Below are 144,179 nucleotides of genomic sequence, written 5' to 3'. Positions count from 1 at the left end.
AAATAGACAGTTTTTTTTTTTTGCAAAATTCACTTTTATATAAAGCCCTATTATACACAGGACCGAGTAGTAAAAGAAATAGAAATATTTCCTATTTTAAAATAAAAAATGTTAAATGATTATAAAGCCTTGGGAGGAGGCATGTTGTCTCAGGAGCGCTTTCTAATTTTCTGGTGATGGACATAGGGGTGTTACGATATACCGGTATTGACGATAACCATGATATTTAAAAATGAAATATTGATATAATGTTAATAATACACCTATGAATATTGTGTAAATAATCCAGAGTCACTTAAATCATTTTATATATACAGTTATGTTTACAGATTCTCTCTCCATCTCCCTACATCTCCCTTGACTCTAATCTTTTTGCAATAAAAAGAGACAAAACGCACAATAAACAAAGTTTTTTTCTCAAATTTTCTATAGATATCACAATAATATCGTCCAGTATTCTGGTGGCCACAATAATCATGTAGTGAAAATCTGATATTGTGACAGCCCTAGTTTAATACAGAATTGTATAGCATATATTATCCTACTGTTGTCTACATGCTGTTGTACATTGTCTGACATTATCTATAGTCTGTTTGTTCACATTGGTTGTTAAAGTGATCTAAAGTTGTCTGTCTATTGAGGTTGTCTATTATATCCGTTTATCTGTTTTGTCTGATAACTTTGTCTTATTAATATTGTTTGCCAATCTAACATTATCAATCACATAATCACACTTTTTTTTGTTGTTTTTTAAATTTTTAAATGAGCAACCGTTGTATCATCTGCTGATTGAAGATTGGCCTACCCCTACATGTGTTTCACTGATTTGAATGTCCCTGTTCTCTGTTTCGTTTGAACTTCCCCTTGGTGGATTTTGGACAGTAGACTATAACGGTCGGGTACACATGACAGGTGTCTTTCACGGTCAACTGTGCATATTTAAAGGCGCTCAAGATCACTCTCACAAAAAACTCTGGACCACCACAAGCTGTTTGGTCTTGAGTTTTATGTATAGAGTCATTTTGAATACATTTCTCACCAAGCATATACAGCCTTGACATATTCATGTAAAATGATGCACATTTGCACAGCTGCTGTAATTCCACATATATTCCCCCCATGCCCATTTTTATAGTATTCCTAACAAAATACTCTACATCCATAATGGCATTTATATTTTAGAATGCACAAAGGGAAGCAAACAGCTCCACCATCATCACTCAGTGTTGCCACTGGTTTGATGGGGTTCAGCTGACAGGGTGGGGGCAGAGCCTTAAGTTGATAGGTGCACAGCACACACAAAATAACGATGACTACATCACAATAGGAGATCTGCTGGCTGCCACGAAAATAATAGAGGTCTGTCAAAGCATGAAATCATGACATCTAGTGGCAAAGAGTAGACTTACATCTTAAAATAATGAATGGAGATTTTTAATGGCTGATTCACCCAGGCTGAAAACTGTTTGCATAAGGAGTATTTCTTCAGTGAGTATTATGTGCAGGTAATAGTGAGGTCTTCTGTGGATAAGCCAGAGAACTCACAACATTGTCTCATGAAAGAGATGTCGGGGGACCTGATTTTTTTATCAACAGTGAGTAACTTGTTTAGGGCTGCAACAAATGATTGTTTGCAGTATTTAATAATCTATCGAAAATGTTTTCAGTGAATTGATTAACTTATAAAATAGTGAAAAATGCCCATCACAAGTTCACAGAGCCCCACCTATCATCTTCAACCTGCTTCTGTTTGACCAAATATATAAAACCAAAAAGTATTACATTTACAATGATTAAAAACAATAACAAAGTAAAGCAATAAATACTCATATTTGTGAAGCTGGAATTAGTGAATGCTTTGTATTTTCAAGTGACTTTAAAGATTCATCAATTATCAAAATTGTAAGTTACTCAATCTTTAGTCAATTTATGATCTTTATGATCAATCTGATCTTTTACATTTTTGTATTTTTATAAATCAAACAAACCCTAACTCATGTTAGGATTGATTTTCATCTCATTAATCTGACAATAATTTTTTTTATTGGTTAAAAGACACTGAGATGAAAGAATTTACATCACATTATCCAGGAAACAGCTGCTGCAGAATGGTATTCAACATCTGCTTCCCAAAAACATCTTTAATAGAAGAGCTCATACTGTTGTCGGTATGATAGAGGAGAATGAGAGTGAGTGACACAGTCCTGTTATCATCATAAACAATGTACACATGACAGTATATGTAAGTGTGTGTGAGTGATGGATTAGGTTGGGGTGAACTCGGGGAATAAATCCAAAAAAATGCATAGCCTGCCAACACATTTTTTAAAGTTCATGTGGGCTCAAATGTGCATTTAGACTATGCATGATTCACCCTCTCCAGAGCGACGTAGAAACTTTTCTTGTCATCCAAACAGTGCCAGCCGATTGGTCCGATCTCACAATCTGCACAGATGAGATACTTGATTCTGCCCACGTCCTTAGTGAACCCCACATTCTCAAAAGTGTACATGTCATCCACAAACCAGTGGGCGGTCAGAGTGTCCCCGTCCACTGAGCCCTCTGTGGTGCTGAGGCCGCTCTTTTTCCGCATGGATGGTAGGAACAGCTGGTGGGTGAAAACACAGCCTCAGATGACACGAAAATACTTCTGAAGAACTCAAAATCAGTAATGCAATAGGAGTTTTGGACTTATATACATGAACAGGTTGCCATGTATTCATGTCTTTCTTTTTACATAGTTAGACCTAGCTGGACCAAAGATATATAAAAATCAGACTACATCACTCTGGTCCCCAGAAACCTCCACTGGCTGGCTACCTGTTGCTTTTCAACATCCTCATCCTGGTACACAAAGCTGTAAATGGCCGAAGTATATATTGTGCTCTCAGTGTATAAACCCTGCAGATCTCTCAAGGCACCAATCTCCTTCATATTCCTTCAATGTTTTTAAAAGTCTGTTGCGAGTATATGTAGCATTTACACACTTAAATAATTGAACAGTCTGCCTGCTGATCTTAGATTATATTATGATCATTTAAAAGCCTCAAGACCTTTTTATTTGGATTAGCATTCTCCTAGCAATTTGCTGGTGTCTTAGCATTGTTGCCTTTGTATATATATATATATATATATATATAAATATATATATATATATATATATTTATATATATATTTATATATATATGTACGTACGTGGAGGTGCAACAATTAATCGACTAGTTGTCAACTATTAAAGCATTTTCTGACAATTTATAGACCAAATAACTAATCGATTAATTGAGAAAATAATCAACAGATTAATCAAAAATGAAAATAATCATTAGTTGCAGCCCTATAAAAAGTCATCCATTTAAAATGTAACTTAAATAAAAGAACTCTTGTGTTATAAGCAAAATGTATTTAAAATATCAAAAGTACTCAATGCATAGTTAGTATATGTTAGTGTTATACTATCAAATATTATCCCACTAGATTATTATTGCTGATGCATTAATATGCAAGTAATATTTTTCAGTTGTAGTTGGTCGAGGTGAAGTTATTAAGTACTTTATAATATATTGGGTAGTTTAATCTATAACACTGCATCATATATTAGAAATATACCATATGTTTTGAATGTAGCATCTTTGTTTGTAAATGTATTAGTAAATCCAGCCATCTAATGAATCTAGTGGAGTGAAACTACATTATTTCCTCTATGGACAGTATTGGAGTACATGTAAAGTAGCATAAAATAGACATAGCCTACTCAAGTTATGTACCTAAAAACAACATCGAGGCCAACACCGTGGCCAACACCGACAACACCGAGGCCGTCTAGAGGAAGGGACAGAGCAAACTGTTCTTCCTGAGGAGGCTCAGGTCCTACAACGTCTGCAAGACGGGTGCTGCAGATGTTTTACCAGTCTGTAGTAGCCAGCGTCCTCTTTTTTGCTGTGGCCTGCTGGGGGGATAACACCAACTCAAGGGATGCCAACAAACTAAACAGGCTGGTGAGGAAGGCTAGCTCTGTAGTTGGATCCGAACTGGATGATCTGGAGGTGGTGGCAGAGGGGAGGATGAGGAGGAAGCTGGACGCTATCCTGGTGAACCCCTCCCACCCCCTCCATGATGAGCTAGTCAAGATGAGGAGCACCTTCAGTCACAGACTCATCCTCCCTCGGCACAACACAAAGCGCCTGGGTCAGTCCTTCTTGCTGGTAGCCATCAGGCTCCAAAACCAAGGCTGACCCCCACACGAAAACTATGAGGACCTTAAACTTAAAACACGCACTATCTGGACTATCTGCATCTACAGTATCTGCACTACTTGCAACTTACTTACACTACATCCCACATACCATTTTATAGACTGTACATATTACATATATTTATTGTACACTAAATTTTTTTTATTGACGGACGATACACGCTATGTTCATTCACTATGTATATTCTGTATCTCTATTTATTGTTTTTATAATTTTTTTGTACTTCTCCTGCACCTTTGCTGCTTTGACACCTGAATTCCCCCCCTGGGATTAATAAAGGTTCATCTATCTATCTAAAATGTGCACTAAGTTAAAGTACTTGAGTAAATAGATTGTTCCCCTGGTTTTATGATCATGTAAAGCACCTTGGATGAAATGGTGCTGTACAAAAACTATGCAGTTGATTTATATTACAGGACAGACAGATTAAATATCAGCCCTCTGATGTGAGCCCATCGCCCTTATGTCAGACACCATACCTCTTTCTCTGCTAACACAGCCATCCCCGGGCACAGCACCTTGGATCCGCAGCGTTGACACACCACAGTCTTGCTGTTCTTGCCGTCCTCAGAAACCAGGTCGGACCGGTCCGGGGTTTCTTTGGGCTCTTCACTGTTGTCCATCTCGATAACCTGACAAGCAAACAGCAGGATTCACTGTGATCTACATGCACTAAAGGCTAAAGGACGCACAGTTATCTACCTCCAGGACTGAACCAAAGGACTAACTGATGGGCTGACAGTTAATACAGAGTGTTATCTTATGAAAAGAAAGATGGGGCGCACACACACACAGAGAGAGAGAGAGAGAGAGAGAGAGAGAGAGAGAGAGAGAGAGAGAGAGAGAGAGAGAGAGAGAGAGAGAGGACCAGAACTACAAATCATCAGAACATTTGTAGTCCGGAAGTGCTCATAAAAGATATTCACTAATGTTTACATGTTTATATTAATATCTACTAAATATTAATTATGGCAATATTATTCTGGGATATTACTTAAAGTGCAACCAGATGAACGTTAGTTTTAAACCGATAATACTCAAACTAACGTTAAACCACACCTCTTATTATGCTAACATCTGAGCTAACATGAATATAAACCGACTAAAGCTACATTGACGTCACACATCCATAAACATTACATACACAACTGAGTAAAGTCAAAGAAGACGTACCTAAATGTTGAAGTAAAACAATGCTGTCAGTTAAATCGTAAGACAGACAGGTTAGCTAAAGGCTAGCATAGCATACTAGCTGGTCTTGAATTGTACCAGCCGCTAAATGCTCCCGGTCAGAAACAACGTGGTTGCGCTGTTTGGTTCCGACTTGAAAATAAATGAAATGTAGAAACTGATGATAAATTAATTTTAATTGGTCTTTTATGGTCTTCAAAATAATTGCAACTAACTATTTGAAATAGGAGGAGTTTTACAATATATTATGCTATATCTAGATATGAATGAACAAAAGAATTAATAAAAACAGATACAAAATAATAACAAACAAAACAAGAGTAATAGTGTCCGAAAAGGAGTAGGTAGAAGTAAAACTTATATTTCCCTACCCCTTTCTCACTTCTCCTCTATTAACTCATATTATATAATATAATATAATATAATGATATATATAAACTATCCCAGATTTATCTACATCCCAAATTAAATGTTAATATGAACAGCATCCCAAGTTTATTTACAACCCACATATCCATCCTGAGTTAAAAAGTAGATATAAACCAACCCTTATCACAACTCTTCCTCATCCATATACTGGACCTCTCAAAAATATATTTTTTGGATAGCTTTTTAAATTGATTTATATTTGTGCTTCGATTCAAAAGATATCTTCAAAACACTTTTTTTATGATGGTCTGTGAAGATAGAATTGGGTTAAGCAATGGTGGCAGAAATATCCAGATGTTATACCTCAATATAAAATAGTCAACAAGTAAAACCCCTTCATTAAAATATTAAACGTTACCTAGGTAAAAGTATGGAAGTATTACCAGCAAAGTGTACCTAAAGAGTACAAAATGTAAAAGCACCTATTATGCAGAATGACCCTTGTCAGTGTTAGCTGCTTTTTTAATTTCTGGTGCATTTTTTCTGTAAGCACAAGCATCATTTTAATGTAACTATAGCTGTCAAATAGATGTAACTGAGTAAAACGTACAATGTATACCATATCCCACTATAATGTAGTGAAGTAGAAGTATAAAATAGCATAAAATTGTGCCCCGATGTTCTAACAAACCGTAGCAGAAGTGCCCTCTTGGATATGGTGACCAGACGTCCCGGTTTGTCCAGGACTGTCCCGGTCTCAAGCTGGGTGTCCTGAGTCCCGACAAATATCTGTAAACTACTAAAATGTCCTGGTTGTCAACATTCACTAGCAAATCGTCCCGGTATTTCACTTTTTCACAATTAAAATAATAATATTTACTATATAATACATGTTTTCAGCACTTATATAGACATTATCAAGTTTTGTCCCACTCATCATGTAGTAACTAACAGTTAAGTCCTAACCAAATATGTGTATAAATTATATATATATATATATATATATATATAATATGTCTACGATCTTATTCGAAATTCTACGATGAGCGTTTTACATGCGCTAATATACTAAGTGCTGAAATAATTGCCCAACATCCTGATGAGCCTGTGGTGTGTGCATAAGCGCAAACATGTGTGGTACACTTACGGTTCCCGTTTTGGGAGTTTGAAAATATGGTCACCCTACTCTTGGATATCCCTGCTGTAGATAAAACATGATAAAATGCCCTACGGCGCTCTTTCAGTGGAGAAACGCAATGAAGTACCCTTTAGAGTGGCCTTAAAACTGAGAAAACATGATGCAGTGGCATATAGGCATCCCTACATGCTAGAAAACTTTCTGTGCGCTGGTGCCCTTTTTTATTTTTTCGCCCTTCAGATAGCCCGAGTCCGCCACTGCTTCCTGACGCCACAGGGACTTTTGCCCTGGCAAAACACAGTCATTAGGAGAGGCTCTTTAAACTAGTGATGTATAATTTGTGAATACGGATGCAGAGTCTACACATTCAATGCAAGAGGCGCGATGACGTCACTGTTGACCACCTCACAAAAATGACCTATCAGACAATGTTTTGATTGATTGAATACAGCGAAAAAATGTCCATCAACAGACTATGAGATGAATTTATAGGAGTTAGTGTAGTGCAATGCATGATCCATATAAGATTTTTTTTTTTTTGCATAATTCACTAGCTCTATTATACATAGGTCCGAGTAATTAAAAAAATATTAAATATTTCCTATTTTAAAATAAAAATTGTTAAGTGGTTGTGAGGCCTTCAAGGGGTATGTTATCTTTCGAGTGCTTTCTAATTATGTCTGATTTATAGTCCTGATAGTCTGGCATTTTAATACAATTATGTTATGGATTAATTTACTTCAGCAAGAGAACATCATGTGAGGGAACATTTTCTGGTGATGGGACATTATTACAGCTGTGGTCCCATCCCACACATCTGTCTGCCACTGTTCCTGATTTAAGTAATCTCCAACCAGCAGCTAATCCCAGGAGATGAGGGAAATGATGACGAGCTGTTGTGTTGCCTCATTTATGTGTTCAAAACACGGTAACTGTTGATGTCTACCATTCATTAAAACGGTTTTAAAGATAGAACATTATTTTAAATACTTAAATATTATGTAAACACAATTTTGTACGGTGATAAGACCATGAATTGTGAGAAACGACTGACACCATGTTTGTACATGTGGAAAAAAATTTATTACAATAATTTTCCAAGTTTACCATTAATAAATATTTATGTTTACATTTCAGTGAAATGTATGATTTATCACTTTCTACACAGGACATTACACAAAGTCAAGAATACACATTGTTTTAGTCTTTGTAATAAAGCTCGAATAAGTTGATCTAGAAAAAGGAGTCTTAAACAGCAGTTGATACAACCTATCCATGGAGTTGTAAGTTCAATAATGATTCGATTGTATATAATATGGCAAGGAAAACAAGAAAAGTCAACATCTGGAAATCCTTGAAGCTCCTTTGACTGTTAAGATAGGCCGTTTTATTTAAAAACATTTCCGTTGGCCTAAGGCACAGGAATACTAAAAGTTTATATCAATCATACATAACACATTTTAAACCCCATACGGTGATTTAAAGTTTTGAATTTAATAGTATACACTAAGGTGCATTTGATATTTACACCTCTCATTGCATCTGAAATCTAGCACAAAAGAAATATCTCTAGCAGACAAAAACACAATTTGACCCATCCAGATCTGTACATTGTGCGTCGCCCAGGAACTATTACAAATTAATCAATGATGTGTTTTCTGACTGAAACACGATGGCAGGGGAGTTCTTTTAACTTCTACATGTTCAGCATTTTAGTCTAACCTCAACTGAGCAGCTGTATTTTTACACAGCTGCATCTTTTCTGTGCCATTATGCAATTTGAAAATCATTTGCTTGGGACTTTTGTCAATCAAAATGCAAAGGAACTCCAAAAATGTTGGTTTTAAGTTCAAAGAAAAACTGAGAAATCAGTTTGTTTTAGTATCCAGCCTATTGATTTTTGATAGTTTTGGTAAGAATTCTGATGTGCATTACGCCTTTTGTTACTCAGACACATTTATAGATCATAATTATAGGATTTAAGCTCAATGTTCCTTTCATAATAATGTTTTTTATTTTGTTTCAATGTGATTTTAGATTGATTGACTGGGCCTTAAGAGTACAGTTCATGATTTATTGCAGAGCGGGCATGGGGTGGGTTCGTAGTGGTCCTCCAGGTTTCAGCACAAAGCTGCACAATCAGTGTCAGCAGTTAGAAAACATCTGGTGACATTTATACACACTTTATGTGTACACTTTCATCCTCCTAATACAAATGTGTGTGCAGGCCCTCAAGCACCTAAATGATCCTGGACTTCTCTGCATCTCACTCCTGGTGGACAGTACATTCATCCTCTAACCTGCATGGAAACTGGGAGGGAGGATAGGAATGGTTTACAGTATGTGCCCCCTGCTACAGCACAAATAATACTCTCCGTGCCCTTTGTGCAATGGTAACAGACTATATGAAGAGGTCGGGGTGCTAGTGAGCTTCTAAGAGGTGACCATCAGTTACAGGAATATACGATTTTGGTTAAAATCCCATTTTGACCTTACTTGAAAATGTAGACTTCAAGTTTCATAATTATTGAAGAAGTAGTGCCTGTTGAAGATTCCCTCCGTAGTTCAATGGCTAGTTAATGCTACTTTATTGGAGCAAAAAAGAGCCAAACAGAAAGACCACCAAAACCCAAACAAGATGTTAGCAAATCAGAATTACAGAAGGAGCAATAAGTGACTATATTGAATTCCAGCAGCATTTTAAGTGATTGTGTGTGCGTGTGTGTGTATCTGTAGGTGTGTGTGGTGTGGAACTATAAAGAAAAGTATGAGTAAGTCACAGTCAGGCCTCTCAGAGTAGAGTGTCATCTGTGCACCCTCCCTCCAGGCCGTAGCGGAACTCCTGCAGGTTGGAAACCCCGTAGAAATGGATGAATGCCGCTGCCACGACCAGAACATGAAAAATCTGATGAGAGTGGAACTAGAAGGAGAGAAAGAGATGTTTATGTATCAGTTTCATTCATTATCATTTTGCCTGTGTTTGATCAAACAAAGAAAAATACATCAATTGTCTACAGCTGTGTCTGAAACTGCTCCTTTGTTTGTTGTCAGAAATATTCACATTTGTTATCTAAAGGCCACTCAAAGCGTTTTTGATGTCCCTTACTCGCGCATCTCACAGAACAGATACACTTCTGTGAACTCAACCTTTCAGTCTGTCTACTATTATATTTTATATTCTAGATTTAGTTTTTTAATATTTACTTATTTATTATAGCTTTATTGTTTACTTACTTATTTATTATATCTTGTTTTGATTTTACTGATGCTTTGTTGTTTGCAGTCTCCTTTGCTGCTGTAACATTGCAAATTTCCCAGCTGTGGGACTAATAAAGGATTATATTTATCTTATTTTATATATATATCAGTCCACACTGACTCTATGAGATGCGCATTGGACGGAGACCCCCAGCGTTTTTGACGCTTTATGTCTATTTTTTCTTATTAAACTTATTTATATTGACGGATCTAATGCTCCCAGTCTGTCTGTGAGCTCGCCTGTTTCACTACAGGCAGATTCCCCTCACTCGCTGCGGTGGGCGGGGAAATAAAACCAATTAATCAATACATAGGCCTACAAACACTGTTGATTTCTTCCCATGGAGCTAACATGTAAACTATTTTGGTTCAGTAAATGTCTGCTGTCAGGGCAGAATGGTGAGCCGCTGTCCACCCAGCTCCCCAACAGCTGCTGCTGACAGACGGGCAGAGACGCTTGCGGAAGACAATCAGTGTGGATTGGATGACAGAACGCTTACGCACCGTTCACCTCTTGCTTACGTCTTGCTTCCAGTGGGGAAGTAAGAGTGATAAACTGCACTGTGTTCATCATGTAAAAATGTCTAAACATGGCATCTTTTCCCCTCCATTATGGTGATTGAAGTATAATATAATTATTAGTCAATTTTTCTTATTTTTTGGGGGGAAACTAAACTGTTTGCACAACTAATCACCTGTTATGTAATGTAAACACATGAAATACTAACCCAGATGTCACACTTTCCAGGAAAATAGCGTTCAGGGATCCTGGCTGCATACAGACCAGCACCAGTGATATACATGGCACCCATCAGGTAGAACCAACCCATCTGGCCGACTGTGGTGGCCTTAACAAAGCCCTCCTCGATGGTGAAATGCATGGTGGGGACAATGCCGCTTAATCCAAGACCCATGAACACACCTAAGAGAAGCATGGACTTCAGTTACTTTGTTCACTTTTGAAAAAGTCAACATCTACATTACAATTATAACCCAAAGCAAACATTACAGAGAAAACAGTGTATCTAAAAAGTGCACAATATCCTCGACTGGTCAGCACCTGCTCTTGTAGGTCTGTGACGAGGTGTAGAGAACCGGTCCCACTGGGCCACTATGATGGCGGCAATGCCGAGGACACATACAATGGTGAGGTAGATAAGTCGAGGCTGAGGGGAACAATAGAACGAGTAGTACAGCCAGGGCACGAAGGAGCCCATGATCAGGAGGGCAATGCCCGAGTAGTCAAGTCTGAAGAGAAGGGGGTGACACACAGACAACAGTTGAAGATCTGCTGGATGCAAAACAGCTGATGTTTTCTCATGTTTCTAAACACAAGTATATTTCTAAAAATGGTCAACAACTCTCCTGTGGATTTTTGATTAGTGACATTCTCACATGAACATCGATATGGTCCTTATGGTAATAGCTGGTAAATTTCAAGTCTATTCAAATCTGATAAATTGCAAATGCACGTATCTAGCAGCTTTAACTACAGATCATAATAAAGCGCACTGAACTACCATTTTGACCTGAATAATGATTGTGGGTGTATCCCTCATTAATCTTACTCAACTCTAGTAGTAGTATGAAGAAACATATGGATGCCTGATATTAAAAACCTGGCTACTCCAAGAGCAGTAAGTCTAAAATAGTAAAATACTTTGACAATTACTAACGATTCCTTTAAGACATACAAGGCCAGTGTGTGAGAAGCAGTGTGAGGCCTTACTTGGAGAAGGTGCGAGACACTTTCTCAGAGTGGCAGTAGACGGTATGAAAAAGCCAGGAGAAGCTGAGGCAGAGCACAGCTCCCAGGAAGAACATCCCGAACACCACTTTCTCTTGCAGCGGGGCCATAAAATACATGTTGGGCCGCAGCATAGTTAACGTGCCCAGACAGATGAATAAGATCAGCCCTGAGGAGAAAAACAAGCCAGTTTTATTATTAGCCAACAACAGAAGAGACCAGAGCTATCCAGTTCAAAAACATGTTATCCAACTAACTGGTTGTAAACCAGTAAAAGTTCAGAGTCTGCTGCTAAAACCTTATCTTCAACAATTTTAGGAATGTTATGTAAGGCGTTTTACTCTCACCTAACAGGTGAGTCCAGATGTTTCCTGTCTCAGTGTGAATTCTGAAGATGCTTCCAAAACAGGCCCGGAAGGAGGGCATCGGAGGCCGATGTCCATGCAGGAGGTAATCGTTGTCCTTAAGCCACTCGGGCAGGACATGGAAAGGGATGACCCTCCAGCGCCCCTCCCAAACCTAAAAAGCAAACATACATTTACAATTACTATATGGCTCCCACACTGAAAGTCGATGCAGTGATGATGCAGAGACTAATATTTTAATTTCAATTATCAGAGCTCAACAATAAGGATTGCCCGCTTGCCAGGGTCAAGTAAAATGCCACGTCAGGCTAGTAAATCTAGCGACTCATTTGCCCCGACAGAATTGTATTTTTCTGTAGCCGATGATGGAAGTAGCTAAAGAGTGAGCCATCTTATATATTATATTGCTGTTTTTACCACTGTACAGCACTTTGGTCAACTTTTGTTGTTTTTAAATTGTTCTCTATAAATAAACTAAACTTGAAACTTGAGCCATCTTGCTTCCTTCTCATCTCTGTTGAGAGTTGCACATGCACAGTGCCGATCGGGCACTCACAAGAAAATTGCGGCGAGTAAAGACAAGGTTTATGAGCTGAAGTGCAAGCGAGCATTTCAATTATCCTGGAAACAGAAGTTAAGTCGGGTGGCGTCAGAGGATATGGGCGAAACTCTATGCATTGCGCAATTGGCCACCCGAGTTTAAGCGCTGATAATCGAATGAAATTTAAGTAGAATAGACACAACGTATTTTGTGTTATGAGTAGTTGTAAAAGTTCCAAAATAATTTCATATTTTTCAAGTTCTTCAGTGGCAGTAAAATCAACACCCTGCAATTTTAAAATATAATAAATAGGAATATATGTGAATTAAGGAATGTCTGTTTGATTTATTGTAAACTACCTTGCTCTTGTTCACTCTAAATAGCCACGTATAGCAGACAAAATAATGTATAATTATTTTACCCCTGAAGCTAGCATCATCTCTCCGTCTTAAGCATAAAGTAAGTTGGCCGGATCTTTTTTATCAGGTTTCTTCTGAATATCTAGATGCGGTTTGACACTATTTTACTGACCAATAAAGTCTTTGTTGTAAGCGGACACTTGTCTCCCATGGTGACTTGTGTGTGTCTTATACAACACACAACATGTGTCTGAACAGCATGTTGAGTTTCAGCTCATTTTACCGATGCAATATTTATGCTGGGTGCCAAATTGTGTAATGTCATAACATCTTTTACTCTCCTTATTCTGCCACATTTGAATTTTTACCAACCAACATTTAACAATCACAATCAACTTTGTCAGATTGAGCTGAATATATTCATACCAGTAGTAACTATATCAATACTCGTCATTGTAGAAATCTGCATTCATTGTTTCACGCTAAAGCTGAGGTTGGGTGCAAGGAAGTGAAGCCAGATTGGATAACATGTTCCTACCAACCTCAAACGTGTATATTTTAGGTCCCTGCATCAACCTGAAAGTTTATTGAATTGAGAAGACATTTTTACCTTGTGTACAAACTCCTCCATCTTCTCCATGGCATGGTGAGCCTGAAGTGGTAAGGTCAGGACCTCTCCCACCTCATCATCCTCCTCGTCCTCGTCAGCAAGCATCGCGGCACCCTTTAAAAGGGATCACAAGAGAATACTGAAGAGACTGAGCTATATAAACTTTTTTCTGGGAGTTCTTTGAAACAGCCCTACCTCTGAATGGATGCCTTTAGACGTTGTCGGTCGCCCCCCTGCCTCCTCCAACAGTGGCCCCAGCTCCATCAGCTCAACATCTGGGACACGACAGTCCTCAGAGATCCGGCAGTCTGCATCACTTGCAGACCCGTTTCTGCCTGACATAGGGAGACTGCCTGATGACCCACTCACAGCCTCTGTATTCTGCTTCAAAAGGTACACTTCAGTTTCCTCCTGAAAAACCAGAATCACAATCAACTTTACTGGTTAAGCAGGTTGACATATACTGTTCAAGAAATGTGACTCCAGTTCTCAGTAGCTCTCAATATCCTCTGCACTGCAGAGAACGAATTAACAGAAAGATACAAATATAGACAGAGTTAAACAAAGACGATACAATACATAAAGATCGGCAAACATAATCGCTATTATATACAGGGCGCAAATGGTCGAAAAAAAAAAAAAAATCTGGAATAGGTATTAGATAATAAGTAGATATGCATGATATATATGTGGCTGATATATTATTGAGAATTAATAAATGTAATTATTGATATTGTTACAATAATGGAATTGCAGCTGATATTTATGTCCAATAATGTGAAGCCTGTTTACAAAAGCTGCAGACGGGATTTCACCTGAGATGGGATCAGTAAGTGGAAACTGTTTTAGTATTTTTTAAGGTCAATTCTTCTTATGTTTTTTTTAATATAGCCTATAGATGCTTGTCAATAAGGTCTGACATTACTTAGCCTGCATGTTCAGGGTTATATTGTCACTAAGGGTGTATATCACAGGTTTCACCACCATACGAGATTATAGCAATTCTTTGGACAACGATATATTTGCTGCTATCACAAAGTTTTCCAAGATAAGATTTCAATTTGATTCAATTCAGGGGCCTACAATCGATATGAGACGATATCATATGCTTATTTAACACAATCAGTTACATTTATATTAACTCACACAAAGCCACTTAATTTCAGAAAAACAACCTATTCTTTTTAGTAGAAACAATGAATATAAATTTCACAATAAAGGTTTATCTTAAAGATTATGATCGATTGATGCAAGATATGTATCGATATTTTCACTTTGCATCGAAGATATTGGATCGTTGATCATTAAATTCGACACCCCTAATTATCACACACAATTTTGCAACATTTAAATTTATTCTTTACTCTATGAACAATGAAGGTGCTCTAATATAGCAATCAAAAAATGTTTTTTTAAATAAACAAAACGGTCCTGAAATTACATATTGGTGCATTATTGATATTAAGTTGCTCTATATACAGAGATGGCTTTATGTGCGTGTATTGAAGGATACAGTACATACAGTCTGCATACGTATAACAATGAAAGGATATTATGTCATGCTATTGTACAATGTGTATAATACACTATAATATATAGTGCAGTAAGGCTATTGCAGGGTTATTGCAGATCAATAACTAACATTTTTAAGTGATAAACATGTATCTAACTCTGAGACGATATCATTTGCTTATTTAACACAATCAGTTACATTTATATTAACTCACACTAAGCCACTTAATTTCAGGCATTTAAATGAAAAACAATCTATTATTTTTAGTAAAAAATAATAAATATAAAGTGGGAATTTCACAAATTCCCACTTTATATAGCAATCAAAAATGTCTTTATCTTCCTTTTTTTATTTTTAAATAAACAGGAAATCCTGAAATTACATATTGGTGCATTATTGATAGTAAGTTACTCTATATACAGAGATGTATTGATGGATACAGTACATACAGTCTGCATAGTCTTACATGTAACAATGAAAGGATATTATGTCATGCTATTGTACAATGTGTATATTACACTACAATATATAGTACAGTAAGGCTATTGCAGGGTTATTGCAGATCAGTAACTAACATTTTTAAGTGATAAACATGTATCTAACTCTGAGACGATATACAAAGCCACTTAATTTCAGGCATTTAAATGAAAAATAATCTATTATTTTTAGTGAAAATAACAAATTACATATTGGTGCATTATTGATAATAAGTTGCTCTATATACAGAGATGTATTGAAGCATACAGTACATACAGTCTGCATAGTCTTACATGTAACAATGAAAGGATATTATGTCATGCTATTGTACAATGTGTATAATACACTATAATATATAGTGCAGTAAGGCTATTGCAGGGTTATTGCAGATCAATAACTAACATTTTTAGGTGATAAACATGTATCTAACTCTGAGACGATATCATTTGCTTATTTAACACAATCAGTTACATTTATATTAACTCACACTAAGCCACTTAATTTCAGGCATTTAAATGAAAAACAATCTATTATTTTTAGTAAAAAATAATAAATATAAAGTGGGAATTTCACAAATTCCCACTTTATATAGCAATCAAAAATGTCTTTATCTTCCTTTTTTTATTTTTAAATAAACAGGAAATCCTGAAATTACATATTGGTGCATTATTGATAGTAAGTTGCTCTATATACAGAGATGTATTGATGGATACAGTACATACAGTCTGCATAGTCTTACATGTAACAATGAAAGGATATTATGTCATGCTATGGTACAATGTGTATAATACACTATAATATATAGTAGAGTAGGGAGATTGCAGGGTTATATTGCAGATCAATATGCATGCATATAATGTATCTAACTCCTGATTTAAAATGGCTGGTGATTAATCTGGGTCTCATGTTGAAAAACCTGTTTCATCGATCAGACCAGACATCAGTAGCTACATAACAAGAGAACAAAGGAGCCGCTTCACTTATTTAGATTTATGTCACCACACACAATGATTGCTCGACAAAAAAATAGTAGCGACAAATACTCCAGATATAACCCATATTATATCTGACATTTGATACACGGAGGCTGAAACAACACAAACACTACGTTTTAACCGAGCAGAGCTGCTCAGAGCAGAGCAGAGCTACAGCAGAGCAGAGCTGCTGCTGCTGCCGGACGGATGTTGATTAGCACAGCAGCAGCGGAGGGAACATAGAGTACAAAATGTAAACAACCGCAGGATACCGACGACTTAACGTGAATCCGTAACATCTGTACGGTTAGGTACATCAAGGAGACTAATGACCTTGTAATGAAGAAGCACTGATACCTGTGTAAGTTAGTAGGTCGCGGATGTCTCGTCTATCATGTTGCTAACGTTACCGTGTAGCTAGCAGCGAGCTGTGTCGCGAACCAGTCGAGCTGGTTCACTGGTCACTAAACTAACTCTCCAGCAGCGGGGTTAAAACTCTTCTACGACGACACCGACGTGTAGTGTTATCTAGGTAAACTACTATACTAACATCTGCCACGGTTATTTTAGTTAAATGGGTACAGGAGTTACCTGACAAGGTAGTCTTCTTCAAACCAGGAAGGTGAATTATTTATCGATATGCGAAACACAATCCTTTCCGGAAGTTGAGTTGAGAGCACTTCCGCAAACCTAAATCCCTATCCTCCTTTTTCAAAATAAAAGCACGTAGAAAAACAAATATCTTTACATAGTTTTAATCAGCAAAAGCCTTAATTTTTTTTTTACATTTACAATGATTTACAACATGTACATACGGGAATAATATTTTTTTAAAAAATTGTAATCTTATATAATGCATCTACTATTGTAAGTCTTAGGGAAGACTAATCTTCCCTAAGACTTACAAATGTTATAATTATAACAATATTGCAGTCAAGTATCTTGCATTTAAAATATATATACACGCACACACACAGTTAAGCATTTTTTTTCTATTTAGAAGGTATGTCAGACCATATAAAATGTATATAATGCATCTACTATTGTAAGTCTTAGGGAAGATTATAACAATATTGCAGTCAAGTATCTTGCATTTAAAATATATATACACGCACACACACACAGTTAAGCATTTTTTTCTATTTAGAAGGTATGTCAGACCATATAAAATGTATATAATGCATCTACTACTGTAAGTCTTAGTGAAGATTATAACAATATTGCAGTCAAGTATCTTGCATTTAAAATATATATATACACGCACACACACACAGTTAAGCATATTTTTTTCTATTTAGAAGGTATGTCAGACCATATAAAATGTATATAATGCATCTACTATTGTAAGTCTTTGGGAAGATTATAACAATATCGCCAAATGCATTCAAGTATCTTGCATTTAAAGGTCCCATATTATGCTCATTTTCAGGTCCATACTTGTATTTTGTGTTTCTACTAGAACTTGTTTACATGCTATAATGCTACAAAAAACCTTTATTTTCTTCATACTGTCAGTCTGAATATACCTGTATTTACCCTCTTTCTGAAACGCTCCGTTTTAGCGCATTTCAACGGAATTGCGTTGCTAAGCAACAATTTGGGTCCATGTTTACTTCCTGTAAGCTGATGTCATTCGCATAGTTTTAATCAGCAAAATTCTTCATTTTGTTTACATTTACAACGATTTACAACATGTAAATACGGAAATAATGTAAAAAAAAATTGGACAGAAATCGAACGGCTTGTTTCAAACGCACAATTTATGAATATGGGCTGTGTGTATTTCTCCGTATATTGAGTGTTTTGATAGTTTAACAGTATTTATAAAGCACTTAAACCTGCTTTATAATATAAAAGACATGAAAATCTCACTTTTTACAATATGGGACCTTTAAAATATATATATACACACACACACGTTAAGCATTTTTTTTTTCATTTAGAAGTTATGTTAGACCATATAAAATGAAGTCTATCTAATACATTTCAGAGACAGGAAGCACAGTATGACAATGTTTCACACATCAGATGTATTTGAAAAGCACAATAACCAGAAATACTGTATGTGTTAACTTCAGACTATCTTGGGGATATAATTCACAGGGAACAAAGCAAAGAGTGAGAAAAAACATACATGGTTGGATAAAAGCCTCTGATGTTCAGATGGCTTCTACTACTCTGACAATAAACTTACACTTGTGTATTGTGTATGGTACACAGTACAAATACATAAATAATTTCCTCAATCAAGCAAATAACAGTCGGCAGTTAAAAAAGCTTCCCAAAAAACTCCTTGCATACCTAATTGCCTTATTTTCATAAAGTATTTTCTTAATGACCACCTTATTTACATACACACCTCTCAGGTGTGCACACATTGCAAAACCAGGTAGATGTCAATATAAAAATTGAGCCGAAACAATAGGCGATTTTAACAGCAGACATTTTGACTTGACATTGTAGAAAAAATGAGTTGCTAAATACTACCAATGGATCTGTTCTATACAAGTGTGTCAGTAAGACATGACAGTGTGACAGTGAGCCAGTATGGACAATACCAGGACCCAAAAACTGAAGCAGCTAAATGGTATTCAGCCATCATTCATTGTATTATTTTTACCTGTGCTTCTCCTACTGTGGCATGTCAAAAATGTGAAAAAAACATATATAAGGGTATAAATGAAACTCAACAATGCAAACATTACTCTTTATTTTCTTCCACAGGGTTAACACTTTCACAGATTTATCAACAGCAACATAACACATTATTATTAGGTCCGCTTAAACTAATTTAACTGATAAATAATAAAAAAAAAAAGAGTAAAAAAAGAGGCACACAAGGTAACATGATTGTGGTCTGTATATACAACTAGACACAGTCTTTACTGCTGCTGGATTTTTTCAAACTCAGGTCCATGTCTTCTTTTATTTCAAGTCTGACTTTCCATGGGTCCAATGGTGCACATCACAATAAATAAAGACATAAATAGATCACTGTGAGAGACCAGTCATTGTGTAACTGTTTTCTGAATTTGCAGTAATTTGCTCTCATTCTAAAATGATCTACCATCAAATGCTTGTTTGAATAGAAGACTTGATTGTGAATCACATATTGGCAGTGTTTTGGATACAGTTCACCTCACAGATGAAATTGTACCGAGGTTAGTGTCATCTGCGGTCTCAAACACATGTGCACTGACACTGATAAAGATTCTACTCAGTATATTTAAATTTCAATTGAACACGTTAATAGCTGCCAAGCATCAAGACTCTGCTTTTGTTAAATTTGCTACTTTATAACTAATGTGAGTAAGTTAATATCTAGTTTCAACTAGTTGATTTAGTCCATTAGTAATTCAAGTTAACTGGCAGAGCCACAGACACGTGTTAAGTATAAAAACAAGACAAAAGTACATGATAAAGAGGACAAAAGTGGGATCTTAAATTCAAGCAGCTCAAGTTCATCAACATGGTGACACAATCAAGGCACCATTATACACAAAATATAGTTAAAAAAGGATATGTTGCTAATTTACATTATTTTACAATGAATTGATTTCCTTCATACAGCTAGGTGAAAAGGAGCACTTTATTCCTCATCTATCAAACTGCAAAAAGTTACCTTCTCTGTCTTGAGCACATCCTCACACTAATATTATACTAATATAATATTAGTAATTTAGCAGTGTTTTTGGCTAAAGATCTAATGCAGCACTATGTTGTATGATTAAGTACCTAAAGCAGTTTACTTGACGGCTTTACATGTGACCAATATGAAATAAATCATAATTCATTTGAGATTAACTTCAACAATGACATAAATGTTAGTTACATGTGAGAAGTTTCTTTAAAAGCATTCACATTTCTCACAATCTGAGAACAATGTGCAATTCTGTGTTAGAACTCCTGCTACTGTATCTCCACCCTGTATGTAATGACGCAGAAACTCTGTGCTGATTAGAGCTGGGTATCGGTACTTAATGCCTGGTATCGACCGAAATAACCCAGTACCAAGTAGTATCGAAACTTCTCCAGTCAAAAGATACCTGCATTCGATCCTTTTTGTACCCAGATCTAGAAAAAAAATGTGGTGTGTGATTTGCCCACTACCGCAGCAGCTACACCACATACAGTCTGTGATGTGGTGAAGTGGAGCGTGGTGTATTTGATGGAGTTGGCAGTTCAGTGTGCTAATATATCACCAAAACATTTGAAATTATGGCTATACTACACGCCTGTGGTGTCTGATAAAAATAAATGCGGTGGTTGTGGCATTTTTACGCAACTGAATACTTCCATTCAAATGATGGGTATCGAATGAAGTAGAAGAAGAGGTAGTACTTTTTTTTTTTTTTTTTTTAAAGTTATTTTTTTGGGGGCATTTTTCCATTTTTATGACAGGACAGTGGATAGAGTCTTGAAAGGGGGGAGAGAGAGAGTGGATGCGGAAAGGGCCACAGGCCGGATTCGAACCCGGGCCGCCGCGGTCAGGACCAAGCCTTAATACATGGACGCCCGCTCTACCAACTGACCTAACCCAGGCGCCGGTAGTACTCTTTTGGTATCGGTATCATTTTAAGGGTACTGTTACTGGTAAATTTATCATCATTTTGTAAACAATATCCAGCCCTAATGCTGATGATATCTGTTTTTTGAGAAACCGAATGACCAGTTTTGAGCTGGCAGATTTACAGCTCTTTATACACCTTGTTCACAAACAACAGTCACAGGTAAAAACAGCGCTCTGTAACATTTACAGTAACTAGCATTCAGTTCAATTTGTAACTGTTAGTAACAAACAACATACAGAGAGTGGACAAAAACAACGGGTAACCTTTACAGATGTGCCATTTTGTGACCAATTTTGCTGTGACTGTCAGAGAGGTGTTTGATTCAACTTTGGCCACCAAAGTGTTATCATTGTACTAGATTGCAGTAAGACATTCCAGTTTTTTCATCCTCCCTTTATATGCCCACATACAGGCAGGCAGACAGGGAAACAGGAATCATGAAAAAAAGTGTTTTTTTATGGGCATAAACAGTTCATTTGACTTGATTTTCTGTCCACTTCTTCTCTTTGGTTTATTGGGAATGAATGCAGTTGCAGCCTGACTTGACATGTTCAGTTTGCGGTCCAAGGTGGTCTTTGGTTTACACTTGACTTACAAAGTGAGCGCCATCATCTACCCAGTGACCTTGGGTGTCATCTCCAACTCTTAAAGCCTTTCTTTGGATAACCTGAATGTTGGCGAAAGAAAAAGGAAACAATACGTTTAGAACCATGATTAAGATACATACATTTAATTTGGTAGCATGCAAATTTATCTGCAGCTTATTCTCATTCTTACAATAAAGGCTGACGATTTGGTGTTTGGTTTTATATACACTGTCTTCTGTAGCATCCTGAGTTTGTCATTCATATTCTGCTGTGGGTACTAACTGTTCAGGACTCCAGGTCTAAATTCTACATGATTTACACTTTATGTAAGTGAATAACAATGACCAACACAACTCCTCACTTTCACTGGTATATTCAACAGTTTGCCATTATTGTAAAAAAACTAAAAAACTAAAAACACAAACTAACAACAAAAATCTTCTGCATCCAGCTGGACTTAAACAGAAATATATATACATATATATTAATATTATTATATTTTAATACAAGATAACCTGAGCAGAGATGTAGAGGTGCTGCCTCAATGTGAAATATGTCCTTTTGTTTCAGTGTCTTCTGGCGTGATATCAAAATATATATTATAAACAAAAATCAATAAAAAAACAAAACACCCATTTATCAGGTCAATCAAGAAATCAAAAATAGCAGGTTTCTGGTCAAACAGGCCAATTTCCAAAATAGTACTTAATCCTAAATTTCTTTTCTTTTCCAGCAGCTTTGGCATGTAACAAGCTGTGATTTCCAAGTATTATTCATTCATTAAAATGTCAGGTACACTGTGAAAATGTGATGAAAAAAATCGATCACGTATTGTAGGTGTATCGTCGGTGGATGAGCAAAAATAACTTCCTGGCCTTAACTACTAAGTAAGTAAGTCAATTACTTGCTTAACACCACTTGTTGCAGTAATGATGACTGACAGATTGTTAAACATGTGCCAAAATACTTTTGTCTGCTTACCTGTTCGTGGTACTTCTGATTTTGGTGGAAGGTTGCCTCCCGAGCGGATATGTTTTTAACTCTGACTGCTCCCTGTCTGTCAAGCGAGCGGGACCTGGGGGATTTGAGCTGACTGCGCCGGTGCCATGACTTGAGCTGTTCGTTCACTACTTGTTGTGGGAGGCCACTGGGGCGGTAGTGTGGATGGTCCCATTGAGCCGGGGAGGGGGAGAGTCTGATATCAGGAGGTAAAGGCCTCTGTGCTCTCTGGTGGGGCACAGCAGCGTCTTTGTAGTAATACTCATATCTGTTGGGAGGACAGGGAGCCTGCTGGACGTAATAGCTCCGTGCCAAGTCCAGCTCAGGTTGGTACACCACTTCTTCATTGTAATAGGCTTTGGGAAAACTGGGGCTGGACTGGTTCCTGGGATTATGGTAAAAGCCAGTGCGTGGGAAGGCTTGAGGTCCATAGCTGCCAACTGGGCTAGAGTGCTGGAATGCAGACGGATATTGTTTGGGCGAATCACAGGGAAACTCCTGACAGGGTGAGCTGTTGTAAGATGTAAACGAGTGTTCAGAGTTGCTATCCTCAGAGTTAATATGGTTTCCATAGTTCACCACGGGGGGAGGTGTCGCTGGTAAAGTTATCGCATATTCTGTCAGTCGCCTCCTTGGACCTCTGGGGCGACCACGGTCCTTTTCATATGAAGATTCAGGGTTGGATACCCTGTACAAATAGCAAGTGCATTAGTATGGCTACTCAGCAAACAAGCTCAACTTTTAAATGTTCATCTCACAGTCACTGACTTAAAGGGATAGGTCGGGTGTTTTGAAGTGGGGTTGTATGAGGTACTTATCCATAGCCAGTGTATTGTCCCGTTTAAAAAAAATTATGTCACTGCAGTTTGCAGTTAATCACAGGTTCACTATAGGTGTGCTGCAGACATACAGTACAGTAGATGTATTTGAGGTGTGACTACCTGAGAGAGAGTTGTCTGTGCACTCGCATCTCTGGCGTGGAAGGCGTGCTGTTTGACTGGGAGCGTCCGAGCTTCAGATGGGCAGCAAAGCAAGCCTCCAACGGTGGCAACAATTCACTTTTGGCTGGACTACCGAACACAAAAAAATGACAGCATAAGAAATACATTATGTTTTGTTTCTCAGTTTGTGCTTTTATGCATCAAAAATCTTTAAGGGTTTTAACATTTTCCCAAAATTATTCCTGTATTGCCTCTGACATACTGTGGCTGAGATGATCATTAGCAATTATATGTAAATGTGCACAACATTAATCCATTACACTGAAAAAAGATGAATAGACTTATGTAATAAATAGTTTTTATTACAGCAATCGACTACTGGACAATAAAGCCTGAATTCTACCTCTGCGCCAAAGTGCCATTATAAATCAGAAGGATTCATAGTTCTGTGTTCGTTATAGCACCAGAGCAAAAGCAGATGGCAGTGTTGCACATTCATGAACATCATTGACATCTACTTTGCAATACAAGGGGGTTTGCATGATAAATTACTTTGCTAAATGGGTTTTTGTCCAGCATTATTGAAAAGAAAAACTGTCTTCATCCTGCTGCATGTCGTCTACACTCTCAACAAACACAACCAACAAGGAAATGCAAAGCAGCCCAAGTACACAAATCAATCAGTAGCAGTGTCTACAAAGCCTAGACGTATAATAACATTCTTGAAAGGGTGCACAATGTTTTGTTAAAGGCAGAAGTGGAGCATTAAGTATTCACATCAATCAACTTCTTCTTTCCCAAAGCAAGTCCATTTCACTAACAGGGATAATAATGTCTCTCTCTTTGTACTGTATGTTTGTCTGTCACCTTTCTGTGTGAATGATGTGCTTGAGATTGCTTCTTGTGTGTTTGTGTAGTCTGTCCACTTTCTAGGTCGCATGGTGGACAGGAGGTCGTGTTCTACCTGTTTGGCGACACCTGGAAGATACTCGACATCCTCCTGGATCCAATTTTTTCATATATGCTCACATTATATGTATCAATTTTGTCATATGGAGCGTCTATGTTGTATTTTCATTATGTTGTTACTCTGTACACACATCTATTGCACGTCTGTTCGTCCTGGGAGACGGGATCCCTGCTCTTCCTGAGGTTTCTTCCTTTTTTCCCCCTTTTATATTGGGCTATATGAATAAAACTGACTCGACAAGCTTGTTAATGCTGCCAGTTGCCACACAATCTGAATTTCACACAGCTTACTACAATCCAAGTAACATGAACCACACTTTGTTTCCCCCCCCAGTACTAAAAAGGTGATGAACAGGAAAACAGTCCTGATGGATGGTCTGTGTTACCTTGTCTTGCTGGAGGAGCGCGACTTCTTGCTCTTCTGGTAAGGTTTGTCGAGACTGGATTCCGACCACGGGGAGTGCTGGATGGGAGGAAGGTCACATATGGGGCTCGAGCTAAAACTCGAGTCAAGGCTCGGATGGGGAGACTGGATTGGAGTCAGCGGCAGGTTCCGTGGATCCACAGATGGAGACAAGTAGGAGCCGTTCGAGAAGGACTGTGAGGACAGAGGAGGACGCTGGGGAGAATCGGTCTCTCCTGGATCGGGGAGTCCTGAGGACAGCTGTGAAGACTGACTTGTCACTTCTAGGGAAAAAAAAAAGAAATTATGTAGTTTATGCTACCTGCAGAAGGTTATTTAGTGTTGATCTTTATGTATTCTTTGAGGGAACATCTTTTATTAAGAGAAACAATGAGCACTGCAGTATTCAAGATCAATGTTTACTGGACTCTGCTCACATTTCCACATGTCTCATGGTTAACGGTTGTGTAATGGTTGTGGTTGTGCAAACTTTTTTTTAGCTTTTAAACTGCATAAAGTACGTCTTGCTCTAACTTTTAACACTAGAATTTCAGGTAAGTCTTACCTTCATCTTGAACTACAGAATCAGACAGAGAGCTGTCGTCAGATGTACCCAGATCTGAAAAACAGAAAAAAGACAAAAGACTTTGACTCACATGTGAAGTATCAAATGATGCATTTCTACAAATCTATGAAAATCCAAGGACTGTTAAATTAAGAATTATTAATTTATGACGTGAGTATCTATTAACTCCCTGCACAGGTGATTATGAAAGGGATTTGATGGCAATCTATCTTCTGGTCTGGCCAGGCGCCTCTCACCGTGTTGTGCAATATTAAAAGCAGGGAGTGGTGATGATCGACCGTGCTCCAGTCGTAGCTGAAAGGCCGACTCTTGCAGCCGTTTGACTTTCTTCTCCTCTCTCTTGCACTGCTGTATCCGGCTCTTTCTGACAGCCTTACTCAGGTGATCCTCCTCACAGAGCCTGCGTGCTGCCTCATATATCTTCATCTGAAGTGACAATTCGGCATCCACCAAACTCAGTTCTGACTCCTGTAAAATGGTGGGGTGACGAGAGAGAGAGAGAACAGTTTGACCCTTGAAACATTGTATGTCCTTTAAAAATTACATTATTCAGTCTTGTGGTCTCTAAATGCTGCTTTTACCTCTGCTCCTCGAGGGAAGCTTTGATCGTCGAATTTAAACGCAGCTCCAATACGTCTGCGAATCTGCGGAGGCTTCTCTCCTGGCATCAGAGGGTAATCATCTGGCAGTCGGCCTGTCAACTCCTAAACCACACAGAAAAATATTACAAATCCAAATGTCCCCAAAGCAACACTTAAACATGACCAAAAGTTTATTTTTTTGAAGACAGATTCTGGCTTTGTGAAATAGTTAATCAAAATAAAGACATCTTTTATCGTTTATTTGAAGAAATAAACAGAAAGGAATAAGTAGCGTTTGAAAAGATGCTAATAAATGCTAATTAATCCTTTCAGCTTAGTTGTTCAAATAAAGACACACACACACACACATCTTCGGAGTTATTCAATCATGACTGTGGCATTTTTAAATGATGTACAAGCATCTCATTCCCCTCTCTTCACATGTTGAGGCATATAGGTTCAAGGAATCTGTTGCACAATTCTGCATTTGCAGAGATTTGCTTTCACAACACATTCTTTGGGTGTCATTTTCTCACTGTATCGAGTAACCGTGTCCAAACCAAACCCAGAGCACGACAACACGCTGTTAGTGATTTAATTAAAGGAGAGTGATTAAAACTGTTACTTTGAGTCACTCCTAACCAGCCAGCTTTGCAGACAGACAAACACGTAAGCACTGTCAATGAGCTTACATGTTCTTTTGTCACTAAGAGAAGGGAGAGGCATCATGTCTCCCATTAGTTCACCTGAGCATGTCCCAACAGGAGTGCCCAGCCCGAGTGTCAACAGGAAAGAATGATCAGTCCTGGGATTTTACCCCGGAGCACCGACGCATGGCAGAAAAACTCCCAGAGGAATATGTGTCCAGTAAATCGAAATGACTCAATGTGGCAATCTTTATTTGATAATTCACAGTGGGGTGACGTGACAAAAGTTCCATGCGTGATGCAAATCCAGGCTGTCATGGGAACATTGAAATTGCTTTGGCCAACTGAACCACCAGGATACCTCTTCAAAGGCTATGATGCATCTCATTGCAGCCACATTGCGTGGTCTAATTTCACTACACAATGTATCTGAAAGAAAAGGGATGATGTTTGTATTCTGCTCGTTGGTAAGACCTAAAATAATAACGTCACAAAAGGACAGGAGGATGGATTAAAAGATCTTTTGTTTCCTCTCAGTAGACTGTGACTGGAGATCACCACTGTGACATTAAAGCTAGAGTCGGTAATCTTGAGAAATCAGCAAGAGTACGCTAGATATATAAAATGATCCAACCAAAAAACCTGAGCCCAGTGTTGCCAACTCTTTTCTAATGAAAGTAGCTAGCAGCCATAGCTCCAAAAGTCCTTAAATCTAGAGAGAAAGTCAGACAGTCGGCAACACTGACAGTCCGTCTGTTCAGGCCTCCCTCCAAAGCCACCCGCCCCAAATTATCATTATGAACGTGAACAACAAACATGGCTACTGTTAGTATGCACAGCTGTCAAGCCAGCAACTTGTGGAAGACTCCAGTGACGCGCAATGGGTGCGGGCCGAATGAAAGGTAGGATGGGTTTATTACAGTCCTGCGACAGCCACAGATACTGGATTTTTTTCTTTATTTGGTCAGAGCATTTGATTTATTGATTGCTGTCGGGATGTAAGAATTTCAACAAATATAACTACCAACCCCAGCTTTAAGGCCATTTTGAAGCTAATGCAGACAAATTTGAAAATGCATCTATTTGTTTGACACCCAAGTCAGTGTTTTTGAACCACTGAAATTCGAAATCTGTTCAAATCTGCTAAAAAAAAACAACAACCTCAAAGCAAAAAGTATGGACACAAAACTTTGACCCAAACGGCATTTTCTAATTCATCCACATTAGTGCAGAATGTACCCACTTGCAGGTTACTTTGTTGACCTGCAGTAAAGTGCGTCATCAAACATCCTGCACTAAACTACTCCACCTATTTTATAAAAGCCACTGAATCACGTGCAATATGGCAAGTTCACTTTGTAACAGCTTGCCTCATTGCGTAACGATTTTTGTCTAGGTCTGGGTTACTAAAAACCTAAGATTTTAATGAGCTTAGATTCTCATGAATATGTGACTCATTTGTTCTGAGTGTAAACTGTTGGCCTGCTGACTTGTAGATTACTTTTACTTACAGCTTCTCGGATGCAGAGTTTCTTCAGCTCCAGTACGCAGAGCTCCAGTCGCTCTTGTAGAGCCTGGTGTTTGAGCTTCATGGCCCGTGTGTGCGTGGTCACATCCTTCGTATGTGTCATTGGGCTGTCAGAGCCTGCGTAATGCAACAGGAAAGAAGCATATGGACTTATCAAACATTATGTGACTCAAGACATGAGACCATAAGTATGTGGAAATCAAAGTTAGAAATGGGTAAAGACTGAACGTGAAGCAGTGGCATATTTAAATCCAAAGGGAAATACATCAAAATCAGTAAAAACAAATTCAACTTCAACTGATGATTACTTTCAATATCATTTAGTCTATAAACGTAAAATATTGTATAAATATTTAACAGATATTGATTGATTAATTAATCGACCAAATGTTTGGACAAAAGCATATATACATACACAGTTCAAATACACAGAGTTTACAGTTTAATAGTTACAACTACAGTAGCTGCATCCTGTGCAATCCAATTCAGGAGCCATGCAGTAAATGCTCCCTTTTATGAAGCTCATCATGTTCAGTTTTTGTTGACATTGTCACAGAGATGTTGACTCACATCTGTCGTCATTTTGGAGACTGTCGGTTTTGGTGCGGTTGAATTACATTGTATTCTACTGAAAGGCGTTTTAGTATCAATTGGCAGCTCAGCGAACATATGTGCATAATGCATGTAAACAAATACTTATGTTTAACCCCAATGAAAACAAATCAAATGTGCAGGATAAAAGGGTCTAAGTCCATGAAAGTGATATCTCAGCTAATGTTGCTAATTTATCAGTCATACATGTCATGTTTGAGAAATAACACAAAGTTAAAAGAAAAAATTAATTCCCTAATATTCAATGTCCTTCATGTTGATGGTGATCTTTGCCATTAGCCAACTCTTGTCTGTTCTATTTTAATTTAATTTATATGTTTTACTTTGTTTTCTGTTGCCTGGTAACTATTCTGGCATGCTCATATCATGGTGCCCTTACCATTATCATACTGCTTCAGATTAAATCTCGAGGTCACTACGAACAGCACAATGGTTACATTCAACTGAACGTACCTTTTGTTTTGATCGTTGTTTTCTTTAGTGGCATGCAGAATGACTGGCAGGAGCTTCGTAACTATAAACAAGGTGCAAGTGTTCGACCGGTGCTGTCTGAAGCCTTGGTGACTAATGACATTAAGATTAGTCTCAGGACTTTGGGAGTGGCTTCAGGCAAAGTGCATTGAGAGTCACATACCTTCAGAGATTATTAACAGAATCCCTGCAGGTACTGACAAACATCTGAAGTGCGACAGGAAAGAAGTGTGACAGCACTACAATAGGGCAGAGAATTCCTCCTCGTAGAGTGACAATCCCCCTATTCTTTGCATGTTGACACTTTTTCATTGTATAGGCTAGACATCACGTGGCTCAATTAAGGCGCAAGGAATGTCAGAAAGGCCAGAACTAATCAGTGCACACTGCCGGGCATAGCAAAACAGGACTGCCAGAGTTTGGTGTTAATTCTATGGTATTGTTACCATGATGGGACTGAGGGAATAATGTAGACGACCAAATTTTGTGATGAAGTCGACTGTGGCAACCCCCAAAATATGGATCGATTTACAAAATACAAAGAGTGAAAAATTCTGTTTTTCTGTACAATAATGAAATGAATTTGTATAAATGAAGTAGGATCAAGCTTTTCTTTATTTTCTCTCTTCACAAAATTTAATTTATTTATTTTTTTCTTCTTCTGATTTATTATATCTTTAATGTTTTGTTATTTATCTAAATTGTTACGCATGCTGATAAAAGTTGTGTGTTTTGTGTTTATCACAACGCATCGGTTTGATTTGGTGTTTTGTTTTGTGTTCAATGTTTTGTTTGTGGGAAATGAAAGATGCCAGGTTTTGACAGCAGAGAAGAATGAACGGAATAAAAAAATAACTGTCCCTCGGTATAGACAATTATTCAGTGCAATGCTAAATTGGTGAAGTGCTCTTTTAATCTGGATCATTTGTGTTGCGTCCTCCATGTTTTGCAGGGGGATACAGGGAATAATTAGGCAGCAAGTCACAATGGACCACATGCATTTTAGTCCCTGCCTGAGTTTTCACTGACAACTTGTTTTCTTTATCAAAGTAGATGTGGTGTGTGCTGAACTGGGGAGTTGTTTTAAGAGTGTAGATCATTTCAATGAGAACATGATTAAGATCTCTGCTGCCAAGAGAATTATAGCAGTAGTTGTTAACTCCATGTAATCTGCTATAACTGTGTTATTCTCTGAAAGGATGTCATCTTGCTAAATAATGGGTGAAGCACAAGCGTGACAGATTTAATAAATGATCTTGCAATAAAAGAGGTGAACTGTGTCAGAAGAAGATTTATGTTACAAACAGGGTTTTAATTTAACAGCGGTGAAGTAGAGAATGAGTAGGTAGACGTAAATTATGTCTTTTTACAGAAAGACATCAACATCAAAAGGTAGTAGGTATTTTTTTTTTATTTGTCTTCTGTATGAGGTCATTTGAAAGCAGGTGCTGTGATAAGATTACCACAGGCTGGACTAAGGTGTGTACTGTACCAGCAAGTGTCTACCGGCTGAAAGAACTTGATGCTTTGCTTTTTAAATCAATGTGTGTAAATCAAGGGTGCAAGTAGTCTCACACAACAGTATTAATTTCAAGTCTTGAATACTCAAAGAACATTTTGATAAGAAATTGTTCAAACTTCTGAAACAAAGCAATCTTCAATTAAATCCACTTTCTGTTTTCACATTAGTTAATGCAATTCAATAAAGCTGCCCATAGTCCGTCAGACACGTTTGGACAACCAGCCGAAGACAATCTGCAGTGCAGTTTGTTTTTACTAATTTCAGGTCTCATGATGCCGGCCATCGTCACTGATGTAGATTTCTAAGAAAGAAGATTTAATACAGCCAAACACCAAACCTTGCTGCAGTGAAATGCACTGACCGTAAATGATCACATATATCATGTGTACTATTGCAAGTTGTTTTATTCTGAGACTAAATGTATGGAGAAATATTTTTAAATGTAGCCTTGATGATCAAATGTAGTTATGTTATGTTGCAGTGGCGTTAGTTTTTTCTACATGGCTGAGAGACTTTAGAGGCTGATATATACTGCATGAAGGTGCATTCCTTCATTTAAAACAAAAATGTTTGTGACTTTGACAGTTGTGCGCTACTCCATATTTCAAGTTTGTGATACACAAAATGTCTTACCTGAATGAAGGATGATTCCGCTGTCAGTGTCACTGATCTCTCCGGTGCCCTCCATGTCAGTGGATCGACTTCCTGTTGCTGTTCTTCAGTGGATAATGTTGACACTCACCATTTCCTGTAAAGTATTATTTCAGCTTTAGCATCAATCACAGTTTTCAAGCTTTTAAAGTCTACATCAACCCTAAATTTCACAAAAGTCAGCAATTATTTATGGCAAGATCTTAAAAATGTTCACACCTGAACGGTTGTTTGAATATGTTTTGGGTGTAGTATGAGGGCAAACACAAAAGGCAAATTCCATCAAGAAAACTAACATATTAATGAGTAAACAATACTTAATAGTCCACAATAATACCTTCATGAAATGACAGAAAAACAGTGTCTTCTGTACAGCTTCAAAAGACCAAAGCAGATCAGATTCAAACTGTGACAATACAGCCCAGAAAGCAACAGTGATCAAGCCTACAGCATCTGGGAGTCAAAACACCTGAATATAAAACAGGATTACAAGCAATTATCATTAGGCTACAAAGATGAGCCACAGATGTACTAGTCAAAGTCTAAAACCAAATCTAAAGCCAAACGGAAGCTTTCCAAAGACTACACATTACTTAATCTAGTGACCCATTGATGGAGTGATTCAGGTGTGACTTGCCTTCTTGACCCTACAGTCAGGTGTAGTCATAGTCTCCCACAGCGTGAATACACATGCACGCTGCCAGGTCTAGGGCGTTTCCTGTTTGTTACTCTCTGATGTCATATGATCGCCATCAACTCATTCCTTCAGATAACAGGCTCAGGACGTATGAGCCATATTTTCGGCTGGTGTCCAATAAAAACTGTGAAACTTTTTGGTTAGATTATTATCTAAGAGAATACGGGAATGTGGCACTGGTTGCATACCAACACAGAGGGAACGTTCGCTTCAGCTAGGGATAGGACGCTTCCCAGCAGTCACTGTTTTGAGGAACAACTAATTGTGGTGACGTCATGAGCAACATACAAGAGTTGTTTCTATTACATGTTGGTCCATCCTCATGGTGACGTTAAGGGATCCATAAAATGTATCCCATTATCATCGTGAACATGACACATCCTCCAAACAGCTCGCATGATTGTGAGTGACTCGAGTTTTCACTCCACCAAATCACAGATAATTGTCTGCTGTGTTTGCTTAATTAAGGTGGAACAGCTTGTGTACAGGACACTTGAATAACAACACAACCTTCAGTGCTGTTTCAGTTTGAAAAGTAACTGTAAACATCTGCTAGGTTTTGCAGAAATGTTCTGTACAATCTTTGATATCCACTGGTCCTTTTGGACAAACAACTGTTAATTACTACAGAAAAATACTTAACCATGTTATCAAACTTGGTAGGTATTGATTTGCATGCTGGTAAATGGGTCAACACACAATCCTACTTGAGCACAGGATGTCTTACTGTATATCTGCACACTATAAAACTACAAGCAGCAGTTGGTGTTCAACAATCACATCGCTGATCAATTTGATAACAAAAAAAATCTAAAAGCTACGGAAATAAACCCACTAGGGATGTAACTACTGAAAATCATTCATCCATTATCTGTAACCGCTGATCCTATTCAGGGTCGCGGGGGAGGGGGTCCCAGCTGACATTGGGCGAAGGCGGGGTACACCCTGGACAGGTTGCCAGCCTATCACAGGGCTGACACATAGAGTCAGACGACCATTCACGCTCACATTCACACCTACAGGCAATGTAGAGTCAACTACTGATAATTTCCATTATTTATCAATAAATAATTTTCAGTAAAAGTCTAGAAAACGTCTGAAAATACTGAAAAGTACTCATCACATGTTCCCAGAGCCCACAGTGACAACTTCAAATAACTTTTTTTTATCTGTTAAACAGTCCAAAATCCAAAGATATTTCATTTACAGTGATATACACAGAGAAAAGCAGCAAATCTTCACATCTGAAAGACTGGAATCATCACATATTTGCCATTTTTGCTAATTGTAAATTATTTTCAATTAACAAAATAGCTCAGGTTTTCAGAGTTCTGTTCTTGTTTTCAACTAATTGATCAATCAACTAATTGTTTCAGAACTGAAACCCCAAAAATATGACAGTACGTTACATAACAAGTAGGTAATTGCATCCAACAATTGTACTTTAAATGCTGTCCAGTCATACTTCTTGGGGTTTTTGAGCTTTCAGATTCAGTTCAAGGTGTGTTAATCACTGAAATCCCCTGAAAGACTCTCATCCCTCCACCGCACAACAATGGAACCGAAACTACTGAAGTAGTTTGATGCACTATAGATGTGCGGTATCTTGCCGTCAAAATATACAATATGAACTGTTGACATGCATAGCAATCTGTAACATTTTTTCTAATCAAATGTTGGACACACATACATACATACATATATGTTGGACATATTTTATCTGTGTCAAACATTTCTGTTGTGTGTTCTTTTACATTTTTTATATCTGAATACACAAGTACACAAACTAGGCATTTCTTTGGGAAATCAAACACACACATACAAAACACAGGTAAGGAGTTGTCACTACCCTGAAGGTGCTAAGACACTGCACTGATCTACAAAACAGTAGCTGAAGGCATTTTCATCCCCAATTATTTCAAGTCAAGTGTCAGTCTAAGTACCACAGACAGAACAGTCACACCACACACTGAAAGTTTGTGTAAAAGCATGAATGTCTCAATATGAGATATTAACTCAACAATTCTATTAACCTGTTATTTAATCCAAATTAATTCACCCAGAGGACTCTAGATGAATTAAGTACATGAAACACTGCTAAATACACAACATATTAAAAATCTACTTACTTTGTGAGAAATTTAGAAAAACTGTCAAAATCCAAAGAGTGAAAACTTTCCCTCAGAATTCCCAAACCTGAACGGAAATGCAGAAAACCGAAGCTGTGTAGAGTCTGGACAGGAATGAGAGACTCGCCCACTAAAACGCTGCCTGCCTGCTGAAGAGGAGTGGCCACATTCAGACAGAGGGCTGAACACTTGAGTCAGTATCAGATAACTCAGCGCTCCCGTCTGAGCTTGAAACTGTGTCAACAACAATGACAAAGCTACTGAGAAATTACACTTTACTTCACCCTCTTATCAGTGCACTAAAAGATGGGTGGTGGCGACCTGACCGAAACGTACCTGTGTCCCATGACAAAAGCACTGCTATAAATTTACTCTAAAATGTAGACAGACAGATTATGACAAAGCTTGAGGGCCAGGAGAAACGTATGAGCAACAGCACTTCATACAATGTCAGTTTTAGAGCTGAAATGATTTGTCAATGAATCGATTAGTTGATTGTCAGAAAAATAATCGGCAATAACTTTGGTAATTGATTAACTGTGCAAAAACTTGCTGGTTTCAGCTTCTCAAATACATATTCTCAAATTGAATATCTTTGGGTTGTAAACATCAGCTTCCAATCTGGATATTTGTGATCGTCATTTTTTTTTTTTTACTATGTTCTGACATTTTATGGACTAAACGATCGATTCATTTTACAAAGTATTCGACAGATTTAGAGTTGCAATGATTAATCGACTAGTTGTCAACTATTGAATTAATCACAGACTATTTTGATAATCAGTTTGAGTAATTTCTAAAGAAAGAGAAATCAAAATTCTCTGATTCCAGCTTCTTTAAATGTGAATATTGTCTGGTTTCTTTACTCCTCTATGACAGTAAATTGAATATATTTGAGTTGTGGACAAAACAAGACATTTGAGGACGTCATCTTGGGCTTTGGGAAACACTGATCAACATTTTTCACCATTTTCTGACATTTTATTGACCAAACAACTAATCGATTAATCAAGAAAATATAGATTAATCGACAATGAAAATAATCGTTAGTTGCAGTGACACCAATTTGCTGGTTCCAGCTTCTCAAATGTAACGATTTTCCGCGTTTCTCTATGTTGTATGATAGTAAATTATATATATTTTTCTATCTCCAATCTGGATATTTGTGATTGTAATTTTTCACCAAGTTCTGGCATTTTATGGACCAAACAATTAATCGATTAATTGACAAAATATCCGACAGATTAACCAATAATGGAAATATTCATTAGTTGCAGCACTAGTCAGTTTATCCACATGATGTTAGTAACAAACAGCAGTCAAAGAGTCTTGATCAACTCTTAAACTTTAATAATTTCTGGGTCCAGGTTTGTGGGACAACATGCAAGCTGTCTAGCCAAAAGTCATGCTTTCATCACAGGTAATAGATGACTGTATGACTGGATAACTGACTGTCTATGACTCTCTCTGACTCGTCACCTTGTCTGTTTTCTTACACTAGACTGTCAGTGTCACATGCAGTTCAGCATACCTGGTCAATGCATTTCTACTGCCATCTCCTGGATGTTCAAAGGGCCAGTAAAAATGGATAACCAATTATGAACAACACATTTACTATCTTATATTTGCAGATAGCCTTCTAAACTGCGCCACTTCTCTTCTTACTTCCAGGCTATCAATGGAGAGGCCCCTTTGTGGCCTGCCATTTTTGCTTTGCTAAAAAGAGGGAAACACATGGTGGTGGTGGGATAGTCTGCATGATTTACAGAGACCCAGAGGCCGCACCTGCTCTCTAACTGCATGGCTGACATTCATTCTGAATCTCAATATTCATTTTGGCTTTCCAGGAATGTTGGTTCTCAGACACGCTGAGAAAAGGTCCAGCAATTCACAGACACTCAAGAATCAGATCTCAGATGACATGGCACCGAGGAGGCAGCAGATATTTGGTTAAGTAACTTCTACATTTAGGTTTCACAGTCTGAACACAACCGGGTGCATTTCACAGATGCCTTCACGTTTGGCATTGACAATGTAGTGAAATATTAAATCAGATTACTTGCATTATGCCGTATTCATTTGGCTATTTTAGCTGGCCGATATTATGTGCTGATATTGGCTTAACACAGATCAATGACAAGTTGACAACATATGTAGGCACTAGGGCTGCCCCTTCTTAGTCGATTAGTCGACTAATCGGTCATTTTGGTCTTAGTCAACTAAGATTTCTTTAGTTGGTTAGTTGATATTTATGCTTTTTTCATGCAGAATGACTTTTTCCTAAGAAACTTATGAGCACATCTCTGGTAAACACAAGATTTAAAGTGGTCCTTTTGTGTGATTCTTTGTGGAGAAACTCAACTAATCAATTAGTCGACAAAGTCGTTTGAGTGTTAGTCGACTAGGAATTAATTTGGTCAAGGACAGCCTTAGTAGGTACCAGCAATTCAAGGGAACCGTATCAAAAATAAAGTAAAGGAAATTAATATTGGCCAATTTATCATTATCAGACTTTTAATACTCTCAAATATCAATATTGGTAGCGATATTGGTAAAAACAATTTTGTTTCTGTCAGCCTATAACCTCTATATTAATATAGCCTATATATATTAATCTATAACAAATATTAATAATTGGAAAAGTTTCTACAACCAGTCATGACATGCTGCAAGCTAATGCATTAAGGGACCTTCAAACACTGAGGGGTCATATGTTTCTGAAGTGTTTTCCTCGATGGCTGCAGAGATCACACTATAAACTGGTTTCTCTTTAGGAACAACACAAGATACAAGTTAACATATCAATACTCTTTTAAATGATGATTACTAGTGATGGCGAGATGAAGTTTCATGAAGCACTGAAGCTCTCCAGCAAATTAGTTTGTAAAAGGGTTCATTTCACAAGGCTTCATCTGGGCTTCATGTGCACACGAAACCACCTATCGGCCAAATAGTGTAAAACAGGTACATATATTCCAGATATGTGGCAGTGGTTTAACCGGGCACAGGGCAGTGAATGTGCATGTGTAAGTATAGGAAAATGATAGATGAGACATTATTCGTTTTTAATTCAGGAATAATAAGTTCTCAACTGTATTTCGGCTTTGGGCATCTTTAATGGCGTCATTTGTCTAAAACGATACAAGCCTCGATACGCGCTTCACAGAAAACTTCCTGGATTACTCGACACACCCTTCGAAGCCTCGGCACATCACGTAACATGACTAATGAATACAATGCTACTCAAATGAAAGTACAACAATAACAAAAGGTGCTGCACAACAAGTTTAAGTTACTTAAAGCCAAGATTATTCACTAACCTGTCCAAACCCTTCATGGGTATAGCATTTAATTTACTACTTTACCATCACCTTCAATAAAATACTGGACAGAATCATTCAAAGGACAAAATACACTCAGCTGCCAGTTTATTGGGTTTAGTAGCTAAAACTAATACAGTCTAACAGTCTTCAACTGAATGGTAATTTTGGAGGATGTAGTTTGTGGTGCTGTTGAATTGTACTGACAAGTGTTTCTAATATTTTGTCTACTCCATGTATATCAATGACAGTAGGCTAAATAACAGAAATACCTCTAAGTATATCGCAACACAGTTCAACAGCTCTACAAACTACATCCTCTGAAATGACCAAAAAACAAACATTATAACCTTCATGAAGGTAGAATTTATTGTAGGATTGTTGTATAAGACTGCATTTGTTTTTGCTAGATGTACATAAAAAACTGCCAAATGTATAGTAGGTGTAAGGAAAGGCTGAAGGGAGGGATATCACCTACAACAAGCTACCAGCGACTGTATGGTTAACAGAATAAAAGAGCAGCAGCAGCAGCAGCGTCTTGTGTAAACAGGCAGCATACCAAGCAGTTTGATAACCTAAAATCAGATATAAGGGAAGTGAAGTCATGCAAATGAATAATCATCTCTTCTGTTCATGGGAAACTATAGTTAAAGAGGTAATACCATCACTAATACCAACAGTAATGTATTTGTGACACTTCAGAGTTAGAAGGAAATCAGTTTTATCACAATTTTCCAATTTTACAGCACCTGTCCATCAAGTCAAGTCCATCATGCTTGATGTGAAGACTAGTTAAACAACTTCCCTCGATCCTGCTGTACAACACAGACACTCGTCCTGTGTTTAAGTAGCCAGTTGGTGGATGTCATGGGTAGTTTATATAAACCAAAAGGCCCCCAAGAGACAGAGAGAGAGCTTTGTGTAGGCACCACAGCAGCTGGCATAACAAATTCTTTAAATATTCTTGAGTCCTTTTATAAGTGTACGGCTAGACTACCCTTGCCAGCGTGCAGAGCCACACATTTTCCCCTCAGTATTTTGCAGCTTGGCTCTTCCACCAGGTGCTAATAGATCATTGTTATGCTTAAATCAAGGTGGTGTCATAAAAAAAAGGTGCTATAAAGTTACACTAATGCACCACAAATCCTAACTCTTTGAAAAGGCACACAAAGCAACTCTTGGAGCTGCTAGGTTCCTCCCCCACCTCTCTCTCTCTCTCTGCCTGCAGCCAGCTTTAGGTTTTTATGTTGCCTAAAGGCTCTAATTGACTATAATAAAGATGTGAAAAAAATACCGCACGTATCTCAAATGAGCAAGCGTGCAGAAGTGGTGCGTCTGATGTGGATTGCTGAATTAGAAGTTTGTGCACCACCATGCAAATCAAGGTCTATTCTAAACTGCAGCCGAGCCCTAGATTGTGGCTGAGAGTCAACACGCTGAAACACATCAACACCATTACAGAGACAGACATTTATACCTAAAGCCAAGTAGCTTTTAAATTGGAAAAATCTGATCTAATGCTGTCTGTCTGATGTTTAAACTCCAAAGTCCAAAGTTTAATCTGACATATTTCGTATCTCTGGAAACTTTAGGCTCTCCACTAGAATTTAAAATAAAATGATAGTGGGTTTAAACAAAGTTTGGCTGCCCAGCTTGAGTTTGTAATGACTGTCCCACCTACAGGTCACTGAGGTTTTGGGGGGGTTAAGCCACTTCTGTCCTCTTGCCCCCTGGTCAAAGCTCAGGAATGTGTAGACAGCGGAAATGTTTCAATGCACAGAAATCACAAACTAACTAATGGGACTACTGGGTCAGTGTATCTTTTGGTCATTGGATTTTCCTTTCACAAATGGATATTAAAAAACAATTTGTGGTTATTTGATTTTCGTTTTAAAAAACAAAAATTAATATTGAAATACAAGACGTTTTTCTTTATCGGGGTCAAAAAGGGATGAACTAAACTTAAAAAACGGGTTGATTTTCATTTTCTATTTCTAAAAATAAAAAATAAAATCACAAAAAACACCCCATTTTTCATATTCTGCGACCGGAAGTAACCATTTACAAAGTAAGAGCAGGTATGAGGACCGTGCTGTGTATGAGAGAAAAATAAGTACTGTGCTGCTGTGTAACTGAGGGTGATGGACACGGGTCGGTACGTAGTTTTTTGAAACAATAAAAGAGTGTGTCTCAGGGAAGAAGACAGTCATGTTACAGCGCCGTCCTCATACGCGCTTTTACTTTGTAAATGGCAACTTCCGGTTGCAGAATATGAAAAAACAGGGCATTTTTTCGTTTCTGTCTTCTTGTAATTTTATTTTTTGTTTTAGAAATAGAAAATCAACCCGTTTTTTTAAGTTTAGTTCATCCCTTTTTGACCCCTATAATGAAAAATGCCTTGTATTTCAATATAAATTTTTGTATTTTAAGACGAAAATCAAATGACCACAATATATTTTTTTTTAATATCCATTTGTGAAAGGAAAATCCAATGACCAAAAGATACACTGACCCTACTGCTCTATAGAAAACTGTTAAAGACATTAAAGTAAAACAATATAATTAGGTTTCCAATATGTCTCCTATTAGGTAAAAACTACTATCATATAATTATAATACTGAGCATACAAGACAGCATCAAATCCCCCTGTAACTTGAATGCCATTGTTCCTCCCAGTCTTTATAATGCTTTGTTGAAAGAGGATGTTACTAATGTATAACTTCTCTGCTGGTCAGAGCAGTCAGATAACTTTATACAGTTTGGTTCTCCTTTACACAGAACTGACACATCAATAAAAAAAGATCATATACATATATATGTATATATATATATATACATATATATATATATATATATATATTGTCCTAATTGTTTGTTATCACTATTATGTAGTCATATTTTTCTTTATATTAATCTTGTCCTAATTGTTTGTTATCACTATTATGTAGTCATATTATTTCTTTATATGAATCTTGTCTCTAGGTGGAGGCTTCAGATAAGCCCAGTGGTTTTTTTGCCTCTTCCTGCATTTTATATTATTCATTTATTTATTTTTTATGTTATATAGTCTTAAATTGTGCAAAAAAAAGAAAGAAAGTAAGCTACAGCTGTGTATATGCAAGTAGATTTACACAATAAAGTCAAGTGGTACAACAAGTTTGACAAAAGTCTGGAGAGTTAAAGTGTCAGGTAAAGTTATAGAAAACTCTCTGGAGTAAAAACACAAAGATGTCTTGTTGTGGTATTTATTCATCCTGCTAACTCATCTTCATAAAGCTGGAGGGCCTCAGCTCTGAAGAGTAAACTTAAATCAAAGTTCAGCTCAGTTGTGAGCTTTTCCCCAAACATTCAACTATTTACTCCCACATACTTACTTTTAAAAGGACCAATGACTTCAGCAGCGTTAATAAATAACATATAACACAAAGTCTGTGAAACAAAACTTAACAACTTCATCACTTTTTGCTCTTACCTTAGTAGCTAGCTGGTTAGCATCGTGCCTCATCTGTATCCATACAAACTGCTCTCCATCGGCTCTCCCAGATTTCAGCTGGATGTTTATTTCTATTAACACTTACTGACAAAAAGAGCAGAATAAACCAACACTCAAGTCCTCAAGTTAGGTCTCTGTGGTCTAAACGAGAGGAAACATTAAAATAACGCTTTAACTCCACCAGCCGTTACTTTAGTTGGAGAGAAGCTGAAACTTCTTTGAGCTCAGTAAAGTAGTGATGTGTTGGTCGCGAACGAGCCGGTTCAAAGAGCCGGCTCTTTTAAGCGAACGATAAGAGCCGGCTCCCGTCCGAGAACCGTTTTTTGTTTTGTTTTTAATTAACGTGTCCACAGGGGCGTTTTTTATCGCGAGGGTACTCGACGCTTCCCAACATTGGACGCTTAGTGGGCTGTCACTAGACACAAGGCTGTCCCCACCTGATTGGACGAAGGTTTTCCCGCCGTTGGCTGCTGCTCCCAGCTTTCAAACCGGAACCAGTATGGAGGATCGTTTGGAAACTTTCTTCTCTTATTTCACGAAAATAATTCACCGAAATGTGTTTCTGAAAACATTTGAGGCGAGAAATAAGCCATGCAGTTGCTAAATCTGTCTTTATTTTGGATCAACAACGTTTATTTTAAAAGATTCTCGTTTTCCCCGCCTCTCGAAACTAGACATGAGGCGGGGAAAACGAGAATCTTTTAAAATAAACGTTGTTGATCCAAAATAAAGACAAATTTAGCAACTGCATGGCTTATTTCTCGTGTCGGACGCCCGTGATTTACATAAAGTAGACTAGCCCTCAACTTTATGCAAATGAGGATCGGGCGTTGCGACGCTCCGTTTCTCGAATCGCGACGCCACGCTACCACAATGCATTGCGCGGCTGCTTACATAGACAATGAATGGGAAGCGTGGAAAGCACGGAGGCTGTGGACACGTACCATGACTGTGACTGAATGTGGTTTAATTGACGTCCGTGCGACCAATCAGGTGATGACAGACAAGGATCATACCATCAAGCAGGTAGGGGCGGGGGTGTCCGGCGCGCTGACAGTCTACAGGTACACAGCAGGAGGGAGAGGAGGAGAGAAAGAGAGAGAGGAGTGCGGTGCGCGAATAGCAGACAAGATGAGTGACAGTCAGAAACGAAGCCAAATGTCAAATTATGATATTCTGGAAAATTATAAGGTTTAGTATAATTACATTTAATAATTTAAGTGATATATGTGCATGCATACTAATCATAGGTCAAAACAGTGCGACATTTTGTTGAATTATAAAAAGGCAGAAGTGGTAAAATGAAGAGCCGTTTGGGAGCCGAAAGAGCCGGCTCTTCTTGGTGAGCTGAGCCAAATGATCTGACTCACTAAAAAGAGCCCAAATTCCCATCACTAGAGCGCAGTAAAGTAAAGCAATGCTGCCTTCACGTGCCGTCGAAAACAGCAACAACCCTAACAACATCAAGTATTTACCATGGTAACCGCGTTTCCCACACTCCACGTATAAACAGGCAAGCAAGTTAAGTTATCAGAATGAATAATAGCATGGATGAAAGTGGGCAATACAACTCAATATGGCTATTTAATTTAATTCATTAAAGGTGTTATTAGGGGATCGTGTTGTTGTTTTATTCCTCCACTTTGTTGGGGAATTCTGCCAAATGTGTCACCTGATTGCTAAAATAAAACAATAGCCACTATGTGAAGTTATCTCTCAATGGGTTAAGTTGCTATTATTGCTATTTAGTATACCTCGAAAGGGCTTTAAGTTATATTCATAACAACAGTGTTACAATTCACGAGTTTTAAAATGGGCTCATGAACGCAGCATGGGGGTCATCCACTTATCCACTATGGTGTGGGCGGTTTACCGGCAGAAACCCTCTATTTTATGGTTATTTAGCGGATTTGACGTCAAAAAGCCACTTAATTATTTCTCCGCCATGGCCATTATTTATTTCATAACCGAGGAGAACGATGTGTGTTGAAATAACCTCATATTAGTGTTATATTATGTATGTTTGAGCCACCAGAGGGAAGCAGTGCGTCACCTTTAATCCTTTAAACCACGTGGTCATCAGTCAGGGACTAACAACACATCTGAGCATCCTATTTAATGCACCTCTTCTGATACAGTTATCTTATATTAAATGTTTCAGTATAGGTAAAGAAAATGAAAGAATGAACAATAATAATAATAAAATCCACTGTTAGTTAAATGCATACATATGAAAAACAGTTGCTCACTTTGACTATTTTAAATAAATATTGTTAAATAATTTCTGAATAATATGAATAAATTGAAGCTTACTTGTCCACTAACATAACATTGGATCCAACTGTATAATATCACCACCAAAACCAAAACTTTTCAGAGTTCAAACTGAGATAATATTCCTTTATAACCACAATAATCATATGAATTAATTAGAAAAAGTATAGGAAATTTAGTTGGGCTGCTTGTTATTTACTATTTATATATACGTAGTAGTATATATATATATATATACTACTGTATATATAGTAGTATATATATAGTATTATATATATATAGTAGTATATATGTATATACTACTATATATATATCACTCTATTTCCCCATTCACAATATCTCTTACTAAAAGGCAGGAAAAGGGTATTCAATATAGGCTCTATTTACCTACACAAAAAAACTGAACTGTGCTTATCTTTGACCTGATAAAATCTATTATTGCTTGGTAATTTTTCCTCAGTCACCCACCATATAGAGAGCATGCTGTATATATGTATATATATATATACTGTATATATTACAGCATGTGTCTGAAAAGTGAATGACCTTCACTAGACATTCACTCATCCAGTGGGTCACGTTAACAGACCTGATATAGACATTTACCCTATAACATGACTTTAAAAACATACTGCGTTCATTATTAAAATTAAATTACTCACATCTGTTGTGCATTACAAACCAAAAACCTAAAGCCATTCACTCAAATTGACACTTCAGTATTTGGCACTCAATTTTTCATGACAAATTTAATGAGCGATAGTGGCAAAATGTGTCTTTGTTCATGGAAAAGAAAGAAACTCATCGTCACTGTTTTAAATTCACAATAAAAGTATTTCCTCTGGTTTGTCAACACATACTTTTTGCTGGTAAACCAGATTTTATTACTTTTTATTACATTTCACATAAATTTACTCAAGATTCTACTTTTTATTTATAGCACATCCAGAAATTATTCTATACTTTTATTACAGTGTCAATGTTTCAACTTGTGTAAAGCAATGCATTTGAGTATTTTTTCTGAAAAAGTAAAACACACTGGCCTGATTTAGTGATACTGACACGATACATGTGCAATGTTATATGTGAAACTGTTCATATCAAAATCCCATGAACTTATCTCATTTTAAATATCCTTCAAGTGCTGATTAACAGAGTCCTCATCTAAAGATAAACACAGTCTGTTTCGTTTCTTCTCGTCAGAAGCAACAACATTAAACCACATCTGTCTCAGTGGTTTGTATTATTTTCCTGTTGTGTTAGGTGTGAATAAAGTTGAAACCATGGTTCTCTGAGACATTTTAATGGCTGTTTTAATTTGAGGAAGAATTGTTCTTTGGAAAAACAATGCATATTATTGAAAACACGGTTCACCTGTGAATGACATTTATGTCCAGACGGGGAAGTTTCAGTACAACCAAAAATCTCTTTTGTCTCAATATTTTAAATTCTGCACAAGAAATTCTGTTATAGAGACAATGAAACCGTTGGGGTCATCAGAAGTCAGGTTTGTTCACAGGACAGAAATTAAAAGTTTCTTTTAAATATATGACTATGAGCTTTTCTCAGTAAACTGTGTGCAAGATCAAGTGTATAGCTCATATAGAGTTGAGCTGACTTTTTAAGGAACAAGGAAACCGCAGTCAATCACCTGACCTGAGAGCTGCAGCGTTGGCACGATCTCTGTGTGAACGTTGCTCTGCATGTTGGTGGTTAAACAGCGAAAAGTTAAAATGCAACACTGTTGTGCCGTGCTTCTGCACTTTGGGCATACGAATCCTCACATCTCACTAATGTAACAGTGTTTTGTGTGTGCCCTTTTTCAGACTGTTTATAAACTTTAGGTAAGTTATATTTGTACTGAGAAAAAAGATTAATACTATGATTATGGTTGCTATGCAGGGAAAATCTCTCAACATTACTTTTTTACTGTAGGTTAAAAATACTATTACCTATAGCTGTTATTCAATCTTACAATAAAACTCTGAACAACAAAATGAGTGACAATTACAGGATAATAATAAATGCTAAAACATAATGTAACAGTAGCACAAATAGAGAAGAGTCATTAAATCATACAACAATATCTATCTAAAGTTAACCTTATCCACCATTACATGGTCATACCAGTGAAAGCATTACGCCTGTAGCAGCAAAAAAAAAACAGTATGTTAAATTGAGTTTGTAAAAGGAACAATGTGTTATTTCTTGTTCTTATAGAAGATACATATTTTGGCTAAAGACTAAAATATTGTCAAGATCAAAATCCTAGACCAAAAAATTGTCTGATGTCAGTATATCAATGAAATATCAATATATCTGCCAGCTCCATATGATCCTACTTTTATCAAATCAAATCAAATCAATTTATTTTTGTATAGCGTCAAATCACAACAGAAGTTATCTCAAGACGCTTTATATATAGAGCAGGTCTATGACCGTACACCATAGTTTAGAGACCCAACAGGATCCACCAAGCGCACTGTGGCCAGGAAAAACTCCCCGACTTTTATTGTTATTTAATTATCATTTAAGTTGATTGTAACATTTTACAGTGATTTAATTTTCCCCCGAACAGTTAGAATACTCATTTGACAAGTTGAAGACGAGTTCAAGTATCGAGGAGGATGATGACTGATTTAGTTTTTGAAAATATGAGTTTTGACTGACAGGCTGACAACCACAGAGCTGCAACAGCGCTGTGAGAACATCACTAGCTCACAGACTACAAACAGTACCAGTAAAAGACGCTGACTGACTGCTCGCCCACTGGAAACGACTGATAAGATTGAGGGGCAAGGTCACACCTTTCACTTTGTGTGTACCAGACTGGCACAATAAGTCAGTCAGTTCATTAAAGGGTTTCTAGTTTCTGTTTCGTAACAACTGACATTTCTTATGAAATTCGATATACATATAGGAAGTATAATTAAAGTACCTTTATTTAAAATTAAAAGAATAAAACATATTCAATAAAATACGAAAGAAGAAGGTATTCTTCATCTTTTGCAAACAACTACATCAACATATTTGTTTTTCAATTGCTTGTTTTAATCCGCTTGACCTTTAACGTTACAATCACATCTACATTGAAAAAAATATTTGCCACAGGACACTCGGGTCACAACGGTTAACTTCTGAACTCACTGATTAAAACCTATCAATTATTATATATAAATCAATTAAAAATAAAAATTAATCGGTGTCTATTAATATAACTGTATTTCATCTTTGTGAAACATGAACCATGTGTTTGAACCTCGGCCCCTCGTCGATGTGTGTGTGTGCGTGTGTGAATGTGAAGGTTGTGAAACGGCTCTGTTTTCATGTTAAAGGTGCATCCATTAACATTAACATGAAAACAGCTTTCTTCAGGATGAAGAAATGTTGAAAGCTGAAATAAATCCATCACAGTTCTGAGTGTGTAGCGGCATCTCACTGAACATGGTGCGTGTTTCCCCTCAATTTTTTTAAAATAAAAAAAATAACAAACACCAAAATGTAAAGCATTGACAAATAATATTGTATATATGTAACCACTATACTATCATTTTACCTACTTTACTTACTATTTTACTAACTGTTTACATATGTATATATTTATTATTAATCATTATACACTTATACATTCACTTCATTCCTGTTTACATTCAGTTTATACATTTTGCAATTACTGTACACCTCTCTTCCACAAATGTGTATTTTATTTTATATATGCATATATTTTATCACTGTATTTTAACTTCTGCACTATTTCATGTCTTTCATGTGTAGATTCTAATTGTTTGCATGTGTGATTTTCTTTTTATACATATTTAATGAGCATTGTTGGAGGGAGCCTGAGATCTGAGATCTTCATTGCCTGCTTCTCTGTAATTGTTGTGCACAAGACAATAAAAGAAAAACTTAAAATTGTCTCATTTACCCACTATGCTATAAAAGATCCTGTTGTTTCTGTTCATGTATGTACAGTATGAGCATTCTTTAGACACAACTACTGTTTATCTGAGACACATCGGGGTTATTTGTGATAGTGTTGAAACAGCGTTGTGAGAAAAGTCAATGTGTCTCTGAAACAATTTTTTTCAAGCAGGAAAGGGGAAATTCCTGACCCCTGCACCCACCGCCTGGCACCTTTCACATATTTGAAACTACACGTATACGACTGAAAGAGAAGTGGGCACACATGAACATTTGAACTTTCATATACCAGTCACTCTCCGTAACGCTCAAGTGAATACCTTTGATTTCTCAGAAGATACATTTAGCGGTATGCCTCATGTCTGAGTGGCTCCACTTTGTTGTCAGACAGTTCAAGAGACCTGTAAAAAGTTTGTGCACATACAAACATACAAATGTTTTGCATTCTTCGTCTCAGGAGACGTCACAGATGTCTGATCTGTTGTTTTCATATTTGTCTCGCTGTAAGAGGCAAGTTGTGGCCTGGGAGCTTTTGTGAAATGTTTTAGATAAACCTGATATAGACGTACTGCCAGGGAGCTCCTGTTCTTGTTTGAAGCACTGTGAGAATTTCTACCCTGTTCCAGTCTATCAGCTTTTGTTTCCTGTTGCAGTCAAATGCATCAGCTGTTTTTAGGTTTAGTGTTTCCCCGTCTGAATAAGTGTGATAAGTGTGTTTCTCACTGCCCTGTTTCTGTTTCTTTTGTAAAACTCACGCGTGAACGTGGGAAAACATATTTGACATCTCTCTTGGAGTTTTAGTCTACACAATGTGTGTTTTTTATTTATTGTCTGTTGTTTGCACTCTGTGATGCCAAGAACATGATGATCAACATCAATCAAATCACACACAAAGTGCACAGAGTGAAACAGTTACTGAGATAAAACATGAGCTCAAATGAGATCTGAGAAGTTTTGTCATTCAGAGTTACAGTAAGCAGAGACTGTATATACAGTTAGTACTGCCACTGTGATGTTCATAAAAGAAATAAGCTACAAAGAACCAACATATAAATCTCTTTAACACAGATATCCACAATAACCTTATTACTGTTATCTTACTATCTTACTTATTGCCAATTATTATTTTGGTGCATTATCACATCAAACACTGCATATTATTGTGTTAATGTTGAGCATTTGTGCATAAACTTAATGCTTTAAAACTTACAATTGCTGGATAGACACTTCTACATCAACATTGGGCAGTGCTACATTGGGGAACTGCATGACATGTTTCAAGTCTTTGCATTGTATTATTTGAAATTGCACAAATACAACCTAACAGCTAATTGTCTTCAAAAATAGACAAAATAGAAAATTATTTCAATTGCTTTGAGCCCCGGGAATGTCAGTCTCAAGCAACTACAACTGAGCGGTAATGACGACATTGAATTTAATAATGGTGCAAAGCTCCAAACATCTTTATAGCAAACAATAGTAATAATTAAAAATCAAAATCTCCCTAGAATTGACTAAAATGACCTGAACGTCAAGATTCAAATTGGATCTTTTAGCTAAAAACATAATTGTCTTGGCTGCACATGTCATGATTTAGAGCTGCTGCTCTAATGGGAGACTAACGGTAGATATTGTGTCTGTAGCAGGATTTTATGAATGCAGTGAAACATAACTATTGGCACATTTTGTGTCTGTGCAATAACTCAGATGTGATTTATTATTGCAAGTCTTTGGTTTCTGTATTTTAATTAAGGAAATGCTTGTTATAAACCTTTGAGGTAAAAATGTCTCTTATATTATAATACAATTAAATCATGTTTCTAAACTCTGCAGTGTTTTGGTAGATTTTTTTCTCATTTGATTCAATATCTTATTATAATAATTTATCAATTTTATTAATTTATTTTAGTGAAATCACCAGTAAAACTACAAAACATCATGTTGTCCTCAGTTAATAATACATACAAATGTTTGTTCTTTTCAGCTTTTATTTTTTAAATGCAACTTTATCACAACAATATAAATACATTTCATAAAAAATATTCATGTGCCAAACATTTTACAATAACATAATGAAATCTTGCCTTCAATACACACAAAAATTACAAAAAAGCAACTTATCAGTTAGGTTACAATTTTTTCTTACACCTCTAAATTGATACAGTTGCACTACTAATGCAGTAAAACATGTTAAGGGTTTTCATACAAACAAAAGATATCAGTGGATACTCACTCATATATCAACACTACTGTAGGCTACTATATGGTACGCTATAAGCAGTATAAACAGCATGTTCAATATTTGTAGAAAATTAGAATAAAGGAAATACATGACAAAGGAAAATCCCATTATTGTACAACTGAAAATTCTTTGTTGCTGTGTATCTGGTTTTACTCAACATTTAAACTATGCCCATCTATCACTTTCAAGACGAGCATGACAGGTTTTCACATAGTAATAATAATAAATCAATAAACTTTCTCCATTCAAAGTGAAAGGAATGAGTTATGCGTTCTCCTCCTACTCACATATCTGCATCTGAGTTCTCCCACCAGTTGTCCCAAAGCTCTCTGAGGTGCCAACATTGGTGACTGAGGCTGAAGAGTTGTGACTATGCAGTGCCTTCGGCTTCCCTATGCAGGTCATGCACAGGACCTCGGCCCGTCGTCTGAAGTGATGGTCCAGGAAAAAGTAAATGGCAGGATTCACACAGCTGTTGAGGAAGGCCAGGCAGCACGAGATCAGGAGGCCGTTTCTTTGCCACGACTGAGCATCACAACTCAGATCAGCGTCTGAGAGCTGCGAGCCGATGATGATGACTTTGAAGATGTTGAAGGGCAGCCAGGACACCACGAAGGCCACTATGATGGAGAGGACCATCTTCAGGGAGTGTCTGCGGCGGGCTTCAGCCCGGGGATTTGAAGCACAGTGGCGGTTGAGATGCACCACGATGGTGCCATAGCAGAGCACGATGATCAACACTGGGAGGACAAAGGTGAGTAACGCCATGGTCAGGCTCAGGCCAAGAAAAAATGTTGAGTTGTTGTCTTCCACGCAGGAGAGTCCGTCACCGGATGGCTCCACTCTGCGATACACCAGGGACGGAATGCCGAGCACCAGGGAGCTCAACCACACTGCGGCACAGGTGGCACGGATGCACCTGCTGCTCCTCAGGTACCTGGAGTCCATCAGCTTCACCACGGCCAGGTAGCGATCCACACTCATGCAGGTGAGAAAGAAGATGTTGGAGAAGCGGTTCACGGCTATAATGTAGCTGCTCAGTTTACACAGCATGTCCCCAGCCAGCCCAAAGTCCCAGTAGCCACCCTGGCTGGCAGAGATGGCCCACAGCGGCAGCGTGAGGACGAAGACGAGGTCAGCCAGGGCCAGGTTGACTACAAACGTGTCCACCAGACGTCCACCTCTCCTACTTTTGCTGCCAACCACCAAGATCACAAAGAGGTTGCCCAGAAAGCCTGTGAAAAATATGAGGTAATACAGTACGGGCAGGAAGATGTTGGAGCCATGCAGGTGTGAGCCTGGGCAGTCCACTGTGGCATTTAAGTCATATAACCCGTCGTCAGTTAAGTTCTCAATGTCATCGTAGTAATCATAAGGATAGTTAGTGTAGACATCCATCCTGAGAGATCACAGAGACGCTCTGCTGTGCAGCTGTTGTATTGTGGCAGGGTGGTTAGTCTAACCATGTCAGCATGCTGATACCTGAGAAAAAACCACAGAGAAAAATAGATCCTATGTTCCTCTCAGACGTCAGAGCTGAATCCCTTTGACTGTCTGTGATAACTTCCTCTCAGTCTCCTCTCACTGTAATGTTTATGTGGGCCAAAAAGACTGAATGTTTGATTTAATGTCACAGTTTGAAGCTCGATGAGCAAAAAGAAACTCTGATATGATACGCAGCAGGGCAAAGGGAGCCGATACAATCTTTTACACAACTTCATAAAAGCTTGTAAGTTTATAGATGAGTTTACAATTGCAGCTGTTCGACCTGCTCATAAATTCCCTTTTGCAAAATAATTTAAATACTAAAATATTTCTCAAGACATACCGTGTGTGTGTGTGTGTGTGTGTGTGTGTGTGTGCGTGTGTATGTATTACTCACGTGTGGGGACATTAATCAGTTTACGCAGTCACATTGTGGGGACTCGCCTTCCTTTGGGGACAAAATGCAAGTCCTTATTATGTAAATCATTATAGCTGATTTATAAGGGTGAAGACTTGGTTTAAGGTTAGGGTAAGGTTAGGTTTCGGTCAAGGTTAGGACAGTACGTGGAACTGGCCAGTATTCACCAGCACTGAGTACACCTGACCAACAGATATCATAATTGAAGTTGGTCTCATTGTAGCATATATGCAATATTATATTTGTGTACAATTAGATTTGTATCAATAGCTATATAAATGTATATACTTATATGCAAACTGTACAAATGTATGTCGTATGTAGGCCTAATATGTAATGAAATGCATACAAAAATACATTTGAAGTAGGATATATTGTATAAATATATCCAAGACGTGCGATGATGATGTCATGCAACTGTTGAATTAGGGCATCGGCACCTTTTTTAGTCCAATTCAGGCACTGGTTAGGGTATAGGTTAGGATTAGGCAAGTAGTGGTTAGCCTTATAAATAAAGAAGACATCCTGTGTATGATCCACCACAGAAAGTCTTTTTCTTCAATCGTAATGTATTAGATGTGTGTGGCCAGTAGGGGGCAGGTAAGATTTACTTGTGTTTTTAGAAGTCTTGACCTCCTGCCTGAATGCAGGCTGACTGTGGTTCTGGAGCAAAATGTCACTGATCTTCTGCAAAAGAAAATGTTTTGCTTCACTGTGAATCTCATTAGTGAAAACATGCTTCCGGCTCAAGACGGGACAGAGCAGGCAGAGTTATGAGTTATGAGAGTTATATTTCCTCCACCTATCCATTATTTCTCTATCCAAAATCACAGTTTTTGAAGAACTTTGTATCCATATATTCAACACGTACTGTAATGTTCAGTCTCTGTCCACTGACAGTTCTTATAGCACCTTACTTTTGTATCACGAACATTAGCATTTGTTTAGTTTTGTAAGCTGCCGTATTTACTGAGAAAGTGATTCATTCATTCTTGTGTTAGGATTTAAAAGATTGTAGATCAATAATATAATCAATTCGGACTTCATTAAAGGTACATTCATCATGAAAAGGTTGTACTGATGAAAGTTTATATTATATACTGTATGTCCATGTACAAAATAAACATATATCATTTGCTGTTTTGTACCAGAGTTAGTTTAAAGCCAATTTTAATCTCATGGCAGCTCACAATTAAAACAAACACAGCGACTGAACATCACTAAACAAACAGGACACTTAATACAAAAGTACACACGGCAATAATTGTTTTCACTTAAAAAAATATTTAAAATATGTTAAAAACAGCAACATTTACTTGTCATTGACCACATGAGAGCTGATCATGGACATTATTGAAACAGACTGGATGTAAACTGTTTTGTCCTTGTATTTACTCACTTTCAGTTTCTTGATTTGAACTGGTTTGTTTACACATCCACTTTATTACTGACTCTGTGTCGAGGCTAATGCATTGTCTCAGCAGTATATCATTGAATAGAGAAAGTGTGATTGTAGCCAATAATCAGATAGCGTACTGCTTCACGTTGTGCATAATGAGTCAGGGGTTATTTGTCTACCTAATATGGTCATTGTGTTCCTCCATAGTGTAATTTTACTGTTGTTATTTTAGCCTATTCTGTACATACAACATGTGTTGCTTTTCCTGAGGTTTCTTCCTTTTCTCCCTGTTAAGTTTTTTCTTACTGTATCTGAAATCAGGGTAATATGCTGCACAGATTATAAAGCCCTTTGGGGCAAATTTATGATTTGTGACTTTGGGCCTTAAAACTGACTTGATTTGACCGACAACTCAAGGCAAGAAAACCGTGTTTCATGCACAATAGAGATGCTGAAGCTTGAATATCTTGTGTGCTGAGGCAGCAGATGATGTTATTGATAATGTGAAGTACAAATTAAGCTGTTTTTTCTTAATCAGCTGCCAGGGGACGTACTGTGAAAACCACCACGGAAACCAAGACGAGGCAACCTGAAACTGCTCGACGCTGCATTGTGCATCAGCAGCTCATCTTTTACCAAATACTGTACTGGTGTCAGTCACCCTGATGAAAGATAACAAGAGATTGACAGGACAGAGAAGGACACTGTCATTACGACTAGCTCCTCAAGACAGAATAGACCTCAGGAGAAATGAACTTCCAGCTTGCAGCTATTGTGCAGTGGCCGGGAGGAGTGAGGTTGGAGGACAGGCCACATCTTACAACAGGCCGGAGAACGCTTCATTGTTCTGCGGGGAGAGTTTCAGTTAAGAAAGCACGGCGAATGAATGACCTCCTTATAGGATCCCTGCTCCACTTTCTGGCATTGTGCGTTATTCAAACACTCCTTTTACTTTGTAGTGTCAAGGTGATGTGTGGATATACTCATCACGGCAGAAAATCCTGTCAGTCCCGCATTGTTCGGTTTGACGTCGTTCTCCCTCATGCTCAGCTGTACCTTTTTTTTTTTCCTTTAAAAAGTTTTAATTATTTCTTCTGCATTCTTGCTGCTCTGTCAGTGGAACGCTACATTCCTCTCCTCGAATAAGTGCTGTCTCACTCCAATTGAGCAGAGTAAATGTGAGAGCCAGTGAATGGAGCAGCCTCAATGGGAGAAAATAAACAATTGCATTGGTCCATGGGTGCAGCGGGGGAGAGCGGATGAGAGGAAGGGAGAAAGGCCTCCCTAACGTGCTAAGATTCCCATGGATACTTAGTCCTTTTTCTGTTGAGAGGAGGATCTCGTAAAGTACTTCAACAGTGGATGATTTCTCTTTTCCTTTTACTCTGTTTTTATTTGAGGAGAGAAAGGGTGGTATGCGTCAGGGTGATTGTTAGACATAGGGGGGGTCACATGCACACACGTGCGCACTCGTATACACACACACCACACACACACACACGTACAATTTGCTCCTCACTTGTCGAGTGCTAAGTTTCAGAAAAGGAGTCCATTGTTTGAGTGTGAAAGGTTCTTGTTTTAGCTGTTTAACTAAATCAAAAGTTCCTTCAACACAAAGGGTTGCGCGGCCTCAGTCCTCCATTCTGTGTCATTTTAAGTGATGAGGGGCTTTTAACTGTTCCCTTTTGTTGAGAAACTTCACAATTTTAACCCACGTTCCTCTTACTCCACATGTCCGATTTCTCCTTCATTTACATACAAACCACATGATGCAATACATTTTATTCTTAACACCTTATTGCCCATGACACATGATAAGAGATATGTACAGGAATAAGGAGTTACAGAATAAAAATGAATAGGTTACCTTTTGCGCATTTAAAAAAAAAAAAAAAAGCCAATTAATTGTAAAAATAACGTAATTCCTCTGTCACCTCGCATAACCATAAATGCTAGCTGTCATGGAGCCACAATGTGTTTGGCTCTCCTCTACCACTCTCAGCCTTGATGTCAATCAGAGAACAGTACATTTTCTTAAAAAATTAAAATATAATGTTGGATAAAACTCAAACGCTTTGACTTGCTAGGTGGTTAATTACGTTGTCAAGAAGATATCCAGGTGTTGCAACATGGTTATTAAGATATGTGGTATAGGTGGTGGCTAACATGTTACTAAGTGGTTGCCGGGACTTTAATAGAGGCTGTTAACTGGTTGCTAAGATATTTGGTGTGGTTGCTAGGGTGTCACTAGGTTGTCACTTAGGCTGTGTCCGAAATCACTCCCTTATTCACTCACTCCTTATTGACTCAATAGTGGCAGTAAATTGAGTTTTTGGACTCTTATCATCATCATTTTTGCATTGTGGGATTGTTAGCAGAAAGTACTTTTTTTGTTCTATTGTTGAATTTGTTAGGGCATTATATAGTGGATTGAGTTACGCACTCTGAATTGGACACTCAAATAAAATGGCAGACAGTAAATGTAGTGTTTACTATAAAGTAAAAACCTAATATACATCAGACCAGCACATATGGTTACTTCACAAAAAGTCAAGGCCGCGTCCTCTTTTGTGGGTTAGAAAACCGAAGATCCCATAGATGTCAATGCAATTTGATGTGTGTTTGGACTGTAATTTTGACAAGTTCGTGGGCCTTCATCTCTTGTAAAACAAACGTTTGTTTAAACACATGTCTAATAATTATTTTGTGATCTTGCCTGAACCTCGCAGCCTCGGCGGTGACTCAATGCTGGTCTGGTGTATAGCTTGGAGCCATAAAGCCCCTCTATTATATAACTACACAGCAACTCTTTGTGTAATTACCATTACCGGTTTGTTTAAGTAGCAGTTTGGAGACATGTTTCAATTTCTTCTGTTGCCATCTACAAGGGACTCTGGATTGTTTTCCCTCAAAAGGGGGTCATGAGAGTCTATCTGCATGACATATGGCTGGTCTGATGTATAAGAGCTTGCTAGTTGGTTGTTTTCGGTGGCTAACTAGTGTTATGATATTGTTGTTGCTGGGGTGTTGCTAGGTGGTTACTATGGTGTGTGATGGGATTGGGGAGCCGGGGGGGGGGGGGGGGGGGGGGGGGTTAAAGGTCCCATATTGTAAAAAGTGAGATTTTCAGGTCCTTTACATTATAAAGCAGGTTTAAGTGCTATAAAAATACTGTTAAACTATCAAAACGCTCAATATACGGAGAAACACACACAGCCCGTATTCAGAAATTGTGCGTTTGAAACAAGCCAATTTCTGTCCATTTGTGATGTCACAAATCTACAATATTTAGACCATTACACGGTTTTAAACATAAACATTCTAAATGTGTCCCAGTTTATTTCTGTTGTAGTGTATGTAAATAACATCAGCTGACAGGAAGTAAACATGGACCCGCACCGCTGCCTAGCAACGCAATTCCGTTAAATGCACTAAAACGGAGCATTTCAGACAGAGGGTGAATACAGGTATATTCAGACAGTCAGCATGAAGAAAATTAAGTAGTGTTTTTAAAATTACAGCATGTAAACATATTCTAGTAGAAACACAAAATACAAGTATGAACCTGAAAATGAGCATAATATGGGACCTTTAAGGTTTTTGGATGGTTGCTTTGGTGATTTTCTGTGGTTGCTAGGGTGAACTATGTGTTTGCAGTGGTCACAGAAGAAGTACAGGTAGTGCTGGTGGTAATCGTTTTGGTCAGGTGGCCACTGATAGAGAGGATTGTATGTGTATGTGGTGCTTCAGCTGTTTGTGTGTATCTTATTAGAATTATTGAATCACAGTTTAAACGCAGCTAAAACCACTTTAGTCCTGAATGCTAGAGTGGTTTAGCACTTAACCAAATGTTATTGGCTCAAAAGGTATAATTTATATTTCCTAGATTTGGACACTGTATGAGAAACAGCAGCAATAGCCAAATGGTGATAAAGTTATATTTACAGATTCAATGGTCATAGCAAAAAAGTATTTGACCTTTTGTGGACATTTTTACATTTTGAGTGCTTCTATTTGTTATTATTCATATTTAAGGTACACATTATCACAAGTTGAACATTCCCACTTGTTTTATGTGATGTTTCTATTTTATTTATTTATTTATTTAATATCTTATTATTCTTTATTTATCTTTATTATTCCCTCTCAATATTTTGCCCTGCTCTACCGCGGCCCCTTTACAAATCGGGCATCAACATGTTGGCAGATAATGCAGGATTATTACATGTTTAATGTTGCATGATTGCAAAAATGAAAAGCCTAAACAGGATGCTAATGTATAACATTTTTGCAACAGTGCAAAAACTTTGAACAAAACAAGATCATCATTACAGAACTGAAAGCGTGCTTGAAATGCTGGAAGTGTGTTTGATCAGCTTGTTTTTTTAGGGCATTAGCCTCTGAAGTGGTGGAGTGAAGGCGGTCAAAGATTAAGAGGATGACACAGTGGAGCTCAGCAAGACAGACAATGTTTGACTGACATACTATACAATTAATCCTCCTATTTTTCAAACAATGGAGCTCCACAAATATTCAATCCTTTAGTTTTCCGTATAATTTAAGATGGCTTTATCCTGTGCATTTTCAAATTTATATCACGTTTTCCTATTTTTGTTTAAATCTGATGCATTATTTGCAAATGGAAAAATAACCTACAGACTTAAATAATTAACCGTAAGCTTTCAGTCAAACTGTGTCTCCCCGCGTGCTTGTTATCTGTCAGAGCATTTAGTAAACACACGGCTCAGCGAAGAGTCATGTTTCATCTGTTGTTGAGAACTTAATGAGCAGCTCTGAGAGAAGACAGGAGAAGCCTGTTGGCCCTGCGGCTGATCAGGTTCGTGTTGAGGGACACTATAATGGTTAAATCATTAAGTAGGAAAATCATTATTGCTGAAGCACTGCTGGCAGCTGGTGGCAGGAGTGTGAAAGACCAGGAAACAGGAGCTTATACATGGAAGACGAACTGAAAATGCACTGTGTGATTCATACGGTTGTAATGAATATATATGACACTGTCCAGCATATATTAAAAATACAGAATGTAAATCTCAAGTTTTAGAGCTGCAAATGTTGTTATATGGCTTGCAGGATTATGTGGCAGTAATAATGTCCTTGGAGCTTTTTTGTTTTTTTAAATTAAGTCTTGCCTTCTGCAGCACCTATTGAACAGGAAGTTGTTGCAGGCCTCTTAAAGGAATACTTCACCCACAAAATGATCATTTGTATATCTATATTTGTATATTACTCTTCTAACAAGGTACACTGCTTGTTACCTTGAATTCTTGAAAAAACTGCTTTTCTCACATGCCTCCGCGGTGAATCTGTAAACAGAGTAAATCCTTGATGAATTGAAGTAAGAGGGGGTTTAACAACAGCAAAAATATATAAAAAATAAATGTATAAACTCTCACACAACTCGTGCGGTATAATCCAAGTCTCATTTATCCAGTCGTATGCTCAGTACTTCCCAAACACATGCATGTTCGCCAAAATCATACTATCTAACACACTACCACCGTGTCATGCTTGCGCAGGCATGCTGCAAGTTTGTAAACGGATGTTTTGATATAGTTTTGCTGTTGTTAAACCTGGACCCCATTTACTTCAATTCATCAAGGATTTACTCAGATTTTGGGTTCTCTGTTCACCGAGGAGGCATGTGAGAAAAAAAGTTGTCTTCAAGAATTCAAGGCAACACATGGTGAGTAATGGTTATTTTGTGGGTGAAGTATTCCTTTAAAGGGCGGTTACACTGTTAGTCACACCACAGTCACTGATGTCAATACAGGTATTTCACCCTAACGCATTTTAACAATAGTACATTTTTGGCCACCAGTCACATACAGTATCTTAATCAAATATATATGACTAAAACAAGCATGAATTTACAATAGGTGCGACCATGTACGTGCATGCATCCACGCGTTCATGCATTCACACACACACACACACACACACACACACACACACACACACAACCTCACAAACACTTGACCTTGTTTTTTTTGTGGACCGACCGACCACCCGACAGAGCGAGCTATAGATCTGCTGGTTGCAGCAAAAAAGTTGGACACTGTTTGAAACTGTGTTTTCATGCACGCTTTTTGCTGGAAAATTAGTTGGCAACAGGTACCATCAGACATATGCACACATAAAACACACATAAACATTTAACCATTAATGTCTTAAAACTGATGCAACGTATCCCAGATCCAGACTTCAAACACTGTAACATCCAATAGTCATTCATGTCATTACAATTACCGACTTAAATCTGGACACAAATGAGGCGCAGGAGGCATTTGCTTTGCTACATTAACATTACAGGTGTTGGGTCGTAACATCCCACAGCTTTATTACTTTTCATTAACACTTTGCATGAACTCCAGTTTATGACCCATTCATAACGTCCAAGCTTCATTAGAGACACATTATGGATTTAATAATAAGTATAACTGTTACCTTGTCTTGTGTTGTGAACACACATTTCTTACTGTTTTATGTTGCAGAAGTGAAACAGTGTGTGAGTCTGTTAACCCGACACAATATTGCCTTATGGATGACCATGAAAGTGTGCATAATGAATTATAACACTGTGGCAAAGCTCCATGAAGATAGTTGATAGTTTAAGTAATAAATAGTGACATCCTCATTTTGCATGATAATGATGATGAGATCATGGACATTTGTAGAGGCTGAAGACCAGACCAGTCAGTTGACGGGGAATACGGGACTGCCCTCGTCTCCCAGGGGAACGTTTTTTGGAGCAGATGGCTGCCTCGGTGGGCAGAGTTGAGTGACAGCTGACAGTAAATGATCTTCTCAGCGAGGGGCCACCATGTTATAGCTTGTCCCTGTAAAGCGAACAACAACGTTGTACCAAACTGTAACGAAGGACGGTGACAACGCTTTTTTGGATTATTGATCTATAAAGCGGGCTGGGATCGGTTGTTGACATTGATCCTCATTTGAATGGAGAAGAGCATCTGCTGCTGCCGGGCCGGGTTGATTAGGCGGGAGATGATCTCGTCCTGGGAAGGTGAAAGTCTCAGCTGTGTCACAAAGAATGAGTTGATTTCCAGCGGTCAGGTTCCCTTCTGAACTCAATCCTCATCTTCATAGTTATATGTGTGTTTTGACCACGATCGTAACAGTTTTACCTGTCACATGGTATCTTGTGCATGATGAGCTGATTGAACCGCCTACACTACCAAATGTGAATATAATGTGTCTCACCTCCTGCTATGAGTAAGCACTCTGCCTCTCTCAGGTCACACAGATTTCATTCTCAGGTTGGTTATTAGCTGTGAGGACCTGTTCACATTAAGAGTGTTTTGGGTCAGTAGGTCAGAAGACAGGCTTACCAACACCTGGGGGACACAGAGTTCATCGCTCAGAGAGCCATTAGGAGCAGAAGGCTGGACCCCCGACCAATGACAGACAGGCGTATCACTTCTCGCTACAATAACAGGTCATCAGCGAGAACATGCATTTGTGTGTAAGCTGTTTAGAGGTATCATTGTGTCCAAATGTACTTTTAGGGGGTCAGAGAAAGGGGCGTATGCAGAGCACAAGCAACGAAGTATTGTTGATTTTTGGATTTTTTTTTTGTGAAGAGAACGAAAAAAGGGCGGATTCAGAGGTAGGGTTGATGAATGTGTTGATGGTGGCATTTTGATAGGGGTAATTTTGACCTGACAGGGCCCAGGCTCACTCATGAATCAAAATGTGTCAGCCAGGCGCTGGAGATGGAGGGCCGCTCATTGTGGCTCTGACACCCATGTGAGGGGCTGAGGCTGCTGGGGGTCAAGTGTGACACCTCATTAGGACGATGTTGATTTAGTGTGGCCGCAGCGCAACAGACCTCCTCCCATGGGGTATGGAGGGGCGTTTGAGCGAGGGGGTGGGGAGCACCGAGCACCGGACAGAGATTGGGGGCCTACTGCTCTTCATCCGCAAGGCCGTCATCTGACAGCTTGCAAATCATGCACCTATACGCCGAACACCCCACCCCACCCCCTCTCTAAATTTCACCCTATGTCTCTATATTTAAACATGCATCTCTTTAACTACAAAAGAGCCTCGTGTAATTGGTTTTGAGAGATATAAAGGTGTATCTGAATCTTTGTTTGTTTGTTTTTTAAAGACGGGGGCTCTGGTTTGGTCAGTTTTCCCCCTCAGTGAACCCAACACCCCTGACAGAATAATTTCGACCTTTCACCTTTGATCTTTCGATTTGAAATTGTTTTCTGTAATGTCAAGATTACTTCTGACAAGCTGCAGAGGTGCTCTGCAGCTCAAGTGCAAAACTGGTATTTGCTGATTTTAGGAATGAGAGTTTTAAAGTTTAAAAGCACAATGTTTATCAGATACCTCCTTACCTCTGGTGTGCATTATTTTAAATTTGTGTCAAGTTATATTTTCAAATTGATGATTGGTGGGTGATATTTACAGAGATTAAACTAAAACAAAATAGCTTGTTTTTAGTCTGATAAATTTGCTAAATTGATAATTATTTATGTCAAACTAGAAGTAATAGTTGGATTGTTTAGAATAACAATTTATTCTCTTTTGTACTTACAGTATTCTCTCTATACAAGCTCTGTCAAGCTGTTTCTGGTTGTTGGTTAATACAACAGTACAACAGAGAGTACTGTATTGAATAAAGTTTTCAACTTAGAAATCACCCACAAACAACAATTTCAGATTTCCTGATGTCCTGTATTTGTAATGATTTAACGTTTTCAGTGTTTGTATATTGTTTCATATAAGAATTAATACATTTGGGTTATAAAGTTATGAAATAATTTATATACTGTGAATGTTGAAAAACTAAAAGAGAAACTCATCCGTCTCCAAATAATGGACTTTAATTAAATGTATTTTCTTCACACAATTTGTAGATCAATACCAAAAGGTGTATTCCTGCACACAAACTCCGGCAGCAATCAGTGTTGACATGTCAATGCACATTTGTAACTACAATTGTTGTGGATATTTGATCGGACTATTTCCTCTGAAGCAGAAGTCCACAAATCACATCTGTTATTTTTTTTGTTGATTTTAAAAAAAGGTTAACCTTTATAAGTTGATGGCAGAGGGATGCAGGTTTACGCAAAGAGTGTTTTTTGACTAATTTAAACTTTGACCTTTAGTTGTAGTGCCCCCATCTGGCCAACTTGTTGTACTGCATTGGAAGTTCCTGCAAGTTATAAAGTTTTATCTTTGTGCAACATTTCAGGAGAATAATTGTGGTAAAACAAGACAAATATCAATTAACGTTTACTTGAAGCGTCATAGACGTTTTATGGATATGGAAATTATTTAAATGACAGCATTTAAATAATGCCATGCAAATGGTTACAAAGCATTATGATTGATTGATTATTCTTTTATTCAGGTAGCTTGACTGATCCATTCATGTCAACTGATCCTCTGTCCCCTAATTTCTTCTCTGTTATTACATCTCAGTTTCAATTACAGCACAAAGCCCCACACTGCTGGACTGTCACTGCGTCTCATTGGCTGGGAATTCATTGACAAAATGAATGTCTGTCTTATAATGTCTGAATTTGATTACAGAGAGGCCTCCACCAAATGTCACACTTTGTCACTGAGCAGTTTCCCCCCCTTTTTGTCTTTCACACAAAAAGACATTAATTGACCCTTTATTGCGTTAACTCATCATCATGCATACTGAAATCTAAAATTATGGAAAGCATTGAACTAAATGAGTGTATGCATGAATAATGAATAAATCTTAATTTGCAGATATGGTCATCATTCAAAAAGTAAAGACAATGGGGTTTTATTTGGGGGGTAAATATTGACATTTGAAAATATAAAAAAATATTTTTTATATTCAAATATCAAATAATATTGTCAATAAGCCTGACCTTCCTTACTCCCTCGGACGTGCAGGCACATGTGCACACACACACATACACACACACACACACACACACACACACACACACACACACACACGCACCCACAAACAAAGGTGCAGAGGGCCATCTGTCTTTTCTGATGGTACAGATCTGGGAAAACAATGAAGGCTTCGTGACATTTCACAGATTTCCCTCTAAATACTTCACACTTCACGCAGATATCTGCTGCCGTCGTCACCGCCGTTGCGTTCGATTAATTAAAATCTTAATAAGTTGCAGAAATTATATTCGTCGCCCACTTATTAATATAAACCCCTCTTGCCAAGAATGAATGATTTATGAATGCTGTTATAGCCGATGTCACAGTCCACTTTTGTTGCCTTTGAGATTTTACTCATTAGTCTGAATAATAACTGTCACTAATTCAAGCTGTTCTCGAATGGCTTTTTGAATAGAAAGAGAGGGAGAGAGTGCGAGTGAGAGAGAGGCAGCAATAGAGAGGAGAGAGGCCTGAGAGATTAACTCCAGTGAGCTCACTCTGAGAGGCCCAGGAACGGCTGAATATTGTTCTAGTGGTGGGGAGATGGGGAGATGGAGAGGGAGGTGGCGGGGTGGGGGGATGTGGGGGTGTGGGTGGGGGGGGGGCGAAAGGAAAAAAATCCCTATGCAGCCAGAGAAATGAACTTGATGATCTCAGGGGGGCGGGGGGAGGATCACCATTCCTTGCTCCTGACAATCAAAATTAGATTGGCCAGCACTGTGTCAACACTAGCCTCAGTTAAGGCATGACAGGGGAGGGAGGGAGGGCAACCCCCCCGTGGGTGTTTGAGAGTTTGCCATGTGAACTATGGAGACCCCACAGTGCCTTTCACTGACTGCTCAGGCCTCAAAGAAATCCACAACCCCTTTTTTATTGGCCAGCACTGTAACCGACAGCATCTCTGCCCCGACTTCTATATTTTGGCAACTCGTTATTGCTGTTTTTGCTGCCATGTTGCATCAAACCCCCAAAATCTGCAATGCTGGGATTACAATCTCACAAGGCTTGTGAAACAGAACAAAATGTATTTGTGAGCAACGGAGCATCCATCTTTCATTTCTTCTTTTTTAAAGCTTTTTCACTCACTCATCCTCGTAATGTGAACTTTTAGGGTCAGCTGACTGCTGACATTAAAATGCAAATTTATTCTTATGGCATGAGTAATATGCTTAATTTCAAAAAGCTTTACATGTATTGAAAATTAAAAAAAAGATGGACTTTAAAATAATTAATGTTAAAGATATCTGCATAAACATAAATACATCAATGCTACATGAAAAGTTGAAACTTTCATCCCAGCAATTCATCTTCAACGTCCACCAAATTAGAAAATATAAATAATTGCAACAAAGAGCAATTCATTCATGTGCATGTGTATGAGGTAGGGCTGGGCGATATGACGATACACATCGTCAAAACAATATAAAAATGTCTATTGTATATATTTTTTTATATTGTTCCTATTGTGATATAGGCTAGGCCTGTACTTATTTATTTTTTCTCTATATTTCACTTCATTTTGCACTCAGGTTCTTAAAATGAAGTATTTAATTTACACAGGAGTTTACAAAAATTTGACTTTAACATGTGGTTATTTCATATTGTATACTATTTATTTATTGAATTACCAGAAAACATGTTACATCATGCTGATATTTATGGTTATTGAGATATGAAGTGACCTATAGCGTGATAGGAGATTTTGGCCATATTGCCAAGCCCTGATATAAGGCAAAAAAAAAAGTATAATAATATGTGAGATTGCCTGTGGGACATGAAGAACCAGTGTATTAATCACAAAACACACATAAAACTGTTCCTATTTGTGTGCTTTATAATTTTCTTGCACATGGGATACGGATGTGTGTGAAGGGGGGTGAAGGCGGATTTGATCGAGGGTTGTGTTTTTGGAGGTTTGATCAGTGACCTGGAATATTTTTGTGTATCCAGCCCTACCACGTCAGAGAGGGAGTGCAGCTGTGTCCTCGTATAACCTTACCTTTTTTTTAAAAAAATATATTATATCATCCCAATGAATTTTATCTGAGACAACTCAAGTGAGGAACCAACAGCTTTGTCAATACTTCACAGTTCATATTATAGAAAAATCTGCATCCTGATGTTTTTGTTTTGTTTGTTTCTTTTGTGTTTTCCCCTTTTTTCCCCGCCCATAATAATGTATCTAATATTAACAGCACTGCATGGGATATTTCTGTGCTTTAATGTGCAGTTATAGTCGGGCTACAGATTGAAGATGTTGTTCCTAAAAACGAGGCAGATTTAGGATTATTACCAGGACTGCAGGACGACAGCGTGGGACAAAAGGTTTTGTTTTTCGCTCTCGGGCTGATTCCTGTTGTTGCCAAAAGAGAGATGTCCGGCTGACTTTCAAGTAATCACACGCACTGCTGTGAGGAGCATTCAAAATAAGTGGGAGGAATGTGCAGATTGCTGTGTATTATTGGCAGAGGGGAAGCTGGTGTTTCATGTTTTCAGTCATCATTAGGATGTTGTACCTGTGTGAACACATTACACACTCCTGCATGAAAGATTTAGGTTTTGCTCATTGATGCATCTTCCTCTAAAACTGTTGTGGTCTGATTTTGTTCTTATTTCAACTTGATGTCCTTTGACCTCTGTGAGTTTTACATTCAATACATTATTATTATTGTAATATCGTAAGATTATGTATCTACTTTACATATTGATAATAAATAAGATCATTCTAGCCACTTTTAAATGCTTTCCTCTCTCTTGAGGAAAAGAAACTGAAAGCTACAAGAGATTGTGAGAAATCTTTGACATTTTTTAAAAACTGATTCAGAAATTTGATCATTTTCAGTGTTTCTATTAAGAAATGATTTGGTTAATATCAAATGCTGTTGTTTTTTCTTCACTTTTTCTTTACAATCATGTAATTCTATTTATGTTTTTAAAACAATTTCTCACTTTTCCTTCATGTCATATGGAAATACCCACATCCTTTGAATTATTTTCTGATTCAATTTAGATTCAATTTCAATCAATAAACCTGTCTCAGCACTATTTTGAAATTAATCTGTTTATCCAGCACTATTGTCCATCTATCATGACTAAGACACAGTTTCAAATACGGTTGAATCTTTAATATTGTTGCATTCATCAGAATGAACTGCATAGAAATTGTGAAACACCAAAAGGATGAACAGATGTGAGTATAATTAGGACCTTTGTTGCTTCCTTTTTTGTACCTGACTGTTAGAAAGGAAATCCTCCAGGGTATAGGATGGTCATCCTGTCCCCAGGTACACTCTCAGGTCTGTGGGATGGTGCAGCGACATGCCCCTGCAGCCTTCAGCCAGGCCCACCGAACGACACCTCACTACCATCTACTGCAGAGCCAGCTTCAAACCAGATGGTGCGCTGGGAACACAAAAGAGTGACAGCTGTCATTCACAGAGACACTGAACCACTGCGGTGAACTGGACCTAAACTGATTTAATGACTGCAAGTTCCACCAGATGTGAATTAAAATAAAGTTGATCAACATGAATGAGATTTTTTCTTCCAATTTCTCTCCCAGAGGTCACAGTCAAATTTAAATCATTTTTAGTGGAATAGACATAGCTCATTTATTTCTACACAGCACGCTGTGACTCGCTACTCGAGTTAATACCAATAATAATATCATTTAGTAGAATACAACTAATAATAGCATTCAGTTCTATTACAATTAACAAAAGCCTACTACTGGTGCTAAAGATGCTTCTAATAACAGTGATGTAACAAGAATGATTTACGTCGATGCTTTCTGTGACACAACAGGCAAAAAGTATATGACAAAACAACTGATTCAAAATATGAAGATGGCAGGCTAAATTAATTAAAAATATACTAACGCATAACAGAAAAGGTAGTCAAGGTATCAGTTAAATGAAGTAGAGCTTCAACATATTTGTTGGGAGATCAGAATGACAGCTTTGGTAGATCAGAATGACAAGTCAAGATGTATGACTAAGAGACTGTATATGAGTCAATATATCCATGATGAAACAAGTGAGATACTGTTTTCAGAAATAACTTACAAAATGTAATGTTTATGTTGTATTTATTACCCCAAAATATGATTTTATACGCACTTTGAGAAGATGAAATAAACATATTATTTCTCATTATTTTGAGGTACAACACAAATTCAATGAGCAGTAATAATAATAATCAACCACACACTTAAGTCCACTACTATTCCTTGTTGATGATTTTGACTCATCGAGACTCAGCTCTCGTGTCTTCGCTGTTTATTTTATTGTCATGTGAGATTCTTTCATCCCATAACAGTGCGTGTGATCTTCCCTGAACAGTTCCCCTCTCTATAAACACTGGCCAGTCACTGAGCCAGACAAAAAGGTGTTACTGATGACTGTGTCCAGCAATTTAAGCTATTGAGAGCTGCCCCCAATTCACCTTCTTTCTTAACTTTATGGCTATAATTGCCATAAAGCTCCTCCCAAATCCTCCCAGCCCCCACCGGCTTCTCTTGAGGGCTTTGTAACATGTTCAATATTCCCATTGTACTGTACTTTGTTTTGCCTCCATGGCATAGTCCAGTCTTTATTTAATGGAGCCGGGTCAGAGTTCATCATGTTAGTAGTCTTAAAGCTTTGGGTGCAGCATTCAGCCTCTAACACTTCACGTCCAGCTCGTACAACTATTCCTTATGTGCCAAAACAATAAAAACATCCATCAATGTCCTCCCTTGTCTATGTATGACTGATGATGTGTACGGCACATTGATGCACTTGAGGGGCAGGGGACTGTGTGAATGTTTGTTTATGTCAAGTGAGGATTTGTCAAAAGGTTTATGTCATTGCTGGCATCAGTCTCCTCGAGCTTGTACTGGGTGGTCTTTGTCTGTTTGCATCCGTAAAGAGCTTCGTTCTCACTCTCATTTGTCCCCTATTGATTCTCTAAATTAGGTTGATGAGAGGCCCTCCTATCAGGTGGCATATTAATTGGGTCAGGCTGGATCTTATATGACATCCAAATAATGGCAACCCGAACCCCAAGACTAAACCTTTGTCCTCTGAACGCTCTCTTTCACCAATTAGCCTCGATGGTGACGGTGATGGTGAATCTGCTTCCTGCCACGTCTGCTGCCCGTTACTGTTTTCCAAGAATCAGGATGCCACTGGTGGCTTAACCAAGTGTGTGTGTGTGTGTGCACTTCTCAAGGTGTGAGAGCAACCTGCCGGGAGTTTACACTCTCCAATTAAAAACTATTTGATAAACTAATTCCAGTGACTCTATATCTTTAAATTTGACTACTTTGAGGACAACTTAGCACACTTACCTGACTTAGCCTAGTTAAAACGTAAGTGTTTACTAAGTGGAGATTTAAGCATCACTAAATTAAAATGTATTCAACCGCACAAAGAGGTTCTTAAAGAAAACGTTGCAAAAATATTTACACCCAGTAACTGCCAGGTGTAACTCGACTGGGTTGCCCCAGCTATTCGTAAATTCATTACTTAATTTGTGCATAAAATCTCAGTAGCGAACTACTTGCTAGTGTCAAACTAGATTTGTGAAATCAGGTTGCACCACTACAGCTTAAAGGGCCAGTGTGTATGATTTGGCGTCATCTAGTGGTGAGGTTGCAGATTGCAACCAACTGAAACTTCTCCCGAGCGAGAAGAACTACGGTGGCCGACGCGAAAACGGGAATTTATCAGAGCTTTCAGAAATAAACAACAAATCCCATAAGCTAAATAAATGATTTATTGTACAAAAGAAAAATGACAGTAAATAAACAACAAAAGGCAAAAATAACAATTGAACAGTTATTCATATGCACAACCATTAAACTACAAAGTTGGAGTGATTTTTTTTTAAAAACTACACAAAGAACAGAGGAATGAAGGGGGAAAGTGAGAAAAACATTAGAAGCGGCGAACCTGTCCAAAACATCATAAATGTCAACATTTGGGTAGGTATTTACATTTCTTACTCTCATATATTTATATGAAAACACTCTCACACATACCAGTATACAAACACTAAAATTCAAAATGCAACTTCTCAACAAGCCATAGATGTGGGCACAGCTAATTATTTCTTTTGACCACACATTACCAGAGCCGCTACCATCAGTCACTCCGTCAATAACTCAATCTGAACCTGAGAGCAAGGGGACCCTGTGGTTTTCATCTACATTTTTTGGGGGGTGGTGGGGGGGTTCTTATAGGTTATGTTTGCACAGATTAATCGATGACAAATTAAAAAAAAAAAAAAAAGAAAAAAAGCAAGGTTTTTAGGAGGCTAAAGTGAGGTAGACAGACTTTGAAATGCATTGTAATTAATATTAATAAATAGACAATTGACCAGTTGAATTATTTCCAACCACTGCCCCTAAACCAGCTTTTTCCTCCCTTTGAAATGTTCTAGCATATTCCTGCGATCACAAAAGTTACAGCACACAACATGTCATCCTCTACTTTGGCTAACAATCCCTGGATACTCCTCCCATTCTTACATGGGTGCTTTCACTTAAAATACACACAAAGGCAAAAACATGTCTATGCAAGACAGTCGACACATTGTTTAAGTCAAAAGGACGCAGTCTCTCTAACATGGTAACAGATTAAAGTTGGTGGGCGGGCCATTTCCAGTTAAAGCATTCTATTTTCATTGATCCAGACACTTATACATATATGACTTATCACCCAAAGTGGGCAAGGAGGCCTTTCAGGCCGCTGGTACAGTACGTCCAGGTTCCAGATTGGATATAAGTGTGTGAGTGTATGGACAGGCCCCCGCTTCAGACAAAAGTCAGGAAAGCGTGATGGTATCAAAAAGAAGTGATAACCTCTCTAGTTCATGGTTTATCACCAGAAGCTTGAATAGTTTCTTTTTTTTTTAATCCTATACTGTACAAGCTCTCTTGTGCTTGGTAAAACACAAACAACACTTTACCTCCTCACGCCATGAACGTCCCATAGTGCAAAATTTATTGTTGGTAAGGTAGAGTGCCCCAAAAAAGGTTTTTGTACCCCTTTTTTTAATATATACATATATCATTTATATATAATGTCAGAAGGCTCTTCCTTTATCCAACAGCATAGTGCTTTCGTTTACAACAAAAGGATATCTTTGCTTTGACATCCAGGAGACAAAGACAGACTTCAAGCGTCACTAATCTACTGTGTTCAAGCACTAACAATATTTTATGATCATGACGATGCAGTTGAGGTGGAGGTGGATGGGGGCATTTCAAAACGCAATCAAATATGTTCTCTAAACTAAAGTCAGTAGTTGCGTTACATTCTCTTGATTTGTGTTTGTTGTGATTTATAATTACTTCTTTTCTGAAAATAGTATTGAAAAAAAGTGAATGAGCTAATGAAGCTACTGCTCTTTCTAAATGTAAGTGTATTTTTAAATACAGATGGGAACACTGCTGTAAGTATGAGTATGTAAACTTCTAGTCATATTACTGTAATCCTGTTTTGTGCTTTTTTCAGCTCAATAATTTGCAGCAGGGTGAACATTTGAGATCGTGTGTTTTATTTCAGGGTTTGCTTTCTGTTTGTTATTAATGCTCAGTCCCAGGCCTCTTCAAGTTATGAAACAGTGCATTTACTTCTCTGTTTTAAACATTTAATGCAAAAGTTGAAGGTGTTAAAGTGTATTTTCCTTTTGTCACGCAGAAGAAAGGAAATGTGTTCTCGTCATCCTGCAGGATCCTGCTCCTCCTCCTCCTCCTCTCCCAGGCGGTGCCGAATGACTTCAGAGTGCATCTACATTACAGTACTTTAGTTTTAGACTTCAGTGTGAAAGTGAAACCTAAATATGTCTTATCTACTTTTGCAGAATGGCAGAAATAGCTATACTGGCTTTATTTATCCGCTTTGAAAGACAGAGTTCAAATAGTATAACCTCCTCTTTCCCTTTTCCTTTTTGAGTTTTACAAGACTACAAATAAAAAAAGATCAAAGTAACTGTGAAAGGTTTTCGTAGATACTCGGGAAAGTCACACTGGGGTGTTATACATTAATAGAGGGTATAGGTTTGGTTTTGGATCTCCTCAACACTTTACATCTCTAGAGCACATCTCTAAACATCTGTAAACAAGATTTTGGATTTATACTAAGAGTATTTCTAACAGTAAACCCTCCTCACATTAGCATGGATTTAGTTCTTTTTTTTGTTAAAGTGATGGATTGCAAAATAATTCTGATCATGCCCCCTTGCAAACATTTTTGTGTTTCAAATCTCACCCGTAAGTTAGCGTATCTGTGAAATTAAGTATTTCCAAACTCACCTTTGAACTGAAATTGCTTTAAAAATATTGTAAATGCTTATGTCTCCTGTCATCTCAATCCACTAACCTGGACATTTCACAAAGATGCCATTAAAAAAACAAAAAACTTTATAAACCCACAAAACTAACACATACTCTATAACATAGTTTTGTTTCATTTACCGTTTTCTGAAGCTGCTCCACAAGGACAACCTCTTTAAATCATTCATAATGTACTGTATTTCCATCACTCAGTCCTTTTTTTGATTCATGTTTCATTTATAACTTTTTTTTTACAGTTAGAATCAATTTAATTACTGGAAAAAATGGAAACCCAGTGGGATGATTTTGTGGCTGAGCAAAGTGAAATCTGGTGCCATGGAGTTGGTTCTGGTGCCAGGGGAGAGCTCCGTAAGGGTTTTGGGTGGTTTGATGCGATGGTGGCTGTACACAAGTGTGCGTCTCCCCTGCAGCCTAAGAGCAGCCACATCTATCCACCACCATCCCGGGGATTTTGCCGTGAATGATCTGCTGCTTGTCATTGAAGTAGAGCATGTTAATGGGGGACATCTTGGTCGGGGTACAGCATGGCCCTGCAGAGCCTCTGGGGTTGGCGTGCTGCACCAGGTGGGTGTGCGGGTATTTCTGCATAAACATGTACTCGCACTGGCCGGAGCAATAGTTGGCTTTGTAGCGTTTGGGGGCAATGATCCAATCCCAGCCGAACGCCTCGAAATCCACAGTCAGAGGGTAGCGACAGCAGCGAGACTCGGTGGAGTGCTCATCGCAGTCCAGGCCGAGATTTCTCCGAGAGCGTTTGGTCGTCTCAAGGACTTTCACTTCCAGGAATGGCTGCTGGAATCAGGGGGAGGAGAGGCAAGACAGAGAGAAAGAGGTGGTTATAAGAGAACAACAACATGACTTAAATATCACTTAAGGAAAATACAAATATTTAACAAAAAGAACAAAACATCTACAGTTTATGACATCACTGTTTAATGTCACTTAATGTCTAAAAAGGCAGAGTTTTAGATGAGAAGACCGGAACCTCTCATATCTGTGCATTGACTAAGGATCTATAGAGCCAGGAGGTTATTAGCTTATCTTAGCATAGAGACTGCAAGCAGGAGGACTAGTCTTGCTCTTTCCAAAGTTTAAAAATAAGCCCACTTGGCTGTCACAATATCACATTTTCACTGACGCCGCACCAAACCGCCTGTCCATCTCTTGCTTCATTTTACCCTCACTCATGAACAAGACCCTGAGATACTTAACCTCCCTCGCTTGGGGCAGTGACTCACTCCCAAACCTGGAGGACGCAATCCACCGTTTTCCAGCAGAGAACCATGTCGTCAGACTTGGAGGTACTGACTCTTATCTCGACAACTTCATACTTGGCTGCAAACCGCCCCAGCGTGTGCTGAAGGTCGTGGTCTGATGAAGCCAACAGAACCACATCAATGGATGCAATTCTGAGGTCCCCAATCAAGGCACCCTCCTCCCCCCGGCTACGTCTTGAGATCCTGTCCATGAAAATCACAAACAGGATCGGTGAGGGACAACCCTGGCGGAGGCCAACACCCACCAGAAACATGTTTGACTTTGTGCCAAGTATACAGACACAGCTCTCACTTTGGTTATACAAGGACCGGATGGCTCGTAACAACGACCCTGGTACCCCGTAAGGGTAAAGAGTTGGTCCACTGTTCCACGGCCAGGACGGAAACTGCATTGTTCCTCCTGGATCTGAGGTTGGACAATCGGTCGAAGCCTCCTTTCCAGCAACCTAGAATAAACTTTCCTGGGGAGGCTGAGCAGTGTGATACCCCGATAGTTGGAGCACACCCTCCAGTCCCTCTTTTTAAAAAAGGGGAACCACCACCCTGGTCTGCTATTCCACAGGCACACTCCCTGACCTCCATGTGACACTGAAGAGGCATGTCAGCCAAGACAGACAGCCCCACAAAATCCAGAGCCTTTAGCACCTCAGGGCAAATTTCATCCACTCCTGGCACCTCACCGCTGAGGAGCTTTTTGACTACCTCAGCGACCTCTGCCAAGGAAATGGATAAGCCTTCCCCTGAGTCTTCAAACTCTGCCTTCTCTATGGAGGACGTGTTGGTCGGGTTCGGAAGTTCCTCAAAGTGCTCTTTCCACCGCTCGGCGATAACCCCAGTCTGGGTCCACAGTTCTCCTCCCCTGCTGAACACAGCCTGAGCCGAGCCCTGCTTTCCCTTTCTGAGTCGTCAAACGGTTTGCCAGAACTCCCTTGAGGCCAACCGAAAGTCCTTCTCCATGGTTTCCCTGAACTCCTCCCACACCCAGGTTTTTACTTTGGCGACCGCCGCAGCTACAGCCCTTCTGGCCAACCGGTACCTGTCTGCTGCCAGCCTCCCCCGGGAAGCGATACAAATTCTTCTGGAGGTGGGAGTTGAAGACCTCACAAACAAGGGCCTCAGCCAGACGTTCCCAGTTTACCTTAACTACACGTTTAAGTTTTCCAGGTCTGTCTGCCAGCCTCCCCCGCTATCTGGTACACTTATGAACCGCCCTATGCTTGAACGTGGTGTTTGTAATGACCAATCCATGACCAGCACAGAACTCCAACAACAAAGCACCACTCGGGTTCAGATCAGGCAGGCCATTCCTCACAAACACCCCCCTCCAGGTTTCTCCATCATCCATCATTCATCCATCGACGTGAGCGTTGAAATCCCCTAGCAGAAGTGTGGAGTCCCTAGTCGGCGCCCTTTCCAAGACACCACCCAGAGACTCCAAGAAGGCCGGGTATTCCGAGCTGCAGTTTGGTGCATAAGCACAAACAACAGTCAGACTTCTTCCCAGCGACTCGTAGTCACATAGAGGCGACCCTCTCGTTCTCCGGGGAGAACTCCAATACAGCAGCGCTCAGCCGGGGGCTCCACATCCGCCTCTCACCCTGGGCAACTCCGGAAAAGGCGAGAGTCCAGCCCCTCTCCAGGAGCTTGGTTCCAGAACCAGAGCTATGCGTGTAGGTGAGCCCAACTATATCTAGTTGATACCTAGAGCCAGTCTGCGATGCCGGGGATCAGCACGCCTAGATCCCTGCCTTTGCCTGCCGCCTAGCTCACACTGCACCCGACCACAATACCTATCCCTGCGGGTGGTTGGCCCACAGGGTGGTGTCTCCAAGTTGATCTTTCTGGCTGTTCCCGGCCAGGCCCCAAGTGCCAAGGCCGGCCACCAGCTCCACTCCCAGGTCTGGCTCCAAAAGGAGGCCCCGGTTTTCCTTTTCAGGGCGAGGTTCCACAACTCTTTTTAGTCCGATTCATAAAGGGTCTGTGAATCGCTCTTGGTCTGGCCCCTCTCCTGGGACCACTTTGCCTTGGGAGACCCTACCGGGAGCTAATATCCCCGACAACACAGCTCCCAGGGTCACTGGGACACACAAAACCCTCCACGTTAAGGTGGCGATTCATTTGAGGGGAGATTCATTGGAGGGATGACATGATAACATGATATCAATATTACATTTTTAAATATCACGGTTATCGTCAATTGACACGCCTAACGCCCACCAACGCCAACTAAAACTCACCAATAAACATGTGTCTTATTGTTTTAATCTGTGGACAAACTGAAGAGTAAAATGACAAATTGTGTTTTAAGGGGGAGTTTCATACTGTAACTATTTCTTGATGAACAACAGTTTATTCGTCCATCCAGCCCTTCTGTGTCTCTGCTGGTTGCCTGGCAACCTCACGACAACAACAAGACTCTGGGAAGTTACAGCTCCCAGCAGTTATTTGCCAAGAAATTGTTACAGCATTCAAGTCTCCTTAGAACCTCAAAGTGTCGTCTTTACAGTTCTGTTTGTGCACGGATTAAACGAAACAGCTTTAAAGGTGCTGGTAGGCAAATTTTTCAATAGAGCCGGGCTAACTGTTTCCAATATTTATGCTAATGCTAAGCTGATGGCCTCCCAGCTTTAGCTACATATTTAATGCCCAAACTTGAGAGCTGTATCGATCTTCTCTCGTGTATTTCCACAAAAATTGGGAAATATTCCATTCATTTCTTACACTGTAGATGCAAGATTATTTACAGCACTTGGATTTAACTTTTTAGGGTATCAGTGTAATCTGTATATAGCTACAATTTATATACAGAGAAGAGATTATAATTTACACCATTTCTTTTTTCATCCTGTCATATTCATGTGTTTAATTTTGGCCCTAACAGAAAAGACTGAATATCTTTTTTCCCAGAATACATATTGACATATTGTAGCATATACATTTTGTTTTATGAAGGTTTGAGGATTGAAACATTTCTAATAAAATGAATAGTGATCCAGCGTGAGGAGGATTCTTAAAAAAAATTAATACATAAATAATGTCTGCATCCCATTTAGTTTGACCAGTTCTAGGGCTCTGCTATTGTGCATGATGGCTCATTGCCATTGTTAATGAAGTTGGATCCACCTGTGTTTTTCCTGCTGTTTCAATTCAAAATGTCTAAATAGTATGTTTGTCAGACTGAGGACAAACAAAGGTCACAAAGGTCTTATGGACCAAACATTTATGCAACTGAGGAGGACTGCATATAGAATTTGCTTTTGCACAAACACTGCCACCACTTTACAACTGCACATATTTTGCATTCAATCCATGTGTCAGCTAACTTACAAACACAGAAATTGGACTACAAGCTAAAAACGTCTTCTGATACTTCAGTAGGTCAGCGTTAAGCACTTCTAAGAATTGACTAAAGATGCCAAAGTACAGATAAAACTTTGTCTAAGTGAATTAAAGTGTTCAGCACATAATATTCTAATGCTGTGATTTCAGGATAGACAAAAGAGAGAAATTTTACTAAATAAAAATGTATGTAAATCTGATTAAATGCTATTTCATGTGGTAGTTACACTGAAAGAATAAAATGCTTTTGACCATTTTGTATGTTTTTAAACAATGACCTTGTCTTTGTTGGAGCGATACTAATATCCTGACTGATGCTGACGTGATATTTTACATGCAATATTTAAGGCTTTTCACATTCTGTGACTTTTTTTAAATGAAGTAGGCTAGACACTAAGAAGATATCCCAAAGATGAAAACCAAATGTTGATGCCAACAGAGGAGTTAGTCAAAATATAAAAAAACTGAATCTTCCCCTTTCAACAAGGGATGGGTCATGATTTAAAATTTTTCGAATACTCGTTAAGTTATAAAAAATTTAATAGTTTATGTAACTATTCGATCCCATCTTAAAAGAAATATATTTCCCTTGTATTAACCGTTGCAGGCGCTGCCCGGTAGTAACGTTACTACTGGTAAAATGTGTGTGGTATGTTCAGTTCGGCTCTTTGTGTGTGTGCCGCTTGCGCAAACCCCCGTGCTCCCTCTGAAGGAGAGTTGGGTACCCGGAGGCGCTGCACTTGGTTTAAGGTTGCGAATGGCGGGCCAGGCCCATTGGCACCGGACCACCCTCCCCGGGCAGACCCCCCGCACCGCCGCGAGTGCACCCCGATGTCGTGTCCGCGTGCAAGCGGCACTGCACCCCAAGTAGAATCAGCTGTTCCAGCAGCAGAGCATGTCATCATTCAAACCCGGCAGAAACAAAATAAAACTCACTAAAACCGTCTTGGTTTGGCTTTACTCCGGCCTATTCCACTGTTCACACAATATGGTTGAAAAAAACTCTTAATCCAAAACGTTAGATGGGAAAATGTGCCGACGCTACATGTCGTTTCCCCCCCCTGTGTCTGTCTCTCCCCGCAGAGCAGCTGCTGCGGGTGTGTGTGTCTGTGTTTTGGGGGGGGGGGGATTATTATTATTATTCGAATAATAATCGACTAATTCCCAGTGATTTTCGAATAGTATTTTTGCTTGGAGTGCACATTCCTACTTTCAACCTGTCAAGTAGCTGTCGTGTGTTGTGACCTTCTTCTCAACATGTGTAGAAATAATTCATGGCTAATCACACCAGTAATTCAAATGTAGTCCAGGTACAAAATGAATCATTTCTGCAACACAAACTGATGATCCACTATAAATAATTACAACAGCAGGCCAATAAGCCTTTTTCACAAAAAGACACTTTGACTTGTCACAGTTGGGAAAAACCACAGTAAAAACCCTCTAGTTATCTACACAGCGGAATGGTTTGTAAAGCGAGAATATGATCTGATTCAGCCCGGTCGCAGGAAGAGGCCTAAGAATGGCACGATAATAAAAGCGTGCGATAAGAACGTTGTTCTTGCCTCTGGTGTGGCATTTGTACGCCATGCAATCTGTACTGACTGCAATGTAAATGCATCCACGTAGATATGCCACACAACTAGTGATGTAGACTAAAAAGACAGAGAAAGACTGCTTATGGTGGGCGGGAGGGGAACTAGATGTGTCCAACAAACACACGATTTAAACCAGGGGACCGCTGTTTGAGACTGGTGTTTTGTATTGTAAGTTATGTTAGTGACATTTGTGATGTTTGTGATGTGTTTTCTGTATATAAGTTACGCTGTTTCTGTACGTGTTAAGGTAAAGTGGTTTTGTTGCCTAAACCTAAGTGAGTGGTTTTGTTGCCCCCTGCTGGTAGCCTACTGCACCTTCATACAACTCTGCAATATTTACGACACTGCAAGACAAAATGTGACATTGACACGCTATCCTCTGGTGGATAGGCGGGTCTATTACACGTTTTGGCGTGATATTGGGTTGTCTGATTAGTAACCATGACACATTTTGGTAAGTCATAGGAAAATCAGTAGGTGTAATTGATAACAAGCAAACACGTTACATTTAGGTGTGCTGGTTCCAGAGCTCTGGTATTATGCTCAATGGCTTATTGGGACACTTGATGGACCTGACCCATCATTAACAATATTTGTTTCACTGGTGCTTTTCCTACTGAAGAGAATTCAAGGATTTTTTTTTTATCAATTTCTACATTTTAGGTTGATACACTAAGCGTCTTAGCCCCAACATTTTCAATATTCAATTCCCTCAGTCAGGTCTAGTTTTTTCCACTGGAATAAATCTGAGTTCTACCAACACCTCATTTTATATGAAAAAAATAGGTAGTCTCTGATTTAGCTTACCATTGCTAACAGTTGCTAATGGCAGCTCTCTAGAGTAAAACATGGACGACCCCAAAGGAGCCGAAAGTGATGTGGAAAAAGATTTAAAGTGGCAGTAGGCAGTATATTTTTGGCATCATTGGGCAAAAATTCCATAATAACCTTTCAGCATATTGTAATTCAAGTGTTCTGAGAGAAAACTAGACTTCTGCTTGTTTTCCTCTGGTCTGTGAAATCCCGCAGATGCTGTTAGGAGCACCAGAGGACACCGGAGGACACTGGAGGACACCGGAGGACACCGGAGGACACAGAGGCACATGATTTTTTTCAGGTTACCTGTTTCATGTACTACTGTCACGATATAGCGACCGTTTTATAAAAATAACTTTTTTTAATCATATTTGCTCCAATCTCGCCTACTTCAGCTTTAAAACTGCTTAAAAATCAAAACCTACTAATCTGATATTTCACAAAAACATATGAATTAATTTTTAATTTTTAATGTAGGAACACAATGTGCCATTTGAGCTGCGATTCAAAGAGCATTGATAGATCTTTTTCTAACGTCGATGGCTGACTCTGTATACTTGGTTTGAACCATGACCCGGGAGGTCATCTGCAGGCTACCATAAACTTGACCTTTGGGCAAAGCAAGCGGATCAAATATTTTACTCCATCATGTTTGTTTTACAAAGCCTTCCTCTCCCCACAGTGATTCCAGCTGGGCTCCAGCACAGTTTTTTGTGACGCATTCAAAAGAGGAAATAAGCTGAAAGGCCGTTGGGGTGAGACCATGTCAGCCTGGCCTTTAGGGCTTTTGTTGTAGAAAAAAGACCCAGAGGATCAGGGAGAAGCAGAGTTTGACTCTTTCTCTGCTTGTTGTGTTTTGTTTTATTTTGGTACGCTAGCCTGTGTTTTTGATCTTTTCCCTTTTTTTCCTTCAAGAATAATATCGCACACTGCTGTGTGCTCAGAAGGCAGAGATTTATTGGCCAAGACACCAGAGCTGCCCTCTGATATGTGTTGTGAAGATCTGACCCAAATGACCACTTAGTAAATATTTGGTGTTGCTTAACTGGGATGAGTGGCCTACATAATTCCACGTAGTTGTTGTATGTAACTGTCAGTTGCAGTAACTCTGGGATTTCTAACTAGATTAATGATTCACAGATGGTTTTGCTTTAAGAAGTTTGAACTCATCCGTGCAAGCCCATCCATTACATTAGACATAAACACAGTACATTCATATAAAAACCTAAACAAACAAGCAAAGATCCTGTTCTCAGGGTTTGAGGCCCAGGAGCATCCTTTCAACATGAGACTAAATGGTTGATGTGAAAATCTTTAAAGGAATGCTCAAACTAATCAGAGGAACATTAGTTGACAATCCATTCACATTTCGCAAAGAGTACAATCTTTTCTACAGTTTTTTAAAGGTAGGTTTGGTAAAGATTTGAGAAACATTTTGTTATATTAGTTGAAATTCTCACTACATCCCAACAACAAAAGAGTGCTGCAGGGATGACGTATTTTTGTAGGCCAACCAGAAAGTTAGCATCACACTGAGTTCCCAGAACACAAAGTCAATGGGATTTTCCAGAAATTTATGTTGAAAATAAGCTCTGTGGCAAACACACGTTTATGATACTTACACATTTTGTTCAGCAAGATAGTCTCCACAAATGAACACGACTTTTATGATTTTTGAGGTGGAAAGTCAATCGCCAGAAGTAAAAAGCTAACGTTAGGCTATAAACGAACTACACCACGGTCACATGAACACAAGTATATACAACGAGGCTGTAAAGGCGGATGAGTCGGCGTGATGACGTTTAATAGTCTCATTTAGCTAATTGTTAGCAACCGCCTTTTTTAAGACACATTAAGGCTTCAAAATTCACGAGTGGGATATTTATTGATGTATTTTACGTCGTAGAACAAAACATTAAAATCTCGTGAGCTTGTGTTAACCACAGACCTGACTTCAGGCATCTAACTAAAAACCCATTAAAAAACCCATTGACTTCCAGACGAGAGAACCGGAAGTGCTAAAATGTTAATTCAATTATAAAGGCGGCGATGCCGGCGGCACGGAGGTCCCAGGGGACCGCGGTACAATGACGTTTTATTTTGATGTAAAAATATGAACCCAAATTCACGAATATGTATGATATTACTACTGATATTCATGTGATATTACGTCAACATCTGCTGTATTAGCCGTGTGTTTACTACGTGTTTATTTGCAAATAGAGCGGGGAAGTGAGATCGGATCACAAGTGGTCACTCAAGACGCATGTGGAAACGCATTCTAATGCCAGATGTGAACAGACGTACTTAAAGCTGTCCACTTGTGATCCGATCACTCAGGAGGCAGGTTAATGCCAGGTCTGAACAGGGCCAGTGTTGCCAACTTGGCGACTTTCTCGCTTGATTTAGGGACTTTTGGAGCTAGTGCTGCTAGCTACTTTCATTAGAAAAGAGTTGGCAACACTAGGCTGGGTTTTTTGGTTGGATAATTTTTTTAAATCTAGTGCACTCTTGCTGGTTTCTCACAATCACCGAGCCTGCCTTTAATATAATTGTCTGTGCAAGAACAATTTCAGTTGTCACCACCACATGGACAGAAAAATGGAAAATGGTTGTGTGTACACAGAAGATGCACATTCAATTTAGGTTTTCTAAAATGCAAATATGAAGAATATGAGAATGGTGAAAGCTGATCCAAACAAAGCAGCTGTGTTTTCTCTGGACTGAACTAAATATAGAGTGGTCATGGCTGACATGTTCAAATAGAGTGCAGTGGTGGTGGTATTTAGGGTCATAAATACATGATGCTTCAATAAACTCCCCATTTTAAGTTGTGTGTAGTCTTTTTTTCCCTCCAATTCCACCATTTGGTAATATGCATACGATTTCTGACACATAATACAGCTCTTCCTGTGTTTGTACATGTAAACAGCCTTCAAAAAACTCTTGCACATACAGTATATGCCCAGAGGTAATGGAAATGTCCAGCCTTCAACAGATCCCTGCTGTTTCATGCCTGTAGGCTTCAAATCACCTCTTTCTGTGTGGAGATTTACAATCAGTGTCTTTAACTAACACAACAAATGTTTGTTTGTGTTTGAGGTGAACCTGTGACATAAGTCAGAGGGAAGCTGTTCTCTCAATAGCGTGACTTTGTGATTCAGGCCGTTGGAATGAATGGAGCTTTACAAAAACGTGTCGGCTGCAGGTTTGTTTGAAACCATTTGTGCTTTTACAGAAGTGTAGCTTCTGTATGCTTTGACCGAGGCTCAAAACATGGATTTTGATGTAAGTATGGTGTACACTGAATTACCACTATTACTATTAATGTCAACACTTCATCGTAGTATTTGCTATGTTTTTAGTATTTATAATGCAGATTGATGCTACATGATGTACATATCTCATCCACTGAGAATTTGTTGACATCCTTCTGTGCAGCCACTGGTTTTCATTAATTTCACTGTAATGTGAGAAACAACTTACAGATTCTTAACACTTGCTTAAGATGAACAATCCTTTACTGGGAAAACAATTTCTGCTTCAACCTTTGTAAAGTAAAGGTTGTGTGTGGTGATGTAGAACACGTTTTAGGATCTGCTTATGACTTAAACTGTGATGCTTTCATTGACAAGCAAGTCTGAAGTCTTATCAAGTATTATCAAGATTTTGATAATCTGAATTATATTAACGGTGGCTGCCAGGAAGATAGGAAACAATATTCAGAAATCTAAAACACAGCAGCGCACTTTTACTAAACAGTGGTTGGGAACTTTTCAAAATCTACTCTGAAACAAATATAAAGTCTAAAAGATGCAAGACAAATGTTGTAGGACAACATCAAATCTGATAACTAACTTGAAGTTTTATACATCAGTATAGTAGCCTGTGTTGCATCCTCACTAGATAGCATAGACTGTTGGCCTATATAAAAAATGGATGTAGTCACCGTGGCAACACCCATCGGTTTATGGACTGCCGTTTTGAAGCCTCGAGTTCAGCATTTTGGCCATCTTGTTTCTTTTGCAACCAGAAATGACACAAGAGGGCGGAGCTAGGTACAACGCTGAATAATGCTGAGTAAGACATTTTTAGTTGAACAAAAAGGTTATGATTAACTTTCATGAACTGAAAACACTGTGAAAGGGTTAAAGTAGTTGTAAGATGAAAACACGGACAACTCCCAGACCGGACAATGCCGTGGTAGCGATCCGTCAATCCCAAGGTAGCCACGCCCTAAAGCATACCCTGCTTTATGGTCTATTTGACTCTAAATGGGACCATCATTTACTAAATGAACATCATGCTGTATTGAAGAAGACTTGAAACTAGCGATTGAGACCATAAACTCATGTTTACAATGTTTACTGAGGTAATAAATCAAGTGAGAAGTAGGCTCATTTTCTTATAGACTTATATACAATCAGACTTCTTTTTGCAACCAGAGGAGACGCCCCCTGCTGGCTATTAGAAAGAATGCAAGTTTAAGGCACTTCTGCATTGGCTTCACTTTTCAGATCCGGAGTTGCCCACTGCTAGATAGTGACTGTGAGCAATTTTATGTAAATATTGAACTCTCTATCTTTTCTATTTTAAGGATTGACAGTAGAGATTAACAGAAAAAATGTGGAGAGAGAGAAAGGGAAATGACGTGCAGGATGTCATCAATCTTTTACTCTATGAATATTTGTTTAAGTCTATTTTAGTCCAGTTATCAATACAAATTCACATTTCTCTTCAAATCAAGTTTTTTTTCTCTAACATGATTTTGGCTGCCGTGCTTTGAGTGAAATAATACATTTGCGTAAATCTGAGCTATAAGAGAAGTGATTCTTCCCCTGCCCCATGGACAGGTCTGAGGGTCCTTACCAGCCCCTCCTCCCCGGGTCGCAGCGAGGTAACTGCCAGGTCATTGCCGCTCTCATCAAAGGCGTTGATATCTATCCCCCAGTTGGTGTGGGGCTGCTTGAACCAGTTCTGCAGAACGTGCTTAAAGTCAATACTTTGCCAGTGGCCGACCCTGGAGTTGAGCTCTATCTTCAGGGAGCGGATGCGGATGTGGCGGCTGCCCTGGTCCGTGACGGGCTTCAGCCGGAGGATCTGCAGGTAGACCGTGGAGGTCTGCTGCAGCGGTCGCAGGTACACCCACAGCTGGGCCTTCAGCACCTTGGTGAACATCAGCTTGGGGCTGAATTTGAAGAAGCAGCAGCTCGGCTTCCCGTTCACCTGCACCAGGGGCTCCGCTGTGGAATAGAAGACATTTACATTTATACATGTCTTATATATCCAGTATAATATATACATATATTATCAAGATCATCATCCTTCAAATAGCACTGAACAATACAAGTCCAACAAGGGACCTTTGTTGCATGTCATTCCCCATCTATCTCTGTCTCTCCCATCATTTCCTGTCATCTTCCTACTTTGACTATCAAATAAAAGCATATAAATGCCCCTAAAAACATTTTTTAAAAATCCTTTCACCACAACATACATTTCGCTTGAACGTGTGTGATAAAATTAATTTTATACACATTTTTATTTTGACTCCATCTTTGGTGATAAACATTCCTGATACAATGTTTTTCCCAGACTTTCTGCAGGTTTTGCTCTTTTCTGTCTGTTTGTGCATTGTTGGCTCCAAATACATCACTACCTGTGCATCAGAAGAAAACCCCAGTTCAAAACAGTATTTGGAACAGCAATTGCATAAACTTTCATCAACTCAATGTACGTTCCCAAATCACAAAACAATACAACAACCCTGGGCCCGACTGAAGGGTTCAGAAATCTATAATTAAGCTGACCAGCACAAATAAAAAAGAGACAGCTGCATCCATGCTCTCAGTCCTTCACCAAAGGATCAAACCACGACTCTCTTCCTTCATGTATTGTTAAAAACTACAATCATACTCGGCCACATAACTGAAAGGGATCTCTGATGGAGCCAAGCGAAGACTTTTGAAGATAAAAGAGAATTTACTCCCAAAGAGTCCACAAAACCTCTCAGCAGTACCTTTATGAGTAACTACCAGTAGCTCTTACTTTTGGGCACATTTTCCATAAAGTCACAGGGTAAAGAATAAAGTTTTATTATTGAAGTGCAAACTTTTTCCTCAATGATACTAACAAATACCATATTCTGCATGAAACGAGAGACAGTGGTCAAGACACCCAACTCCTCTGTGTTTACTTAGTGCTTTAATCCATGCGCTTTAAACTACATGGCCTCCCCACAGCTTTTTTTACTTTATCATATTAGGAGAAGTACAATGTTTCGATTTCAACACAGTTTCTTCAGTAACACAACCCAAGTCTGTTTATTTCATCCATACCTGACGAAACTTACTTTTCCTAATGTAATAAAGTAGACAGTTAACAGTGAGTGTTGTTATCTCGGAACCCATCGGCTATTGGTCTGGATAAGCCTCTGGAGGCACGGGGCTGTATTTCTGGGGTTCTGGTGTAGCCAGCACATATCTGGGCCCTTCCTGTTCTGTGCGCAGTTCATTGTTTATAGTCCGAATAGCAACTTGAGTTGGAGTTGAGAGATGACACGTACGACCGGATTGTTTCACAAGTAGCTGGTTTACAAGCTAATTTTAAACCAATGAAAAGCTAAATCATCGTCAGACGATAGCCGATGGGTTCAAAGATTGCATTTCGGCCAGTGCATCGCGCCTCTTATCTGTACTCAACCAAAAGCTCAAACGTGATTGGTCAATACTACTCGGACTTCAAACGAAAACAAGAACCAGCTTCTGATACCTAAATCTTGTACCGTTGCTTCCAGATTCTACATGTGAATGCAGCATCTACTTATAGAGATTAGGAAAAGTCAAATGTTTCAGTTTTATAACAATTTCTTCTATAACACAACCCGAGTCTGTTTAATTAATCCGTACCTGATGACGTTGTACTTTTCCTAATGTAATAGACATTTTAAAAGGGAGCAGGGAACATCGTTGTGATTCCTTGGCAGGCAGAAATCACAGTTGCAGTTTTTTGGACTCCTTGACAAGAAATATGTACATGTGTTTTGCACACTGATCTTAAAGCCAGAGACTACCACAGATCTGCAGGTCACTGAGAAGTGATAACATGTTGGCACATTTTTGTGTAACTCCAGGTCAGTAATACACTGCTGTTGTCAACATATGGGAAATTGGTTGCTTTCTAGATACAATCCTAAGTTTATTTGTCTTCATTTTGAGTTTGAGTCCATGTCATTTACAGAAAAAAGTACACTCCTAACCCAGAGAAGATAATCAGTATCTGTCCCAACATGAAAGACAGGATACCTGAACTGAATCTGAGCACTGCTCTTTTTTTGGTAAACTGACGGCCATTCTCTGTCCGACTGCTCATTTCATTCACATCTGCATGAAGACTGTCCGTTATCACATGTGCACATGGTTCCTGTTGTTCAGTCAGGATACATTTGTGATTACATCAAGGTTGGAAAAACAGATCTATTTGCATATTAAAACAAGGATCAGTAATGGTGGCCAGTGGCCAGATGGTAACCTTAGATTCCCCTGGGTCAATCGTAATGAAATGGTCTACCCCTACATTACAACTAGCAAAATTAAAATAAGTTTTTTTTAGAGGCTCGCCCTTGTTGAAAATATATTTGTGGATTAAGGGTTATGTCAAAGAACACAAGCCGTCTCCTAAAATAGGCAGATTTATTCCTGTCATGATCCTCGGCTCTGGTGTTTCTGTGATTTGCACCACATGTCAAATCTGCTCATGGTTCATTTACATAGACCTCCATCTGATATAATGACATCCATCCATTGCATTCATACATTCATTTCCATGTAAAGCGTTCATTTATTAAGGGAAATTTATTCTGCATCTATCTGGCATAATAATGTGCCAACTGAGTACAATAGAATATCTAATCTGCCCATTTTCTCTGAGCATATTTGACACGTTATAACTCCAGATTTCTTTGCAAATATACTGTTTTTTTCTGTCATTTTTCTTGCAGAGGAGTGTTGTTGTTCCTCCTTTTAAAAAAAGCGGATAAAAAAAACAGTTCGGACCTGTCAATCATTGCTAAATCTGAGGTTGCTCAGGCAACCTGCAAATCCTTCCTGGGTCAAAAGGTTATTTGGCACCTCAGCCTAGTTAAGAAATGGGATCAGGGGTCAAAACCGTCAGCCTCTTTACATCTCAGGGGTGCTGGGGAGGGGCAGCCCTAATAGCCAGATTGAGTTTGAAGGTCAAGGTCGACCCCGTGGCAATGGTAATATGTCTTTCTTCACAACACGCCCCTTTTTTTTTAAGCCAGAGAATCATCTAAAATCTCAGAGACATCAGCCACAGTTTGTTTTTGTTTTGATTAGGGTGGAGATTCTCCAGCCAATAGTAAATTGTTTATCAAACCTCAATTGGCCAGGAGAGAACACTGCACCAGGCTGTTTTGTTCTTTTTACACTAAACAAGTGTTGTAATTGAATTATGGGCATGCATTGAGGGATATGAATTCACTGACGTACAGATGGACTATCCATTAGAAGAGTCCAGGGCGAACATTGAATAAGGGCCAAGCCGGGGACAGACGTGGTCCTTCAGCCTGTATTTCCAGGGACAGTCATTAGCGAATGTAAATTATACAGTGTCTCACGCTGGACAAACAATATGTCAATGTTCCTTTTTGGTGGGTTGCTGGGGTCACAGCAATTAACGTGGGTGGTGTTGTGTTTGCTCATCAGCACAAAACTGGGAATGAATGATTCTGCAGTTTGCTTAGGGTTTACTTGTGATTACTACTTTTTGTTGTTTTTAATCGCTGCAGATGGGGACCGACACACACCAGCTCCTCCTTTGCAAACAGTCTGTATTGCTTTTGTTGAGTTCTTGGGAGAAAAAAAAGAAAAAAACAAACCACCAAACACAGCAGAGCTGAACTGGTTCTCGAGCGGAGACCCTTTCTTGAGAAGGAGTAATCTGAGAAGCAGGGCCCATACACCGTGATCCAGTTAGGACCCCGGTTATTAAACACACATGCACAACATATGAGCTACCTCATGTTAAACAATGAGTGCATTGATAGGTGAAATCAATTTGTGCCTTTATAGATCCTGTAAGTGCACAAGTAAGAGGATGAATGCCTGCAGCTTAATTACACCCCACGTCTTGGCAGAGCGTTCCACTTGTGCAAAACGAGCAAAGCTAGCTTGTAAAGACATTTAATGCCTCTGCCTGAACTAACGTTGCTCCTGCTGCTCCATAACATGTTATTGCTTAAAGAGCTCATAATTTTACTGCAACTGCAGGACTGTTTTTATGGCTTAATTTCCTGAACAATTTGCTCAGCTATACTTCAGTGTTTTAGCACTCTGATTTCAATCCTGCAGTGAGTACATGAATTCTGATTTTGCATTCAGCACCACCTACTGGAGCAACGACACCTCTCTCCTCGGGCAGTCTGAGGATGAAAACAGTCCCTATACAGTAATAACACTTATTTTACTTAAAAAGTAAAGAACAAGTGAAGTGAAGTATGGACAGAGGCTGTGTTTTTCTAAAGGAAACAGGCTTGTTTGCTTTCCCTCCTCGTGTTCCCAGCCTACTTCATTATTACAGCAGCTTATTTCCCTGTGGTATAATTGCAGCATATGCAGCGCATGAATTTTACTGCCGGCACGCAGCAGGCCTGCAGGTGAGCCTATCAAACATCTGGTGGGCTCCCTGGGTACCTGTGTCCCATAGTTAGCCCAGAGCCTCCTATACGTGCATGTTAGGGGGAGACATATAGTATATAAGGGTTTATTCACCATGCCATCTGTCCATTTTAATATGACCGTAGCCTGTTTCAAAGTTAAATGCTTTTAATAATCAAATGCAGTAATGTTGAGCCAGTTGAAAACAGATGGAGAGGGGACGTTAAGGTGTAGTTATATAACGAATAGTTAACACATGTTACCAGTGAGGGTGCTTTAATGCTGGCAGTATGGTACAAATGGTAGACTTTGAATTAGTCAAATGGATATTTATCTATCTTTGATTTCCACAAGACATAAAGAAAAAAAGAGTTCACAAAGGTTTCTACTTTTTTGATGAAGACTTCTTTAAGATTTCTGTGCTACTTCTCACGCTTCCCCATGCTATCAACTTTAGCAACCTCATGCTACTTTACTGCAATCACAATGATCACAATATGATCAAATACATAAGAAGCTTAATATGTTAGTTGAAGACTTGAAAACCAAGAACTGTTTCATATTTTTATAACAAAACTATTTAATGTTCTTTGTCAGCAAAGTAAACAGTAAATGATGAATTTGTTTTCAGTGAATTGTGTCAGTTTGACAGGATTTTATGAACTATACAAAATGCTTCTGAATTAAAAAATGACCTTCACACCTCTATCTCGTATTGAAAAACAAATTCATTAGAGTTCATTCTTTATCCAAACTCTTGAAAGGCGGTCATGTACACGTGTACACGTGCCGCATAACACGCACCAATCAGGTGAAAATCCGCAGATAAAATGAGGCGGGCAGAGAAATGGTCATCTATTGTTAATGTCCAAATGGATAATGCAAAATGGTATAAACCTAGATAGGAGTTTCATTTGCATATATATCTATATTTTCTTTTCTTAATGGGAAATGCAAATGTGCCATTTTGTGGTGAGTGTGTGTTTGGGAGCCCTCACGTTGAATAAATGTGACTCTAGGGTATCCCCACGCACCTCGGCATATTAATCATCGTGACACGTTCACGACCCTTCTAATAAGACAGGGGCCACAGTGCACCCCCTCAAACATCCCATCCCACCCCAGCCCCACTCCCTCTTTGTCTCCCGGTCAGTCCCAAGGGACTGGAGAGGGTGGTGGGGGAGGCCTGGCTCGAGCTGGGGATGGAGAGGAGGGGGGTGTGTGTGTGAAGTTAGACCCCCTCATTCAGAAGCCCTCCCCTGGGACAACGGCAGGCACAAGACTCCTATTAGGACTGAGCACAGTAGCCCCCCAGGAGCAACAAAAGACACCTCCTAATGCTCCCTGTTCTAGCTCAGTGAACACACACACACATGGAAACATGCAACTACGGAAACACACGACACACACAAGCTCCAAACTGACTGTCTTCAGCAAACAGACTCATTGTTTTTAGTGTGTGGGGTTATATGTGTTTGTATTATGAGGGGGACTTCCGCGGGACATCTCCAGCAGGACGGGGAGGGAGGATGAAAAGAGCGAGCGTGCAGTGAAGTGCAATAAGGTGGACAGCTGGACAGCAGGAAGCATGCTGGGGTCTCACCGCTTGTGTTTGTGTGCATCCACACATACATGCAAGACGTTAACGTCACAGGACAACGTTCTGCTGCTCGGTTTCAGAAAGTTAAATCCAAACTTTTTTTTTTTTTTTTTTTTTACATATTTTGTAGGCAAGACCAGACCGAAATATGTTTTTGATTGATTTGCTAGCCCTGTTTTTAGTGCTGCTGCTGCTTTAGACTGGTGACAGGATTCAGTCAGATTATGAATGAATATATGAATTCAGTATTTTTTGTACTGTATTTAAAGGAAACACCACTGCAAGATGAAAATTTAAGACAACAGTTAACAGTTAATTTCAAGACCATATTGTAGGGCTGCAACTAACAATTATTTTCATTGTCGGTTAATCTGTCGATTATTTTCTCCATTAATTGATTAGTTGTTTGGTCTATAAAATGTCAGAAAATGGTGAAAACTGTCGATCAGTGTTTCTTAAAGCCCAAGATGACGTCCTCAAATGTCTTGTTTTGTCCACAACTCAAATATATTCAGCTTACTGTCATAGAGGAGTAAAAAAGCCAGAAAATATTCACATTTAAGAAACTGGAATTTTGACTTTTTTTAATTTAAAAATGACTCAAACCGATTAAAACAAATCGATTACTTGGTGCAGCTCTACTATCATGCACACTTATGGTCCAATTCATGTCATGTCTGTAAAAGTGCAGAGAAAGTCTTTAAACTAAGACAACAAGGATAAAACTAAAATGAGCATTTATTTTTGCCATTTGGAAGCTGAGCAGAGTTTTGTTAACTCATACCAAGCAGAAGTAGCAGTTCTGAATTTGTTATTATGAAGCTCTGAAGTGGAAATTCTCTTCAATGTTGTTTATATCATGGTTATTAGTATAGATTTGACATTTATTTGGCTCTGCTTAATCTTCACCAAGTTGACAGGCATCATTCCCACACACAGAATTGAGCTACAACTTGACGGTGTGTTAGTATACCCAAGTGTGTCTGGCATTCAATTTGGCAGTGACCCTCTTGAGAGATTATCGTTTCAGAAATGGCTGAAGCCCCCCGGGGCGAAGGTTTCAGGAGGGACGTAGCTCAGAGGTGACTGATGGAAAACGGAAGGAATAGAATAAACACTTGAGAGGCAAAACCCATACAGATGTAACAATGATCATTTCTTGATTTGCAGGCTGATCATATGTCACTGAATATGGTGATTATGTGCTATATATTTCTTCAATCATTTGATGAGTTATTTCACTGGTTAACATGTTACATCTTAAATGGAATAACCCGAAGACAAAACGTACACCTATTATCAACTTGCACTGGTCATCAAGTCAATGTACTGTAAACTACTGTTACCAAGGAAATCCGCAAAACGGTAAAACTGCCAAACTGTGCAGGACAGAAACCTGGTCGGCCTAAAGGAGCTATGATTTTATCAACAGTTTGGGTCTTTTACTATCTACTATTGCTCAATGAAACAAGCACAGCTAACCCAACATACAAACTATGCAGCAACATACAATACAAAACAACGAAAGACTACAAGTTTACTCTGTAACAGAAACTAAAGCAGTTCAGTTCATATCATGTGACAGCAACATTCACTATAAGACAGACAAATTACTGGTTGTTAACTTAGTTTGTTCATCTCTGCAGACAGCAACAGCAAAACCTGCAGCGAAAGGATTATAATTTAAACTGCATGACTGCTGATCTTCTGTTGTTGGTTGTTGTGTTTGTTGTCTCACTTGATGGAGCAAATTTCTCAGGCTGTTATTATACACCGTTTGTAGCTATACCTACGAAAAGCAATTGTGAACCAGGGAGTATAAAGAGTGAAAGAAAAGCAAGACATTCACCCAGGAGACAGGTGTTCGTACCCCGTGTGAAACCCGAGGTCAACGTTGATTTATTTGTCACGTAACTTCCAGACTTAAGTTATGGCACTTCCGAAGTTATTTTAACCCAAACCACGATCTTTTCCTAAACGTAACAAAGTAGTTTTGTTGCCTAAACCTGTTGCTGGACATTCGTCACGTGTCGCTGGACATTCGTAGGAAAACACATGAAAAATGAGGAATAACTTTTCGTAACGTATCATACAAACCGCTGTATGAGGACACTGTTCTACATTAACACCTGCTACAACTGACCTACGACAACACATACTGTATAAACACTGAGATGTAGTTACAAAGACTCAAGTTTGACCTCTGAGATCATGTTTCTCTCTAGTGAGACATCGCCACTAATATTTGTTTGCATGATCTGTGCAAAACACACACACACACTTTATCCACAGCTACACTAGTTGTACATTTAAACGAGAATTTAGAATTGTAACTTAATTGTTAATGTGACATTTTATGAGGAAAAACACAGATTGACACTAATGCACAGCAATGAAACCAGAACAGGAACCAGGTCCAATTCTCCACTGGTCATCTGAGAAAAGCTCCATTCATTTATATTACAGTACATCTGTATTGGAAATAATTCAACAATGCAGGCTGTTCTCATACATAGTTCATAGCTATACTTACAAAAAGTAATGCATTATAATTCGTATATACCCCACAAAATCAATTTGTATTTAATCCACGTAATCGACCCTATGTAGGAAGAAGGTCGAGGTGGACGGGTGGGTCTAAAAACACCGCACTTTCACCCAGGAGACCGGCGTTCGTACCCCTTGTGAAACCAGAAGTCAACATTGATTTATTTGTCACGTAACTTCCGTAATTAAGTTATGCAACTTCTGGAGTTATTTTAACTCAAACCACGATCTTTAACTAAACCTAACCAAGTAGTTTTGTTGCCGAAACCTAACCAAGTTGCTTCCTATGAAGACGGAAGTTTATTTTGAAAAGACTGTATGCATGTAACAAGCAGAAATTGACACGTGCATCACGTGTTCCTGGACATTCATAGGAAAACGCATATGAATAGTTGTTATGTTGAACAATGGCATTGAGCTGCTGTAACAATGCATTGCATTAGACACATTCTCTGCACTAACATCCAAATCTATATGATATCCTATAGATAGGTAGTGAAGTGTCACTTTTTGTCATTATATGACAATTTGCTATACTGCAAGCAAAATCACCTTTTCAATCAAGTCCTGAAATCTATTCTTCCCTCCAAAAATATGCAAAATGTTTTAAGGTGTATATCTTATGTCTGAGATTATTTGTCTATAATAAAATGTTGTCATTAGTGCATTCATTGACAAGAACATGATCCCTCACTGGCTTCCAAATCAGGAACACCGGTTATTGTGTTGCTGGAAGGCACGACTGGCCTGGAAGTACTGCTACAGGGAATTGAGGTGATAATTTTGTCCCCATGCCACCCATGTTCTTGACATTGTACATTACTTTTGACACTTTACATGCAAAATAATAAAAACACCTGTCCTAATTATGCAGATAACACCCACATTTATCTCTCTCACCCAGTGGCAATGCTCCCTTAGATTCAGCAACCTGTGTATTCAACAAATTAGTGATTAGATGATGCAGACAAAACTTTGATTATTCTCTCTTTTCAAAACATCATATGCCTCTGTGATAGTCTGATAAATGTCCCTAGACTCCAAATTAAACATGGAGAAGCACCACTTAGTTGTTATGCTCCATTTAGCTGGAACAAGCTTCCAAAATGTACAAGACAATGAAGTTCACCTCTCAAAGCAGGTTAAAAACTAGTTTGCTCACCACTTTAAGATACTGTAGGTTGTGAAATGGTACCGTTTTGTCATTATATGACATATTACTATACTGCAAACAAAACCACCTTAACTATGTGTTAATTTACTATCAAGTCCTGAAATCTATTCTTCCCACCAAAAATATGCAAAATGTTTAATATTGTATATCTTATGTCTGAGATTAATTGGCTGTAATAAAATGTTATTTCTTCATTGCAGAGGACTAGTAGATTGATCTTTGTTATTAGTGCATTCATTGACAAGAACATGATCCCTCACTGGCTTCCCAATCGTGAACACAGCCAATTGTGTTTGCTGGAATGCACAACTGGGACTTGAGGTGATAATTGTGGCCCCATGCAATCCATGTACATGACTTTTGATACTTTACACGCAAAATAATAAAAACACCTGTCCTAATTATGCAGATGACACCCACATTTATCTCTCTCACCCAGTGGCAATGCTCGTTTAGACTCAGCAATCTGTGTATTCAACAAATCAATAATGAGATGATACAGATACAGACAAAACTGTGATCATTCTCTCTTTTCCAAACATCATATGCTCTCTAGCAGCAGTCTGATAAACGTCCCCACTCCAAACTAAACATGGAGAAGCACCACTTAGTTTTTATGCTCCATGTAGCTGGAAGAAACTTCCAGAATAAATAAGACTGTGGAATTCACCTCTCAATGCAGGTTAAATACAAGTTTGCTCACCACCATAAGACCATTATCCATACCAGACTTTCATTCTGTATTCATCTCTATTTGTCTGTGTTTTTATTTTTTCTGATTCAATTGGTGTTTTCAATGTCCTTTCGTCTCCAATTTCTTTTGTCTTCTTGTGTATGAACCGTGGTTAAATAAACTTTTCTGAACTTCTACCCTGCTCTCTTGCAAAAAAATGAATCTAATCCGGCAAAAGAAATCATAAACATGTATGTCACTATGACAAGGAGGGGACTGATCGGTACTGATGAATGTATTGTAGCTCAACCTGACACTACTCTCAAACTGAGGGACCAGCAGGCCAGAATTGCCTTTTTAAAATATTGTCCTTTAATCTCTTTCCCTACATGATTACACACATATTGATAGTTTCATCACAGTCCAAGCTAAAAAAAAAAGTGCCATATTTCTCCCTGACAGTCTTTCTGTTTGAGCGCACTCAGTTACTGAAAAAAATCCCTCAAGCCATGAAAAATCTGTCAGAGTCTCGGCCAAGAGTTTTCTCTAAAGACAATGTTTAGTTCAGTGTGACCAACACTGCCTCAAAGAGGCATTTCCTTCTACACTGTTTCCTCTAAGCAACGTGAACGTTGTTCCCTTTATGAGCTGTATTGTACATTATATAAATCAAACTTGGCTCTTGTCCCTAAAGAAATCTCTTCGACTGTGCATTTTCCATAATGAACTTCCTGCGGTGTTGTGGGTACGGCGGGAAAAAATACAACCACAGGTGATAAATACAGCGAGAAGCTACTCTCCATTGCCGCAGAAAAGAGGCTAATTAAATTTTCATGTAGGTAATCATGAGGTAATCCACTGTTAATTGTGCTTCTATCCGACACAGTGGCTCCCTCATGGGATCAAGCATTATGCCCATACAGCATTTCCTTTGCTTAAACGCCTCTTAGATTTAATGGACTCTTCCATAAACTGATCCTCAGCAGCTCCTCACACACGACCACACAGAGCCTGAACGCATCCATCAACAATAATCCCCTCAATGATCTCCATTTTATCTTTTCACTCCTCCTCCTCCTCCTCCTCCTCACTCATGTCCCTACACAGGGCTTAATTACTGGTGTGAAGTAATTATTTCCTTTATTAGTGAAACGTAACATCTGTTTCAGGTCTTTTTAATTGTACCTATAAAACCCTTGCATGATTTCTGTCCCTTTAGGATAGGACTGGGCTGCTTGTTGCTCCCTGTGGACTCCCTCCCTTCTCCCCCCCCCAGCCCTCTTCATACCCGCAGCGTGAGCCGCGATGCACCTAACTCTCGATCACACTCTTTGAAATCCTTTAAAGAAGCAACGAGGAGCTCACCAGTGCTCACAAGCAGTAAAAGCAGAGATTTACAAGAAGACCAAAAATATTCTTGCACTACCATGCCTCTAAACTGACATTAATACAGTCACAACATCTGTTCTCCCGACTTCTCAGTGTTGTATTTTTGGTAAAGCATGCATTAAATTCCTAAGCAACATATTCCCAAATGCCAAGAGAAAAGGCCGGCTGCAGGGACTGGTACACGGGAGCGTGGGAATAGGGGAAGGAGGGTGGAAGGAGTGAGATTCCTGAGGTCCTGGGGAAATTTTGTCCCTGTATTAATAGACTTTGGTCCCTTTGAAATTTTATTAGCCATAAAGTTGACAGTACGTTGTGCAATTTCTACAGACCTTTCTTTCTTACGTTTTTACTTCTTTTTAAACAAACCGGTCGTGCCCCCCAGTGTCCAAACAATTCAACACCAAAGTTTATCTTTCCCTCAACTGATGCCAGCAACTACACAGGGAGAACAGGTGTCATCGTCAAACTGATACCTCCATGGAATAAATAAATCTATAAAAACCTCACATAGTCATCAACTTCCAGCAAACACTGGCCACTGAGCTGAAGACAGTCCGGCTTCTGCTGCTCTGTCCTTTTAGCGCTCTCCCTCTTAATTTTTATGGTTCCTGCACCTTCAGGAAATGACCCTTTTATAGGGTCAACACTATAAAAGACTTGTTTTTTGTGTGGGAGTGGTTAGTGGATGAGTGTGTGTGTGAGCATGTGTGTGTGTGTGTGTGGTGGGGGATAAGTGTTCAAGTTACTACCGGTTCGTCTTTGCTGCCAAAGAAAGAGACCCGATGAGGTTAATAGTCTCCTCGTCCAATATATCACATAGCTGTGAACTCTGTGACCCTTTTTGTCAATAGGAGAACTTTTCTCTGGAGTGTGTGTGTGACTGTGTGAGTGTGTGTGTGTGTGTGAGAGAGAGAGCATCCTCATGTGTCTACACAAGTGTGCACATGTGGAAATTTGTACATTACATGTGTGTAGATGTTCATTTTTCAACTCAAGAGTTGTGTAAGCCTGCAGTACTTGAGCTGAATGTGCCTCATTTTAAGAGGATTACATAATAATACCAGTATAGCACTTCCTAACGTTAGCCTACACACAATCATGACGGACAAGATAAATGTGTGTGTATAAAATAGTTTAACAAAGTGAGACGTTTCAAGAACAGCTGAGTTGTCATTAGAAATGTTTCAAATGTGATCTTCTTGATGTCTAAACCTCAGCTTTCACTCCTTTAAAAGGTAAAGTTTTTCCTTGCAGATAGTCACTGATTGCCTATGTTTTGGACACACTGTAATGAAAAAATATAAACATGGAATAAAGTCTCAGAGGGAGGGTAAGCAAGTGCTGCTCTCTGCTGGATTCTCTCTTACTGGACAATCTCAAAATGACTCGAAACCTCTCAAAATGTCACAGCACAGAAAAATAAGTTTACTCAAGGGCAAAGATGATAAAGAATACATTGAGCTTCTCACAAATCACCTCAATTAAGTGATGAGTATTCTTAGTCCACAGAGGGGGCACTTCTCTTTGAATAGTTTTCCTGATGTGCTCTGGTAGAATAATTTAGTTTGCAGTATTTAATATTACTGGAGTATTTAATGGAATAGTTGAATAGTGTGCGGTTAAGCAGCATCAAAACATTTATACAGAGACAGAGAGAAAGACCGGAGGAGAGGGTCACTGATGGGAGAGGAAGGTCTGGTCTAAACGTCTTGGACAGGTGACAAATGGGAGACTAGTGGGGTCAAATCCTCACCCTACCTCGGCCAAAACTGAACTCCAAAATACACACTTGTGCACGCACAATTACACACACAAATCAACATGTACAAACAGCTCATGTGTTAACGCAAACAGATTTGTTAATAGAAATCGTTCTCGATGCTGCGCTAGAAAATGACCCTGATAAACTGCTCCGAACTGACTCATTTTTTTATGCATGAACAGCGAGTGGAGTGGTTACCTACACAACGCACTGTATGGAGAGGGAGATGATTTAGTGCCGCACTATGATATAAATAGCTGTACTTTTCCATGAAATTTCATAGTAATTAGAGACCAGGAAGCATGGACCCTCTCAACCCCCACTGCGGCACCCACGTACCTTGAGTGAATACTAAGAAGCAACTCTGGCACAGGTCCAGTTCAGTATGTACCGTGTGAACCCACATGGCCCATCAAAGGCAGTGTGCACGACCGTGAAAAGGGTGATTGGGTTCGAGGTGCGCAGGGAATAGTGTTTGAAGTCCTCCTTCTATCAGAGAGACAGAAAAGGCACTTTTAATCCCGTGGGATCACTAAGGCGCCACAGGCAAAAAAGAGATGCACTCATTCTCTCAACTCTTCCATGAGTACCGGAGAAAGAGAAGAGGAAGGAGAGAGGGGGCTAACGGGGAGGAAGGTGGGGGGGGGAGATGGAGGGAGGGGGAGCGATGGGGAGAAGGAGCAGATGATAAAAACTGCAGCTGACGTAAAGAGATGAGGCAAACAGAACAGAACAGGAAGTGCTGTAACATGACAGACACAGCAGTAATGTCAGTCATTAGCTCCTCTGGCTGGCATGAGGCCGGTAGAAATATGTAATTAGCCAGCGTCATGCGTAATGCCCCTTTTACTGGGCTTGAGGAGGTGTCAAATCACTTTGCCGGAAAAAGAGTCAAAAATATACTGTGAGGATATTGTTGATTTCACTTGTAATGAGCAGATGAGTGTGTTCAGCGTGTATCTTGTCTGATTTTACAGGAGAGGAAATAAATCCAATGTAGGATTGATCTGCACATCAGAGAGATAACTGCAAGTTATTATAGAAGATCTTCATTGTCAGCATGCATCACATACATCCTATATGTAATATATATATATATATATTTATATATAGATAGATAGATAGATAGATAGATAGATAGATAGATAGATAAATAAAACAAGGATCAGCATTACAGCTTGAAGCACTAACCCGCTGATTCTTTTGTGGAAGTGTCCTATAAATAGCTGCCACATAAAGCAAACGGTTGACAAATGACAACTCAAATGCTTCATTATGCCTCCTCAATTCACCTGAGATGTGAGACATCAGCACCGTTCTCCATTAGGATGAACTGAACTGCATCGAGCAAAAAACAACTCTCAGATGAAACAATTATGAGGTTTACAGAGATTTTTTTGCAAGTGGTAGATAAAAAAAATAAACAGTTAAAAGCTCAGATAAAGAATGGTGGAATAGGAACGATAATGGAGATAAAATTCAGATGACATTTGAGCATGCAGTTATGTCAAGTGAAGGTTGATTTGCTGTAATCACAGAGACAGGTGGGACTGTCAGGACAGGTGAAAAAGGAAAAGTGTTATTAAACTACAAGATGTGAAAAAATACCTAATACTATACCAGCTATAGACAGATAGATATTATAATGAGGAATTAATAGGGTCAGAAAACACATGAGGCCAAAGCCTCCTTCCTGCACACAGGCGTATCTTTGTTCAGTCAGTGGAGTGAAAAAAAACTGATTATTTGGAGTGTGTTTTATCCGCCTTGTGCAGAATATATTACGTGTGTAAATGTTGTTGAACCCCTCGATTCGCCAGGAAAAAGGTCACACACTCCCCTCGACCCTAAGTGATTCTCTGTCTTTGTGTACTCGTGGTGAAAAAAAAAAAACGAGCTGCGCCCATAAACTTCGCATTTAAAAGGCAAGTGCGGCCGAGTGGGGGCCGCTGCATGAGGGGAACAATAGCAGCTTTTTGGACACACTTTTTCTCACTGCGATGAACAGCAGGGAAACCGGTAGAGCCTCCTATAAAAGACCGATATAGAGCACAGCTGCCAGGGTTCAACAGTAATTTTATAAAATGTCTCCAAGGGGTTTGCCTGCAGGTTTATCTGTGGATTTATGGGAAATTATAAAAAGGGCGAGCAAATTGTTAGAGGAGGGCAATAATAATAATCAGAGGGGGCCTGATCGTGACGTCATCATAACTCCACAATTTAGGGCCTTTTATGCAAAAAGAAGATATTAAAGGATGAAGTGAGACAAATGCTGCATTATCATTAATAATGCACTTGACATTCACACTGGTCTGTCATGCGATACATCTGAAAGTTTGAGCATGACAGCAGGTGGACTGAGGAGCTAAATATTAGACTGCTGCTGCTTCCAACAGCACTTAGCCCTCCATCATCATCATCACCACCACCATCATCATTATCAGTTTTTTCCCCCCAGGCCATCAGACTTTTAAATAGATAATTCACTCGACACCAAAATATATCTTATACTGTATATGTTCTTAATATATATGTTCTTAATATGCCCTTGTACTAAGTATTTCCTCTTTATAATTGTAATGTAAATGTAATTTTAATCTCAAATGTAATATAATTTATTATTTTTAATGGAGCTTCCCAGCACAAAAAAGTATTTCACACGTTTGTATACCTGTACAACAGGCGTGACAATAAACATCTTAAATCTTGAATCATGAAAACAAAAACTTCATCAGGGCCATATTGGAGCTGTCTTGTTTCAGAGTGACGAAGCTCTTTATATGCTGCTGATTATTGATTTATCAGCTTCACGCGTAATCCCCTATTTTGACAGCCGTGGCCATGCAGCAGCTGACCCATTTGTCTAACATTATCACACTTCACACACACACACAGATTGGACCCCCAATCTCAAAAAAAGTAGGTTAGGTCACTGACTTGAATGAGCACCAGCAGTGACTCCACTATGTCCACTGTGCAGAGGCCTGAGCCACTAGGACCCAATCTGCTCCACAATTACGCGCATGACGCATTTGGAGACAATATTGTTGTGGTTTTTGTTAACTATATATTACTCACGCTCAGAGGCCATGGTGATCACAGACTCCGTGGTGGCGTGATACTCATCCTCCTCCATGAACTCGTCCTGGGACGACGCGTCTCCCTGGAAGTCGTGGTGGTCCAGGAGCTGCTGGAGAGGAGGCGCCTTGGGCAGCAGCTGATTGACCACCTCCCGGCTGATGTTGGGCGCATGCTTCAGCCGCAGCTTGCTCAGGATCTGGGACTTGATGGTCTCCAGCCTCAGCACTTTGCTCTGCTCCCTCCAAACGCAGGCGGAGCACTCGTGAGAGCCGGCGTCCTCGTCCAGCAGAGACAGCCCGGCATCCGTGGGCGTCTCGCTGGCAGGAGGCAGCAGCAGATTGGGCTCGTCGCTCCCTGACTGTCCCAGGGAGATGAGCACCATCAAGCACAGCAAGAAGTTGTACCTCGGCATGACGACGCGTGGACACCAGGCTATGCAACTTTTTTCTGTTTCTGTTTCTGTTCCTTTTCTGTTATCCTCGCTTTATATCCCCTCTCTCTCTCTGGATGTGCACCGCTGCTTGCCTTATCCTACAAAAGGCAAGGAATCAGTGACATGCATCTAATCCAATACGATCACCCCGAAGTTGTTGTTGTTGTTTTTTTGCAGCTGCAGCAGAAGATTTTTGCAATAAATTGTCAAAAGAAAAGAAAAAAAAAGTACGTTCCAAGTGTGTCTCGGTTCAAAGTGAACAAATGATCTTGTCTGATGCATGCATAGCCTCGCTCACGTGTAGTATATAATGGTTGTTTTGGGGGGTTCTTCAGTATACAATTTTAGTCCATGGAGGTGTGTGTGTGTGTGTGTGTGTGAATGTGCAGAAGTGTCACTGAAAAATGTGCAAGTGCGGTCAAAAAGGGGCTCTTTATATATCTCAGCTGCCCGGTGTCGTAATCCGTCTCCATTGGCTAAGATTGCAACAAAAGGCTTTTAGGTCTGTCACCAAGTCAAGAGGGACAGAGCGAAGGGAGGGTGCGAGGCACTGTTATGAGAGGATAAATGTTTTTACAGTGCACAAACAAGCTCTCACATTAGAGATATTGCCCAATTAGGTTATTATGGTGATGATGATGATGATGATGATGACATACTATGGCTCATTGCGCACGTTGTTATAAATGGTTCATTATATAATAATAAAAAAAAAAGCTTCATGGAGTCCACTCGAATTCTCCACATTATATCTCCTAAATATTTACTGTGCATTTAAACAAGAAACTCAATGATGAAGAATCTTCATGTACCAGATGTTTAGATGCTGATTATTTAGAAGTTGCACCAGAGAGTTTGCACAATGCAGGGCTCTCTGAACTGAGCGTCAAAGTATCTGTGTAAACCAGTAAAGTAATAACTGGACTTTTATTTCTCTGAAATGCACAAACGTGGGTTTTAATAAGGCTGCATCCTATGTTAATAATAGAGATGTATGTTTAATAGCCTGTATTAACAGATTGAAGTCATGCAGTAGCAGCAGGTCTGCATACTCTGTTATTACAATATGTATATGGACTTTATAATGTAATTTCATTTGCACTAATCAGTGTAGTTGTAGGCTATAAGCCTTGAGAAAGTGTCACACATTTTTTAATAGTTTTCCGATGAATTACTATGGATTATATAATTTTAAGTCTTCTGTGAGTCACATTTGATCTATAAACCCACAGTATGTCAAAATGGCATATCAGATCAATATGTAGCCCGACTACAAACCACGGAGAGATGCTGTATTCATATCTGCTTAATAAAAGTTGTGATATTTCTGGAGCGGATTTCTTTATGTACAAATTGTACTTCTTCACAGAGCAAAGAGTCGCCTGCTCTCAGTGAACCATCACTGACCCAATAGTGTCATCTGCTGGAGGAAAACTACAGCTGCAGAACAGATCATGTTTCAGTTCATGTGTGCTGCCTCTTTCACTGCTTGTTGTGGTCAGATTGTGGTTCATTGTAAAACAAGACCCTCTAGTCATGAGCTCATTTAGTTTGGTAGCAGTATGAACTCTTCATTGTTCAAATACTGATAGGACTAGACTAGGACTGGAGCTTCTCAGACATTAAACACTTTTGCTGTTGTTTGTTTACATTTCCCTTCTTTCCTTCTCCCGGTTAAAAAAAGTCTTAAATTGGCAGCTTCATCTCTCAACCCAAGGAAGCAGTGTTATCAAGCAACAATTAAACATCACTTCACTGCTGACCTGAAATGTCTTCAAGAATCAAATATAGTTTGAGTGACAAGGTTTACCTGCCTTTTCTAAACTAAATAGATCAAAACCATTAACTAGTGAGTCGCTAACAAATTGGAGTCAAAAACAGCAGTTTCATGCCCATGCTTTTGGTGTATTTGTAGGTTTTTATGTTTATAAATGCAGATGGAATGTGAATCATTGATATTAAGGGTCACAACGTAACATTGATTGACCAACACAACAACTCATTAGAGTAACAACCTCCATGTAACGCACCAAACCTAAACCTGAGTACTGAAGCTCACACTACCCTTTCAGCAGTGGAGGAAAGTCACTAAGTACATTTACTCTACGGTACTCTAATACAATTTTGAGATACTTGTATTTTTTCTACTCCATTACAAGTGTACATATAAGTGATGTATACATTAATGCATCAATAATTATAATCCAATAATATAATAATTGATTGCAGGAGTTTTACTTGTAACAGAGTATTTATGGTATTGCTGCTTATATGAGTATGTCTTCCACCACTACCTTTCAGATACATGATAACAAGTGTCCAGATGACAAGTGAAATGTGAATATCTTACATCACAACTGTACACTAAGACTGATCTGCTTTGAGAAAAAAAACAACTATTTGAATTACCTTTGCAGCAACGGGTGGAAATAAATACAGTATGTCTTTTAAGTTGCATATCACACACAAGAAATAACCATTTTTAGCAAGGTAGTTGTTATTCCTAGAAGCCAGTGTAAGCAGCACCAACCACTTTGAATGAATAATTTAGTTTGACAGTTTGGGAAATGTGCTGAAATGAGAATGAGAAGATCGACACATTTTTACGGGAGAAGTGTGGTATCGATCTTCTCATCTAACTCTTACCAAGAGAGTGAACATGTTTATTTCCTAAAATGCTGAACTATTGCTTTATGCAACACTGAGTGGACAAAAAGTGATGCTTGAAAGAGAGCAGGTAGAAAAGGTAGAAAATCCAGGGGTTGGTAATACAGACTAGCTTTCCCTTCACTAATGTCATCCAGAGCACATCCCAGAGCACCTGGTCCACGCCATGAAAATACATATACTTTATGCTCAGGTTTTGTGTATTCAAGGTAGGACTTTTGGATTTGCATTGATGCTTAGCATCAAATACTGTCTGCTGAACAGATGCAAAAACAGTTCTGTTGTTTATATGTGCTTGTATGTACGAATATGGGATCAAATACTCACCACAGTCTCATCTGCACATAAACATCTGCAGCATTAAGACCTTCTTGCCAGAAAGGAAGCCTCATTTTTTGGTCTGAGATCAAGGCTTCAGGAGCTGCTGGACTTTTTGACTGTCATTCCAACCTTCTGATGCTGAGCTTTTGTCCGCTGATGATTATCAAGAAACTCAGAGTGTGATGATGATGATGATGATGCTATGGAACAAGTAGAAAGATGTAAAGCAGGTTCAACTAGGCTCCTTCACATGAATGAACTCAATCAAACTGACGGCTCTTAAATCAGTTTATCCACCGTGAACCACCTCATTCAATAGGCTTTTCCCCACAGAAGGTATTTTGACATATCACAGTAAAGAACAGGTGTAAATAAATAATAAATAATGATGGCTTAATTCCATTCAGTTGCTTAGGTTTCAGGGTATTCCTGGTATTGTGCACGCTGGCTCACTGTCACACTGTCACGACTTACCTCAAACAGAACGGAGCCACCGTTAATGTTATTAATACCCGTGCTTTTATGACAAGTCAAAATATCTGCTGTGATAAAAGGTCCATGAGCCAGTGGTCAGAGTGGTGGTATGGTACCACTCATAAATCAGTCATAATCTATTAATGAATAAAGTAAGAAAAGTGAAATTTGATAGATTAATTGAATGTAAAATAAGACTGAGGAGTGACAGACATATAGTACATAACAGAGTACTCAGTTGTGTTACCTGATCTGACCACAATCATGTTGAACTTTAAATTACCCCATTGAAATAAAAAAAGGATATGGTTGAGATAACGTAGCATACATTGTGGATCAATCAATTATTATATCATGTTTAAAGAAGATAATTTGCATTGTTGACAATGGAATTATAGGTGCTTTCAAATATCGTTGCTTAATGTTAAAATGTCCCACTGACCGCATCACATTCTGTATATTTTCTCTCTGCTTAACTCTTCTCTGAATCTATATGATGCTGAAACTGAGTGAAATACAAACTCCACATGACTCATTTTTACTGTTTTCATCATTACATCAAATAGAGAAACTCTAGATATCATGTGCATAATTTTAAAGACATTTTCTTGCCCTTAATTTTGTACCTTATATTTGCATTATTTCCTCCTGCACGGCAACTGTTGCAAAACAATTTCCCTCTGGATGAATAAAGTTCTCATTATCTTATCTTCAGCTTTTGGCATCTTTGGGATTTGGGCAAAAGTGTTGTGGGTTTGATCTGTGCTTGGCTGTACAACTTTCTTTTGTGATGATGACACTAATTTTGAACGGGGATTGGCAGACAAAGATTTTTTTTACTGTAGTCTATTTGTAATACCCTTTTCATACCAATGACCAGGGTTGGACCAGGGTTAACCTACCCTGGTCCAACCCTCCTTTTGTCAATTCATACAAACATACAGACAACATACAGATTTACAGTATCTATTCATCAACATGAACCTTTTTTCCTCTGTCTATCTACAGTACCCATTTATCATATATCAGATTACATTGTGTTATCTAATATGATAATATAGGCTAAGTGTGGTGGGTAGGTCAAGCTACTTATTGTAGCCCTCTTCCCCTAAACTTCCCTAGTTACTTAAAGGTCCCATATTGTAAAAAGTGAAATTTCCATGTCTTTCATATCATAAAGCAGTTTCAAGTGCTATATAAATACTATGAAAGTATCAAAACGCTCAATATACGGAGAAATACACACAGCCCGTATTCAGAAATTGTGCGTTTGAAACAAGCCGCTATGATTTCTGTCCATTTGTGATGTCACAAATATACAATATTTAGACCATTTCACAGTTTTAAACGTAAACATTCTAAATGTGTCCCAGTTTATTTCCTGGTTGCAGTCAAGGCCTATGGAAAGGAGGCTGGGTCACGGGCGGACATGGGTCTTGGGGTATGGGGTCTGAAGCATGCGCAGTGTAACTGAAGCTGCGGTCGTGCGTTGCGATTGGCTCAATTTCGGCGAGGGCAGACCAGATTTTGTTGTACCCCGAGGATATGATGCGTGACCCAGCCTCTTTTCCATAGGCCTTGTTGCAGTGTATGTAAATACCATCAGCTGACAGGAAGTAAACATGGACCCAAACTGTTGCCTAGCAACGCAATTCCATTGCAATTCCGTTGAAATGCACTAAAACGGAGCGTTTCAGACAGAGGGTGAATACAGGTATATTTAGACAGACAGTATGAGGAAAATAAAGTTGTTTTTTTTAACATTACAGCATGTAAACATGTTCTAGTAGAAACAAAAAAACTGAAAATGAGCATAATATGGGACCTTAAATGTTTTCACAAAATAGACATTTAGCTAAATTATCAAGCTCACCTGAAAATACTTGTCCTTGTTGTCTTCGATGAATTTCAGGACTTGACGTGCCCTATGGTTGCTTATCTGAACCTTAAAACAAACATCTTTTTGCCCACAGTTTCAACATGTTGATCTTTGGCTCCTGTGTGGGCGGAGAGAGAGAGAGGGCGGTGTTTGACGATTTGTTCCCCGCGGCTCTCCGTAGAGAGATCACGGCCTGGGCGTCGGCACAGTTCAGTCTCTGCTGCGTAGGAAAACAAAACTCAACTCCTCTTCACCCGGAGATCGCGGAGGTGTCTATCTTACATAAACCAAAACTTGATATATAAGACAAAAATGCATTCAGTCACGCTGGACAGCAATGGTTCGCCAAAGAAACGGACGTTATCTCGGGGACTGAGCGAGGATGAGTCGCTCCGCAGCATCATAAAGGAGGTGAGTGGAGCAAAACACGGCGTCATGAACTGACTGTTTAGAGCTGACGTTAACGGCTCTGTTGCCGTTAAGACTTTTTTTTAAACAGTTAACGTTCGAAAAGTAGTCAGTTTGAATCTCGGCCATCTTGTTAACCGTTATGACTGACCAACGGCTCAAACGGTTCGTTTTTATCAGGCCTGTTGTAACGTTAGCTTCACTTCCTCATTATTAGTTAGCTAGCTTGTTGTGTTTCTGTCTATCTCTATGTGATGCTATAGGCTCTCTCGAGGCTCTCTGTAGGCTCTCTCGAGGCTCTCTGTAGGCTCTCTCGAGGCTCTCTCACCTACCTTGAGGTGTGGTTTTTGTCTCCGTCCTCAGACCGAGAGTTCATCCAGGCGTCTGACACGAAGCGACAGCCGAGCAGGAACCCTGAAGAGGAGGAGTGACAGTCAGGTAGGAACCTAATACATCCATGGTAGGAACCTAATGCCTCCATGGTAGGAACCTAATGCCTCCATGGTAGGAACCTAATGCCTCCATGGTAGGAACCTAATGCCTCCATGGTAGGAACCTAATGCATCCATGGTAGGAACCTAATACATCCATGGTAGGAGCCAGTGACCGTCAGGTAGGAACCAGTGACCATCAGGTAGGAACCAGTGATAGTCGGGTAGGAACCAGTGACAGTCATGTTGGAACCAGTTTCCGTCAGGTAGGAACCAGTGACCATCAGGTAGGAACCAATGACAGTCATGTAGGAACCAGTGACAGTCATGTAGGAACCAGTGACAGTCATGTAGGAACCAGTGACAGTCATGTAGGAACCAGTGACCGTCAGGTAGGAACCAGTGATAGTCAGGTAGGAACCAGTGACAGTCATGTAGGAACCAGTAACCATCAGGTAGGAACCAGTGACAGTCAGGTAGTAACCAGTAACCATCAGGTAGGAACCAGTGACAGTCAGGTAGGAACCAGTGACAGTCAGGTAGGAACCAGTGACAATCAGGTAGGAACCAGTGACAGTCAGGTAGGAACCAGATATAAAAATGCATCAGCCGGGAGTGGACAGAGAAAATCAACACACCTGTATTGATCTCTTTAGCCAATCAAATATTTCAATGGTCCTGGCTGTAACCGGTTTATGTCCCTCGTGTGTTTTGATAGTTTAACAGTATTTATATAGCTCTCAAACTTGCTTTATAATATAAAAGACTCGAAAATCTCACTTTTTACAATATGGGACCTTTAAGACGTCATAAAATCCAGATAATGGAAAAAAAAGAAATGTGACAGGAGAGGTCACACAGGCTTATACAACGGACCTCCCCTCAACATAAGTAGATAAACAAACAATAAAAAAAAAGTAATGATAATACATAAGCAGTATTAGAAAGTAACTAGGTACAAAATGTACTAAAGTACTATGCACAAGTACAGTTTTGAGGTACTTGTGTAGTGAGTATTTCCATTTTATGATACTGTATGCTTCTATTCCACTACATTTCAGAGGGAAATATAGTACTTTTTACTCCTTTACATTCAACTGACAGCTATAGTTTTATCTCTAGTGTTTCTTTGTATTTCTTTCTTTCTTTTAGATATTTAAAAAATATTTATGTCTGTTTAAGAAATAGGGTGGCAAGCATACAGCTGTAATTTCAATGTTAGGTGGGTTCCTTTTACAAGCCCTGAGGTATTTTATTTCAACCCACCTGTACATTTCCTTGTTTGTTATTGTATATCTCTTCTCTTTTGTTTTATTTTATTACATGCACAAATAAAGAACTAATAGCCAGCCGTTGTTACTGGTTAAAAATGTTGATACCTGCGATTACGGTGTCCCAAACTCCATGACTTATCAGATTGTGTGACACTAGTGAGTGAGCTACATGAGAATAAAATCAAAGGGTTGACATTACAGTTTCTGTTACCACAACTATTAAGGTTTGACCTCACCTAAATACCATTGAGGCACCATTCTTCAGTAACAGCTGCTATCAAAACAAAGTATGTGATAAGGTATGATTACGAATGTTTGCAGTTGCAATATAGCTGGAACTCCTAATTGGGTCACAGAATTTGGTGCAACACCCTATTTTGAAGGTTTGCAATGAACAATAAAAGATCTGCTCATTTTTATTATTTACAGTTGTCTTTTTCCTACTGTGACATGTAAAAACTTCTTCAGTGGAAAAAGGCCTAATAAGTCAAACTAAGCGCTGTTGTCCATGACACCATCAATAGAAGTAAAACATCCAGCATCCCGGTAACAGAAACAAACTACTAACATTAATTGAAACAGCAAAAATAAGGACACATAACTTCAGATATTTACAATAGTAAAGTAAAGAATTTCGAAAATGTATATAAAGTGATATTTCACAACACATATTTGAACATTGATTTAACTTGTGAATTGACTTTGTGGTAATTTGTAATGCTATAATTTGCTTGTAATTTGTTGTACAAGTCATGTCATAGTTATTTTGTGTAAACGAGAGGAGCAAAGATAGGAATAAGATGGTCTTTTAGAACAGGATTGTCTTCATTTAACTTAATTAAAAGATTCAAGCATTATTTACAAATGAGCTATTTATTCAAAGTTCCTTTTCCTTTCTGCAGTCTGAGCAGGACCTCTACATGGGACTCCCAGAGATGGTGAGTATTTCTTATTGTTATTATAATTACTACCATTTAAAGTCTTGTTCACCGTTCTGTCCGGTCTAATAGATCACTGCAGTGATGCTGCATATTCCTCTACATATGGAGGGTTTGTCGTGTTCCCAGATGAGGCCTCCCACTGAATCCTCTGAGAGCTTACTAAACACTTGTCCACCCACTGACTGGCATGCGCTCCTATATAGTTGCCCACACTGATTGGTAACTGTGTTTGTGGTGTAGATAGAGCTGCAGGCCAGCTATGACGAGGTGGTGCAGGAGCTGCGTGGGCTGGAGGTCGAGCGAGAGACTCTGTTGTTCCAGGTGGACGTCCTGCAGGACACGCTGGAGGGTGTAGAGGAGCTGCTGGCTGAGACACAGAGGGAAGCTGGACAGGCTAGTTTGGTACGTCCACTTAAATTCAAAACACTTAAACCATTCAGCAATATATAGACGTCTTTTAGTCTTCGTCCTCTCTAATGAGAGGTTTGTTTTTGTTCCTTGTAACAACGTATGACTCTTAACAAGCTGTTTTTCTCTGCGTTTGTAGGAGTTGCAACAAGAGAGGGATGCCAAGAGGAAACTGGAGAGCACGGTCAGCTCTCTGATGAAAGAAGTAGAGAGATTAAAAGAGGTAATGTGACAATTAACATTACAAACATTAGAGAGACACAAGGTTTTTGAATTAATGTATAAAGATGTAAAGTCTCCTGTTATGTAACAGTTTGTCAGGAGCGTGATTGCTTCTTATTCAACATGAATAATGGAGATGGTGCATGTTTAGTTTTCCCCTGGATATCCAAGTTAGTCATAAACTCTCTCTGCCCACTTATACTGAATAGTAACTATATCACCAGCTATGGCAGTACAGTATGTACTATAATGTTGCACTCAGTTCTTCATGGAACAGCTGTTCAATGGAAAAAGTCTAAATGTGAGCTTAAACAAATGTCATATACCTTGAAATGAGATGTTAGTACGATGACTTATTCCCACAGAAAATAATGTCTGATATTATTTTGTGAGACAAACCCAAAGCAATCCATAAATCTTGCCACACAGAAAAAGTTTAGCTCGACAGAGCCAGGTCATCACTGGTATATGGAAGCAAGTTCATAAGCACTTCAATACCTAATTGTGAAATTTAACATCACATGAATACTAGTTATTAAAATGTAAATATCACTGAATTTATAGCATTGAAATAGTACCATCTACCTGAATTTATATGGTTTGAAATTTCCAGAAGTTAATTTCAAGTATTGTTATTTTCTTTTTTTTATTTTAAAAACCAAGTATCCAATATTAAAAAAAAAAAAAAACTACATTCAGTTTGCTCAAAATTCAGCTGGTCATTTGAAGTTAATCTAAAAATGATGTCAAGTCAAAAACATTTGACTTTCTGGAAGTTTGATTGGCGTAAACCAAACAAATATTTCAATATTATAAATTCAGTGATGTTTGTTATTCATCATGTATTCAGTTACTCATAAAATTACATTTTTCATGGCTTTTCTTTGCTTCCATATTGGTCGGAATGGCATGAAATTGACAGGCAAATTTAGATAAAATAATAACAAAATAGCAAATGCAACTATATTTTTGTTTAATCTGAAAGGACACTTTTACTTTCATTTACTCACGGACAATTTGATTTCTCTTTGCAGGAGAGGAATAACACCCCCCCAGTGAACACACAGGGTGTGGACGAGGTAACGAGACAAGGACACCAAATGAAAAATGATGCAAAGGAATTGATGAAAGGCTTGTCGCTGTGTGACCCTCGCAGCAGTGAAAGCAGCGGCAGAGCGTCGGAGGAGGTGAGACAGAGTGACGAGGCGGAGGATGAAGCAAACCTCCTGATGAAGCTGCGGAAGATAGTCAGTAAGCCGTTGGGCTACATGCCCTCTCTGGCAGTGGACAACCCGTTCTCTGAAGACGGGGTCCTGCAGAGGCCTTGCGAAAACAGTGTTGTGGATGGACGAGATCCTTCCCCGGATGGGCAAGACTCAGACAGCATAAGTGCCTACGAGGATGCGTCTGCTGACACTCCAGAGCAGGACAAGAAGTTTCCGGGGGAAGCGGACACTTTGGAGCTGCCTCATGATTCAGAGAAAAGTTCTACTAACAACGGCCTGGTCAGTAACGGGGAGACCCAAGACCCAAAAAGCCCTGATGCTTGTGTCATGTCTTAATCTGTTTTATCTACTACTGGGCAAAAGGTCAAAGATTATTGATCACCTGGTGTAATTCAACAGCTTTTTTTGATTTACGGTTTACCCACATCTGATATTTATGTTCTTAGAAACCTTTGAGGCCAACAACAAGTAGTCAATCTTAAGAAAATTGATCTGCAACTATTTTGAGAATCGATTAATCGTTTCAGCCGTTTTTCAAAAACATGCCAAACAATTGCTGGTTTCAGCTTCTTAAATGTGAGGATTCGCTGCTTTTCTTTGTCCTATATTTAGTCAAAGAAACATCTTTGGGATTTGGACCGCTGGTGGGAATTTGAAGGCATCGCTTTAGGTTCTGAGGGATTGTAATGATAATTTTTCACTACTTTTTGACATTTTCTAACTAAATGATTAATCGATTAATCTGCAGCTTAATTGATAATGAAATAATGGTTGGTTGCAGCTTTAGTTGTAATACACTGTAGTAGAATTGTAAGTTTCAGCTTTAAAGTCACAACAAAGAAACTCAGGATCCAGATCGTTACTAGCTGGAATTCCACTAATGACTACTTAATATTATTTGCCAACAATTTCTTTGTAATATCTGTCTTAAGTTCTTTTTTGTAATACATGGATAGACATGGAAAATAGTCCATGCTGCTTTGTCCATTTACCTCTTGTTTGTATACTAACAGCTGCCAGGATTTACCTGTAGACAAAAGACAGTGAGCTCCACACATACAGTACCTGGACAAACACGGTTGATGTTTTGGCTCCAGTCACATTAGAAAGTCTTGAATTTAGAGAGTCAGTCTGAACATGTCAGAGCTGCATTTAAAGATATTTAGTGTGGCTGTCCCCGGCTGTAGAGCTCACTGTAAAGAAAGTTTAGGACATGTTTGACATTGATTTTTGGAAGCTATGTAGATCAGTTACAGGTAATGAAAGGCAGATATTGGAAGGTTTATAAGATATCGATTTTTTGAAGTAAGGGAAAATGCCATTCTATTTGCTGCCTTGCTGATCTTTACAAGATTTATTTTTTTATCTTTCATATAGCTCCCTTTCTCCTGTTTTTTATGTTTAATTTAGGGAAATTGATTTGGCTGCATTTGCACTTTTTAAAGTTCTTGTATTGTGGCATAAATGTGTCCGATATCATTAGAAACAACATTCCTTTAACAACCAAACATGTCAGCAAGAAGTGATCAGCTGACCTGCCGCAGGCTGTATTCTCTGCCTGCGTGGTAAAACTGTATGTTTGCACAGTAAAACTTGCTGAAATTAGTCTCTTTGGATGTCTCTGATTGCTGTAAACATTTTGTATTTAATCGCAATTTTTTACAATGTTACATTTCTTCAATGCTTGAAGCAAGAATAGACCCTTTCACCTCATTTGTGATAGTTTGCATGAGCACCTAAGAATGTATATTGATTTATAATCAGCACATGATTCATCTGTCATTTATTAGTACTTTTGCACGCAGTACACATATATTAAATAATACTTTGATCGAAGGTATTTACTGCGACAATTGGTGTTTTGAAGGGATTTTAATTTTGTTTGCAAGTAATGTATCATTCTGTCATTTCCTGTTTTTAAGATCCTGAGCAAAATTAAATAATTTCAGTTTTGATGGAAAAAAAATCATATGACACTAACATTTTTTTAAATGAAAATCACAATTTTGATATTTAATTCTGTTACACAAGAAAGAAAAGCAGCAATATTAAATGTATGGGAATTTGAAAATTGCTGCATTTAGCTGCAGATCATTTTATGGGGTTAAGGCCGCTCAAATGTTAATGTTTGCATTCACTCATTTGTCTTTTGTATTATTTTTTATCACAGTTCTGTTTCAACATAAAGCTGGTTCACATGCTAGTACTTGATTATCTGTTGTGTTGGCTGCCATAATGCACAAAGAAGAGATTACATTGCTGTTTCTTTCCATAAAATGAGCTGATGGGAGGTTATTGTTACTGTAGTGCTGTAGTCACGTCTTGTGCAATCAGGTCATTTGCAACCAATGCCGGTCAGACGTTTCTACGGGAACATCCACAATCATTTGGTTGTTAATATTGTCATCAACAATTCATTTTATGTTCCTGTTGATTTGGTTTGTTGTGATGAATCAGTTAAGTTGCATTACTCCAACTTAAAAACTGATCAAATATAATTTTTAAACTTCAATCATTTAGCATTTTGAGCACACAGCAGTGACTTCTTTTTGACAATTTATCAAGTAATCAAATGTGTTTTGTGTTTCATTTTCCACAACAATGCAAAAAAATGTTCTTACTGTAATTTGATGCGTTTTATGGGTCAAGATTTTTTTTTTACTTGTCCTGAGCTTTGTATTAAATGTCCAGATGTAAACAGTAAATTACATTTATACTTGTAACGGGGAAATACATTCCAGACATATCAAAATAAAAACAGTGAATAATGCTGATGCTGATTGGTCTTTGTTTTGACTTATATTTAAAATATTCATGACATGATAAAGGAATCGCCATCATAAGCAGCAAACTAAATATCTGAAACCAATGGTGAAAAGACCTGACATCTGGTTCTAGTTTCCTACAGTTAGTAGATGAGATTTTAGATTAATAATCTCTTCCTTTCAAATTTAAAATGCTAACAGCAGAGAAATCCACCAGAAATAGCACTGCACTCTGTGTACTCCTGCAGATACTTGCAGGAACTTTTAAGAAGTTTTTTCGTTTTGTTCCCTGAAGTAATTTTGCCTGACATGTTATTACATATTTGTCCAACAGATGGCAAAGTAGAACTCTATTTAAAGGGGAAATCTGAGCTTCCTTACATTTAGTTTGGTGTTCAGGAGGGAGCTCAGAGTTAATTAGAAAGGTGCAGATTTCCGCCTGGTTTGTCTGATGTGACCACTGTGATGTTTGATTAAATGAATACCACTTGTAATAACTGTGTCTCTGGCTGCAGAGCAGCGCCTTAGTGGCGGCGATGCACTCAGCTGTGAGATCACTTGTGGCCCCTATCGGCGGCTAAGAATATAGTGAAGAGTCAGCAGTCAATCAATGGCCGTATCAAACTGGTAATAAAAGGTGTTTTGAGAACATTTGAGTCACTACAACCATAAGAGGTCCTTGAGCATGCAGCCATAAATGAGCACCAAAAATAGGATGCAGTTTGGTGCAGCAGTATGCGAGATTAGCCGTGGACAGACACAGAGATGCGTACTCACTCACACACACACGTCCGATCTCATTATCTCCTGGCGGAGATAATAATACAAGAAAACATAAATCTTTGATAAATTACACACATTTTACATATCTACCTATTTACTTTAGGTCTGTTTTTTGTTGTTGTCTTTTATCATATGAAGCCGTTTCATCAGGACTGAAATTCTTCCTCACAGGATTAATGCGATGTCTCGTTATGTCTAAGATGTGTTATTTCAGTAGAGGTAAGCCATGCCACAAAAACACACACAGCCCAATAATCAATGCAGTTTATATTTTTTCATGCTGGGATTTCAAATAATATCACAAACAATTAATTAAACAGTGTCGATTGTATAACATCAACACAGCTTTTAAAAGAATCAAGTATTCAAGACTTGTGTTACAGTGATTTGGAACAAATTAATTACAATAAAATCATTAAGAAAAGACACATAATTCAAATTTACTCCAAAATCAGACTGAGCTACAGTGGAAAGTCAGTAATTGTAGTGGAGGCGGAAATTATTTCAAAACATCCCCTTTTTTTTCTTCATGTTCAGCTGTTTCCACTGCGGCATGCTGGCAAAGTCGTCTTTGGTGATCCCAAATATGTCCATGAAGTCAGAGTCAGACAGGTGTTTCTGAAAAGCAGTTCCCAAATTTTAGTTAGTGAAAACAAATGATTAACAATGTATCACTAATACATATATAGCAGCAAAGCATCGTGGTTACACCTCACACAAGATGCACAAAATGTTGAGTGGTTGAACAATGATTGAACAGGGAACAAATCAGGGACTAATTACTGCTAATCGACGAGTAGCTCCTGAATGATAATAACTGAATCAAATATGGAAAAGGAAAATGGAGACAGCAGATCAGCTAAACGTAACAAAAAATGTGAAATTTCTCTACAGACAGTTTATAATCCAGCATATATGGAGAATGAAGTTTCAAATAATAAAGGACTGATTAATATATATTTTCTTGAATTTAAATTTAGATTTCCTTTTACAGAAATTCCTCTTTTTCCTAAAATATTAAGCCATAAAAATAAAATAAAAAAGCATTATGAAATTAAGAATTTCCTCTGTGGGTGGCATTTGGAGAAAATTGCTAACTTTTATTTTTTGTGTTTAAAAGTTTCAAATAAAGTTTAAGTTTTGTATTATCGATATTTTGAGAATGTGCTCTTTTCTATCAGGCATATATCACTTTCTGTTAATAAGGGGTATGTTTCGCTCTATAAAATAACAAAAAACTAAACCTTGTTGTGACAACAAATGGTGAACATTACCGTTGCTTTATAAAATAATGTCTAGCTCTCCATCAAGGTTTTATTTCTGCCATTATTGATTGGATTACGCAGAAGATACATTAGACGTGTTCCAATGGCAAAGTGCACAAACATGGTGGCTTGCTAATAGCACCTTATTGGGAACTTTAACTTCATCAGACACACACACACACACACACACACACACACACACACACACACACACACACGCACACACACACATCTACCTCTTTCTGGGTTGGGTCAACGCCTTCAGGCAGCTGGCTGGTGAGCTTGTTGACCAGGTCGTCAGGTGGAAAAGACTGAAAGTTTTTCTCAATTCCAACAGACTCCTGCTCCTAGAAAGTCACATTAAGGTTCAGGATAAAATTATTAATCTTTGTATCTTCATCATCACTTCCTGTTGTGCCATTGAATCGGATGGCGGGAGATAGATAGAGTACTTAGTTAATGCAAGTTTTTAACTCCCGTCCCAGACTTTTTGTCATAACTCCTATAAATATTCAAGGTTGGCTTGCCAAAAATAAATATGTTAAAAAATTCTTCTTCAATTCTTTCATGTAATTGTAATGGCCCTAGTTCTCCTCTTAAAGGACCAGTGTGTAGGATTTAGTGGCATGTAGTGGTGTGGTTGCAGATTGCAACCAACTGAGTACCCCTCCGCTCACTCCTCCCTCTCCAAGACTGCGGTAACGTGAGCCGCAAAGTGAAAAACTGTGGTAACGCCGTTCGCCTCGCTCAGAGGTCATCCATACCATAATAACACTACTTTAGGAGCAACGGAAGTCAGATGGCGGCTGGTGGTACCACGGATTTGCACTCTGCGGCTCACGTTACTGTAGTTTCACAAGTGTGACGGAGAACTACGGTGGCCTTCAGGTAACGTAAAAACATGAAAGGCTCTCTCTAGAGCCAGTGTTTGGTTTGTCCGTTCTGGGCTACTGTAGAAACGTCGAGGAGCAACATAGTGGACTCCATGAAGAGGACCTGCTCCCTATGTAGATATGAAGGGCTCATTCTAAGCTAACGAAAACACAATGATTCTTAGTTTCAGGTGATTATCCACTAATGAAAACATAGTTATGAATATTATATTCCATTTCTGCTAATAGATCCCCTGTAATGTTATACACTGGACCTGCTTGAGGTAAGACTGGATGTTTGCAAACATGAATCTAAATCTAATTATTATACATCCTTTTTACCTTAAACACTAACACAGAAACTTCCTAAATGTACCGTGCATGAAGAATATTGGTAACATTTTGATAACGATTGTATCAGACAAATAATTTCTGTTGCTAAAAAAGCTTGAAAAAGAAATAAGACTTTACATACAACTGTAACATTAACAGGTGCTGCTTCATCTCCCAACTCCTTCTTCAACTCCTCGTAGCTCTTTCCTCCCTAAAAGAAAGATGTTTGTCAGCGTATATTTTTTTTATTTACTCATCTATGAACATGTTGATGTTTCATTTCAGCTAAAAAAAACACTCACACTCCATTTGGAGGGGTCCCAGGCTGTGAACCACCCAGTGAAGGTGGGCGGCTCAAATCCCTGTTTGATCAAGACGATGGGGGTGTCTGGGTCTCTGGCGCCCGGGTGGGTGCGAAGGTACTCCTGACTGGTCACCACTGATTCTTTGCGCTCTACCTCATTGGTCTCTTTACCGATCCACAGAAACACCTGAGACCGATGATGAGAAAAGGCACATTTAAGAAAATTCAGGTATGCTAGGGCTGTGATTAAATTCAGCTTTAAAATTGATGGTGCTAACATACCATCGACACTAAATAAAGAGGTCAGTTTTCTTCATTGCAAATATACCTGGTCCCATGTGTCCAGCAGCATGACATCGTCCTCATTGAGGTCGTCCTGCGTGAACTGAGTCACCTCGGTCACAATGAAACGGCCCGTCTTATTGGAGCATTCAAACAGGCGCGGCTGGTGGTCTGAAACCGTCTGCTGTAATCTGTAACCAACAATGTGTGACGTGCAAAATAATAGAAAACAAGCTTGTCACCTTCACTGCAACACTCACGCAGCCCATTTGAAATATATGAGTATTGTCTTTGTGTCACCTCTTGTCACTAGCATAGGGAGCTTTCCCTCCGAGCAACTCCCAGAATTCAATGGGCTCCTGACCCTCTGCCACAATCTCCTCAGAGCCTCGCTGTGAGTTCCTGTCAATCACAGAGCTCACCTCCTTAGCCATGGCTCTCTCGTCTCCACTTGATCCCTGGTAACAAAAAGTCAGTTACAGTAAACTACTACACTATAAGGCCAAAACATATGTGGAAACCCAAACATTACACCCTATATGTGATTGTAGAACATCTCATTCAAAACCGTGGGTATTAACATGCTGCTATAACGGTCTCCATTATTCTGGGAAGACTTTCATACAATTTTTGAACCTGGTTGCAGGGATTTGCTCCCATTCAACCACAAGAGCGCAGCACAGCTCACAGTCTGTGTTCTAGTTCAGGACCTCCTTTCTGGTTTTGTGCACGAGGGCCTTCTCCAAACTGTTGCCACAACATCGGATCTGGCGGCATCTAGCGGTGAGGCTGTAGATTGTAACCAACTGAATTTCTCCCGTGTGTCAAGCGAGTAGGAGAACTACAGTGGCGGAAGCAAAAACGCGAATGGCCCTATCTAGAGCCAGAGTTTTGTTTGTCCTTTCAAGGCTACTGTAGAAACATGGCAGCCGGCTCCGTGAAGAGGACCTGCTCCATATGTAGATATAAATGGCTCATTCTAAGGTAACAAAAACACAAGGATTCTTAATTTCAGGTGATTGTACACTAAAGAAAACGTATTAATATTATATTCCATTTCTGCCAATAGATCCCCCTAAATGTTACTCACTGGTGCTTAAAGATTTCACTTCATTGGACTAGGGGCTTCGTCCAAAACATGAAAACACTCCCGGTCAAAAAGTAGGCCTATACAAACATTTCTGGATGTAGGTTTCTACATATTTCGGTAACACTTCATTTTACAAGTCCGCAAATTTCATGGTAATTAGGTGATAATTAGCAAATAACTTATTTGAAATTTCTTTAAAAATACTCCCTGAATTATTACATTAACTACCAGGTTACATTTGTGTAGACAGTAAGTCACACAATGGTGAGATTTGTGTCTGATCAGAAGTGTCTTCTATTAGTTTTGGTTTTTCACCTCCGATGAAGAGCAGCCGCTTCTCAAGCCTACGGGCCCTATTTTAACGATTATATTCTATTTTAGCATATAATTATTAAATAATGTTTATAATAAAGTATATTTTTAATACATTTTGAGGTAAATATTGGGGTAATTTGGCAGTAATTCCAAAGAAATTTCAAATAGGTTACTAATTACCATGACATTTTTAGACCTGTTGCTCATATTTCTTTTCCATATAAAATGTAACAGCAGAAACACAAATGTGAACATACATACAAAAATAATTAACATACAAGAAACCACAAAAAGTGCTATAAAAAGTATCATATCATAGCTATTGTATTCTATTGTAACCCTGCTGCTGTAGTTCAGCGTATTATCAGTGTATCTATCTGATTTTAACTCCAACTTTCTTACCTTTCCACACCACAGATAGATTCCTGATTGGCTCTTTAGTAAAAACACATCATTGGAGTTCAGAGAGGTGGCCAGCGCAGGAACCTCAATGGCTTTTGTGTTGGATGGGTCACAACCGTGGACCTGGAACAACCTTATCGGTGGCTCTGGGTCAGAGGACCCTTTTCTAGATGTGCCCCCCTAACAGAAAAAAAAGACATATTCTATACCGGTGTAAAAACTGCACACACCAGAATGTTTTCAAATTACTATTAATGCAGTCGTACCTCAAAGATGACCATTTTACCCTTGAACATCGCCATGAAGTGTCTTGGTTCTTTGCCCATTGTTGTTCTCACTTGAACTGGCTCATCACCGTACTTCTGATCCAGGTCCACAGCCTGAAACGCTGAGGCTGCCACTTCATCCTGTGTCGCGTGACGCCCCTGAAATAATAAGTGGTAATAAGTATTTTCATCATATATTGCAGTGATAATAAGAAAATGCCAAAGCAGGGTTTCAGACAGACTTCAGTGTATGATTGTGAATTATTATTATTATGTAAGACACTGGGTGTTAAAGCAAATCCTCACCTGCCATATATAGAGCAGGTAACACTTCTTGTTGTTAACCAAGTAAGTGTAGAGGATCAGGTAGCAGTCTCCTCCATAGAAGTATCCGTACCATTCAGGGTCCACAGGGACGAGCTCCAGATTCTCAATCCTCCACACCTGGGAACATCGAAGAGTTAAACTGAGTCAAACACTTTTTATATTATACACATTTATCGTGTGCAGTGTAGGTAAACTAGTGCCCCTATGAGGCTGCAATGATCATTACACATTAGAAAAAAATGTTTGTAAGAAATACAAAGCCAAGTGCCTTTTTCACAGGAGACATTTGACACGTCACAGTATGAAAAACACAGGAGTAAATAGTAAATCAAAGCTCACTGTCGCACAACTGTCATGGCTTAACTGAACAGAACAGAGACATTGTTAATGTTATTAGTAACGCATGCTGCTTTTCTCGCTATGACAAGTCAAAATATCTGCTGTGAAAAAGCATCTTGATGGTGCATATTACCAAACAGAGTTGGAATTAATCAAATTTCTAAAGAAAATTGCCACACAGACAACCAGGACCCTCTGGGCCCCCAGGACGACCCACTTTGCCCAGTTGGTAATGCAGCTCTGTTTGTCATCTTTAACTGTTCCTATGCTTAGTAGCACTTTGAGCTGAATGTTAATATAATCACGTTTAACATGTTAGTGTAACATTCCTACATTTAACATGTTTGCACCACAGAGTGTATATAAAGATGGACATCATGACAGCTCCCAAAAGTGAAGCCAAAACATCTGGCTCGCCCCCTGGTGGCTGGCTGCAGTATAAGGCCCGCCCCTCTAAGTTAGCGGATGAGACATGAGCCAAACTAAAAAGTCAAAGTACACATCAAATACATTTTTCCCAAAAGATGGTTTCTGTCATTTTAGGTAGTTCTCATCACGCTGATGTATGTTCAAGTGTTAATTTTTCTGATAAGTTTGGTTTTAATTAGTTATTTGATGTTATAAAAAGGGGGTGAGACGTCATGATTGACAGCTGTGATTCTCTCTCGCTGACAAGCTGCAGCCGTGCTGGGCTCATGATTGGTTCGGGCGGGTGACCTTGATACCGCAGCTCCACCGCCCGATCACTACTTCGCAGACTCTGACTCCAAATGATGTCAAAATCTCAAGATGGCAGCTCCCGTACCCGGGATATTTTAGCTTCACTTCTGTACAGTGGGAGGAAGTGCACGCGTCGTCCATGTTTATACAGTCTATGGTTAGCACGCTGGCATTATCAGCTCATATATTATTGTAGCACACCTTGTCAGCATTGATCTCAATGTAGGCCTACTGCTGAAGCTGACAGTATAGAGTCATTAGTTTTTGGACCTGTTGATACAGTAGATGATAGACTGATCCTCCTCACAGTAAATTCAGATTAAATTGTCACAGATACCTCCACTTGACCTGAGCCATTGTCCACCATTCGCTCCTGTGCAGCGACAGCTGGCATCACGTGCATCAGAGAGGCATCAAACTTTTCCTGTGTGATATGAGCTAAAGCAAAATATGGTCACAAAACAAAACCAATTGAGTTTTTTTATTTTTATCAGAAGCAATAGGTACTTTTGGTCTGTGCTTGTTGTGTTTTTGTGACTTAAGAACACACATACCCACTTTCCCTCTTGTATTCACTTTGCCCAGACCTTGAGTCTGGTCCTTTACAGTCCACCTCTGGAACAGCTGCTTGAAGAGAGCTGACTCCGCCCCGTCATTCACCGTCTCCACATTTGTAGTGATGGGGTAGTTTTTTGCTTTGATGAACTCCTATAACAGCCAATCAGACAAAAACATACACTCAGGTAGAATTTATTACAGGACAGTTGCATTAGACTGCATTAGTTTTAGCTATAGGTGTACCTAATACACCGAGTGTAAATACACAAGCAAGAGCAATCAAGCACAAGCTAAGGACACATGTCTTAGAGTCACTCACCAAAGCTCTGGCCATAGCAGCCTGTCTCTCAGCTTTGTTTGCTTTCTTCCCCTTCCATACGAAGACCTTCGTCCCTCCCTGATCCAGGAAGTAGCAGTCCTAAACAGATAATTACATTATATTCATTACATGACTAAATCATTTCTTACATAAGTAAATAATTGTTTACTATTTGTTTGAGTCCAAACAGCAGTGTACAGTAATGGTGAAATGTCACACTAGACGGACAACCATACCAAGTTTTATAGTGGCATTGGCACCCATCTTGATGTGGTCATAATATAAAGCGTATGCATCCTTTATTTGGACAATATTGCACCAACTCACTTCATGGTTGAGGAGATCTTGAACCAGTGGTCTGGTAGCAACTTCTGTTACCTTCATCTGACCATCAGCATCTGTCACACTGAAATAAAGGCACAAACGAATAAGAAGAAGCAAACACCACTTTAACTGGACATGAAACACTGGATGTCACGGCCAGGGAGCAGCTCACTGGTAAAGTGTGAGTTTCGCCTTCTGTTCCTGGTCAGCAGTTTCGTCTGGAGGTCCGTCCGTCAGCTCGGAGCTTCTATTTCCCAGAACACCATTCAGGATCTCCATATTATGAGGAGAGTTGCTCTCTGCGTCCCCCTCGATCACTCGGATCTCTGCCCGACCTCCTCTCTCTCTGTCTCGGATGTCTTTAGCCAGCAACATACCCTGAGAAGCAGAAGTACAACACAGACAAATTACAAAATCTAAAAAGCTCAGACATGAAACTAAATCCACTACCTGATATTAAAGAAAAGCAAAACTAAATGTAAAGTCTATTTTAAAGGTACAGTGTGTAGGATTTGGGGGCATCTAGAGGTGAGGTTGCACCTCTCTGCTCACTCCTCCAACTCCAAGACTGCGGTAACGTGAGCCACCGATTGCAAAACTGTGGTGACGACGTTCGCCTCGCTCAGAGGCCTTCCTTACCATAATAACACTACTTTAGGAGCAATGAAAGTCAGGCGGCGGCTGGCTGTACCACGGTTTTGCACTCTACGGTTCACATTTCCGTGGTTTCACAAGCGTGCTGGAGAACTACGTGGTCTTCAGGTAACGTAAAAACGTGAAAGGCTCTCTCTAGAGCCAGTGTTTGGTTTGTCTGTTCTAGGCTACTGTAGAAACATGGTGGACTCTGTGAAGAGGACCCTCTCCCTTTGTAGATATGAAGGGCTGATTCTAAGCTAACGAAAACACAATGATTATTCAGTTTCAGGTGATTACACACTAATGAAAACATAGTTATGAATAATATATTTCATTTCTTCTAATAGATCCCCCAAAATGTTACACACCTTTAAAAGTGAGATATCAATGTAGTGACAATCTCATTGCTGATCAGTGTACCCTAAATCAAGTTAGATATAAAAGTTATATCTACATTGACCAAATACTAATGTTATCTACTTTTAATTATGGATTTTCAATGTTGGTTTGTTAGAAATCCCATTATTATGATAAGACATGTAATCTTTGTAATCTTATCGACAAAAAAAATGCAAACATCTAAAATATGAATATCAATGAGCTGAAAGTTTCAGTCCTCACTGCACTGCTGTTACATAGTTCTGAACTGTGTGCAGTCGGTGGCATAATGAATCATTCAGAGCCTCCAGCCTTTTTACAGGAAGTAGGAAATGAGCTTCGACATGAGCACACTCCCACAGATTTCCACAGAGGTTTAATGATGATATTTAGATCTGGTGAGGGCAGCTCGGAAAGTAGACTTATTTCAGGGTCTGCGCCTCAAATGTATATCATGTATATGTCCGTCCATGTCACTTCTTAATTCACATGATCATAAAACATCTTTATCAGACAATTTAGATAGTAAAAAAAAAGGTAGAGTTATTGTTGTGTTATTATTGAACACTGGGAAATACAAATGTATTCACTGGAAAGCTGGTTTTCTGTCATCCTATCACATACCCTGTATTATTGAAGTCTTTCTAGTTTTCTACTCAAGTATGTTTAAGTGTTTCCACATGAATAAAGTAAGATAAATAAGATACAAACATCTTACTTTGAGCTTTTCCTGTTTGTTACACTTGGGTCCGTTCCACTGAACGATGGTCTTGCCAATGTCCAACAAAAACACATCTCCAAGGTTGAAGCTCTTCCAGCTCATCTCCACCTGAAACAAATTAAAGCACAAAGCTATCTCTCTACATGACAACCCATAATAATAATAATAAAGTTATGTAACCACTGTGAAGCGTTGCCCACCTCGTTTGCAATCACTCTCTTCTTCCCTTTGACGTGAAGCAGTCTCTTCACATCATAGGAGTTGGTTTCAGTGTGCCTCATGCCTGATGCAACTCCACCTTTCTTACAGCTAAACAGAAACACGATGGTGATTTTTATGGTTTATTTTATATTAAAATGATTGTATTGTACCAGCATTTTTCACTCACATTACTCCTTGTTTGAAGTAGCCCCTGAAGCAATCAGACTCGTGGTTCTGGACCTCGCGGTGCTGGACCGGAGTGGAGCCCAGAAACTCATCGAGCTGTATGGTGTAAACAGCAGCTGCACCCTGCTCATCCTGAGAGGACTGAGAGCCGATCCAGTAGTGGATGTCATAACACAGAGAGCTGCTCACCTTCTGAGTCTGTGGAGAAACAGTGAATGTATGGGGTGGTGTAGAGACCAGGATGCTGTATGCATTTGTCTCTGCTTCATTATACAAAAACAAATATAACATTTGGCTTTACTTTACAAACAAGCAACCGAAACCACCATTAGTCACCTTCTCAGACTTACAGACAGAAGTATGTAGCAGTCACCCTCATAAAAGTTTCCATAAGATTTTTCAGGGATTTGAACCAGCTCCAATTTCTGTTGCACAGAGAAAAAAAAGAATCTACGTCACGTTTAATAACCAGTATTTCCCACATCATCACTGCTGCTGAAGTCATTTACTCCGGGAGAAGCAGATGTTTCTTCTACCATGAAACCAAAACAGCTAATTTGTGAAAACTTCAGTCTACAGTCGCTATTGCAGCAACTACTGTAAAATCAAATTACCTCAATTCTCCAGATTATAATCCCAGAGCTGTGGGTTACTGCTCTGAACGTGTACTCCATGTTGTTAGGATGCACTCTCGTACACTTTTGTTGCTTTGTTTTCTTTCTCTGGAAGAGGAGATAATTGTGAAATCACTCATTTTTTGATACATTAAATACAATTTCCTTCAGTACAATGACACAAATGTTGACATTATTTTAAAAGGTTTTCCTATTTAGTCTATTTTCTCTTGAGAAAATTGCCCAAAATAAGATTTTTAGCAAATGTAAGTAAGTAAGTAAGTAAAATGTACATGATCAAATCTCAGAAAGCAACAGAGCATACCTTGTATTGTTGTTTGATGACTTCCCTGCGAGCTTGTATGATGTGACAACAGCTGATCTTCTATCTGATAGCAATCCTCTTCCCCTCACGGCCCCTACATCATTTGCCTGTGTTTGCATGTTTCAGGACCTCTCACGGACTTCTGCCCAATCACTGAGGAAGACACAAAATCCTGTAGGCAAATGTGCTGAAAAAAAAGGATTGAGTCATATTCAAATGCACAAACACACACAGTAACACTGATCACTTCCCTCTTGTCCATTCAGTTTACAGCCCACTCGGCCCTGTACCACCACATTCACACCGTATATGGATATATGTGCACAGCTATGGGTAGAAAGACTGTATATAAATAATAACTTATAAGCTTTCACAAGAATGGTAGCCTATATTATAACACATTAATTATTATAGTTACTGGTATGCATAAAAATAACAGTGATTATCTGTTTATATTATTATTAGTAGTACTATCTGCAGAATACTAAATACTCTTTTAAAAATAAAATAGAGACCGGATGCCAGTTTTGAAACTCCTGTTTAGACAGCTCTATCCTTCCCCAACACAAATACATTATCAGAGGTGGATGATACCACAACATTTGGTTCTGATCTGATATTGAGTGATACCAGGGACAGAATGGCTGATGTCATCATGTAGGGAGAAGATGTATTATGATTTATGAGGTGAATACTTCGTCTGCTTCTGAATACATTTTCATAACCATTGAGTGATTTGCCAAATATTAGGAATCTCTTTTCTCTGTACATTACGTAATACCTAATTCTCTGTCAGTTACTTAATTGCATGCATATAAAACTAATCATCTAATACAAAGTCACTACCCAGAAATATTTTCACCTACACACACTCACACAAATTGGTTTGTTACATAGCCTACTAATCACGTTTTAACCGTGTCATTTAATAATCATGTTATCGTGTTTTTACTCATATCTTTCCAGGTTGTAGGTTGTTGCTTGTTTGCCTGTATATGTACTTTTTAAAAATAGAATGACTAAATGAATAATAAAAAAGACGTATATTCAAATAAGCACATCCTTTTACAAACAAACCTTGAAGCAATGACGGTACAAAGTGGGATAAATGAGAGTCATAAACGTGCCTCACGTTACCATGAATTAGTATGTCCATATTGTAAATAATGACCAATACAACAGACCTTTAGTTGTAGCAGCAGTAAATAGCACCATCATCCTGTCATTCCTGTGTATGAAGCTGAGATGGCCTGAGAGCCACTGGCATATTTACAAATGAGTTACAACACTGCACAATGGAGTACTATTGGTTTGGTATCGGTCATTTTTGATGTGCGGATAATTCTGTGGAATTGTACATGGTTTGGCAAATCTTAAATTCTCTACGTAGCAACGCAGGGGTTTTCTCTTATTCTATGTTTAAATATATATATATATATTTTTTTTTTATCCCAACTTGTCTTATACTGATGCTTTGTCAGACCCCTCGGCATCACTTTTTGGTTGCAGTAAACACGTGCTTAATGTTATGAATCAAGCAAAAACACTTGTTTAGGATTAGGCAACAAAACCCCTCAGTTAGGTTTAGGAAAAACAACATGGTTGGGCTTAAAATGTCTACGTTTTTACAGTGAAAATGTGACTGGATGTTGTGAACACGGGACAACAACGAACAGCTGATTGTAAAATGAAAGTGAAACTTGACAATGAACAGTGGTCTCCTGGATAAAAGCCCTGTGTTTGTTGGACCCATCCACCTCCCCTCCCAACCACCCAATGTGTCGCTTTCACTCTTTAAACCACGTCACCACAGGACTTTCTCCGAGCGTTTACTGATGACGTGGATAGGTTTAGATTGTAGTTAATGGAAAGCCCGGTGCATTTTCTACCGGCGCTGAAGGGTACCTTGTGCCTTGGCAATGAGAATGGGCTGGATATACCTGTGGATTGATTCTTTAAGATGGATCAAACAAAGCTATACAAGGCATGCATTTTGCCAAGAGTCTTGAATATTTCTAAAATATAATCTTTGAATATATTGTCAACTATGAATGTAATCTCTGCCACATGTTTTCTTTTAAATATATAAGTAACTATAGTTTTAGAACTGTAATATTAAAGCTTGCTACAGCTGACATCCACCCTGCATCGTTGCCTTTTGGTTTTGCACCTTCAACATCTCCGCAGCGCACTTGACACACATCCATGCATTGCTTTCATTACTGATTTTGCTGATCTCCGTGTGGACCGTGTGTAGGGAGACATACTGCAGTGGTGCTGAAAATGCAAAACTATTGCATCATTGTTTGCACGGAATAAAAATAATACTGTTTTGATTTGCAAAATTGATTTACCACTTCAGATGCACACAGTGCAATTTACATAAAATCATACAAGAGGGAGTATGAATGAGAGACTGACTGCACTAGTTACAGCGAAACTTCATTAAGTCTGTCCTCCACAAATGTGTCTCTACCGGATATTATATCTTGTAGTTCAAAACAGCCAAAATGAAATGAATCACAAACCTGTAAAACATTAAAGGACAGGAAGAGGATTATGCTATTAATTATAGCACAGAACACAGACTCAGAGTTAACTAGAAAAACACAGTGAAGCGAACTGTTTTGAAAAAGAGGTGATTATATATATACAGTATAATTACAAGTAAGACCAGAGACACTATTTCCTATTTCCCCAGTAATTCACCAGTCACCAAACTAACTACTGTTTCTGTTTTACGGACATCCGTCCAGTATTACAACTCTAGCTGTGCACAGGGACAGCTGGAAGACAGAGACGACACAGCTGTAACATGATCAAAGAATACTTCACTGATGAATGAAACTTCTTACGTGTGTTTCACATATTATTTTGATTAGTAATAGATTATTTTCCAGTTTATTGTTCCAGTCCACCACTTTGTCCATTACAGTTGAGGTTTACATGACTGCTCAAAACATCAAACCATTCTTCAGTTTGAAGGTCATCCCCTGTTTAGTGTATTTAGTGGCTCTAAAACATGTGCTGAGTCACTAGTTAAGGAGGCTAAGATGCTCCACAGAATGATTTAGAAGCTCTTTTGTACCCAGAGCTGTAAACATTTTGAATAATAATAATAATAATAAATTGGACTTATATAGCGCCTTTCATGATACAACTGTTTCTTGAGATGATGGTCGTGTTTGACTTATGGTTGGACTTTAGTTGTTAAATTATCGATTGTATCAAACAAATTGGTGCTCTCCTGAGCAACACTAATATCATGTATCGGTTCTGTCAACCTAATTATCTGAAAATTACTGAAGGGATCCTATTAATTATATTTTATCTCGTTATTTTTTTATTTTTTATTTTCATTTTTAGTCCAAGTGTTTTCTTCAAATTTTTCTCTTTTGTGAGGTTAAAAAAAAAATTATAAAAAAAAAGCACTAATATCCTGATGAAATATGTTTTATGTATCGGTACTGTCAACCTAATTATTTGAATTACTAAAGGGATCCTATTAATTTTATTTAGTCTCTTGTTATTTTCTTTTTCTTTTATTATTGTTATTTTTAATCCAAGTATTTTCTTCATTTTTTTTTCTGTTTTCGTGAGGTTAAAAAATTATAAAAAATTTAAATTATGAAAAAAAACAACACTAATATCCTGATGGAATATGTTTTATGTATCGGTACTGTCAACCAAATTATTTGAATTACTAAAGAGATCCTATTAATTTTATTTTGTCTCGTTATTTTATTTATTTTCATTTTCATTTTTTGTTGAAGTGTTTTCTTAATTTTTTTTCTCTTTTTTGAGGTTCAATTAAAAAAGAAATTAAAAAGAAAAAGAAAAAAGAAAGAAAACAATCATATCCTGGTGGAACATGTGTTAATATTGTGTGTTAGCGTTGCTACCATTGTTATGGCAGAGTGTCTTTTATATGTTATCAGATGTGACCTTTCTGACTTGTGTCTCTTGTGATTCGTGGCAACCAAACTAGTTTCCCTTTTCAAGTTAGTTTATCAAACTTAATCATTTAGTTTATCTTTAGTTTATCTTTAGTTTATCTAATCTACTCTAATCTAAACCTCTGGGTCTGTCTGCATTCATTGTTCATGTCCTGTCAAAATGGGGCACATTAAATGTCTTCTAACATTCACCGTAAAAAAAATAAAGATACCTGTTTGGATCTAAGTAATTCCTCTGTTAGAGTAGTTCATATTGTGTTACAGAGAATTGTCCATTATTGCGTTGCTAGAGTCTAATGTAGTTGATTAAAATGCACAGTCCATGTTGTTCCCTTTAACTCAGGAGTACAGTGCCTCACTGACTCCCACTCACATTACGCTTCCTCCTCCTACGTAACGTGGTCCTGCGCCACATTAAGGTCCTGTGTTTTGAGTAAAAAAGGTCCAACCCCCTCAAAGCCATACATACATTTAAACATCAGACTATATATACATATATATATATTTTTCTTCTGTTTGTCATTCAGGTAAAAGCTGAGTTAAAAATAAAAACCAGTGTCTTGTCTCTCTTAGGGACTGTGTGCCTCCATCTTCACCAGATGTGGTTGGCTCCTCCCAGACAGCTTACTAAAACATTCCAGCCCACCTCTGGGAATCTGCTGGCTCCTCCACACTCACTCTCTCACAAGTCCAGTCCAAATTTTACAGGAGCTAAAGAGACACAAAATGAGAGGACTTGTTGTCTTGGCTACTTTGGCCTGCTTTGCCACCGCTCAGCACCAAGCACTGATTGACTACTTGGAGCGGAGGCTGCTCGCTATTGAGGTAAGACTCTCTTTACCTTCCTGCCGAGCCCTGCGCCCCAGAGTCCCTCTGAGAGGAAACTTCCAGGGACAGGGCAAAGGCAATGGAATGCAGATGTGGGCAAATCCTGAGGAAAATGCTGGAAAATACCTACAGCTCTCTGAAATGTATGTAGGTAGAATGAGCTTCTTGTCTGGGTTCATAGACTGAGATAAAAATGTAGTTTAAAAGTTTAGTCCAGAGTTGCATATATGATCTCATATATATGATCAATGACACAATGCATAAAAACTGCAGTTTGTTATAGAAAAATGCTAAAATTATATGAGTTGTGCTATATTGGTTTTCACAAAATGGCATTTACTGTATCATGATGATGATAATTATAACCACACATGCCAGATTAAACATCTTTCAGAGAATTTTCCTGCCTGTGTGGGAGCTTATTTTGGGGATGGATGCAAATAATCTCTCTTACTGTTTCAAACATACCGCAAGGGCCCAGTAATAGCTCTCTATGGGGATCTTGTCATACAGTTATTCTATTTTAATATCGTGGTACTTTTTGTATGAAAAGATTAAATATAAAACATGTTCTACTCTTTCATATCAGGTCTAAGGTCATGAAACAAAACTCCCTCTCTATATTATTCATCCACGTCCCTCAGTTTCTGTATATTTCTCTGTAATGTAGTGTTTCTTTTTCCCTCGTCCACCAAGAGGTCAGAGGTCAGGGTCTGCTACAGAGAGCAAGCTGGTAGGATTTAGTGTTTTTGCTAAAAAGACATTTGAGCCGGGTGGAAACTTGCCACGTGTGGGTTGAACCTGGTTGTTTGAAGGATGAGTTTCCTACTTATTATGCCCTTTGGTTCCAGTCTGTTTACTGAGCCAGAAAAGAACATAAAATTATGGCCTTCTGAGAGCTTTCTAGATGTGCATTTACAGTTCCCACAAAACAAGCATTATGTATTGCTCACATTACTAAAATATAAACAGGTAAGAATGCTCAGCTTGTGTGAAAAATCAGATATCTTTGTTACCTTCTTTTAAAACAGGACCGGATCTCTCTGTGGCACGAACAGACCGCCCGCTACGCCTCCGAGCTGCGGGAGCTGAAGCAACAGATGGTTTCCCAGCTGGAGAACCTGGATAAAGAGAAAGAGGCACTGAGGATGAATCTGGACGGCGTGGGAACGAGGGTGGACCGGGTCGAACGTGAGCTGGACTACCTGGAGACTCAGAACGGAGCTCAGCCGTGTGTGGACGTGGACGACAAGCTGATAGAGCAGCAGGTGACGCTGGTGGAGGAGAAGCAGAAGGCCAAGTATTCAAAACTATCGGGTGAGATATCAAAGTGCACTATAGGACAGTAAGATGTAATACTTCGTTCTAACCTAATCTGACCGATAACTAAAACCCAAAGTATTCAATTAACAATAAAATGAAATGGAGAAAAGCAAGCAAGTCCTCAATGCTGTAACCATCACATCAAATTTAAAAGCACAGAACATCTATATAAAAATGATAAATCACTTATCAACTACTTAAAGTGCATTAATTTGTCTTAAATAGCCACACAAATACTCCGTTGGTGAGTCAATGACTTCACAAAAGCCTTTTTCCACTTTGGCTTGTTTATATTTAGACTGATTAACCTGTTTCTGAGAATAACATGGTTTATTATCAAAAGACAAAAAGTGTTTTCTATCTCCTGTGTGAGGTACGGTGGCCCTGAAGTGCAAAACGCAGCAAAACAGAAAACACATTTTCCAACCATGTCCAATACGTAAAGTTTTTTGCAATTGCCAAGACACAAAAACTGGAACTTGTGGCACAATTGCTGAAACCACTAACTCATGTAGCCTCATCTATTGACCAGGTATGCTAAACCATAAGCACATTGTCGGCTTTACAGTACTTTGAAATTCTAAAACATTTTTTTGCAAATAACTACACATGGTTATCTACATTAGACACATCATTCAAAACTAAAAGCCTGTGTGTGCTGTTTACTAAACACTGAAATACCACCCTCAATTATCAGTCACCTGACTTGGATTTAACATTTGGGGAAATACGTTTATTCACTTTCTTGCCGAGAGTTAGATAAGAAGATCGATATCACCGTCATCTGTGTGCGTTAAAATAAAAGACTGGAATCAGCAGTCGGTTAGCATAAAGACTGGAAACAGGGCAGGAAACAGCTTGGCTCTGTTCAAAGGTAGCAACATTTGCCTGCAAGCACCTCTAAAGCTAATTAACATGTTACATAACCAAGTCTAAAAACAACAGGTTGTGATTTTAGGTGCTGGCCACTTCCTGTTTAGCATGTGAACAACATGGTGAACAAGCATTGATCATCTTTTCTAACTTTTGACCAGAAAGCAAATGAACACATTTCCTAAAATGTGGAGCTATGCCATTAAAGACAGTCCTGATATGTTTAAATGATAACAAAATGTCACCTGTCATGAAAAGCCTGTCGCTCTCTCCTCTTCAGACTGCAGCGACATGATCTCCAGCATAAAAGCCATGAAGATCTTGAAGCGAGTCGGAGGGCCAAAGGGCATGTGGACCAGAGACACCAGCAGGGGCTCTGGGAAGATCTACATCTTTAACGGGACAGATGAAGACACCATCCATGAGTTTGCCTCCGTGCAAGACTTCGCCCGCTCGCTGGGCCTGTCTCTGTCCAAGAACGTGAAGCTGCCGTCTGCCTGGAGGGGAACGGGACACGTTGTGTTCAACAATCACGCATATTATATAAATCAGGTTGAAGAGATAACGGTGGTTAAATATGACATGAAGAACAGCTCCGTGACAGACAGCGTAGTGTTCCCAGTGCAGGACCACGTCCCAGTGTACGGCCTGACCCCCGAGACGGTGATGGACCTGGCTGTGGACGAGGAGGGCCTGTGGGCCATTTATGCCACGCGACAGAACGAGAGGTACATCTCTCTGGCAAAGATGGACGTCAACTCGCTGGACATGGAGCAAATGTGGGACACAAACTGTCCGAGAGAGAACGCAGAGGCGGCTTTCGTCATCTGTAGCACTTTGTATGTGGTGTACAACACCAAGCAGCCCGGCCGCTCACGTGTCCAGTGTGTGTTTGACGTCAACGGTATGGTGACCAACGACGACGCGCCACTGATTTACTTTCCAAAGCGTTACGGAGCTCACTCCAGTGTGAAGTACAACCCACAGGAGCAGCTGCTCTACGCATGGGATGATGGCTACCAGATCTTGTACAAGCTCATCATGAAAAAGAAACTAGAAATTTGAGCTAAATAAAAAACCATCCACCCACAACTTCCACAAAAACATACCCCCTTAAAGTACCTACCGGTGTTTTAACTAGAAATCATGTGTAGTTTATATTACTGCTGACCATTGTTAATGTATGATGTAGAATTTCAGATTTCTGAACGTGCCACCGGTTTCCGTACGGTATAAAAATCAATCTTGAAACTTACTTAAGGTACAGCAATTTAGCGGCATGTAGTGGTGTGGTTGCAGATTGCAACCAACTGAGTACCCCTCCGCTCACTCCTCCCTGTTTAAGACTGTGGTTACGTGAGCCGCAGAGTGCAAAACCGTGGTAACACCGTTCACCTCGCTCAGAGGCGATCCTTAGCATGATAACACTACTTTAGGAGCAACGGAAATCAGACGACAGCTGGAAGTACCATGGTTTTGCACTCTGCAACCTCAGTTGTCAGTTTCACAAGCGCGTCAGAGAACTACGGTGGCCTTTAGGTAACGTAAAAACGTGAAAGTCTCTCTCTAGAGCCGGTGTTCGGTTTGTCCGTTCTGGGCTACTGTAGAAAGACGGCGGAGCATGAGCATCTTCACTCCGTGAAGAGGACCTGCTCCCTATGTAGATATGAAGGACTCATTCTAAGATAACAACAACATGTATTAAACAACGTTTCATTATTGTGATGTATAACAGTTTTAAGTCGTGACTCTTTTGAAAATTCAACAATTATAGAACATTTTCTAAAAATTAGTGCATTGTGACAACAAGTCAAGCAAGTCTCAAGAGTCTGCAACTGGATTTTCATACCATAGGGAAATGAATGGACAACAACGGAGGGTATGAAAAATAGATTCAAAAGTCTAAAGCACTCCAGCATGGAGGCCAAATGGTCAGCAGTGAGGTGAATTATTCATGATTTGTAGTAAATCGGCTAAACATTCAATAACACCGGTATGGCTTTGAGACTGAATCTCCAAAAGCCTAAAAAGGTTCAAAAGGTGCTGGATTATAGAGCTATATCTGTGTTTCACACTTTTATATGTGAACAAATTTCCACACTTTGAAAGGTATCATGTGATTTCTTTATCTGAGGCGCAGTCTGTCATCGCTGCCGAATACTTATTTCTAATCGGACCGCACTGCACTTCTCAGTCACATCTGTGTCTACTGTCGCGTCAACTTACTGCACATACCTGTGATCTTATGTGTTAAATCAGCCAAGCACTTGTTTCTTTTTGTTCATACTGCAAATATAGAACACATTAAATTAGTATAATTAACCAGACGATTCACTTTAACCTCACAGTCACAGTCTGTCCATCTTTTTCTGCTTAACATTTCATTTTGCTGTCTGAAAACATTTTGATAATATAAATCTTGGTAGCATTGCTGAGTGCATAAAAGCACGTTTGTTTGTTGTTCAGTTTAATTCAACCTTAGTTTGTTTTCCCTCCGGTCATGTGTGCCCTCCTGCAGTCATTCACCCCATTGCATTGTGGGGAATCAAAGACAAAGATAACAGTACGTGTTGCATCTATAACGATTCAATCTAAACACAGGCTTCAGTGTTGCTGAACTAGTCAGTATATAATATTTCTCATATCATATAAAAGGCAATGTCTGGTTCAGAAGATAACATTAGAAATAAACATTTCTTTAGTTATGCCTCAAATTTCATTTAGCAGCTTTATTAATTCATCAGTCTGTAAACATTTCTAGTTAATGTAGTTTGCAGTTCAACAATGTTGTGGCGGGAAACCTTCAGAGCTTCAATAAATATAAATAAATTAATAAATATATAAATATAATTGGGATATTAGGATACGTGTGAGAAACAGCTAGCTGGCTAGTGCTGTTATATTTCTCTGTTTATGCATTATGTGAATTTTTCCCACAAGTTGAGCACATACGTATTTTGTGTTAAAGTTGCAAACAGGCTCCCACACACTGTCTAACTAGCAATAAATACATTTATTTGCAACGTTTTGCCTGATGAAACGTTGCAAATAAATGTATTATTGCAAGTTAGGGTGCGGGTGTCTACTCGTCCCTCTCCTATATGCACTTGCCTAAGAAATAGAAGTGCAAAGTGTTTCAAACCTTTTACTAAATGAAATCACCAAAATTACAAAGCACCACTATTTTAATTATGCCTCATACAGTATAATGTAACCGTTTATTAATTTCTAAATCTATTCCTATTTGTGCCTCTAATTATTGTTCATTATGAAGATATATGGCAAACTACTCATGTTAACACAAGAAGTCTTCTATGTGCAGGATGTGCAGATACAAATATATTAAAGCCACTATGTGTAAGATTTATACATTTTAGACGTTGGCGCCCCCCAGTGGTCGCATCAAAAAAGACACTGTGGCAGAAAGCAATGCATTACTTTCTCTGTGATTTTCTGCGTTTCTGTTACTGTACATCTTTTCTTGTTTCTTGAAGGTGAACTGCATTGACTGACATGACGTCTATATACGGCGTGACTAATAAAAACGTATTTAGTTGGAAGTCTGTTGGTTGTATTTCATTTGAGCACACAATTAGTGTTTTGGAGTGTTTTGTGCAGCTTTTTTTAATTTACTTTCTAAGATGTATGAGAAGTTCTGACATCCAGAGCGGAAAGAGCAGATTTCAAACTCTGAAATGAGTGTGTTAAATATCTAAAACAAGTTTGCTGAGTACAATAAATATTACACTTAACCACGATGAGTATGAAGCAGTTATTTTCCAATTTTTAAAACCTAACTTTATATTTAAAACTTCTTTTTGGATGTGATTTTTCCTCAGACCATCAGTTCATCATCTAATCTTAATACATACTTGAACATTTTTGTCTTGAAAACAATTAAAACATCACTTTTGTCATACTTTTCCTAAACTTCCTGAATGAACGTACCTGAATGAAAAAGGCCAGTACCCTAATTCAGCAGTTGCATGACATGATCATCGCGTCTGTCCTGGATACATTTGTATTTATACTGTACGTATATCTCGATAATATATCCCACTTCAAAATGTATTTTTGTATGCATTTCATTACATACATTAGGCCTACGACATACATTTACGTAGTTTGTACATAAATGTAGCCACAAATAAAATTGTACACAAATATAATATTGCAAATTACATATCCTACAATAAAACCAACTTAAAATATATCTGTTGGCCAACAGATAAAATTGGATAATGTTAAGGAATACCAAAGGCATTTTCAGCACCGCATTAAGCTAGCTTTTTGTTTACACAGACGCAGTTTAGGGGTGCACACTTAGACTCACCAGGAGGTGACAGTGCACAATAAGAAGTAAGGGTTCTCATGTGGACAAAAGTCAGAAGTAGTACTGGCGAGTACCGGCCCATTTCAAGCACTAAGACATATTACATTTTTACTACATCATCACTGCCATTTCATAATATAAAAACATTAACGGGTCCAAGAGTCAGAAAACTGCACCGTGTATGTTAAAAACTGAACAAACCTCATTAATGTGTCTGATGAGATGCCAACTGCAGAAGTGGGCCTGTGTGTTCGTCCAGCTGAAGATTAATGAGGTGTAACAGTAATTTGATTTAACAATGCGAGACAGCATTTGACTCTGGTATTTGATTCTCACACACTATTTGGCATAATTGTTTCACTTGGCTCCAAAACTGAAGAAAACATCATTCATTCATTCATTCAAACTGTGACAGACTCTTCAAATGAACCGCGATGATCCTCAAACGAACAAATAGCAACAGTTGTTTAAACAAGTTTATTTTTTTCAAACTGTAAATAAACAATATCCATAAAAACAGTTCCTTAACTTTGAATAAAATCTAGAGTAAGAAAGATGCAACAGCACATTCAATTCTGTAAAATCTGAATTACAACGGGGATCTGTATATCACAACTGTATGCACAAAGCTGAGAATTTCTGTTTGGCGAGTGAATCCTGCCAGCTGAACAACCAATAAACATCTCTGTGCGTTAAACAACCAAAGATGCTGTTATAAAATCACTTCAAGATACTTTAGAACCAAATTTAAAGAATTTAACTGCAAGAAAATCAACCTAAAAGAACACGAATGTCCTCTCATGTTCTTTTAGCTCCAACTGTTTTACATCAGCCGACGATGTTTGTTGTGTGACAACCGTCAATCACATCTCCCATTCAGCTGCTGCTCAGTCTTACAAAGCATGACATTTGTTTATTTGCACTATCCCACAAACTTATTCAATCATATTTAATTCTAAGTACTTGACTATTTGAATTTGGACATCCTAAAGCCAACCTTTTTGGGAAATAATGGCAGATAACTAGAACGAGTCTCCCTGATCTACACTCAGAGGACCGTCCCAAATAACATTAACATCAACAATGGCAGTTGCACACAAATATGCAAAATAATGATATAGAAAATTACAGTTCGTAACTATTATAACATGGCTGAAAAAACTGCAAAACTCTCGGGACGTTTATCGTCTAGAAAGCTGGTTTTAAGTATTAACAGATATCCATTAAAGGATCCAACATATCCTGTAGTGTCCACTTTTTCTGTCCATTCCAGTCACGGATATGAGGCGAGGCAAGGAGGTCCTTATTGCTTAGACGTTGTTGGCATTAAAATGGACTGAGATTATGCCTGACTCAGAGTCTCAGATGAGGAATTGGCATGGTGACGTCGCGGAAGTATCGATGTACAAGGGCGTTTTTGGCAGATAACCTTTTGTTTGGATCATAATTCAGCATTTCCTGCAAGGAAGAAAAAGGAAAAACAGTCAAACAATGAGTCTATAAAGTAGGCTACAACTAATAATTATTTTAATTAATTTGCCATTTATTTTCTCAACTAATCAATTTATCATTTTAGTCTATAAAATTAGGGCTGCACGATTTTGAGAAAATATCTGATTGCGATTTTTTTGACTGATATTGCAATTGCAATATTAGAGGGAATGATTTTTACAACGTTATTCTCATCGGCAGTCTCAGCAGTCATGCATCCAGATTGCTTGTTTTATTCAAGCAACAAACTATCATACTACTTACCATCATATATGACATGGAAAAACATCAATACTCACGTTGAAGAAGCTGCATTTCTGCTTGAAAAATTACTGAAAACTGTTTTTCTCATAAATGTAGGCAGCAGCGGCGCCGCTGCAAAAATATGACCGCCGTTGCTAAAATTTATTTATTTATTTTTACGAGGAGAGGGCTCTGTCTTATCTCTTTAGACACCGACGTTATATTATTTTTTTTGCGCTATGAATGCTTCATATCCAGGTCAATTCACACACCTGAGAGTAAAGTGTATAAACGAGAAACTTTACAGTTACCTGATGATGTCTGCACAGCGATTATAACAACAAGCACAACTCTACAGATTGTAAAGCCCCCTGAGGCAAATTTTTGATTTGTGATATTAGGCCATTAAAAAATTATAAAATTATTTAATCTGGATCTTCATCAAATTTAACAGAGTTAGTGACAGACTATCCCGGGACATGTGTGCCTGATTTTGATGCATTTAAGTGCAGTAGTTCATGTTCTTTGACCATTTTCACCAACTTTAACATATATCTCATCATCTTTTGATCTGACTAACACACAAACAAACAAACAAACATGAGACCAACTTCCTTCACAGAAGTAATTAATGCTAAATTAATCTACGAATGAATGACAAATGTTCTCACTCCAAGCAGCTCTCTTCCATCCTCATCAAGAACCGGCACCACTTTGGATAGATCCTGCCGGGCCCACTTGGGGAAAGATGGTTTGTAGTCCGGCATCGACGTGACTCCTGGCCAGACGGTCTCATCGGGTGTTCCCAAGGTGCGGAAGATTCGGAATAACTGATCGATCTCCGAGTCGCCGGGGAATAAGGCCCTCCTGGTGAGCTGTAAGACAGTGGAGAGTGAGGTGAGTCGGTCGATTAGATGTTACGTTTGATCCATTGTGCACCATGTGCGGGATTCATTCATTCACAGTGAAGCTTATTGTAACAAATGAAACGGAGCGCAAATTACCATTTCAGCAAAGATGCACCCCAGACTCCAGATGTCGACAGCTGTGGAGTAGTATTTACAGCCCAGGAGGATTTCTGGCGCTCTGTACCAAAGTGTTACCACCTGAAAAATACCACAGAAGAATGTTCTATTTAGGAAAACACAATTTCTCAGGAAGAAATTAACCGAAATAAATATCCACAAAAATGCTTTGTTTAGTGACATGCAGTCTGGGAAATAAAACCAAAAAACTTGAGTTTTGTGAGATGTTTCTTCTGTTGACTATACCAAAGTCCCCAATGCACTTTTGCTGCTGGGCATGGTAATGAATATGTACTTTAAACCATATACAGTGGAAACGGCTTACAATGATCACGATTACAGTAATGAACCGCTCATATGGATCAAAAAGCTTGGGACAGAATCACTCCTATATAAACACTGTTTAAAGGGACTGTTTGTAACTTCTTACGTGTATAAATCAATCCGGGTCGGTGTCCCATGTTCAGACTCAGACTCCAACACAAACTACATGGAAGCACCAAAACCGCAAAGTTATGTCTAGTGAAGCCCGACTTGCAAAACAGTGTTGGTCGCGGTCGGAGGACGCGGAGGAGACTGTAGCTTTGGTCTCCAGGGCTGGAGTTTCTGCGGTTCTCTGCTCCGCTGCCTGCTTGCCTTCACTCACACAGCGCGCACGTTTTCGCTTGCTCAGCTCGCCCTCCGGCCGCGGTTGGGAGGCTGAGGCAGGAAAAGCCAACACTAGGATCAGCACTGATTCATGGAGAGACTTTTGTCTGGTCAGCTAACATTATTGCCAAGCAGGTGAAATATAGAGTGATATTGTGGTTTTAGCTGACGTGTGTCGCCTCACTGTTTTGACGGATGCTCGCTCACATTCAGGTAGCGCGTACACACGGGCGAGGGCGAGCAACAGGACGCTGACTGTCGTTGACTTAGCGGCCACAGGTGTCGCTTTTACAACCAATTTCTGATTCTTACAAACAGTCCCTTTAAATAATTCACTTATAGTAATCAAGTAGTCCGCTAACAGTGCTCATTCTGGGTCTTTTCTAATTTAATTTTTGTTTTGTTTTTTACTTTACTCCCTTGATATTTTGCCTCGTGGACCGTCTGCTTTCCGGTTGGATACCTGTGCTGCGTGCACACTGATATATGATGGGAAAGGAAAGTAATTTCCTCTGAATGAAAAACTAATGTGGGGAAAGCACTTGTGGTTGAAGCAGCCCTCGTCAAGCGTGAACTTTTCCTATCCTCATCCGGCTCTGTAGCACACATGCAGATCGGCACCCGTCTCTCTCCATGCCGCTACCGGTTGGGCGAGCGAGGAGTCCCGACAAAGGGGCGCCGTTCTGCATGCATGCTCGTGCTGCAGAGCTGGCCACAATCGGCAATGTCTCACACTCAGTGAGGGAAAAAGCAGAATAATTAGCAGCGATCAAGAAAATAGCGAAGCGTTCCGTTTCATTACTCTGTATTCAAGTAATAAATATATAAATGTCAATTAGATGGTAATCTGCATGAGAAATAATGCACAACAACAAAAATTCGGTTCTAATAATCATCTGCTTATAGGGATCAATCTGACCCGGACAGACGTGATCACTATAAGCAGTTTCCACTGTAAATATTTTTTCTGAAGAAACCTGTTGACATGAACAGGGTAGCTGTACACGTTACCTCGTGTGTGTAAGTGCGAACGGGCACCCCGAAGGCTCTTGCCAGGCCAAAGTCAGCAAGCTTGATCTCCCCCTGGGCGTTGATGAGGAGGTTCTGGGGCTTCAGGTCTCGATGAAGAACCCTGTGAGAGTGGCAGAAGGCCAGGCCTTGCAGTAGCTGGAAGAGATAACTCTAAAAAACAAACACACAAAAGAAATTATACACCAAGGTAAATCTAGCGTCCGTTTACTGTTGATGTCTTGAAGAGATCGAGACAGATCTGTTTTGCAAATCTAGCTGAGATTTACCTTAACCAGAGGCAGTGGCATACCACCGACTGTGAAGGAGTCCATGAACTTCTTAAGATCCTGATGAAGGAACTCAAAAACAAGGTAGAGCTTGTTCTCGGTGTGGATGACATCCCGTAATCTGAAACATGTTAACAGGCAGGTTGGCTTAAAAACGGACAGAAATAAGTAACACAAGAATCTTGCGAGCAGCATTTAGCTAAAAGCTGTAACATTAGGCACTTACTTGACGATGTTTGGGTGACTGAGTTCTTTGAGAAGGGAAATCTCTCGGATGGCAGTGCTTGGTACGCCCTCTGTTTCCCTGAATGACATACATGGAAATTAAAAGGAGCAGTGTATAGGATCTGGTGGTAACTGAAGCCTCTCTCGTGTGCCAAGTATATAGGAGAACTTTGGTGGCCGACACTAAAATGCGAATGGCCCTCTCTAGAGCAGGTTGTTGTAAGAGTAGCGTAGGTCATTTGGAGCAGAGCCAGTGCGTAGATTGTGTGTGTGTGTACGTGGGAAGTGAGTGGTGAAGCAAGAGAGAGAAAGCGGCGGCGATGGGAAAAAGTAACATTATCGCCCAAGCAGGAAAGGGTTTGTCTGTTCTGGGCACTGCATACAGTCCTAGAAATATATCACTGCCAGCTAACATACCAGCTAACAAAAGATAAGCACAGCATTACTTTTGCTTTCTGTAGTCTGACACAAAGGTCAGAAAACACTGGATAAAGTGAGTCACTGATTCACCTACTGAAGCCTGGGAAATTATGTTCATTGGCACCGTATGGTAACAAATGTAAATCGGAAAAGAAAAAAGTAACGCTTACAAGTGTTTTCATCTCCCGTGAAATGAAAGAAGAAGAAAACAACGTGACAGCACGGAAAAAAAAGTATGCATGTTTTGAGGAGGACAAATAATAATGTACACAGTACACTTTCATAGACTAAGCTACTGGAGTTACCCTGCACTATACTCACTTTTAACAGTCTCTTCTGCACTATATTCACCTTTTTAATAGTTGTGTATCACAGCTGTTACCCTGCACTATATTCAGTTTCAGCAGTCTTCTTCATCTCCTTGTATTTTTATATCTGGTATATTTTTTTTGTACTTTGCTACTTTGTACTACTAACTTTTTTTACTGCCTTTTTACTAACATGTTTTGCACTGTGGAACTGTGATGCTGGAAACTTAAATTTCCCTCAGGATCAATAAAGTTACTATCTATACACTATAATATACACTCATATTTTTGTATTATACAAAGTTAAATGTGTAGGGAATTAAATGAGCAGTAAAAGTAGTTACAGTTTAAAGGCTGGTGGTTGAGAAACACTTTTACTGTGATATGTTTAGTTGTATACGTCAAACACACAGAGTGATGGGAGGAAGTCTGTCACGCCCTGATGGGTGAGTATAAAGCAGTTTCATCACATTTGAAGCAAAGTGAAGCACCTGTTAGCTCCAGTAACATTAGCCTGGTGATGATAACTAGTTAGCTCCAGTAACATTAGCCTGATGATGATAACTAGTTAGCTCCAGTAACATTAGCCTGATGATGATAACTACTTAGCTCCAGTAACATTAGCCTGATGATGATAACTAGTTAGCTCCAGTAACATTAGCCTGGTGATAACTAGTTAGCTCCAGTAACATTAGCCTGGTGATGATAACTAGTTAGCTCCAGTAACATTAGCCTGGTGATGATAACTAGTTAGCTCCAGTAACATTAGCCTGGTGATGATAACTAGTTAGCTCCAGTAACATTAGCCTGGTGATGATAACTAGTTAGCTCCAGTAACATTAGCCTGATGATAACTAGTTAGCTCCAGTAACGTTAGCTTAATGATGATAACCATCAACTCTTCCGTTTAACTTACGTGTCTAACCGGATCTTCTTGAGAGCAACAGTTTCTCCGGTGACTTTGTTCTTGGCTTTATAAACTACTCCATACGTCCCTTCTCCTATCTTCTCCACCTTCTGAAACGTATCCATTGTTTACAAAGCAGCAGAGGAGAGCAGGTGTGCTGGCTGTTGAGTTAGTTAGCTTCACTCTCCTCTCTTTGTGTGTGAGAGCTAACAGCAGCTCGGTTGCTACAGAGACAAACCGTCATATAACTAACGGCTACTAACGGCTCCTCTGGGTTCAAACGGTCCGGTTACACCACAGACTGCGGTCCCGTCGACAGTTAACTATCTCAAAACAGAGCGAAACAAGCTACAGACTTTAGGATGAGGTCATTTGTTGGTGTGATACTGATAGTATCCGTAAGTATGTGGATTAGCGTGGCGGGTTGCTCTTCTGAAACAACACTGAACCAACCGACACAGTAGCGTTTCCCGCGTTACATCGGGGAGCGTTCGTTTTTGTGTTCAACACACACCGCACTGATGTAGCCGCGGGCGGTGTTTCACAAGTTTCTTTCGATTTGACTCCTCAGAAATGTCTTCATTTTTATGGGAATCGTTGTGAAAGACACAGGTGCCGTCAAATACGTTGAATAGGTGTTTTTTTTTTTACTGTTAGTTGAGTTTTAATCCTTGTTTTTAATGTAAGTTGGTGCACGTCAGGAGATGGAGTCTTGTTGTACCGGGATGAGAAACAAACATACAACAAACAAACGTCACACGTAACATGATGACGCGACGGTGACGTTTTACGTGATCAACGTCAGGGAACGGAAGTGGTAGCTAAGAAAGAGAATATGTTGTC

The 144,179-nt window shown here is 39.0% G+C and overlaps 9 protein-coding genes across 13 annotated transcripts; 2 read left to right on the top strand and 7 right to left on the bottom strand.

Annotated features, from left to right (window-relative positions):
* Nucleotides 1-1,418: 1,418 nt before the first annotated feature.
* rabif (RAB interacting factor) lies at nt 1,419-5,590 on the bottom strand. The gene is made up of 3 exons (XM_037785764.1): nt 5,427-5,590; nt 4,733-4,885; nt 1,419-2,608 (listed from the first exon to the last, which is right to left on the bottom strand). Exons 2-3 carry the CDS (start codon nt 4,874-4,876, stop codon nt 2,360-2,362), a joined length of 393 nt encoding a protein of 130 aa, XP_037641692.1. The 5' UTR covers nt 4,877-4,885; nt 5,427-5,590; the 3' UTR covers nt 1,419-2,359.
* A 2,421-nt stretch (nt 5,591-8,011) lies between these two features.
* Nucleotides 8,012-17,490, bottom strand: adipor1a (adiponectin receptor 1a). Its single transcript, XM_037776075.1, has 8 exons — nt 17,387-17,490; nt 14,027-14,242; nt 13,832-13,945; nt 12,304-12,475; nt 11,939-12,125; nt 11,270-11,457; nt 10,938-11,131; nt 8,012-9,871 (listed from the first exon to the last, which is right to left on the bottom strand). Exons 2-8 carry the CDS (start codon nt 14,171-14,173, stop codon nt 9,743-9,745), a joined length of 1,131 nt encoding a protein of 376 aa, XP_037632003.1. The 5' UTR covers nt 14,174-14,242; nt 17,387-17,490; the 3' UTR covers nt 8,012-9,742.
* Nucleotides 17,491-21,349: 3,859 nt separating this feature from the next.
* inavab (innate immunity activator b) lies at nt 21,350-41,758 on the bottom strand. 3 transcript variants are annotated; one of them, XM_037781043.1, is made up of 10 exons: nt 41,483-41,758; nt 31,846-31,960; nt 28,591-28,724; nt 26,433-26,555; nt 26,088-26,319; nt 25,831-25,884; nt 25,249-25,549; nt 23,894-24,025; nt 22,935-23,640; nt 21,350-22,033 (listed from the first exon to the last, which is right to left on the bottom strand). In XM_037781043.1, exons 2-10 carry the CDS (start codon nt 31,898-31,900, stop codon nt 21,947-21,949), a joined length of 1,824 nt encoding a protein of 607 aa, XP_037636971.1. In that variant the 5' UTR covers nt 31,901-31,960; nt 41,483-41,758; the 3' UTR covers nt 21,350-21,946. The 3 variants fall into 3 exon arrangements, with proteins under 3 accessions (XP_037636971.1, XP_037636990.1, XP_037636980.1); XM_037781062.1 differs by having other exon boundaries at nt 23,894-24,022; XM_037781052.1 differs by lacking the exon at nt 41,483-41,758 and adding an exon at nt 34,690-34,814.
* Nucleotides 41,759-49,680: 7,922 nt separating this feature from the next.
* gpr25 (G protein-coupled receptor 25) lies at nt 49,681-51,411 on the bottom strand. Its single transcript, XM_037795061.1, has one exon. The coding sequence runs from the start codon at nt 51,336-51,338 to the stop codon at nt 50,220-50,222; it is 1,119 nt and encodes a 372-aa protein (XP_037650989.1). The 5' UTR covers nt 51,339-51,411; the 3' UTR covers nt 49,681-50,219.
* Nucleotides 51,412-68,914: 17,503 nt separating this feature from the next.
* On the bottom strand, nt 68,915-106,341 carry gdf11 (growth differentiation factor 11). 2 transcript variants are annotated; one of them, XM_037768741.1, is made up of 5 exons: nt 106,218-106,341; nt 103,877-104,070; nt 100,447-100,980; nt 83,416-83,789; nt 68,915-72,308 (listed from the first exon to the last, which is right to left on the bottom strand). In XM_037768741.1, the coding sequence occupies exons 3-5, from the start codon at nt 100,859-100,861 to the stop codon at nt 71,928-71,930; spliced, it is 1,170 nt and encodes a 389-aa protein (XP_037624669.1). In that variant the 5' UTR covers nt 100,862-100,980; nt 103,877-104,070; nt 106,218-106,341; the 3' UTR covers nt 68,915-71,927. The 2 variants fall into 2 exon arrangements, with proteins under 2 accessions (XP_037624669.1, XP_037624676.1); XM_037768748.1 differs by having other exon boundaries at nt 68,915-72,305.
* si:ch1073-456m8.1 (leucine-rich repeat flightless-interacting protein 2) lies at nt 106,247-113,907 on the top strand. 2 transcript variants are annotated; one of them, XM_037768757.1, is made up of 6 exons: nt 106,247-106,634; nt 106,995-107,069; nt 109,239-109,274; nt 109,518-109,679; nt 109,825-109,908; nt 110,942-113,907. In XM_037768757.1, exons 1-6 carry the CDS (start codon nt 106,536-106,538, stop codon nt 111,467-111,469), a joined length of 984 nt encoding a protein of 327 aa, XP_037624685.1. In that variant the 5' UTR covers nt 106,247-106,535; the 3' UTR covers nt 111,470-113,907. The 2 variants fall into 2 exon arrangements, with proteins under 2 accessions (XP_037624685.1, XP_037624695.1); XM_037768767.1 differs by having other exon boundaries at nt 106,512-106,634; nt 106,939-107,069.
* A 1,028-nt stretch (nt 113,908-114,935) lies between these two features.
* avil (advillin) lies at nt 114,936-125,583 on the bottom strand. Its single transcript, XM_037774939.1, has 20 exons — nt 125,459-125,583; nt 125,134-125,241; nt 124,870-124,944; nt 124,521-124,717; nt 124,333-124,441; nt 124,130-124,240; nt 122,570-122,775; nt 122,401-122,479; nt 122,074-122,172; nt 121,751-121,904; nt 121,534-121,634; nt 120,117-120,254; nt 119,811-119,969; nt 119,545-119,724; nt 118,038-118,195; nt 117,784-117,928; nt 117,454-117,642; nt 117,294-117,362; nt 116,183-116,293; nt 114,936-115,299 (listed from the first exon to the last, which is right to left on the bottom strand). Exons 2-20 carry the CDS (start codon nt 125,191-125,193, stop codon nt 115,186-115,188), a joined length of 2,454 nt encoding a protein of 817 aa, XP_037630867.1. The 5' UTR covers nt 125,194-125,241; nt 125,459-125,583; the 3' UTR covers nt 114,936-115,185.
* A 4,230-nt stretch (nt 125,584-129,813) lies between these two features.
* olfml3b (olfactomedin-like 3b) lies at nt 129,814-135,998 on the top strand. The gene is made up of 3 exons (XM_037774995.1): nt 129,814-130,239; nt 131,274-131,559; nt 132,719-135,998. The coding sequence occupies exons 1-3, from the start codon at nt 130,141-130,143 to the stop codon at nt 133,501-133,503; spliced, it is 1,170 nt and encodes a 389-aa protein (XP_037630923.1). The 5' UTR covers nt 129,814-130,140; the 3' UTR covers nt 133,504-135,998.
* Nucleotides 135,999-137,229: 1,231 nt separating this feature from the next.
* cdk2 (cyclin-dependent kinase 2) lies at nt 137,230-143,816 on the bottom strand. Its single transcript, XM_037775008.1, has 7 exons — nt 143,346-143,816; nt 141,703-141,780; nt 141,477-141,597; nt 141,190-141,360; nt 139,510-139,611; nt 139,177-139,380; nt 137,230-138,229 (listed from the first exon to the last, which is right to left on the bottom strand). The coding sequence occupies exons 1-7, from the start codon at nt 143,459-143,461 to the stop codon at nt 138,125-138,127; spliced, it is 897 nt and encodes a 298-aa protein (XP_037630936.1). The 5' UTR covers nt 143,462-143,816; the 3' UTR covers nt 137,230-138,124.
* Between the last annotated feature and the right edge of the window lie 363 nt (nt 143,817-144,179).

The sequence above is a fragment of the Sebastes umbrosus genome, chromosome 1, assembly GCF_015220745.1.
Source record: "Sebastes umbrosus isolate fSebUmb1 chromosome 1, fSebUmb1.pri, whole genome shotgun sequence".
Taxonomy (NCBI): Eukaryota; Metazoa; Chordata; class Actinopteri; order Perciformes; family Sebastidae; genus Sebastes; species Sebastes umbrosus.
This window is presented reverse-complemented; position numbering and strand designations above follow the sequence as displayed.

Excerpts from the sequence above, each read along its gene's own strand:
- rabif (XM_037785764.1), bottom strand. The coding sequence starts at position 4,876 with ATGGACAACAGTGAAGAGCCCAAAGAAACCCCGGACCGGTCCGACCTG. Across the intron at positions 2,609-4,732 it reads CTGTGTTAGCAGAGAAAGAG|CTGTTCCTACCATCCATGCG; the intron begins GTATGGTGTCTG and ends TTCACCCACCAG.
- adipor1a (XM_037776075.1), bottom strand. The coding sequence starts at position 14,173 with ATGTCAGGCAGAAACGGGTCTGCAAGTGATGCAGACTGCCGGATCTCT. Across the intron at positions 12,476-13,831 it reads TGGAGGAGTTTGTACACAAG|GTTTGGGAGGGGCGCTGGAG; the intron begins GTAAAAATGTCT and ends TTTGCTTTTTAG. Across the intron at positions 12,126-12,303 it reads CATCTGGACTCACCTGTTAG|GGCTGATCTTATTCATCTGT; the intron begins GTGAGAGTAAAA and ends TTTTCTCCTCAG.
- inavab (XM_037781043.1), bottom strand. The coding sequence starts at position 31,900 with ATGGAGGGCACCGGAGAGATCAGTGACACTGACAGCGGAATCATCCTT. Across the intron at positions 26,556-28,590 it reads AACTCTGCATCCGAGAAGCT|GAGTTGACAGGCCGACTGCC; the intron begins GTAAGTAAAAGT and ends TGTGTGGTTTAG. Across the intron at positions 24,026-25,248 it reads CGCTCCTCCAGCAAGACAAG|TAGTCCAGCCAAAAGTGAAT; the intron begins GTAACACAGACC and ends TTTTGTGTTCGG.
- gpr25 (XM_037795061.1), bottom strand. The coding sequence starts at position 51,338 with ATGGATGTCTACACTAACTATCCTTATGATTACTACGATGACATTGAG.
- gdf11 (XM_037768741.1), bottom strand. The coding sequence starts at position 100,861 with ATGCCGAGGTACAACTTCTTGCTGTGCTTGATGGTGCTCATCTCCCTG. Across the intron at positions 83,790-100,446 it reads GATCACCATGGCCTCTGAGC|CGGAGCCCCTGGTGCAGGTG; the intron begins GTGAGTAATATA and ends TCTATTCCACAG. Across the intron at positions 72,309-83,415 it reads GACCCGGGGAGGAGGGGCTG|CAGCCATTCCTGGAAGTGAA; the intron begins GTAAGGACCCTC and ends CCCTGATTCCAG.
- si:ch1073-456m8.1 (XM_037768757.1), top strand. The coding sequence starts at position 106,536 with ATGCATTCAGTCACGCTGGACAGCAATGGTTCGCCAAAGAAACGGACG. Across the intron at positions 109,680-109,824 it reads AAGCTGGACAGGCTAGTTTG|GAGTTGCAACAAGAGAGGGA; the intron begins GTACGTCCACTT and ends CTGCGTTTGTAG. Across the intron at positions 109,909-110,941 it reads AAGTAGAGAGATTAAAAGAG|GAGAGGAATAACACCCCCCC; the intron begins GTAATGTGACAA and ends TTCTCTTTGCAG.
- avil (XM_037774939.1), bottom strand. The coding sequence starts at position 125,193 with ATGGAGTACACGTTCAGAGCAGTAACCCACAGCTCTGGGATTATAATC. Across the intron at positions 118,196-119,544 it reads TCTATCTGTGGTGTGGAAAG|GGATCAAGTGGAGACGAGAG; the intron begins GTAAGAAAGTTG and ends TTTTGTTACCAG. Across the intron at positions 117,929-118,037 it reads CCCTATGCTAGTGACAAGAG|ATTACAGCAGACGGTTTCAG; the intron begins GTGACACAAAGA and ends TGTTGGTTACAG.
- olfml3b (XM_037774995.1), top strand. The coding sequence starts at position 130,141 with ATGAGAGGACTTGTTGTCTTGGCTACTTTGGCCTGCTTTGCCACCGCT. Across the intron at positions 130,240-131,273 it reads GGAGGCTGCTCGCTATTGAG|GACCGGATCTCTCTGTGGCA; the intron begins GTAAGACTCTCT and ends CTTTTAAAACAG. Across the intron at positions 131,560-132,718 it reads CAAGTATTCAAAACTATCGG|ACTGCAGCGACATGATCTCC; the intron begins GTGAGATATCAA and ends TCTCCTCTTCAG.
- cdk2 (XM_037775008.1), bottom strand. The coding sequence starts at position 143,461 with ATGGATACGTTTCAGAAGGTGGAGAAGATAGGAGAAGGGACGTATGGA. Across the intron at positions 141,361-141,476 it reads TGCCACTGCCTCTGGTTAAG|AGTTATCTCTTCCAGCTACT; the intron begins GTAAATCTCAGC and ends TTTGTTTTTTAG. Across the intron at positions 139,612-141,189 it reads TTCGCACTTACACACACGAG|GTGGTAACACTTTGGTACAG; the intron begins GTAACGTGTACA and ends GGTATTTTTCAG.